General features: G+C 42.5%; 3 protein-coding genes and 1 long non-coding RNA gene across 6 annotated transcripts in view; all 4 read right to left on the bottom strand.

The window, feature by feature from the left end:
- LOC135514633 (matrix metalloproteinase-23-like) overlaps nucleotides 1–18,481 on the bottom strand; it is a 20,783-nt gene extending 2,302 nt beyond the window's left edge. The window contains exons 1-5 of the mRNA XM_064938075.1: nucleotides 18,272–18,481; nucleotides 17,155–17,288; nucleotides 11,481–11,620; nucleotides 9,448–9,615; nucleotides 1–130 (exon numbers count right to left, since the gene is read on the bottom strand). The exon at nucleotides 1–130 is cut by the window's left edge and continues 35 nt beyond it. Of these exons, the coding sequence (XP_064794147.1) occupies nucleotides 1–130; nucleotides 9,448–9,615; nucleotides 11,481–11,620; nucleotides 17,155–17,288; nucleotides 18,272–18,424 (725 nt within the window). The 5' untranslated portion in view covers nucleotides 18,425–18,481. The remainder of the gene's footprint in view (nucleotides 131–9,447; nucleotides 9,616–11,480; nucleotides 11,621–17,154; nucleotides 17,289–18,271) is intronic.
- Nucleotides 18,482–23,143: 4,662 nt separating this feature from the next.
- Nucleotides 23,144–59,753, bottom strand: LOC135514629 (AP-2 complex subunit mu). 2 transcript variants are annotated; one of them, XM_064938069.1, is made up of 13 exons: nucleotides 59,578–59,753; nucleotides 52,509–52,620; nucleotides 42,653–42,830; nucleotides 42,471–42,558; nucleotides 37,635–37,717; nucleotides 35,938–36,073; nucleotides 31,793–31,940; nucleotides 30,347–30,361; nucleotides 29,716–29,847; nucleotides 29,474–29,609; nucleotides 29,125–29,222; nucleotides 26,010–26,121; nucleotides 23,144–25,832 (listed from the first exon to the last, which is right to left on the bottom strand). In XM_064938069.1, the coding sequence occupies exons 2-13, from the start codon at nucleotides 52,580–52,582 to the stop codon at nucleotides 25,698–25,700; spliced, it is 1,335 nt and encodes a 444-aa protein (XP_064794141.1). In that variant the 5' UTR covers nucleotides 52,583–52,620; nucleotides 59,578–59,753; the 3' UTR covers nucleotides 23,144–25,697. The 2 variants fall into 2 exon arrangements, with proteins under 2 accessions (XP_064794141.1, XP_064794142.1); XM_064938070.1 differs by lacking the exon at nucleotides 30,347–30,361.
- Nucleotides 59,754–71,648: 11,895 nt separating this feature from the next.
- Nucleotides 71,649–127,870, bottom strand: LOC135514627 (segment polarity protein dishevelled homolog DVL-3-like). 2 transcript variants are annotated; one of them, XM_064938067.1, is made up of 15 exons: nucleotides 127,372–127,870; nucleotides 103,043–103,112; nucleotides 97,227–97,354; nucleotides 96,225–96,358; nucleotides 87,358–87,502; nucleotides 85,352–85,445; nucleotides 85,173–85,242; nucleotides 84,371–84,510; nucleotides 82,407–82,483; nucleotides 79,976–80,043; nucleotides 79,627–79,776; nucleotides 78,948–79,079; nucleotides 78,660–78,827; nucleotides 78,222–78,437; nucleotides 71,649–72,905 (listed from the first exon to the last, which is right to left on the bottom strand). In XM_064938067.1, the coding sequence occupies exons 1-15, from the start codon at nucleotides 127,530–127,532 to the stop codon at nucleotides 72,478–72,480; spliced, it is 2,181 nt and encodes a 726-aa protein (XP_064794139.1). In that variant the 5' UTR covers nucleotides 127,533–127,870; the 3' UTR covers nucleotides 71,649–72,477. The 2 variants fall into 2 exon arrangements, with proteins under 2 accessions (XP_064794139.1, XP_064794140.1); XM_064938068.1 differs by having other exon boundaries at nucleotides 79,699–79,776.
- LOC135514628 (uncharacterized) lies at nucleotides 108,557–121,793 on the bottom strand. Its single transcript, XR_010451708.1, has 4 exons — nucleotides 121,377–121,793; nucleotides 111,261–111,373; nucleotides 109,606–109,766; nucleotides 108,557–109,003 (listed from the first exon to the last, which is right to left on the bottom strand). It is a non-coding gene; the product is annotated as an uncharacterized LOC135514628 (long non-coding RNA).
- Nucleotides 127,871–144,179: the final 16,309 nt, after the last annotated feature.

Below are 144,179 nucleotides of genomic sequence, written 5' to 3'. Positions count from 1 at the left end.
GCAATGTTCCTCTGGCCCGTGTAGGTGGCATTGGGGTGCATCAGTGCCTGGGGGTCACGGGAGTGCCACAGCCCCAGGGCGTGCCCAATCTCATGAGCCGCCACCTGTACCAGGTCATTTAACCACACACCTGGGGAAGGGAACAGACCCAATTAGGCACGTACACACATTATATCAAAGGACAAGGGGGATTGGAATCCCTGGATAGAATACTTGTGATCAGCCTTGTGTGATTTGAGATAACATCTAGATTCTAGAATGGTGTGTTGGTATATACAGGTCACTGCCAAAATAAGGGAAACATTTGAGTAAATGAGGGATCAATGGAACAATGTTGCTGCATCCCTCCAATAGAGTTCCAGACACTTGTAGAATATATGCCAGAGGCGTCATGCCCCCTAATATTTGTCCTGTTAAAAAATATATATACACTACCGTTCAAAAGTTTGGGGTCACTTAAAAATTCTCTTGTTTTCCATGAAAACATACATGAAATGAGTTGCGAAATGAATAGGAAATCTAGTCAAGACGTTGACAAGGTTATAAATAACTATTTTTTTTATTGAAATAATAATTGTGTCCTTCAAAATTTGCTTTCGTCAAAGAATCCTCTATTTGCAGCAATTACAGCCTTGCAGACCTTTGGCATCCTAGCGGTCAGTTTGTTGAGGTAATCTGAAGAGATTTCACCCCATGCTTCCTAAAGCACCTCCCACAAGTTGTATTGGCTTGATGGGGACTTCTTACGTACCATACGGTCAAGCTGCTCCCACAACAGCTCAATAAGGTTGAGATCCGGTGACTGTACTGTCCACTCCATTATAGACAGAATACCAGCTGACTGCTTCTTCCCTAAATAGTTATTGCATAGATTGGAGCTGTACTTTGGGTCATTGTCCTGTTGTAGGAGGAAATTGGCTCCAATTAAGCGCCATCCACAGTGTATGGCATGGCATTGCAAAATGGAGTGATAGCCTTCCTTCAAGATCGCTTTTACCCTGTACAAATCTCCAACTCTTACCACCCCCAGACCATCACTTTGCCTCCACCATGCTTGACAGATGGCATCAAGCACTCCTCTAGCATCTTTTCATTTTTTATGCGACTCACAAATGTTCTATGTGATCCGAACACCTCAAGCTTAGATTAGTCTGTCCATAACACTTATTTCCAATCTTCCAGTGTTTTGCCCATCCAAATCTTTTCTTTTTATTGGCCAGTCTGAGATATGGCTTTTTCTTTGCAGATCTGCCTAGAAGGCCAGCATCCCGGAGTCACCTCTTCACTGTTGACATTGAGACTGGTGTTTTGCGGGTACTATTTAATGAAGCTGCCAGTTGAGGACTTGAGGCAACTGTTTCTCAAACTAGACACTCTAATGTACATGTCCTCTTGCTCAGTTGTGCACCGGAGCCTCCCACTCGTTCTATTCCTATTAGAGAGAGTTTATGCTGTTATGTGAAGGGAGTAGTACACAACATTGTACGAGATCTTCAGTTTCTTGGCAATTTCTCGCACGGAATAGCCTTCATTTCTCAGAACAAGACTAGCCTGATGAGTTTCAGAAAAAAGGCATTTGCTTCTGGCCAATTTGAGCCTGTAATCGAACCCCCAAATGCTGATGCTCCAGATAACTAGTATAACTAGTATAAAATAAGGCCAGTTTTATTGCTTCTTTAATCAGAACAAGTTGTTTTCAGCTGTGCTAACATAATTGCAAAAGGGTTTTCTAATGATCAATTAGCCTTTTAAAATTATAAACTTGGATTAGCTAACACAACGTGCCATTGGAATACAGGAGTGATGGTTGCTGATAATGGGCCTCTGTCATTTACAACATTAACAATGTCTACACTTTATATCTGATCAATTTCATGTTATTTTAATGGACGAAAAAATGATTTTCTTTCAACAAACATGGACATTTCTAAGTGACCCCAAACTTTTGAACTGTAGTGACACACACACACACACACTGTCACGCCTTGGTCTTAGTATTTTGTGTTTTAGTTTATTAGTTAGTCAGACCAGGGTGTGACATGGGGTTATTATGTATTGTATTTTCGTATTGGGGTTTGTAGTGTTTGGGATTGTAGCTGATTAGGGGTGTGTGTGTGTTAAATAGGTTGGCTGCCTGAGGCGGTTCTCAATCAGAGTCAGGTGATTCTCGTTGTCGCTGATTGGGAACCGTATTTAGGTAGCCTGGTTTTCGCCTTGTATTTCGTGGGTGATTGTTCCTGTCTCTGTGTAGTGTGCACCAGTCAGGCTGTAATTGGTTTCACGTACTGTTTGTTATTTTTGTATTTATTAGTTATTTGTGTATAGTTCGTTCATTTGTCTTCACTAAATAAACATGAGTAACTTACACGCTGCATTTCGGTCCGACTCTCTTTCAACTAAAGAAGAACACCGTTACAGAATCACCCACCAAACACGGACCGAGCAGCGTGTCAACAGGCAGGAGCAGCGCAAAGAGGAGCCGCGTTTAAAGGATTTCTGGACATGGGAGGAAATCCTTGACGGAAGAGGACCCTGGGCTAAACCAGAGGAGTGTAGCCGCCCTTAAGTGCAGCAGGCGAAGAGGAAACAGGAGCTACACGAAAGGCAACAGAAGCAGCTTCAGTGGGAGAGGCTACACCATTTGGAGAATTGGACATGGGAGGAGGAACTGGACGGAAAAGGACCCTGGGCTCAGCCTGGTGAATATCGCCGCCCCAAGGAGGAATTAGAAGCGGCTAAAGCGGAGAGGCGCAAGTATGAGGAGGCAGCACGGCGACGTGGATGGAAGCCCGAAAAGCAGCCCCCAAATTTTTTTTGGGGGGGGCTATCAGGGGGAGTGGCTGAGTCAGGAGACAGACCTGAGTCAACTCTCCCTGTTTATTGTGAAGAGCCAAGGAGGAGGTCAGAACCAGTGTTGGAGGTGAGCGAAGCAGAGACTGTGAAGGAGTTAATGGGGAAATTGGAGGAGAGTTTAATGAGGGAGTTGCTAGTTTGGTGCTTTAGATATAATATTCGGCCGACGGAGCGTGTCGGGGATTTAATGGCACCTGGGTCAGCACTCCATACTAGTCCTGAGGTGCGTGTTAGTTGGCTGGTGGAAAGTGTGCCAGCCTCACGCACTAAGCCTCCTGAGTACCTACCTAGCCTAGCACGTCCTGTGCCAGTCCTGCATTCAGGCTCTCCAGTACACCTTCACGGTCCAGTCCATCCTGTGCCACATTCACACACCAGTCCTCCGGTAGTAGCTCCCCGCACCAGGCTTCCTGTGCCTGGCCATTATCCAGTACCACCTCCACACCCCAGCCCTCCAGTAGCAGCTCCCCGCACTAGGCTTCCTGTGCGTGTCCTCGGCCAAATACCACCAGTGCCAGCACCACGCATCAGGCCTTCAGTGCGCCTCGCCTGTTCAGCGCAGCCAGCGCTTTCTCCCTCTCCTGCGCTGTCGGAGTCTCCCGTCTGTTCAGCGGTTCTAGAGCCTTCCTCCTCTACAGCGCTGCCGGAGCCTCCTGTCTGTATAGAGCAGCCTGAGCTGCCAGTCTACATTGAGCAGCCAGAGCTGTCAGTTTGCATAGAGCAGCCTGAGCTGCTAGTCTGCATGGAGCAGCTAGTCTGCATGGAGCAGCCAGAGCTGCCAGTCAGCATGGAGCAGCCAGATCTGCCAGTCAGCCAGACTCTTCCAGATCTGCCAGTCAGCCAGACTCTTCCAGATCTGCCAGTCAGCCAGACTCTTCCAGATCTGCCAGTCAGCCAGACTCTTCCAGATCTGCCAGTCAGCCAGACTCTTCCAGATCTGCCAGTCAGCCAGACTCTTCCAGATCTGCCAGTCAGCCAGACTCTTCCAGATCTGCCAGTCAGCCAGACTCTTCCAGATCTGCCAGTCAGCCAGACTCTTCCAGATCTGCCAGTCAGCCAGACTCTTCCAGATCTGCCAGTCAGCCAGACTCTTCCAGATCTGCCAGTCAGCCAGACTCTTCCAGATCTGCCAGTCAGCCAGACTCTTCCAGATCTGCCAGTCAGCCAGACTCTTCCAGATCTGCCAGTCAACCAGACTCTTCCAGATCTGCCAGTCAACCAGACTCTTCCAGATCTGCCAGTCAACCAGACTCTTCCAGATCTGCTAGTCAGCCAGGATCCGCCAGTCAGCCAGGATCTGCCAGATCTGCTAGTCAGCCAGGATCCGCCAGTCGACCAGGATCTACCAGTCAGCCAGGATCCGCCAGTCGGCCAGGATCCGCCAGTCAGCCAGGATCCGCCAGTCAGCCAGGATCCGCCAGTCAGCCAGGATCTGCCGGATTCAACTGCCTGGCTGGGCTTTTTCTCAGTACTGGGCTTTTTCTCAGTGCTGGGCTGCCTCTCAGTGCTGGGCTGCCTCTCAGTGCTGAGCTGCCCCTCAGTCCCGAGCTGCCCCTCAGTCCCGAGCTGCCCCTCAGTCCCGAGCTGTCCCTCAGTCCCGAGCTGCTCCTCTGTTATGTAGGGTTCTGGGTGAGGACTATTCGGCCATGGTCGGCGGTTAGGGTGGATTATCCATTATTAGTTAGTCAGACCAGGGTGTGACATGGGGTTATTATGTATTGTATTTTCGTATTGGGGTTTGTAGTGTTTGGGATTGTAGCTGATTAGGGGTGTGTGTGTTAAATAGGTTGGCTGCCTGAGGCGGTTCTCAATCAGAGTCAGGTGATTCTCGTTGTCGCTGATTGGGAACCGTATTTAGGTAGCCTGGTTTTCGCCTTGTATTTCGTGGGTGATTGTTCCTGTCTCTGTGTACTGTTTGTTATTTTTGTATTTATTAGTTATTCGTGTATAGTTCGTTCGTTTGTCTTCACTAAATAAACATGAGTAACTTACACGCTGCATTTCGGTCCGACTCTCTTTCAACTAAAGAAGAACGCCGTTACACACACACACACACACACACACACACAAAGTTGAAGTCAGAAGACATTTAAAGTCAGTTTTTCCACAATTCCTGGCATTTAATCCTAGTAAAAATTCCCTGTCTTAGGTCAGTTAGGATCACCACTTTATTTTAAGAATGCGAAATGTCAGAATAAAAGTAGAGAATGATTTATTTCAGCTTTTATTTATTTTATCACATTCCCAGTGGGTCAGAAGTTTACATACACTCAATTAGTATTTGGTAGCATTGCCTTTAAATTGTTTAACTTGGGTCAAACGTTTCGAGTAGCCTTCCACAAGCTTCCCACAATAAGTTGGGTGAATTTTGGCCCATTCCTCCTGACAGAGCTGGTGTAACTGAGTCAGGTTTGTAGACCTCCTTGCTCGCACACACTTTTTCATTTCTGCCCACAAATTTTCTGTAGGACCACCCAAATAGCTTGATTTTGTTGTCCTTAAGCCATTTTGCCACAACTTTGGAAGTATGCTTCATTGTCCATTTGGAAGACCCATTTGTGACCAAGCTTCAACTTCCTGACTGATGTCTTGAGATGTTGCTTCAATATATCCACACAATTTTACATCCTTGTGATGCCATCTATTTTATGAAGTGCACCAGTCCCTCCCTGCAGCAAAGCACCTCCACAACATGATGCTGCCATCCCCGTGCTTCACTGTTGGAATGGTATTCTTTGGCTTGCAAGCCTTCCCCCTTTTTCCTCCAAACATAATGATGGTCATTATGGCCAAACAGTTCTATTTTTGTTTCATGAAACCAGAAGACATTTCTCCAAAAAGTACGATATTTGTCCCCATGTGCAATTGCAAACCGTACTTTGGCTTTTTTATGGTGGTTTTGTAGCAGTCCTTCCTTGCTGAGCGGCCTTTCATTTTATGTTGACATGTGGATATAGATACTTTTGTACCTGTTTCCTCCAGCATCTTCACAAGGTCCTTTGCTGTTATTCTGGGATTGATTTGCCCTTTTTGCACCAAAGTACGTTCATCTCGAGGAGACAGAACGTGTCTCCTTCCGGGGCGGTATGACGGCTGCGTGGTCCCATGGTGTTTATACTTGCGTACTATTGTTTGTAAAGATAAACATGGTACCTTCAGGCATTTGGAAATTGCTCCCAAGGATGAACCAGACTTGTGGAGGTATACAATTTTTTCTGAGGTCTTGGCTGAATTCTTTTGATTTTCCCATAATGTCAAGCAAAGAGGCACTGAGATTGTAGGTAGGCCTTGAAATACATCCACAGATACACCTCCAATTCACTCAAATGATGAGTTTTAATGACTGGTGTAGTGTAAGTGTATGTAAACTTCTGACTTCAACTGTTTCTGTATATATACACACACAGTGGGGCAAAAAAGTATTTAGTCAGCCACCAATTGTGCATGTTCTCCCACTTAAAAAGATGAGAGAGGCCTGTAATTTTCATCATAGGTACACTTCAACTATGACAGACAAAATGAGAAGAAAAAAAAATCCAGAAAATCACATTGTAGGATTTTTATTAATTTATTTGCAAATTATGGTGGAAAATAACTATTTGGTCAATAACAAAAGTTTCTCTCAATACTTTGTTATATAGCCTTTGTTGGCAATGACAGAGGTCAAACGTTTTCTGTAAGTCTTCACGAGGTTTTCACACACTGTTGCTGGTATTTTGGCACATTCCTCCATGCAGATCTCCTCTAGAGCAGTGATGTTTTGGGGCTGTTGCTGGGCAACACAGACTTTCAACTCCCTCCAAAGATTTTCTATGGGGTTGAGATCTGGAGACTGGCTAGGCCACTCCAGGACCTTGAAAAGCTTCTTACAAAGCCACTCCTTCGTTGCCCGGGCGGTGTGTTTGGGATCATTGTCATGCTGAAAGACCCAGCCTCATTTCATCTTCAATGCCCTTGCTGATGGAAGGAGGTTTTCACTCAAAATCTCACGATACATGGCCCCATTCATTCTTTCCTTTACACGGATCAGTCGTCCTGGTCCCTTTGCAGAAAAACAGCCCCAAAGTATGATGTTTCCACCGCCATGCTTCACAGTAGGTATGGTGTTCTTTGGATGGTGTTCTTCAGCATTCTTTGTCCTCCAAACACGACGATTTGTTTTTACCAAAAAGTTCTATTTTGGTTTCATCTAACCATATGACATTCTCCCAATCTTCTTCTGGATCATCCAAATGCTCTCTAGCAAACTTCAGATGGGCCTGGACATGTACTGGCTTAAGCAGGGGGACACGTCTGGCACTGCAGGATTTGAGTCACTGGCGGCGTAGTGTGTTACTGATGGTAGGCTTTCTTACTTTGGTCCCAGCTATCTGCAGGTCATTCACTATGTCCCCCCGTGTGGTTCTGGGATTTTTGCTTACCGTTCTTGTGATTATTTTGACCCCACAGGGTGAGATCTTGCGTGGAGCCCCAGATCGAGGGAGATTATCAGTGGTCTTGTATGTCTTCCATTTCCTAATAATTGCTCCCACAGTGATTTCTTCAAACCAAGCTGCTTACCTATTGCAGATTCAGGCTTCCCAGCCTGGTGCAGGTCTACAACTTTGTTTCTGGTGTCCTTTGACAGCTCTTTGGTCTTGGCCATAGTGGAGTTTGGAGTGTGACTGTTTGAGGTTGTGGACAGGTGTCTTTTATACAGATAACAAGTTCAAACAGGTGCCATTAATACAGGTAACGAGTGGAGGACAGAGGAGCCTCTTAAAGAAGAAGTTACAGGTCTGTGAGAGCCAGAAATCTTGCTTGTTTGTAGGTGACCAAATACTTATTTTCCACCATAATTTGCAAATAAATTCATTAAAAATCCTAATTTCCCTCATTTTGTCTGTCATAGCTGAAGTGTACCTATGATGAAATTTACAGGCCTCTCTCATCTTTTTAAGTGGAAGATCTTGCACAATTGGTGGCTGACTAAATACTTTTTTGCCCCACTGTATATATATATATATATATATTTAGCACCAGTCAAAAGTTTAGACACCTCATTCATGGTTGTTCTTTATTGTTACTATTTTCTAAATTGTAGAAAAATTGTGAAGACATCAAAACTATGAAATAACACATATGGAATCATGTGGTAACCCAAAAAAATGTTAATCGAATCAAAATATATTTCATATGAGATTCTTCAAAGTAGCCACTCTTTGCCTTGATGACAGCTTTGCGCACGCTTGGCATTCTCTCAACCAGCTTCACCTGGAATGCTTTTCCAACAGTCTTGAAGGAGTTCCCACTTATACAGAGCACTTGTTGGCTGCTTTTCCTCCATTCTGCAGTCCAACTCCTCCCAAACCATCTCAATTGGGTTGAGGTCTGGTGATTGTTGAGGCCAGGTCATCTGATGCAGCACTCAATCGCTCTCCTTATTGGTCAAATAGCCCTTAATCAGCCAGGAGTTGTGTTGGATCATTGTCCTGTTGAATAACAAATGATAGTCCCACTAAGCGCAAACCAGATGGGATGGTGTATCATTGCAGAATGCTGTGGTAGCCATGCTGGTTAAGTGTGCCTTGAATTTGAAATAAATCACAGACAGTGTCACCAGCAAAGTACCATCACACCTCCTCTTCCATGCTTCACGTTGGGAACCACACATGCGGAGATCATCCGTTCATCTACTCCGCGTATCACAAAGGCACAGCAGTTGGAACCAAAACCCCCAAATTTGGACTCATCAGACCAAAGGACAGATTTCCACCAGTCTAATGTCCATTGCTCGTGTTTCTTGGTCCAAGCAAGTCTCTTCTTCTTGTTGGTGTCCTTTAGTAGTGGTTTCTTTGCATCAATTCGACCATGAAGGCCTGATTCACGCAGTCTCCTCTGAACAGTTGTTGTTGAGATGTATCTGTTACTTGAACTCTGAAGCATTTCTTTGGGCTGGTAATTTCTGAGGCTGGTAACTCTAATGAACTTATCCTCTGCAGTAGTGGTAACTCTGGGTCTTCCTTTCCTGTGGCGGTCCTCATGAGCCAATTTCATCTTAGCGCTTGATTATTTTTGCGACTGCACTTGAAGAAACTTTCAAAGTTCTTGAAATTTTCCGTATTGACCGACCTTCATATCTTAAAGTGTTGATGGACTGTCGTTTCTCTTTGCTTATTTGAGCTGTTCTTGCCATAATATGGACTTGGTCTTTTACTAAATAGGGCTATCTTCTGTATATCAAACCTACCTGGTCAAAACACAACTGATTGGCTCAAATGAATTAAGAAGGAAAGAAACTCCACAAATTAACTTTTAAAAAGGCACACCTGTTAATTGAATTGCATTCCAGGTGACTATCTCATGAATCTGGTTGAGAGAATGCATGAGTGTGCAAAGCTGTCATCAAGGCAAAGGGTGGCTACTTTTGAAGAATCTCAAATATAACAATTTTATTTTATTTTATTTTATTTACTTTTTTGGTTACTACATGATTCCATTGTAGGAATTTCCTTGAAGGAAATCCACGGGTGGGAGAAAGTGAATGAGTACACTTTTTGGGGTAAGGGAAGAGAATCGGAGCACAGACAGACAGAATGTAGATATTATTTGCACCTTGTTTCCAGCTGAAGCGGGACTTCCCCAGGATCCAGAACTCATGATTGTCAAAGTGGATCTCCCCACGTGGGGGCAGGAAGGCATGGGCCAACTCCCCGTTTAGTCCATCAAAACAGGGATGCAATGGAGACCACCAGCAGTCTGTGTGGTTCCATGTGTAGAAGCCTGTGCCCACACACACACACACACACACACACACACACACACACACACACACACACACACACACAAAAAGCAGGGGGTTGTCATGACGTTGCCCTGTTGGGTGAGGTTTATCCCCACATAAATACATACCCCCACATAAATACATTTCCCTCTTTTCTCTCCACTCTACAGAATGGACTCTTGAAAAGCCCTGTGTTTCCAGAGAGAAAGTATGGGAACATCAAAAGGTTGGGGAATGGAACAATATTTTTCCTTTCTTAACCAGCTGAAAGTGTCCGTCTGTCGCCAGATCAGTTGTTGTCTGGGACATTATATCTGATGATAGGACAACAAATTGTATCTTGGAAAGTCTGCACATTCTAGTTATATTCAAATGGTATTGATGTGCAATTTAAATGTTTAAATATGAAACTATTTGTGACAAGATTAAATGTGATTTTAGCTTCTTAATGAGAGAATTGTTTTCATAAGTAAACTTATGCTCACTCAGTGGCCACTCCCAAGTGAACAGACATTGGTTGAGAACTATGAAACACGCCCTTCTCTCCCACAGTACAAATGCCCATTGACGGAAGTCAACCTCAGTTCGAGATGACATGAGGACTGGTGTCCAGACGTTTAAATGGGCTAATTTCAACTACAAGCTAACAATATTAACATTTAGTTCCAGAAATTTTAGGACTGCTGTCCTAATGTTTATTAAAAGGGTGAATTTCAATGTGGAGGTGACAATCACCACGCTGGAATGGTGAATTTCGACTAGACCAGCCAAAATACAGCACGAGCTAATTATAGCAACTTAGTAAGAACTTTGAATGATTATTTACTAAAGAAGAAGTGATACCTCCTAGATGGACAGACAATCTCAGAAGAACATATCCGATAGCCCTACATTCTCAGAAGAACATATCCGCTCTACAACACTACGACCAGAAAGATTCTTGGAAGAACATTGGTGATCTCTGCTGGGTAAACCAGTCTTCAATCTTCAATCATCTATCAAAACGCAGCTCAGTGTAAATATATATCTTGCATTTTCCTTTTCCGAATGGGCGGTTATTAGAATGCATAAGATTCTGTATTTACGGCAGCATAGCTTCTCAAGGTCCAATATAGACCCAATCCTCTTTGTCCCTCAGTCTTCCCGCTCTTTCATTCAAACCCAACCCCCTTTATTTGTGTAACCAGGCATCAAATCGGTTTCATCTGCAAGGGACTTTTTCTTTTATGACATGATTAGTAATCGATTTATGATCTATCCTGTGTATATGTAATTCTGTGTGATTATTTAGGTATTTAGTAAATAATGAAGCCAATTTTTGTATTGCTAATTCAACTTGTTAGCCAGGGTTTGTGCAGATAACCAAGAATTTTATGACGTTCAGATGAGATTGAATAAGGTGATAATTAATAATTGACTGCTATTGATATAAAAGACCTTCAGATCTTTAAGAACCAGAACCTGGTTCCAAAGGTTATTAACAAGTTAATTGTTACCTTTATTTTACTAGGCAAGTCAGTTCAGAACAAATTCTTATTTTCAATGACGGCCTAGGAACAGTGGGTTAACTGCCTTGTTCAGGGGCAGAACAACAGATTTGTACCTTGTCAGCTCGGGGATTCCATCTTGCAACCTTTCGGTTACTAGTCCAACGCTCTAACCACTAGGCTATGCTGCCGCCCCAATTCAAATCACGTAATCAAATGTTAGGTAATCGATTTGATAAAATAGCATGTCATCTCATTTAATCATACTAGAGACACAACAGGGTATTAAAGACTTAACAAATATTGAGATACTCACACACACCCTTATCTTATCTTAAGGTGATACAATATGGTTCTAATCAATTACGTGGTCTCACCGATGATAATGTCAGCACTCTTGTTGGGGTTTTTGATTTCGGCAAAGTAGAGAGGGGACACGTCGCTCCACTTGGAGAACGCAATGCTGATGGCCTGGCGGGTGTCATCTTTGTTCAGCGTGTTGGGAAACTTCACGATCCTGACAGATGTGAACGGACACGCAGACAAACAGACAAACATAGACAGACAGACATACAGCTGTGAACAGAAAGACAGACCGGAAAGTGACAGACAATGCGACTAACTTGGATTCCCAAAAACGCAGTGCTGTTCCCTTTCAGTCAGTCACTCAGTATAACATTATGGGGAGTCAATGACCAACCATATTCACCTGAAAAAACTGAAAACGCCCAACGGGCCAATGGATGCCGAGCCAACCCCCAAAAGTCCTGCCTTCCTGACTATAATACCGGGGCTCACATCCATTTCCTCAATTCTTCTCTCTTCAGCCCGCCTGAAGGAAGACCGTGTAACGCAAATGACAAACTTTTCAAGCACATACAGACTATGAGATTCGCCTCCGTCGCTGATGAGCTAAAGGCGACCTGCGATTCCCCTCATTCAGCCAGGCTGGTGCTACCAGGTTTTGGTGAGTTCATAAATGTAGAGTATGGAGGAGGTGGGGCTCATTTGCACACCACCGATGGATGGAAAGCTGCCGAGTTACTTAGCTCCAGAGGCTAACAAGGAGGCTAATCTTCTGAATAAACAGTCCCGGTTCTAGGCGGAGCAGTTGGACAAAGTATACCAGGCTGAGGGTGTGGTTCTTGAAAGGGACAGGTGGCTGTACATGGATGTGCCAGTTTCACCAACAAGGTTGTTTGGCTCGGCTATGGAGTCCTTACAGGCCTGTTTCGAGGAGAAACAAGAACAGGACCCAGCTCTACAGGTCCTTTTCCCACGAAAGTTCCTTCGTGGGGGCAGCTTTGCAGTTCCAGAAGCGTAAAGGAACGAGTCCAGGCCAGAGGCTGGCGTCGAGGTTGGTTTTTGACCGTATTGGTGTTTCTGGGAAGCAGCGGAAGTCTTGGCACAGACGCTGTGCTGGGTCGAAGGGGAGTGGGGTTAACGCTGATTCTTCCGCGCCGTGGGGGAATGAGCAGACCTCGCGACCCTAGCTGGAGGCCGGTGGAGGGGCATGTTCATGGAGCCCTCCTCCACATTTACTAATGGCAACAGTGCTTCCAAGTGGCTCGGTCAAAGGGGCCCCAAACCCGGTGTTGGCTGGTTATCAGAATGGCGGTACCACGAAAGCACAGTGTTTCTACCCAAGGTTTCTCTACGTTACGTTCAGGGGTATCGGGAGTACGACATCATCCAAAATGCTCACAGTTTGCTGGCTATTGCAGTCGGCGCATCCCTGTGATTGGTTCATGTCCATAGATCTGAAGGATACGTACTTTCATGTGGCTATACATCTTCCCCACCGAAGGTTTCGGAGGTTTCGTTTCAAGGGTGTAGCCTATGAATTTCTGGTCCTGCCTTTTGGACTTTATCTCCCCGCACCTTTTCTATGATGCTGTGCCAGGGGATCAGAGTTTTGGCCTATCTGGACGATTAGCTGGTCATAGTGGAGTCGAGGGAACAGGTGGAGCTCCATACTGCCACACTGGTTTCCCATATTCAGTCTCTGGGGTTCAGAGTGAATCACAGGAAAAGTGGTTTGACTCAGCACATTCAATTCCTGGACTCAGTTCTGAATCATGCGTTTTGGTCCCAACAAAGTAGGTTTGAATTCCAGCTCTGTCTGGTACAGTTATTTTATGATAGCTATTGTGTCTCTAGGACTTCTGTTGATATGTCTGTTTCGGCGCTGTTGATGAGTCTGTTTTGCGGGTTCTCTGTTGCAGGTGGTTCTCATGGGCCGGGTAGTGTCCCGCAGGGTGATCACGACAGACGCATCCTGAGATGAGGAGTACTATGTGTGGGCTACTCGAAGAAGTCAACAGCGTAAAGGGAGTTGCATATCAATTACCTAGAGATACTGACAGTTTGGCTGGTGCTGAGGCGTTTCCATTGAAGGTTTATATGGCAGCCATCTCTGCGTGTCATGTAGGGATGGACAGCTCCACACCGGGGACTCATCCTCCGGCGGTGTGGCTCCTAAAAGGCTTGTCGACTCATGGCGTCGACCAGGGACCGGGCCTTGGTCCCCTCAGTGTGAGTCTCTGTTTGAACCATTAGAGTTTGTGGACCTAAAGCTCATTTCCTACAAGACTGCCCTGCTCGTGGCCTTGGCATCGGCCTAGCATGTTGGGGATCTCCACACACTCCTGTTTGGAGTCCGTACCTGCCGATTCCAAAGTGATGTAACGTCCTAATGCAGCTGTGTCTTACAGGTCCCTCACTTTTGACAAGGACAAGGGTTGCCTATAGGTGTGCATGCTCACTCCACTAGGGGTGTGGCGGCTGCTTGGGCATTGTTCAGGGGCATGATGATTGGTGATATCTGTGCTTCAGCGAGTTAGGGTTCCCGACATACCCTTGTGAGATTTTAACACTTGGATGTAACTTCTCCTAGTGTGGCTCATAGGGTTCTTAAGTTTGGGTCCAGGAGTGGGTGTTGGCAGCGTACAGGTTGCACATTTATCCGGTTTACCACAATTCCCTGTGGTTTGAGCCATGGGCTGCCTCGGGGTGCGGCAGCGTGTAAAGTGTGCATTATCAAGTTACCATAGTAACCTTGCCATGATTCATCGACTCTGGTTGATGCTATGCAGCGTGCGTGTGTGCTTTACCATGTCACAACAAGTGTTCTGTTGTTTTGGACAGTTCTTTTTACAAGTTCTGACATTTCAGGCTCCCAAGGTAAGTATTGTTCTTGGAACCATGGGTTCTATGGACTTGGGCTGCAGTGGCAGCATGTCAAGTTGCAGCAGATTCTGGTTCCCTATATGGGGTTCTGACAGTTCAGGCTTCATCAGGCTCTGACAGTTCAGGCTTCTCAGGTAAGTATTAGGGAAAAGGGTGGCTTCTGTAGACCCTTTTTTTGACCGGTAGAACATGTGTGTATGCTTGGGCTGCCATGCATCTCCTAGTTTGGTACCCAATGAGCCAGCTTGGGGCTTGATTGTATGTCCCCATAGTATGTTATACCAAGTGACCGACTGAATGGGAATGTATGAAAATAACTACTGTTCAGTTAAGGAGGTAATGAGGTATAACATATTTTGCGCAGGGGATTTGGGCCCGCTGAAAAGTGTTACTGAATTGAGGAAATGAATGCCCCGGTATTATAGCCAGGAAGACACGGCTTCCGAGGGCAGGCGTGGCATCCATTGGCCAGTTGGGCGTGATTTCAGTTTTCAGGGGAATATGAATGGTTGTTGATTTCCCTTCAGGGAACAATAGTTGTATTCATAACTGAAATAATATTTGTATGTCTGGCCAGTGGGCCATCCTCCAACATTCTCTGAAGCTCTAATTCTCAAAACAGTACTCAGAAGCCGACCTCCCAGTCTCTTCCATCCCCTCCCTGAACTCCCTGAATCCCAAGTCAACCCTAGTCCCTTCCCCCTTGACACTACATCTGAGAGGATTGGATAGGTGTCAGTAATATGGTGGAACCTTGCCCACTGATAGGTTAGGTGGAATTGCTGCTATATTCCTTACAACATGAATACAACTACAGTGCCTTAAGAAAGTATTCATACCCCTTGACTTATTCCATATTTTGTTGTGTTACAGCCTGAATTCAAAATGGATTGTATTCTTGTTCTCACTCATCTACACATAATAACAAAAGTAAAAACATGTTCTGTGCCCTTTTAGTGAAAATTAAATACAGAAATATCACATTTACATAAGCATTCACACCCTTGAGTCAACATATGTTAGAATCACCTCTGGCAGCCATTACAGCTGTGAATCTTTCTGGGTAAGTCTCTAAGAGCTTTGCACACCTGGGTTGTACAATATTTGCACATTATAATGTTTTTAATTCTTCAAGCTCTGTCAAGTTGGTTGTTGATCATTGTATATTTGGCCTTGTGTGTTTGGTTGTTGTCCTGCTGAAAGGTGATTTTGTCTCCCAGTGTCTGTTGGAAAGCAGAATGAACCAGGTTTCGCACTCTGATTTTGACTGTGCTTAGCTCTATTCCGTTTATTTTTAGCCTAAAGAACTCCCTAGTCCTTGCCAATGATAAGCATATCCGTAACATGATGCAGCCACCACCATGCTTGAAAAAATGAAGAGTAGTACTCAATGATGTGTTGTTATTTGCCCCGAACATAATGTTTTGTATTCATGACATGTAGTTAGTTTATTTGGCCAATTTTTTTACAGTTTTACTTTAGTGCCTTATTGCAAACAGGATGCATGTTTTGGAATATGTTTATTCTGTACAGGCTTCCTTCTGTCATTTATGTTAGCATTACGGTTTCCTTCCTCTCCGGCAACAGAGTTAGGAAGGACGCCTGTATCTTTGTAGTGACTAGGTGTATTTATACACCAACCTCATTATGTTGAAAGGGATATTCAATGTCTGCTTTCAATGTCTGCTTTTTTATTTTGATTAATTATTTTTTGATGAATCTACCAGTAGGTGCCCTTCTTCTTCTGTCAGAGTGACCATCAGATTCTTGATCACCTCTCTGACCAAGGCCCTTCTCCTCCGATTGGCTGGGCGGCCAGCTCAAGGAAGAGTCTTGGTGGTTACAAACCTCTTCCATTTAATAATGATGGAGGCCACTGTGTTCTTGGGGACCTCCAATGATGCAGAAATGTTTTGGTACCCTTCTCCAGATCTGTGCCTCTACACAATCATGTCTCGGAGCTCTACGGATATTTCCTTCAACCTCATGGCTTGGTTTTTGCTCTGACATGCACTGTAAACTAAATAGACAGGTCTATGCTTTTCCAAACCATGTCGAATCAATTGAATTTACCACAGGTGGACTCCAATCAAGTTGTAGTAACAGCTCAAGGATGACCAATGGAATCAGGATGCACCTGAGCTCAATTTTGAGTCTCATAGCAAAGGGTCTAAATACTAATGTAAATAAGGTATTTCTGTGTTTTATAAATTTGCTAAAAATTCTAAAAAGCCTGTTTTCGCTTTGTCATTATGGGTTATTGTGTGTAGATTGCGGAGGAATTTATATTTATTTAATCAATTTTACAATAAGTCTGTAACGTCAAGTGGTCTGAACAGTTTCCGAAGGAAACAACATTTTCAGTCACCTCCTTGTCTGAAGGACAGGGGGATAAACAGGTTAATGTCAAGCCCTGCATGTTTTTTTTCAAACGTGTCATGGACTGTAGGCCTACATTGAACACCGCACATTGGCTGCTACTGTAGGCTGAATGATAGAACAGCTATTTCCATGTTAAAATGTTATGGGATGCATTTTCTCCATTGTTTTTGATGGTAGGGAACTCTGGTAGGCCTACATATGATCAAATAGCTACAGTAGCCTATTTGACCACTGTCTGAAACTGTAACTTAAAGCTGGTACAACTTCAGTGCTCACAGTAAATGCACGCTGGAAGTTGCATTGAATTTTCACAACGTTCAAGTTTGCTCTCAGCAGACCTGAAAGTTGCTGTGATTAAAAAAAATTGAGGGACCATTGTGTTTGAATACCATCTGAGGCACCGTATATCCAATCCTCTCAGATCTCCAAAAGATCCTAGGGGATAGGGACAAGGGTCTGAATTGTGATTCAGGGTCTCACTTGTAGGTGAGGTTGAAATGCCTCCACTTGTGTCCCAGTGGGTTGATGGCGTAGCGTCTGGAGCGGCTCAGTGCTCCAGTCACAGGATGATGCTTCACAGAGCTCAGGGACTCCACAGACCGCCCACCAGCTTCCTGAGAGAGAGGGAGAGAAAGAGAGAGATTGTTTGTTTGTTTACTTCACTCTTTAAAAAATGTTTTTTTTTATCTATTTCACTTTCTTTGGCAATGTTACCATATGTTTCCCATGCCAATAATGCCCTTTGAATTGAAATGGGAGAGAGAGAGATTACTAGAGTTGACAAGAAGAGCATGACATGACCATGAACAGGTAAAAACAGTGTAGGAGAGAGAGAGAGAAAGCTTTGCACAGTCCGTATGTTGCAGTAGAGAATGGTACAGGGCCTGAAACAAACAACAAATTAGCAGTAGCTTGTGAAACAAGACAGGACTAAAATCCCTTCAATGATGACAAAATGTGCACTCTGCAACTGGGAGAGGATTTCACCTCAAAATAGTTAGTCGTTCATTCTTATTTCTCCAATTTTTCAGTACTATTTCTTCCACTAGGAGTTAAAAAAGGAATAAATGAAAGTCAAGCCACTGCATTTTTCAGGCTTCCTGGCAAAGGGAGCATGTCTGGCCTCCTCTAGGAAAACACATGTGGCACAAGTGCAAAAAGGAACCCAATCACAACTTAATCCTACACAGATGTGGAATCCACCTCTGCTATCATCCCTTGACAGCCCCTGTCCATCTATCCATCTCTCTGTGCTAAAATATCTGTCACCCACATGTGAGCAGAAGCATACTCCTCCAGCCCTCCCCTCACCAGCACCTTTCTTTTCTTCTTTCCCTCGTGTATCCTCGTTCTCAGCTATTGTAACACTGATTAATGCATTAGTATAGACGGCTATATATATCACTCATCAACAAATAAACATGCACAAATATACATTAGGATCCAAACAGAACTATTTTATAATATGTGTAGCCTACTTAAAACACGTATTTCTTCTGTTAAAAACTATACCAAAATACAATAAATTAATGCAAATGAAAATGCACGCGCGCAGACACACACACCCTGAATAAAAATGATAAATATATATAATTACCGTTTTCCTCCTACACGTCCGGAGTCCTCCGACCTCATCCAACCCTACCAACATCAGCACTAGTAGAACAAGTATTGGACGAGTTCTGCGTATCTCGAACACAGCCACGAAGCCCTTGGGCGAACTCATTAACTTCTGCTTCCTGTGCTCCATTGGAACCTGTAGTAGTTTTACAATTGACAGTCAATGGTAGCCTGCAATCAATGTTGAGAGCACATGGTTCAGCTAAATGCAAAGATTGAATACTTGGTATAAAAAGAGATTGATCAGCTCGGATAGGCTACTTTATTCAGGTGTTTTCATGCAGAAAGCATGAGTAGGCTATCCTTCCTCTGAACCAGAACACGGTGCGTATCACAACGTGGAAACCACATTCTGCAGAGTTGGGATTTGTGCACGGCGCTCCAAATGCTCCCTTACCATCAAATTCATATCATTCAGAATCCTGCGCGTTTCCCCTAGGATATAACTGTAAACTCCTACTTTTCCCCTAGGATATAACTGTAAACTCCTACTTTTCCGCCGAGTCCTTTGTTAATTGCATCGCATTTGTATGTTTATTGGATAACTTTGATACGTCCCTGCCTAGTCCATGGACTGACGGAACGGGTCAGCTGTCGGACATCAGTCGAGTGTTGGGGCAGAGAGAGAGCACCGCCCAGTCCTAAAACAACCATTTGGCTCTCAGCCTCTGCGCTCCCATTCACTAACGTGCTCTCAAACTTTACCCAGTGGTCACCCGGGCGAATAGAGCGTAAAATGGTCAACTGTTTTCAAAGACAGTAAAGTCTTCAAACTATTGTTGAGCTGTAAACTCTTACTAGGCCTAAACAACGACTCGTGCAATGTAATAGTTTATCTAATAGGTTGAGGCCTCAAACCGCTACGGCTAATACAAATTATGTAAGTAAGTCATTGACTAAAGCCTATTTTTTTAAGGAAAATGTTTTCACATTTATTATGAAGAGTTATTTTACCCCCAAAACGTGACATTGACACCGGCAACCCTCAAAAATACACCGCAGCAGAGCCGGGTGTTTCTTCACGGTCAGTGCCATCCGGAATCATTGGGATAACAGCGAGACCCTAACCTGAACCCCTACCTTCAATGGGGGGTAGGTAAGTCCCAAGGATCCCCGCATTGCACGGACCGTTTATTCACCTGTTGACGCATGTAGCGCGCAGTTCCAACTGTCAGCGCGGGGACCCATTTTCCAATCCATCTGTTAAAACAGGCTCCATTAGTCCACTTCCTGGCAAGTGGCAACTCAAACCGACTAACATGGATGTCAAAAAAATCAAATCATTATTGAAAGCTAGGCATACATCTAGCCTATCTCAACTCTCCCTGAGCCCCATCTAGGTGTGATAGCTCCTCAGCAAATGATGGATCATCCATTGAAGAGGAAGGCTATCATGACTAGCCCACAGTATGCCCCCATCCTAGGCTACAGCAATGTGTCACATCTGCAATGCTTTAGGCTTCACCAAGGATTTTTTTCTAGCCTACCTCCCTTCAGTCACCTTCAGAAAGTGCCCACGGTGTCAAATCGAAACTCAACTGCAGGTGAAGTGTGCTCTCATGAAAAAACATCCATTGTGCAGAATGAGGTAAAATATTTTTCAATGGAACTTTTTGGCATTGCCCATGGTCTGGCTGGCCAAGTGGTCCACAGTTTCCCCCATCCCCATCACTCGGGCTGACCTTAGGAAGACCCCGAGACAGCCTATGGTTTTCAATAGAAGAGGACCCCTGTGACTCTTAAGAACATATAGAAAGAATTTGGGGGTTATGTTGCATGATATTTATGGATCAGGCCCAACAAAAATGCTTTTGGTGTCCCGTCGTTCCTCCAATAAATTCCCTTACAAAAAATATTTCAGTTTTGAAACTGCAGTAACTGCAATCGACTGGTATTTTGGACACACTAATTGCAAAATAATTGCAGTGTACTGCAGCTGAACTGCAAAATTATTGCAGTAAAACAAGTTTTTTATATTTTATTTTTTGCAGCACTCTAAATGCAGTTATACTGCACTCTGACTGCAATCTTTTTTCAGAATGGTTATGATCAATTAATCACTTTTTAACTGAGAAAGTTAGCTAGTTGCAGGCCTACGATTAACTTAAAATTGCCCTGACATAATACCAGAAATGAGAGATGAGGAATACTGAAAGAACCATCAGAGAATATCACATTTTTTTAAATGCTGTAAAACTACTTCTCTTTAACACATATCTAAACTATTAACACATTAAATGTACATATTTGTATTTGTGTTTATATATTGTATGATATCACATTTTCTGTACATGTCTGTATGTATCAAGATGTTCAAATCAACCTAAAAGAGTGCAGTCTTAAACGTCCACTTTGATTCACATGAGGTAAAAAAAGGGAAAAAATGCTTTCTAGAGACAGACTTTTTAATAAAGGGCACCTGAATGGCAGTCTCATAACTTTCGCCCCTCACTGGACTTGGCCCTGTGCCCAGGGTCTGGCTGCACTCCAGGTGACTGTGGAACTCGGGGCGGTCTGACCCGACCATGTCACACACCCTGGGAAGGAGCAGAGAGAAAATAGGGAAGGAAGGAGGAAAAAGGGGTAGTTGAAAAGAAAAGCTGGACAGGAGATCTTTCATGGGGCCCTGAAAGATGAGAATTTAATTACACATCTCTTTATTCATCTGTCCATCCACACCAACACTGCACAAGCTAACTTTTCTAAACAGCCACCTTCCACACATTTTTCCAGTTAACCCCTTCCCTACAAACACTTTACAACCCATTCAAAGCTTATCCCCACATAGTTTTACTTAAAGCCTTTGCTTATAGCCACAGTTTTACTTTAAAGTCAGTAACACACTATTAGACTTAGCCTACACAAGACTCAACCACTCTTAAACATTTACATTTTTCCTTTTAAATTAGTCAGAAAAATCACTTTGCTAACACATTGACGTTGATGAACGCACATTAATGCACTGTTCATAAGTAGTGGGTAGGCTACTAATGAGTCCTTCTCCATTTATGAATGGTATAATAAGCATTACAATTCATACACATTTGATGTATTATTATATAGTTTATTATAAACTGGGTGGTTCGAGCCCTGAATGCTGATTAGCTGAAAGCTGTGGTATATCAGCCGGCTATGACCAAACATTTATTTTTACTGTTCTGATTATGTTGGTACCCAGTGTATATTAGCAATAAGGCACCTCGGGGTTTGTGATATATGGCCAATATACCACGGCTGAAAGCTGTATCCAGGCACTCCGCGTTGCGTCGTACATAAGAACAGACCTTAGATGCTAGACAACCATTTTCAGGCCTTGCCATTGATTTTCAAGCATATTTAAGTCAAAACTGTAACTCGGCCACTCAGGAACAGTCACGGTAACAGTCAGTCTTCTTGGTAAGCAACTCGTGTAGATTTGGCCTTGTGTTTTAGGCTAATGTCCTGCTGAAAGGTGAATTCCTCTCCCAGTGTCTGGTGGAAAACAGACAACCATGTTTTCCTCTAGGATTTTGCAGGTGCTTAGCTACATTCCATTCATTTTCTTTTTTATCCTGAAAAACTCCCCAGTCCTTAACAATTACAAAAATATCCATAACATGATGCAGCCAGCACTCTGCATGAAAAAATGGAGTGTGTTATTTTGGATTTTTTGGAATATTTGTATTCTGTACAGGCTTCCTCCTTTTCACAGAAACTACAATGTTTTTGATCTACCTCAGTTTTTTTCCCAATCACAGCCATTAAACTTACTGTTTTAAAGTCACCATTGGCCTCATGGTGAAATCCCTGAGCGGGAACAGAGTTAGGAATGATGCCTGTATCTTTGTAGTGAGCAGACCAAATATTTTTAGGTCAGGTAAAGCGAAAAGGTAGACTAAACAAGTCGGTAGCAGGTACTCTTACATTGAACAAAGTTCTCTATTGAAGTATTTCTTTCATCTCAAACAATCAAGGACAATCTCACAAGGATAACACAAATCTTCTTTTTTACAGGAATAAGGGACACAAGGTGAGTAACTTTTAACTATATCATAAATCACGGTTGTGTCAGCGCCTCAACTAACCATTTGTGGAGAGCTCCTTTCGGGTGTTGGTGCGGATCCGTGGTTGCCATTCCCAAAAGGTCATTTGTCCTCTTCACCCTTCCTTCAGGTAAATCCGCTCCTTTGGAGAATGAATCACTCTTTTTTTCCTCCAGTCTCCCTCACTGCCGGTTCCCTCTTCTCTCTTGTTGGGGCAAGAAAATAGGTCATTAGTACTGTCAGCTGTGCTTAACCCGCCTCTGTGGGGCTAGCCTGCCCCCTGGTGGTCCTTCCACAGTAGTGACTGGGTGTGTTGAGGCCCCATCCAAAGTTTAGTTAATAACTTCACCATGCTCAGAGACATTCAATGTATGCTTTTTTTGTACCCAACCACCAATAGGTGCTCTTCTTTGCGAGGCATTGGTCTTTGTGGTTGAATCTGTTTAAAATTCACCTGCTCGACTGAGGGACCTTACATATAAATTGTATGTGTGGGGTACAGAGATGAGGTAGTCATAAAAATAAAACGTGAAACACTATTACTGCGCACACAATTAGTCCATGTGACTTGATAAGCACATTTTTACTCCTAAACTTATTTAGGCTTTCCATAACACTGGTTATACTTAACACATTTGTTTTTGATGAATAATAAACATACAAAAACAATTCCAGTGACAAAAAATACTATTTGAACCCATTTTAAATTCAGGCTGTAACACAAAACAATGTGGAAAAGGTCAAGGGGTGGGAATACTTTCTGAAGGCACTGAAACTACAAGGCAGAAACTGAACTTCTGCAGCAAGAAATAAGTCAATAGACAAGATTCCATTGGTTACACCTTTCTTTTTATTGGGATTACCTTGACAGTCACAAAGTTACCAAATGGAGCCCATTGAAACATTGAAGCGGAGGGGGCAAGCCCCCAGGACTCTCCCTCCCCATCTCTCAGGGTGTGGCATGACATAGTGGGCATTGACCAGAGAAAGAGACAAGGTCTGAAATGGCACCCTATTGCCTATATAGTGCACTACTTTTGGCCAGGGCCCATGGGCTTTTGGGAATAGTGTGCCATTACAGACAGCCAGAGAGATGGGGTTTTTCAGAAGTTAGCAGAACAAATTTTAGTGTTAATTAGTAGAATGTAGTGACAGAGAAAAAGAGAATGGAAACTATGTAGTGTCACTCAGTGTTTGTTGCAACTGCTCAGACAATCTGATAGCCTTTGTTGAATACACACAAAACGCCATGATGGAAGCAGAAGGAATATGGGAAGAGCAATGCTATCTCAAGCCACACAGTGAAAATGTGGAATATTTTAAAATGTTAATTTGAAATGCAAGCAGTCCAAGTCTAGTAGGCTGAGAGGAGTTTTGCACTCAGGGCGCCATTTGGGATCGAGACTAAAAATAATGTACTATACAGGGAGCCATTTGGGATCGAGACTAAAAGTAATGTACTATACAGGGAGCCATTTGGGACACAACCCATCTCCCGATCTCTGGTAACACACACCATTGTGCCATAAATCCAAACCCTTTCATTAAACGGATTTCAAAATGAAGTTGTAAACAATATTTTTGTATGGGTGGGGGAATCAGTGCACATGGAGTATAGCAGTTTATTGAAGCTTAAAAAGGATAGTTCACCCAAATTACGATTTGCTTTTCTTACCCTGTAAGCAGTCTTTGGACACGGTATGAGAACAAGTCATGCTTTGGTTTAGTTTCCCTGGTACCGTTGCTACATGCTAACATTTTAGCATTTGGGCCACAAGTCCCATTGAAGTCTTGGAACTGATATTAGCAATTTGTATGCATATTTTCTTCATTTAACCTTTATTTAACTAGGCAAGTCAGTTAAGAACAAATTCTTATTTATCATGTCCAAATGTATGAACATGATGCATGACAAATGCCAATATTGGTCCCATGACTTGAATGAGATTTGTGCTAAAACGTTAGCACGTGATAACAGTGCCAGGGAAAGTAAACCAAAGCATGTTGTTGTCATACCTTGTCCATAGACTGGCTTACAGGATAAGGAAACCAATGCCAGTGTAATTTGAGTGAACTATCCCTTTAACTGGACAAGAAATACACCCATGCTAATGTAAAGCGTATGGGAGGGTCAGAATTCCAGACTCCTAATAGATGTTGAGCAGAACATGGTCCTGGGGAAGAATAGCAACACAGACACACGCAGAGATCCGCTCAACTGAGTCTCTTAAACAGACACCGTCACTAACAGCAGACTCTTGAGACCGTAACAGCTGGCTCTGCTCGATTCATACAATATAGAAATGTGTTTATATATATTTATATTCAGACAGATGTATGCCGTTCTGTTTGTCAATGAATATTGTTTGTTCCTAAAACTGACAATTTTGGTCACACAGAATGAATCTCTGCAGCACAGACAGAAAACGACAGGAACCACAGATAAAACATCTTCATTATTATATCTGCGTAAATAGAGGAATCATAAATGACAATGACACTAACTCACAGCTATTGGAAATAGTAGAGGACTTGAGTGTAGGAAAAGGCAGCGAGCGCGATGGAATGGGGGCCAGAGAGCTTTAGAGAAGCACGACAAAGCACTAAATACAAAAACACAAGACGATTCATCACTAATATACTAAAGGGAAGGCGGGGTGTTACAAAAACACAACGTATAAAATGTATTGGAAATGGCATGACACTTAATGGATGCATCTACACTGCATACTGCTGCACACTACACACTAGGCTAAAGAGGGACTCCACCGGTTGGTTATACAGATACAGGGGCAGGGCTGGGGAGAGAGGTAGGACAGGAGAACAGAAGAGCGACACACACTACTACACCAGCATCAAGAGAGGGAGGGTAGCAGTTACCCCTCTGACACATGGTCAGATCTGTGGTTATTGGCAAGGGGTAGTCATCCACTAATTCAGTGCCATGAGGAATAGATGGGTAGAACAGGAATTGTAGACAACTATGGTAATGTAACTTGTGGCTTTAATTTGACCAGAGCCCTATGTTGCTCTGCTCAGTAGTACTATATGAAGAAACTACATTTCATAGGGGTGGAATGGATTTTTTGTTGAGATTAAAAGAGGTCAAAGACCCTTTAGATGCAGATGGTATTTTTTGAACTCCACAGGACATTTGCATTATCTATACATTTATGTGTTTAATCATTTCATAATTTTCAACACTTTTGAAAGCATGGTCCTGTTTTTTAAAATTTGTTTTCATTTGTCAGCCAGCTTATGGGAAAAAACAGAATCGATGGGAAGGTAGCGATCCCATGTTGTCGTCTTGATCCCATGTTGTTGTCTTTCGCCCCCTCCTCCCTGTTGCACCGCTCTTTCTGCCCGATCGCGAGGGGGCGGTTAGCAGCGTGTCTCGTAGATGCCGCTGCGGCCGATGTAGCGCACCCATTTGATGACGTCGTGGTCACTGTAGTTCAGCTTGGGCTCGAACACCTTCAGGTAGCGCACCTTGAGCCCGGACGGAGCAAATGGCACCTGGGAGACCATAACAGAACCATAATGACACCTGGGAGAGAGTTCCATATTTGACAGAACAGAAATGTTTGCACATCTGGGTCATTCAACCATAGGAGTTGGCTATACAGCACAAACTGTCCTGGAGCTCAGCTACAGTAGAGATGACTGTGTAATGGAAATAAAAGACCTAATCACCTCAAAGTTCATGGAGATTGGAGGGCGCGCCCACTTCTTCTTGTCGTTGGTGGGCAGCAGCTCGATCTCGGCACTGATCTGAGACTCCTTCATCCCTGCCATACGCTTGATCCTGGAGACACACATACCCACATACAGTTAACACCATTCCACAGCACACACACACACTAGGGATGGGCACGGTTAATCCAAATGGTTGTTAGTATTCCAAGTATTAAGAGAGATACACACACACACACAGACCAGTCAAAAGGTTAGACACACCTACTCATTCAAAGGTTTTTCTTGATTTTTTTCTACATTATAGAATAGTGAAGAGATCAAAACTACAAAATAACACATATGGAATCATGTAGTAACCAAAAAAGTGCTAAACAAATCAAAATAGATTTTTCAAAGTTTTCTTGATGACAGCTTTGCACAGCTCTTGGCATTCTCTCAACCAGATTCACCTAGATACATTTTCCAACAGTCTTGAAGAAGTTCCCACATATGCTTAGCACTTGATGGCTGCTTTTCTTTCACTCTGCGGTCCAACTCAATCCAAACCATCTCAATTGGGTTGAGGTCGGATGATTGTTGAGGCCAGGTCATCTGATGCAGCACTCCATCACTCTCCTTCTTGGTTAAATAGTCCTTCCACAGCCTGGAGGTATGCCAGTTTCATCATATCCCTTGATGGTTGTTGCGACTGCACTTGAAGACAATTTCAAAGTTCTTGAAATTTTACAGATTGACTGACCTTCATGTCTTATTAAAGTAATGAGGGACTGTCGTTTCTCTTTTCTTATTTGAGCTGTTCTTGCCGGAATGGACTTAGCCCCATTTGGTAGAATTCCATCTTCTAAAATCTAAAATCTATTTTGTTTTGTGTCTTTTTTAGCTACTAAATGATTCCATATGTGTTATTTCATAGTTTTCATGTCTTCACTATTATTCTACAATGTAGAAAAGAGTCTAAATAAAGAAAAACCCTTGAATGAGTAGGTGTGTCCAAACTTTTGAATGGTACTGTATATATATTTTTTGGGGGCCCATTTTTACAACTGAGAAAGCTTAGTCTTCATGAAATATTACATATCAGCGCGACAAAACAAACCCCGGCAAGAAGTCACAATGCGCTTTAAGAGTTCTCCAGCGTTGCTTCGATCAGTCAGTATGAGACAGCTGGTGTTCTCATTTGCATGTAGGCTACTCGACTGTATTATAAAAAAAATACAATTTACAAGTGGAGTCAGCTATGAACGTTACAGCAGTAAAATATAGTTCTCATTTACATAGACAAGTTCAACAATATACACCACCTACTGCGGTGCAATGGTAGTGCTGTTATCGGCTTGATCTCTTGCAAACACTTGCATGGAAAAGTCGACCCTAAGCAACTATAATATTCGCCATCAAAAAAGGTTCCAATATTAAACTCAACATCCAAAAGAAAAACTAGCAACTAGCCAGATAGCAACTCCAGCATTCAAGTTCATTTGGCTGTAGACTAATCACCCACCGGTAGGCTATACACATTTGCAAGCAATGCGTGTGTGGATCTGTTTGCTAGCCAGCTAAATTTGCTAGCTAGCTTGCGCCACTTACTAGTTGCAGAGCTGGCGTAGTGATTATTATCCATAGTGTCCAGCATGTGGACACAGGTCTTGCAAAGGAGTCTAAAATATGGTCCAACTAACAAGTTTTGAGCTAGAAAAATATTTTCAATCCTTTGCTGAATGAAAATCTCCAACAATTCAACTATCATTTATAATGAGTCTCATTTGTAATGAGAGGGACATAGCTAGATATACAGTAAAAGTCATAAGTTTACATACACCTTAGTCAAAGACATTGAAACTCAGTTTTTCACAATTCCTGACATATAATCCTAGTAAAAATTCCCCGTTTTAGGTCAGTTAGAATCACCACTTTATTTTAAGAATGTGAAATGTCAGAAAAATAGGAGAGAGAATTATATATTTCAGCTTTTATTTCTTTCATCACATTCCCAGTGGGTCAGAAGTTTACATACACTCAATTAGTATTTGGTAGCATTGCCTTTAAATTGTTTAACTTGGGTCAAATGTTTGGGGAGCCTTCCACAAGCTTCCCACAATAAGTTGGGTGAATTTTGGCCCATTCCTCCTGACAGAGCTGGTGTAACCGAGTCAGTTTTATGGGCCTCCTTGCTCACACACCCTTTTTCAGTTCTTCCCACAAATGTTCTATAGGATTGAGGTCAGGGCTTTGTGATGGTCACTCCAACAACTTGACTTTGTTGTCCTTAAGCCATTTTGCCACAACTTTGGAAGTATGCTTGGGGTTATTGTCCATTTGGAAGACCCATTGATTTGCACTTTTCGCATCAAAGTGCGTTCATCACTAGGAGACAGAACGAGTCTCTTTCCTGAGCAGTATGACAGCCGCGTGGTCCTATGGTGTTTAAACTTGCGTACTATTGTTTGTACAGATGAACGTGATACCTTCAGGCATTTGGAAATTGCTCCCAAGGATGAACCAGACTTGTAGAGGTCTACAATTTTTTTTCCTGCAGTCTTGGTTGATTTATTTTGAATTTCCCATGATGTCAAGCAAAGAGGCACCGAGTTTGAAGGTAGGCCTTGAAATACATCCACAGTTACACCTCCAATTGACTCAAAAGATGTTAATTAGCCCATCAGGAGCTTCTAAAGTCATGACATTTTCTGGAATTTTCAAAGCTGTTTTAAAGGCACAGTCAAATTTGTGGATGTAAACTTCTGACCCTCAGCCACACACACAGTCCGGATTAGTTGATAAAAACAAGAGTTTGCAGCTCTGAGGGCCCTGGTTAGCACTCATCGATCCCTCGACCCCGCGTGTCGTGAAAGAAAGTCCCCAATTAAAAACTTTTTTCAGTCAGTAGTTTATAGATGACTGCGAAGCATACACATTCATCAGGCTGGCACATAACCTGGGTGCAGTTCATTAGGCACGAAACAGAAACAATTTACTGAAACAGGGAGGGACTACCTGGACATGTCCAATATGTTTCTTTCCCCCCCCCGGTTGCGTTATGTTTTCCAACGTGAGCCCTAATAAACAGGACCCTGGTACGGATAACCTGAGAACGACAGTGAGGAAAACTTACTTCCAGACGATGGCGTTCTCGCTGGCCTTGTACTTGGCCTTGCCCTTCATGCAGATCACCTGGACCCCGCTGGTGTTGAGAGGGGTGGGGATGCGCACCTAGGTAGTAAGAACATAGAACATAGAAAAACACATTCAGCTCGGTCTCACCCATAACCTAATGAATGAGTGTTTGTAGATGGGGAAGGGTGCATTCGAAATGGCTGTTGAGCACTACTACAAAAGTAGGTTATTTCAGGACTTTTACCTGACCACACGCACGACCTGAGCACGATGACCACGACCTGGTCAGGTACTGTGTCCAAAGCTATATGCTCATATGGTACCCCTATATCCCTCTGTAGCCATACCTCAATTTTCTGAGCCAGAAGCGAGGGCTTGAAGTTGGACTTAATGACCACCTTGACCTCAAGCTTGGTGCGGCCCACCTCCCTGACAAGGGGGATGACACGGAAGGGTAGGATGATGTCCTTGGTGGTGCGGTACCTGTGGAGAAGAAGAGGCAAACACACACACACAAAACGGACACAAGGTCAGAGCCTGTGTTTGAATGTGTGTGTGCGTGTGTGTCCGTATCACACAGGCTGGTTACCTCATGAGCTCACACTCTCCGTCCGGAGGAATGAAGCTGATGCTGCGCTCAGCGTCAAACTTGCTGAGACGCACACACTGGTGGAATGTACAGTCGTCAATGGCTATGGATTGCTTACCGCCACCACCGCCACTAACAGGAAGATAAAGAAGAGAGGGAGGGAGAGAGAGAAAGGTGTTTAAAGGGGACAAGACACACTGGAGGGTAAACCTAAACTAATCATAACACACAGACATTAAAATGTCTGTGTATTACAAAATGGATGACAGTGAGATTAACGACTAACACAAATTTACAAAGAGTATGAATTTCAAATTTGAGCTGATGCACACACTGAACTCCTTCATACTGAAATACACACACACACACACACACACAAAACAGATAAAAATTGCCTGGTCAGTCTGACTTGCATGCCATGTCGCGTTCAGAAGGATGCAACATTTGACTATGGACACTACCATCCAATTCTACATGTCAGAAAATCCGACAGACACACAACATTGCTCTGTAGTGAACGCAACCATGTGTAGATTAAACGATGGACAGACAAGACAGACACACACAGAGGCAGATTGAGGCAGACTGAGGATGGAGAGAGCAGTCTGACCGAGTGAGTGATGTACACTACCTGCCCCCCAAATCACTGAGGTCCAGCACAGAGAGAGGGAGAAAATAAAAACACAAATCAAGGGGGAAACACACAGAGCTTGACACTGACACTTAAAATATTAGCACTCTAAACATAATGCCAGGAAATAAAAAACTTCATAGAAAAGGTGATGGAAAATGATGAACAAAGTCAAAATTTTCACACACTGTTACGTTACAGCCTTATTCTAAAATGGATCAAATACAAATATTCCTCAATCTAGACACACTTCCCCAAAATGACAAAGTGAAAACAGGCTGAGAAATTGTTGCACATGAATTACAAATAAAAAACAGAAATGCCTTATTTACATAAGTATTCAGACCTTTTGCTATGAGATTCAATTGAGCACAGGTGAATCCTGTTTCCATTGATCATCCTTGATGTTTCTACAACTTGATTGGAGTCCACCTGTGGTAATTTCAATTGATTGGACATGATTTGGAAAGGCACACACCTGTCTATATTAAGGTCACACAGTTGACAGTGCATACCAGAGCAAAAACCAAGCCATGAGGTCGAAGGAATTGTCCGTAGAGCTCAGAGACAGGATTGTGTAGAGGCACAGATCTGGGGATGGATACCTAAAAAACGGTCCCCAAGATCACAGTGGCTTCCTAGAGCTGGCCGCCCGGGCGAACTGAGCAATCAGGGCAGAAGGGCCTTGGTCAGGGAGGTGACCAAGAACCCGATGGTCACTCTGACAGAGCTCCAGAGTTCCTCTGTGGAAATTGGAGAACCTTCCAGAAGAACCACCAAGCAGGCCTTTATGGTAGAGTTCTAAAATGCTGAAACGTCTAAAACCTGTTTTCTCTTTGTCATAATGGTGTAGTGTGTGTAGATTGATGAGGGAAAAAACTATTTAATCCGTTTTAGCCTGGTCCCAGATCTGTTGTGTTCTTGCCAAATTCATTGATGTCATTGGCAAGCCAAACATTGTGGAAACAGGATGCACCTGAGCTCAATGTCGTGTCTCATAGCAAAAGGTCTGAATACTTACGTAAATGAGGTATTTCCACTTTTTATTTTTAATAAATTAGCTTTTTTTTTAATTACGTTTTTTACTGTTTTTGCTGTCATTATGGGATATTGTGTGTATATTGATGAGGGAAACTTATTATTGAATCATTTTTAGAATAAGTCTGTAACGTAACAAAACAAGGAAAAAGTCAAGGGGTCTGAATACTTTCCGAATGCACTGTATATATGTTTTAGACCAGAGGAAAGAGTTCCTCCTACGGGCCCTTCAACACCAGTTCCAGCAGCATCTAGTCTCCCATCCAGGAACCAACCAGGACCAACCCTGCTTAGCTTCAGAGGCAAGCCAGCAGTGGGATGCAGGGTGGTATGCTGCTGGCAAATCAATCAAATAAAAGCAGTTCAAATCGAAATATTCAAAGCCGGCCACACCCGTTGCCCCCTCACCTTTTGCCTGCCGCCTCCTCGGAGGCTCCCCCCTTGCCCTGTTTGTCGATGACGATCTTGTCGTTCATGCCAAATTTGCACTCCGGCATGCCGCTCAGGTAGCTCTTCATCACCACGCGGCCTGAGACGTGGGCGCTCAGCACCTGGCCTGATTTGAGCAGAGGAAGAGGTTACCACGGAGCAACACGGAAGGCAGGTAACCGGTTCAGGAGAGCTGTCAATGAGTGGTTTACACATTAAAAACAGGCAGGTGACGGCCTCTAGTGTCCACACTGGCACTATACCACTCCGCTAAATTTGCATTCATCGTCATATTTATTTAACCTTGATTTAACTAGGCAAGTCAGTTAAGAACACATTCTTATTTACAATGACAGCCTACCGGAGAACAGTGGGTTAACTGCCTTGTTCAGGGGCAGAACAACAGATTTTTACTTTGTCAGCTCGGTGATTCGATCCAGCAACCTTTCGGTTACTGGCCAACGCTCTAACCACTAGAATACCTGTCGCCCAAAAATATAATAAATATATTGGCACCCTTGCACTTTTCTTAAATAATTCCCTATTTCTTCTAAAATGTTTGGTTTACACACCTTGTCATTGGATTTTTAACATTGCAGAACCAATTTCAGTGCTACACACAGGATTTTTTTGTTTAATTATTACATTGTAATTTCAGAAAATGTCCATAACATATCTGCAGTAATAGTGTAATGATAGTGTTTCACAGGTGTCACTTAACCGCCAGAGATATTGGCCTATTGGTTTCTCCCACCGGAGAGGCATCTGTTGTCAAAATGGGAAAGCTTTCTGACTTTGTGGCTGTATTATCTAGCGGAAATCGCTCTGTCATTTCGATTTATGGTACAATGTTTCCCTACAGTATTCAGTGCTTAGAAACATACTTATTTACAATAAAAGTAACTCCAAAATGAAAATACAGTTGAAGTCGGAAGTTTACATACACTTAGGTTGGAGTCATTAAAACTAGCTTTTCAACCACTCCACAAGTTCCTTGTTAACTTCTTTGGGACTGGGGGGCAGTATTAAGAAGCTGGAATAGAAAGGTGCCCAGAGTAAACTGCCTGCTACTCAGCCATAAAAGCTAGAATATGAATATAATTAGTAGATTTGGATAGAAAACACTCTGAAGTTTCTAAAACTGTTTGAATAATGTAAGTTTCTAAAACTGTTTGAATAATGTGTGTGAGTATAACAGAACTCATTTGGCAGGCAAAAACCTGAGAAAAAAATCCAACCAGGAAGTGGGAAATCTGAGGTTTGTAGTTTTTCAAGTCATTGCCTATCGAATATACAGTGTATATGGGGTCATATTGCACTTCCTAAGTCTTTAGAACCTTGTTTGATGCTTCTACTGAGAAGGAAGGGGGAATGAGAGCTGAATGAGTCAGAGGTCTGCCAGAGTGCCATGAGCTGACCACGCAGCGTTCAGGTGAGAGGTAGCTTGCGTTCCATTGCAATTCTACAGACAAATGAATTCTCCAGTTGGAACATTATTGAATATTTATGATAAAAACATCCTAAAGATTGATTCTATACATCGTTTGACATGTTTCTACGAACTGTAATATAACTTTTCGTCTGAACGTGAGTTTGGATTGTGTACTAAACGCGCAAACAAAAAGGAGGTATTTGGAAATAAATGGACTTTATCAAACATTTATTGTGGAACTGGGACTCCTGGTGGGAGTGCATTCTGATGAAGATCATCAAAGGTAAGTGAATATTTCTAATGCTATTTCTGACTTCTGTTGACTGCACAACATGGCGGATATCTGCATGGCTGTTTTGTCGTCTGAGCGCTGTACTCAGATTATTGCATGGTGTGCATTGTCGCTAAATCTTTTTTTAATTCTGACACAGCGGTTGCTTTAAGGAGATGTTTATCTAAAGTTCCATGCATAACACTTGTATTTTAATCAATATTTATGATGAGTATTTCTGTAAATTGATGTGGCTCTCTGCAAAATCACCGGATGTTTTGGAACTACTGAACATAACACGCCAAAGTAAACTCAAATTTTTGGATATAATTATGAACTTTATCGAACAAAACATACATGTATTGTGTAACATGAAGTCCTATGAGTGTCATCTGATGCAGATCATCAAAGGTTAGTGATTAATTTTATCTATATTTCTGCTGCTTGTGACCTCTCTTTGACTGGAAAAATGGCTGTGTTTTTCTGTGACTTGGTGCTTACGTAACATAATCCTTTGGTGTGCTTTCGCCGTAAAGCCTTTTTGAAATCAGATACTGTGGATGGATTAATGAGAAGTTTATCTTTAAAATGGTGTAAAATACTTGCATGCTTGAGGAATTTTAATTATGAGATTTGTTGTTTTGAATTTGGCGCCCTGCACTTTCACTGGCTGTTGGCGAGGTGGGATGCTACCGTTAACAAACTATAGTTTCGGCAAGTCGGTTAGGATATCTTCTTTGTGCATGACAAGTAATTTTTCCAACAACTGTTTACAGATCAATTCACTGTATCACAATTCCAGTGGGTCAGAAGTTTACATACACTAAGCTGACTGTGCCTTTAAAACAGCTTGAAAAATTCCAGAAAATTATGTCATGGCTTTAGAAGCTTCTGATAGGCTAATTGACATAATTTGAGTCAATTGGAGGTGTACCTGTGGATGTACTTCAAGGCCTCTTTGCTTGGGAAAATCAAAAGAAATCAGCCAAGACCCCAGAAAAAAAGGTGTATACCTCCACAAGTCTGGTTCATCCTTGAGAGCAATTTCCAAATGCCTGAAGGTACCACATTCATCTGTACAAACAATAGTACGCAAGTATAAATACCATGGGACCACGCAGCCGTCATACCGCTCAGGAAGGAGATGTGTTCTGTCTCCTAGAGATGAACGTACTTTAGTGCGAAAAGTGCAAATCAATCCCAGAACAACAGCAAAGGACCTTGTGAAGATGCTGGAGGAAACAGGTACAAAAGTATCTATATCCACAGTAAAACGAGTCCTATATTGACATAACCTGAAAGGCCGCTCAGCAAGAAAGAAGCCACTGCTACAAGACAGCCATAAAAAAGCCAGACTACGGTTTGCAACTGCACATGGGGACAAAGATCTTGTGGAAGGCTACCCAAAACGTTTAAACAATTTAAGTTAAACAATTTAAAGGCAATGCATCCAAATACTAATTGAGTGTATGTAAACTTCTGACCGACTGGGAATTGGATGTAAGAAATAAAAGCTGAAATAAATCACTCTATTATACTATTATTCTGACATTTCACATTCTTAAAATAAAGTGGTGATCCTAACTGACCGAAGACAGGGAATTTTTACTAGGATTAAATGTCAGGAATTGTGAAAAACTGTGTTTAAATGTATTTGGTTAAGGTGTATGTAAACTTCCGACTTCAACTGTACATTATTTATCGTTAATTTCTATTGGGCACAAAATAATCTGAAACAACCAAAACAAACAGAAAATGCAGACAACAGTTTGTAGAGTTACAAGCTTGATGTAATCATTGCATGCTAGGAATATGGGCCAAAACTATACTTGACTACTTTAATACACATAAGTGAATTTGTCCAAATACGTTTGGTCACCTAAAAACGGGACCTATGTAAAAAAACAAACATTTTATTGTAATTTAAACGGTTTACCTAATATGGATTAAAATACACTACAATTAATGCTGACAGTCTGCACTTCAACCAGTCTGTCATTATATCATTTCATATCCAAAGTGCTAACATACAGAGCCAGAACAACAACAAAAAAAGTATGTTTTGTAGATCACTGTGTTGTATGTATTTTCCAAAAGTATCGAATGTGAAGTGCCTTTGAAGTACCCAATGCACAGCCAGTCTTGCCCAAACGGTCCATTCTTGCTGCCCACGTGATAACGAGGACCAATATGGAAATAAGTTGGAAGACTTCATTGTTTTTTAAATTCTCTATCATTTTTATGTATTGTTGTCCTCACATGAATTAGTCACCTCTATATGCATTTTAAACATGTCCAATAGAATGTATTAATTCAAGCAAGGCCCACGACCCGAGTCCAGTGTATGTTTGTCTTTGTTAATTTGTTTCAGTACAGCAGTGTTACAAAGTCCTTGCTGCAAAACACACACATCGGTTTTACCTTGTGGGGACATCAGCAGGTTGACGCTCTCCAGCACATCCAGGAAGAGCTCGTTGCGACGGTACTTGATGCCCTCGCGACGCCAGCCGATCTGCCCGGTCACCTGACTGGTGATCTGAGACTGCTCCTCCTTGGACTGGAGACAGAGATCGAGGAAAAGGACAGGGAGGAGAGAAACAAGTGGTTGATAAAGAGAGGAAAAAGACAAGGAAAGAGGGCAAAAAGGAGGGATGGACAGAGAGGAAAAGGACAGGGAGGAGAAAGAAACAAGTGGTTGATAAAGAGAGGACAAGGAGGAGGAAAGTGGGTAAAAGGGAGGGATGGACAGAGAGGAAAAGGACAGGGAGGAGAAAGAAACAAGTGGTTGATAAAGAGAGGACAAGGAGAAGGAAAGAGGGTAAAAGGGAGGGATGGACAGAGAGGAAAAGGACAGGGAGGAGTAGAGAAAAGGGATGGACAGAGAGAGGACAAGGAGGAGGAAAGAGAGGAGAGGGATTGACAGAGGAAAAGGACAGGGAGGAGTAGAGAAAAAAGGGATGGACAGAGAGAGGACAAGGAGGAGGAAAGAGAGGAGAGGGATTGACAGAGGAAAAGGACAGGGAGGAGTAGAGAAAAAAGGGATGGACAGAGAGAGGACAAGGAGGAGGAAAGAGAGAAGATGGATTGACAGAGAGGAAAAGGACAGGGAGGAGTAGAGAAGAGGGATGGACAGAGAGGAAAGGGACAGGGAGGAGTAGAGAAAAGGGATGGACAGAGAGAGGACAAGAAGGAGTAGAGAAAAAAGGGATGACAGAGAGAGGACAAGGAGGAGGAAAGAGAGGAGGGATGGACAGAGGAGAAGGACAGGGAGGAGGAAAGAGGAGGGATGGACAGAGGAGAAGGACAGGGAGGAGCAGAGAAAAAAGGGATTGACAGAGAGAGGACAAGGAGGAGGAAAGAGAGGAGGGATGGAGAAAAAGAGAAGAGGGTAAAAGGACAGTGAGGAAGAAAAGTAGGGACAGAGATCGGGGAGAGAGAAAATGAGAATGTCATTTTTTATTTATTTAACCAGGCAAGTCAGTTAAGAACAAATGTTTATTTACAATGACAGCCTACCGGGGAACAGTGGGTTACCGGCCTTCTTCAGGGGCAGAATGACAAATGTTCACCTTGTCAGCTTGGGGATTCAATCCAGCAATCTTTCGGTTACTGGCCCAACGATCTAACCATTAGGCTACCTGTCGCCCCATGCCAGATTGTTATGCCTGTTAACACTTTTCACCTGGGTAATTCTAACGACAACTCAATCTGTAAAGTTGGACTCTGCAATATGTTGGTCATATATCCGTAAGGAGACAGTCACCCCTCTGTGCAAGTTGTTAAACAGCCGAGTCTGCCTTTAAACAACCAATCAAAAGGGAGAGTACTCACATGGTGCTGGAGAATGAAATGACCAAGGGATAAACGGCAGCCACGTAGCACAAAGACAGAGAGACAGACACCGAGAGACAAAGAGACAGAGACACACACAGAAAGCGAGCGAGCAAGAGAAAAATACATTACACAAGTCTACATGGAATTCATCACTGTCATCAGCTCTGACCGAAGCCATCCCTCATACCCAACATCAACAGCTGAAAAGGTATACTACAGTGTGACTACCACGCAGTCCAAACTGGATATGAGAGATAACTTAAAATAATGGTCATGGTGCCCACCTGGCTCTTGATGCCCGTTTGAGTGATGAAGGTCTTCAGTGCGCCAGTCTCCGAGTTCTGGGGGTAGCCAAAGTCCAGGATCTCTACAAGGGACAAGGGGACCGTGAGACCACACACACACTTCTGCTATGAGCTCACCAAATGGGCTCACAAAGAAACACCATCTTATTTTATGTAACCCTTATTTGACCAGGTAAATTCAGAGACCATGTTGAACATGAGTGACGGTTGCAGGGGAGGAGAGGGGTTGTTTCCAACCGTTACTCTCATGAAGTAAAAAAAACAATATTGTCTTTCCCAAACATCATAGATCAGAAGAAAGTTGTATTTGTATGTTTTTAAAACATTTCCACTGCTGCATTTTCTGTATATTGCTATTCACCTAAAGAAAATGAATATGTGGCCTGGCTGGTCTAGGGGTAATGCTGCAGCTTCTGGCACACATGCACAGGCAGGACATAGGTTTTAAATCTGGCCAACTGCCTTAGACACAACCTCTCCACCTTTCACCATTATAATTCTATGTCACTATCTGTATAAAACATTTATTTTAAAAACATGTAAAGTAATTTTTGAAAAGAAAAGGAATCATAATAATATCACCAATATCTTGAGTGGATATTAGCAAGTCTGCAATGTCTGTCACCGTCACACCTCGACATCTGCCGGCGCTATATTTTCTTTAGGTTGAGATTTTCTTGCTTAAAAGTCACAAAAATCTAAACCTAAAAAAACAACAGCACAGCAGAAAGGCTGACCGCAGCACGAGAGAACCACTTCAAGATGTGGCATGACGATTGTGTGGAATTCCTGTTAAGTTTATTAGGTTGTTGTAAAACGATTGGGGAAATAACATGCTGCAAATGAGAGCACACACACTAGGGATGGGCACAGTTATTAAACTATTATAATATCTGAACGGATTTTAGTATTCGATTACTTTTTGGGGGAAAAAAGACTATTTTTTCAATGAAAAGACTGTCCAAAATGAAATGATCTATGTGATATTGCTACAAGGGCTGACCCCATTTAGCCGACTAGTCGATTGTTTGCTCGATAGGCTGTTGGTCGAGCGAGATTTCTTTAGTCGAGCAGTAGCAAAAAAAAAAAAAAAAAAAAAAAAATGGTGGACAAGACACCAGTCTGATTTGCGCTGAGTGGACTGACCCGTTGTGGAGGTCATGGGGATGACACAGTCCACCAGTCTAAGACGTGCTACTGAAATTGTATATGGTTATATTACATAAGAACAATGGTGCGACACTAATAAAAAATTAGATTATAACAAATGCGCTGTCTCCCTCGTTGGATAGTGGTCGCTGCAGGTAATGTCATTATCATTAGTAGACCTTAGTATAGCAGCCTTGTAGAACAACCATGGGGCTGTAGGTAATGTCGTCATTATCATTAGTAGACCTTAGAATAGCAGCCTTGTATAACCACCATGTCATTATCATTAGTAGACCTTAGTATAGCAGCCTTGTAGAACCACCATGGATCTGTAGGTAATGTCATTATCATTAGTAGACCTTAGTATAGCAGCCTTGTATAACCACCATGGGGCTGTAGGTAATGTCATTATCATTAGTAGACCTTAGTATAGAAGCATTGTATAACAACCATGTCATTTTCATTAGTAGACCTTAGTATATCAGCCTTGTATAACCACCATGGATCTGTAGGTAATGTCATTATCATTAGTAGACCTTAGTATAGCAGCCTTGTATAACAACCATGTCATTTTCATTAGTATACCTTAGTATAGCAGCCTTGTATAACCACCATGGATCTGTAGGTAATGTCATTTTCATTAGTAGACCTTAGTATAGCAGCCTTGTATAACAACCAGGCTCAATTATGCCCTACTTAGACAGGTTTCTTTTTAAATGGGGGAGGTCGGGAAATGTAATTATGTGCACAAGCACAAAACTCCTCAACTGTAATTTTTGTTACATCCGAAACTGCCATGTCAGTCATTTCTACATGTCAGGAGAGAAACAATTCCAGCCAGAATAACCAACTGTTTGTTAGTGAACACCAATGTCTTCTGATAATATTAGTCTCATGCGACTCGACATCCCCGTGTTTTGAGAAATGTCTGCGTTTGACAGGTGTTGCTCACGGTTTGCGTAAGAAAACAATAACTGATTGGATAAACGGATGTTCAAGGAGGTCATTCTGTCTCGAGAAGTTACTTTTCTTTTAACATCATAAAGTCTGAGCCTGGCCCAGCTCAATCAAATCAATTGCTGGTCGACTCACCCCAGTCATTTATGTGTCTTAATAATTTAATCTAAGTGTGCTTAAAGCACAAGGCAAGCTCAGTGAATATAGTCGATTTGATTAAAACGCATAGGATGTATCAATATATGGAAAAATACACGATTAAAAATGTTGACCAATTGATTGTTCGAAAGAACATCACTTTTTTATGTCGGGGGCAGCCCTAATTGCTTCGTATATAAGGATAGACTATGACAATCGAAATGTTAGTAAAAATTGTTTTTATGACACTTTTTATGAGTGCACCCTATAAAAAAGACATACCGGGTAGCCTACACATTTTTTAACTTGCTATTGGTCGGGCAATCAAAGCAGCAGTACATTCAGAGGCTCCATGTGTCGCAAATAAAGTGGTAGATTTCTAAATCAATTCAAAATGAAATTACAATTATGGAATGAAGCTGGCTAAATGAGAAGGAGCAGGTTTCAATGATCAACCAACAGGTTTTTGTAGACAAGGACGAAGAGCGCAGCAAAAGAGCCTCAATTAGCATTGCTAGCTTGCTAGCTGGCAAGTGAAGCTAGCGTCTTTACATCGATTTGATGCTGTCAAGACAAGACACTACCAGATGCGATGATAGATAACCTATCACTGCAATCCATCTCACACACTGGCCCTTCCCCCACCCTTCTGCTAAAAACAACAAGCAGAGTGCACCGGCTCTTTCCTGAGTAGCGCCCCCATTGAAGTAAGAAAATACAGTGGGGCAAAAAAGTATTTAGTCAGCCACCAATTGTGCAAGTTTTCCCACTTAAAAAGATGAGGCCTGTAATTTTCATCATAGGTACACTTCAGCTATGACAGACTAAATGAGGGAAAAAAATCCAGAAAATCATATTGTAGGATTTTTAATGACTTTATTTGCAAATTATGGTGGAAAATAAGTATTTGGTCACCTACAAACAAGCAAGATTTCTGGCTCTCACAGACCTGTAATTTCTTCTTTAAGAGGCTCCTCTGTCCTCCACTCGTTACCTGTATTAATGGCACCTGTTTGAACTTGTTATCAGTATAAAAGACACCTGTCCACAACCTCAAACAGTCACACTCCAAACTCCACTATGGCCAAGACCAAAGACCTGTCGAAGGACACCAGAAACAAAATTGTAGACCTGCACCAGTCTGGGAAGACTGAATCTGCAATAGGTAAGCAGCTTGGTTTGAAGAAACTGGGAGCAATTATTAGGAATTGGAAGACGTACAAGACCACTAATAATCTCCCTCGATCTGGGGCTCCACGCAAGATCTCACTCCGTGGGATCAAAATGATCAAAAGAACAGTGAGCAAAAATCCCAGAACCACACGGGGGGACCAAGTGAATGACCTGCAGAGAGCTGGGACCAAAGTAACAAAGCCTACCATCAGTAACACACTACGCCGCCAGGGACTCAAATCCTGCAGTGCCAGACGTGTCCCCCTGCTTAAGCCAGTACATGTCCAGGCCCATCGGAAGTTTGCTAGAGAGCATTTGGATGATCCAGAAGAAGATTGGGAGAATGTCATATGGTCAGATGAAACCAAAATATAACTTTTTGGTAAAAACTCAACTCGTTGTGTTTGGAGGACAAAGAATGCTGAGTTGCATCCAAAGAACACCATACCTACTGTGAAGCATGGGGGTGGAAACATCATGCTTTGGGGCTGTTTTTCTGCAAGGGGACCAGGATGACTGATCCGTGTAAAGGAAAGAACGAATGGGGCCATGTATCGTGAGATTTTGAGTGAAAACCTCCTTCCATCAGCAAGGGCATTGAAGATGAAACGTGGCTGGGTCTTTCAGCATGACAATGATCCCAAACATACCGCCCGGGCAACGAAGAAGTGGCTTCGTAAGAAGCATTTCAAGGTCCTGGAGTGGCCTAGCCAGTCTCCAGATCTCCTGGAGTGGCCTAGCCAGTCTCCAGATCTCAACCCCATAGAAAATCTTTGGAGGGAGTTGAAAGTCCACGTTGCCCAGCAACAGCCCCAAAACATCACTGCTCTAGAGGAGATCTGCATGGAGGAATGAGCCAAAATACCAGCAACAGTGTGTGAAAACCTTGTGAAGACTTACAGAAAACGTTTGACCTCTGTCATTGCCAACAAAGGGTATATAACAAAGTATAGAGAAAAGCATTTGTTATTGACCAAATACTTATTTTCCACCATAATAAATAAATTCATTAAAAATCCTACAATGTGATTTTCTGGATTTTTTTTCAACATTTTGTCTGTCATATTGAAGTGTACCTATGATGAAAATTACAGGCCTCTCTCATATTTTTAAGTGGGAGAACTTGCACAATTGGTGGCTGACTAAATACTTTTTTGCCCCACTGTATATATATATATATATCATATTTAAAACATGCATTTCAATTATCGGGATATCCACATTTTTAAAAATATTATTTGAATATGGCAATCAATTCAAATGCCCATCCCTCACACACACATACACACACACAATCAGTAGCAAAATTAGATGATTGACACATCAGCTCTGCTCTTTCAACACGACTCTTTCCAGACGATATCCTAAAAGAGTGGCAAAAGAAAAGGCTTCCTTTACCGTCCAGCAGCTCGTAGATCAGCACAAAGTTGTTCTTGATGTTCTCCTCGCTGATCTTGCCGAAGTAGGCTGTCATGACGTCGCACATCTTAAGATGAGATAAAATAATACAGTTATTTATTAATCCCCAAGGAAGAACATTCTATTACGCCAGCCAATACATACAACACAAATAAATATACCTTGTAGAGGAACTCGAAAACCATGGCGGCGTTGACATTCTGCTTGGTGACCGCCGCCAGCCAGATGTTGGAGCGCTTGACGTGGAAGAAACTGGTGCGGGCGATGTTGGTGACCGGCGAGCGCACCTGCTGCCGTGCATGGATCACGTTCACGCGGAACGCATCCACCGCGTTACGCCTGGATACACAAATACAGAAAAGAAAGGGAGGGGGTTGTTAGACATTAAAAAGCTAGACCTTGAGCAGCAAGCACACACGCGGAAGAGGAACAAAGTGTTAGAGACATATACAGTGGGGAGAACAAGTATTTGATAACCTGCAAAATCGGCAGTTTTTCCTACTTACAAAGCATGTAAAGGTCTGTCATTTTTATCATAGTTACACTTCAACTGTGAGAGACGGAATCTAAAACAAAATCCAGAAATCACAGTGTATGATTTTTAAGTAATTCATTTGAATTTTATCGCATGACATAAGGACATCAGAAAAGCAGAACTTAACATTTGGTACAGAAACCTTTGTTTGCAATTACATAGATCATACGTTTCCTGTAGTTCTTGACCAGACACACTGCAGCAGGGATTTTGGCCCACTCCGCCATACAGACCTTCTCCAGATCCTTCAGGTTTCGGGGCTGTCGCTGGGCAATACGGACTTTCAGTTCCCTTCAAAGATTTTCTATTGGGTTCAGGTCTGGAGACTGGCTAGGCCAGCATTACAATTTTTTTAAATTAGTCTCATGCGGTTGGTGCACCTGATTCAACTGTCCTGACGCCAGGTAGGCAACGTGTGCCCATTTTACAATGAATGAGTAGGAAAGTGTATCTATAGGCTTCCCTTGTTGTTATTAGCAGCTTGGGCCTTTTTTATATTAAGGAATATTTAACTTTCTCTGGTCATAGGAGTAACATGAATTTGTGCATGACGCAGAAAATGCGGTGCAACTCGAGTTGCCATCAGCTAGAAGGCGGTGTCCCCTTTTAGTCAGTGTCAACAGAGGACTCAAAAAGTGATTGACTCAAAAAAGGTTGGTGACCACTGGTGTAGATGAAGGGAAGGAGACATGTTAAAGGATTTTTAAGCCTCGAGACATGGATTGTGTGTGTGCCATCCAGAGGGTGAATGGGCAAGTAAATATTTAAGTGCCTTTGACCAGAGCATGGTAGTCCTTAAAAGTTGTGTCATACTGCAGCACACCTTGCGTGCTGCTGCAGCATTCTGTAGCAGGTTATTTAATTCTCAGACATTTCTTCTGTTATTGCAAGTTATTGCTAGTTTGACCACCAGAGGGCATATTTGAGAAGCATTTGATAGTCTTCCATATTGGCATTACCAGAGATTTTAAAACCTTTCTTGTAATTACATAGTATATGGGATTGATTTTAAGAAATTTGGCTTTAAGAAATTGATTAATACCATGGTGCTTCTATTCTGAGAAAAATGAAAAACGAAACCCTCAGGGTTTCTGCGAGGATGGAATGGAACATATGGCGCTGTACAACGTGACAATCAGGAGTAGGCTACAGTATTGGAGGATTCTAAATTGTTTGCCTTCATTAGACAACTTTGTTCCAATATTTCTGTAAATCAGTGATATTTATTCCCATAGTAATTTGTTATGGATCCATAACTAAATCAACATCTGCATTTTTAAAGAGTATTTATAATTATTTTATGTTTTATTTTACAGTATATGCTTTTACATTTGGATAATAAAGAATTTAAAGCATTTTGAAGATATAAGCAACCTGCACTTGTTTATTAGGCTACTGTACAGTCTGACAAGTAAACATAGCTTACAATACATACTGCAGTAAACATGGGCAAGTGCCTGATTCCTTACATAAGGGAGAGCAGGCCATGTCTGTATTACAGAATTCGGGCACGTGGGAGACCGGGGTTCAATTCCCCGACGGGGAGGAAAGAGTAGGCTGTCCTGGAAAATAAGAATTTGTTCTTAACTGATTCCATTTGTTATTTCATAGCTGTGATGTCTTCACTATTATTCTACAATGTAGTAGTAAAAAATAAAAGACAAATTCTGGAATTAGTAGGTGTCCAAACTTTTGACTGGTACTTGCTTAATTAATTCAATTAACATTATAGTGTTTCTATTCCAAACAAAACGTTTCCGTGAGGATGGAATGTAAAATATGTACAACGTGACGTTGGGCAGTACAGTACTGGGATATTTAGCTTAGAATCTCTGTTTCGTGCGGTCAGGGCACGCGGAAGACCGGGGTTCATTTCCCCGACGGGGAGGAAGGAGGAGGCTGTCCTTGTAAATACATATTTGTTCTTAACTGACTTGCCTAGTTAAATTCAATCTGGAGTGCCTGCGCTCATAAATTCAGAACGCTGTCAGATCGTCCGTTTGTAAATTCAGACCGTTTCGCTCTCAGAACGCACACTGGACATTCGGGCCGAGGAGTAGGGTTGATTTGAGCGTTCTGGCCTTAACAACGGCAGTCAAGCACCCAAGATGACATTGGCTGGCTTGCTAGCTACTTCCAGACACAAATGAGACAACCCTGACCATTTTACTCGCCCTAGCAGAGCTGGTTAGGCAGTTTTGTGTTAACCAGAGCATTGGTGACTAACTGTGCTGCTGGAAACAATTTAATTTAGATTTTTTTGCCGACGTTTACTGACTCCGGCCATTTTCAACAGGTGTCAAGCGCTCGTAAATAATTTATTCTGCGCTCTGGTACACCCAGACGAGAGTGCTCTGAAATCGGAGTAGATAGCCAGAGCGGATTTACGAAAGCACCCGAATGTCCATTGCGAACACACAACGACTATACCATTTAGCTAAGCTAACAATGCCGGGAATAATCAAGTCAATAAACGTTGGTTAGTTAGATAGCCTGTAGTTAATGTACTGGCAAGTTTGATGTATAACTACTAACGTTAGGTAGCTAGCTAACATACCGGTACATACTGCTGTAATGATATGCTATGTGGTTCGCAAGGACAGTGAACCTAACAAATTGTCAGCCAACATAACGTGTAAGGTAACTTAATTGAAAAGTCTACTTTATTACATTAAGTAGCAAGCTACTGTGAGGATGCGCTCTATCGACTCTGCGGCTTGAGCATGCTTTTAGTGCACAGTCGATAGCGCGCAGGACATTGGGAAACCTGCTGCCTGCTTGTTTCATTTGAACTCGTGCACAATTATCAGTTTATTATTTGGTTTATAATGCCAATGCATTGTCAGTTAGAGACACAGTCGTGCATTGGGACCCAAAAGAATAATCAGCCCCCCCTTGGTCGTTAGGGCAAATCTGGTCTGTGAAAGGACAGGGGGTTTTCACACCTAGCTCGGCTCTTAGACTATTCTTTAGTAAAGGTTGAAGGGTTTATTGTTAAGCTATTATCCCCCATCCCCAACTTGCAACAAACTGATGTTACTCCCATCTCGTTCCTCGCCCTCTTTCGCGCGTCATTCTCCACCCGAGTGGCTTACTTGTGGGCATGCTGGCAGGATATGGCAGCACCTTCGGTTGTGCGTCAAGAATTCTGCATAGCAAGTTTGTATGAAGGCCTGGTTATTCACAGGCAAATTGTTATATTCTATGGAGGTAAACTTGTGTCTTTTTGTCGAGAGCAAAACATTTTACTTTTCAATCAAAAATAATTGTTCAGGCCTCCCGGGTGGCGCAGTGGTCTAAGGCACTGCATCGCAGTGCTAGCTGTGCCACCAGAGACTCTGGGTTTGAGCCCAGGCCCTGTCACAGCCGGCCGCGACCGGGATGGTCCATGGGGCGATGCGCTCGGGTTAGGCCGGTAGGTATATCCTTGTCTCATCGCGAACTAGCGACTCCTATGGCGGGACGGGCGCAGTACGCACTGACTAGGTCGTGAGGTGCACAGTGTTTCCTCCGACACATTGGTGCGGCTTGCTTCTGAGTTGGAACAGAGTTGGAACAGTGGGTTAACTGCCTGATCAGGGGCAGAACGACAGATTTGTACCTTGTCAGCTCGGGAGTTTGAACTCGCAACCTTCCGGTTACTCTAACCACTAGGCTACCCTGCCGCCCCATGAATGGGCCAAGGTGTCGACAGCATTGTGACGTATTTGTAGGCATATCATTGGAAGATTGACCATAAGAGACTACATCTACCAGGTGGTCGCTTGGTGTCCTCCGTCGCAATTATTGTGTAATCTCCAGCTGCAGTATTTTTACATTTGCTTCTGATAAGCCAATTGCCACCACTGATAGATTATCGAATAGATATGTGAAAAACACCTTGAGGATTCTAAACAACGTTTGCCATGTTTGTCGATATTATGGAGCTAATTTGGAAAAAAGTTTGCCGTTGTAAGTGACTGCATTTTCCGGTCTTTTTCTTAGCCAAACGTGATGAACAAAACGGAGCTATTTCATCTACACAAATAATGTTTTTGGAAAAATGAACATTTGCTATCTAACTAAGAGTCTCGTCATTGAAAACATCTGAAGTTCTTCAAAGGTAAATGATTTTGAATGCTTTTCTTGTTTTTGTGAAAATGTTGCCTGCTGAATGCTAGGCTAGGCTATCAATACTCTAACACAAATGCTTGTGTAGCTTTGGTTGAAAAGCATATTTTGAAAATCTGAGAAGACAGTGTTAACAAAAGGCTAAGCATGTGTTTGAATATATTTATTTCATTTCATTGCGATTTTCATGAATAGGAAACGTTGCGTTATGGTAATGAGCTTGAGGCTATGATTACACTCCCAGATACGGGATTGCTCGTCGCTAGAGGTTAAAGAAGAAGTTACAGGTCTGTGAGAGCCAGAAATCTTGCTTGTTTGTAGGTGACCAAATACTTATTTTCCACCATAATTTGCAAATAAATTTATTAAAAATCCTACAATGTGATTTTCTGGATTTTTTTTCCTCATTTTGTCTGTCATAGTTGAAGTGTACCTATGATGAAAATTACATCTTTCTAAGTGTGAGAACTTGCACAATTGGTGGCTGACTAAATACTTTTTTTGCCCCACTGTATATCCACAGTAAAATGAGTCCTATATCGACATAACCTGAAAGGCCGCTCAGCAAGGAAGAAACCACTGCTACAAAACCGCCATACAAAAGCCAGACTACGGTTTGCAACTGCACATGGGGACAAAGATCATACTTTTTGGAGAAATGTCCTCTGGTCTGATGAAAGAAAAATAGAACTGTTTGGCCATAGTGACCATCGTTGTGTTTGGATGAAAAGGGGGAGGCTTGCAAGCCGAAGAACATCATCCCAACCGTGAAGCATGGGGATGGCAGCATCATGTTGTGGGGGTGCTTTGCTGGCATCATGAGTTAGGAAAATGATGTTGATATATTGAAACAACATCTCAAGACATCAGTCAGGAAGTTAAATCTTGGTCGCAAATGGGTCTTCCAAATGGACAATGACCCCAAGCATACTTCCAAAGTTGTGGCAAAATGGCTTAACCTGTTGGAACTCTAGGGGCGCAATTTCATTTTTGGATGAAAAACGTTCCCGTTTTAAACAAGATATTTTGTCACAAAAAGATGCTCGACTATGCATATAATTGCTACTGTTCGAAAGAAAACACTCTGACTTGTCCAGAAATACAAAGATCTTCTCTGTGCGTGCCCTTTAACGTGAGCTTCAGGCAAAACCAAGATGAGATGGCATCCAGGAAATGACAAGGATTTTTGAGGCTCTGTTTGTCATGATCTCCTTATATGGCTGTGAACGCAAGAGGAATGAGTCTGCCCTTTCTGTCGTTTCCCCAAGGTGTCTGCAGCATTGTGACGTATTTGTAGGCAGATCATTGGAAGATTGACCATAAGAGACCACATTTACCACGTGTCCGCCCGGTGTCCTGCGCCGAAATTGGTGCGCAAAAGTCACCTGCCAAACAATACAGAGAGTAAAGCAAGCTTCCACGAACTGCATGTCAATGAAGAGATATGTGAAAAAACACCTTGAGGACTGATTCCAAACAACGTTTGCCATGTTTCGGTCGATATTATGTAGTTAATCCGGAAAAAGTTTTACGTTGTAGGTGACTGCATTTTCGGTTCGTTTCAGTAGCCAGGCGCAATGTAGAAAACGGAACGATTTCTCCTACACACAGACGCTTTCAGGAAACACTGCGCATTTGGTGTGTAACTGAGAGTCTCCTCATTGAAAACATCAGAAGCTCTTCAAAGGTAAATGATTTTATTTATTTGGTTATCTGGCTTTTGTGAAAATGTTGCGTGCTACATGTTATTCAAAATGCATTGCTAGCTTTGCATACTCTTACACAAATTAGTCAATTTCTATGGTTCAAAAGCATATTTTGAAAATCTGAGATGACAGTGTTGTTAAGAAAAGGCTAAGCTTGAGAGCAGATGCATTATTTTCATTTTATTTGCGATTTTCAGAAATCGTTAACGTTACATTATGCTAATGAGCTTCAGGCTATAACTGTATACAGGGTTTTTTCATAGCCAAACGTGAACAAAACAGAGCGATTTTTCCTACACAAATAATATTTTTTTGAAAAACTGCACATTTGCTATGTAACTGAGAGTCTCCTCATTGAAAACATCCGAAGCTCTTCAAAGTTAATGATTTTATTTATTTGGTTATCTGGCTTTTGTGAAAATGTTGCGTGCTACACAAAATGCTATGCTAGCTTTGCATACTCTTACACAAATTAGTCCATTTCTATGGTTCAAAAGCATATTTTGAAAATCTGAGATGACAGTGTTGTTAAGAAAAGGCTAAGCTTGAGAGCAAACGCATTATTTTAATTTTATTTGCGATTTTCAGAAATCGTTAACGTTGCGTTATGCTAATGAGCCTGAGGCTTTAGTCACGATCCCGGATCCGGGATGGGGAGTTTCAAGAGGTTAAGAACAACAAAGTCAAGATATTGGAGGGGCCATCACAAAGCCCTGACCTCAATCCTATAGACAATGTTTGGGCAGAACTGAAAAAGTGTGAGAGCAAGGAGGCCTACAAACCTGACTCAGTTACACCAGCTCTGTCAGAAGGAATGGGCCAAAATTTACCCCTTATTGTGGGAAGCTTGTGGAAGGCTACCTGAAACATTTGACCCAAGTTAAACAATTTAAAGGCAATGCTACCAAATACTAATTGAGTGTATGTAAACTTCTGACCCACTGGGAATGTGATGAAATAAATAAAAGGCTGAAATAAATCATTCTCTCTACTATTATTCTGACATTTCACGTTCTTAAAATAAAGTGGTGAGCCTAACTGACCTAAAACAGGGAGTTTTTATTAGGATTAACTGTCAGGAACTGTGGAAAACTGAGTTTAAATGTATTTGGCTAAGGTGTATGTAAACTTCCAACTTCAACTGTATGTTACTTCAGCTGCATCTCCTAACACTAGCTAGCTTGCTAATGTAGCGATTTTCGTAAATTAACTTTATGACAAAATAATATGCACAAATGTTTGTCTCTACATTAACTAACATATTCCTCTCAATTGTACATGTTTTGCTTGACTTGTTATGACGCTAAAATTACTCACATTTTCTTCCACTGTAATGTTTTGTCAGTCATCTTTGCTGAAGAAACGTCACCAGCGACGGGTGGCATAACGACAAATTCGTCATTGGAACCACTCGATATGATTGGTCATATAGAAACCTTGGGACCCAAATGCATAATGAGTGCTCTAACTCCCCCTTGTGGTGGTCTGGAGCAATGAAGCCATGACACTGGGTACCTCTAAGTCCCGCCAGTGTAAGCTCACAGCTTTTAAAGGAAGAACCACAGTAGGTGCCAGGTGCACCGTTTTGAGTGTGTCAAGACCTGCAGCGCTGCTAGGTTTTTCTACGCTCAACAGTTTCCCGTGTGTATCAAGAATGGTCCACCACTCAAAGGACATCCAGCCAACTTGACAACTGTGGAAAGCATTGTAGTCAACATGGGCCAGCATCCCTGTAGAACGCTTTCAACACCTTGTAGGGTCCATGCCCTGACGAATTGAAGCTGTTCTGAGGGCAAAAGCGGGTGGAATGCAATATTAGGAAGGTGTTCCTAATGTTTTGTACTCAGTGTATAACCTGTTTTAAACCATTCTGTTGAGACATTTTTTGCCAAATTGAGTTCCATATGTAATGTTGTGTTTGCTGCAATATAATAGTCTGCTTGTATTGTCCCTATAAACAATGGACTTGACTTACTTTTGATATTACCCTAATAAAGTTTGAAACTTTTGTGACGGATTTGTCTGGTGTGGCTATAATTAGGCTATAGCCCTACTGCAGGCCTATGATATGAAGACAGTTGGAGTGCTGGGGCCCACTGACTCTGACAGTTGAACTTGAGGTGAGGAAGACCCGTTCAGGCCTACCAGAGTTACTGCTATAATCTAACAATATAATGCTTATCTTTAAAAAAATATATTTGGAAAGAAAATGAACGAATTAGCCTCCATCTGTACGCATATATCCGTAAAGCAGACGTAGTAGCCTATCTGACAAGGGTAAAGAAATGCCTGTCGGTGTCGTAGCATGCTGTCAGCATATCTCTATCTTTCTGGGGCTAGGCCTAAGCTTCTCTTACTCTTTCTTTATATTACTATCATAAATTACCAATTTTACCAATCTAACTACTAAATAACACAATGGTCATTTATTTGATGTATCTACTGATAAACTGGGTAAATCAAGATGTTGCCTAGGTCTATTCATAATACAGGTAAATGCATATTATTTCAATAGGAGTGTATGCATGCATTGAGTTATTGAGCTTGTTTGAGCCGATTTCGTGGGGCGACAGACGACAAACAATCCCTTCCTTCCATTTAGGACTTATTTGATTGGCAACTGCTAGGAGAACATTATTTGATTGTACTGATCAACATTTGCATAGAAGCAGCAAGCTCTTCTTTTATAAAAGTTTGCATTGTCTCTAAGAAAGTAATGACATCCTTCACAAGGCAGAATGTGGCTATGGAATCTAGTGGAAACCAGGCGGGAGGTGAGGGAGACGAAGAAGTGAATGAGTTTTTGAAAAAGTTTATTAACAATGTTTTTGGTGACAATTAGCTTTGAAATCAGTATATTTTGCGTTATCACAAACAATGTACTAGGTTAGTGAATTCAGCTGTAAGCTAGCAAGGAAAGTAAGCCAACAATTAAAGCAGGAAGCTACCACTATAGTCTCGCATTGTAAAAGTGTTCAAGCCTGTATGGACATTGTTTTGCAAACAGTAATTAACAGTTTCAACTTTTCTACAACTCTTCCATTATTCAAGTGTTTGTGCAGCATGGGTGGGGAGCTAGCAATGCAGCCCACACAACATAGCATTGGATGACTAAGAGGAGCAGGCACTTTGCCCTCACGCTATAAAGGGGGATGGGAAACCAGACGCTGCTGGAAGTGGTGTTGGAGGGCCAGTAGGAGGCACCCATTCCTATGGTCTAAAAAAATATCCCAACGCCCCAGGGCAGTGATTGGGGACATTTCCCTGTGTAGGGTGCCGTCTTTTCGGATGGGACGTTAAACGGGTGTTCTGACTCTCTGTGGTCACTAAAGATCCCATGGCACTTATCGTAAGAGTAAGGGTGTTAGCCAGGACACCGGGGTTGAATTCCCAATCTGGCCTTCATACCATCATGGCCACTTAATCATCCCCAGTTTACAATTGGCCCATTCATTCCCCCAGGTTGTTGCTGTATATGAGAATGTGTTCTCAGTCAACTTACCTGGTAAAATAAGTGTTAATTGTTTTTTAAATAGACTTGATTCTCTCAATCATGTGAGACACATTTGACAGACGTAACAAAATGTTAGTACCGAATCGTTTTGTTTTTAAATAGAAAAGTACTGAAGTTTCAGTATACCGTGCTCCACTACTCTGTGGACTTACCCTATGTCATCGCGGTAGACGCGGGAGATCAGCACCTCCCCCTTGTGGTTGTAGATGAACAATCCTCCAATCATGATGGCAGCCTCTCAGTCATAACAGGCCATGAGGATGACTGCATGGGGGGAAAGAAAGAAAGAAAGAAAGAAAGAAAGAAAGAAAGAAAGAAAGAAAGAAAGAAAGAAAGAAAGAAAGAAAGAAAGAAAGAAAGAAAGAAAGAAAGAAAGAAAGAAAGAAAGAAAGAAAGAAAGAAAGAAAGAAAGAAAGAAAGAAAGAAAGAAAGAAAGAAAGAAAGAAAGAAAGAAAGAAAGAAAGAAAGAAAGAAAGAAAGAAAGAAAGAAAGAAAGAAAGAAAGAAAGAAAGAAAGAAAGAAAGAAAGAAAGAAAGAAAGAAAGAAAGAAAGAAAGAAAGAAAGAAAGAAAGAAAGAAAGAAAGAAAGAAAGAAAGAAAGAAAGAAAGAAAGAAAGAAAGAAAGAAAGAAAGAAAGAAAGAAAGAAAGAAAGAAAGAAAAGAAGAAAGAAAGAAAGAAAGAAAGAAAGAAAGAAAGAAAGAAAGAAAGAAAGAAAGAAAGAAAGAAAGAAAGAAAGAAAGAAAGAAAGAAAGAAAGAAAGAAAGAAAGAAAGAAAGAAAGAAAGAAAGAAAGAAAGAGAGAAAGAGAGAGAGAAAGAGAGAGAGAAAGAGAGAGAGAAAAAGAGAGAGAAAAAGAGAGAGAAAAAGAGAGAGAAAAAGAGAGTGTGGAAGTGATCAGCAATCAGCACAACAATACAAAAATCAGAGGGGGAAAGGTTTCTTTTGGAAACATCTTGAGTCAGGAGGAATTCAGAAATAAAATCACATATCTGACTAAAGAGGCACAGAGAGCTATTACATTCATCTAGATTCTACTAGGCAGGAAAGGTGGAATAGTTTAAGAAAGTGCATGATACACAACAGGAAAAGCCCTCAACAAGCTAATCCTCTTCCTTCCCACTCCTCAGGAAGACCAATAAAATAGGCCTATAACAGATTACTGCTCCTGGAAAGACATGACTATAGTTAACACACAGAAACAAGGAGGGGAATCAGGGTGTTGTTCATTAGGTCCCAAAATGAAGAAAGCATACAAACAGGGTGGGACCTACCTAAAAAGCCAATAATTGATACGTGTTTTGGTGCAAATAGTTTAAAACATTTTCCATTATGCACCCTAATGTACTTAGAGGAGCGATGTCATGTAGGCAAATTTGTTAACGAATTAAAAACATCTGCCATTTCATTTGACCTTCAGTTGCCATAGGAAGCACATTTCCAATTCATGTCATGATTGAGCTGAACTCTGCTCAGATTGAAGGACCCACTCCACCCCTGTTCGCCTCTCTGCCCCTCAGTATATTCAGAAGGACACATCCAAAAGCTTGCAAGGGTCCAGAGAACTAATTTGACACATATCTATTCAAACAAGCAAGTGAGCGTAATAGCTTAGTGTGTGTAACTGTGTGTTCCACAATATCTGGCCTTAGGTCTCTCTAACTTCAAGGTCAAAGCATAGGAAGCAGAAAATAATGCTTGATTGGATGACTCATCTAGGCCTCTGAAAGAGGCAAGATCAAAATGGCAAGATCAAGACACCTTTCAACAGATCCTTATATAAACAGACAAAACATTATGGGCTTTAGAGCAGAGAGCTGGCTAAAGGCCTTTGCAGACTGCACGATTTTAGCCGTCTAATGTCACGATTTTGATGTCCTAGACAACTTCCACGTAGTAGGCAAATTCTTAGGACGTAAACGATTGTCAGACATCTTGGCTCGTTCAGTGTGACCGGGTCTAGGTCTGCCGATTAAGTACCGATACGTACGGTCGTAGGCCTACCAGTATCAGATTTGTTTTACCTTTATTGTGTTAAGCCGATCCTGGTGAATGACAAATAGGAAAATGGCCTGCACAGAGTGTGTGTGAATAGTCAGATTAATATACAGTGGGGCAAAAAAGTATTTAGTCGGCCACCAATTGTGCAAGTTCTCCCACTTAAAAAGATCAGAGAGGCCTGTAATTTTCATCATAGGTACACTTCAGTTATGACAGACAAAATGAGAAAAGAAAATGCAGAAAATCACATTGTAGGATTTTTAATGAATTTATTTGCAAATTATGGTGGAAAATAAGTATTTGGTCAATAACAAAAGCTTTTCTCAATACTTTGTTATATACTCTTTGTTGGCAATTGCTGTTGCTGGGCAACACAGACTTTCAACTCCCTCCAAAGATTTTCTATGGGGTTGAGATCTGGAGACTGGCTAGGCCACTCCCAGACCTTGAAATGCTTCTTACGAAGCCACTCCGTTGCCCGGGCAGTGTGTTTGGGATCATTGTCATGCTGAAAGACCCAGCCACGTTTCATCTTCAATGCCCTTGCTGATGGAAGGATGTTTTCACTCAAAATCTCACGATACATGGCCCCATTCATTCTTTCTTTTACACGGATCAGTCGTCCTGGTCCCTTTGCAGAAAAACAGCCCCAAAGCATGATGTTTCCACCCCCATGCTTCACAGTAGGTATGGTGTTCTTTGGATGCAACTCAGCATTCTTTGTCCTCCAAACACGACGAGTTGCGTTTTTACCAAAAAGTTATATGACATTCTCCCAATCTTCTTCTGGATCATCCAAATGCTCTCTAGCAAACTTCCGATGGGCCTGGACATGTACTGGCTTAAGCAGGGGAACACGTCTGGCACCGCAGGACATGAGTCCCTGGCGGCGTAGTGTGTTACTGATGGTAGGCTTTGTTACTTTGGTCCCAGCTCTCTGCAGGTCATTCACTTGGTCCCCCCGTGTGGTTCTGGGATTTTTGCTCACCATTCTTGTGATCATTTTGACCCCACGGGGCGAGACCTTGCGTGGAGCCCCAGATCGAGGGAGATTATTAGTGGTCTTGTATGTCTTCCAATTCCTAATAATTGCTCCCAGTTTCTTCAAACCAAGCTGCTTACCTATTGCAGATTCAGTCTTCCCAGACTGGTGCAGGTCTACAATTTTGTTTCTGGTGTCCTTTGACAGCTCTTTGGTCTTGGCCGTAGTGGAGTTTGGAGTGTGACTGTTTGAGGTTGTGGACAGGTGTCTTTTATACTGATAACAAGTTCAAACAGGTGCCATTAATACAGGTAACGAGTGGAGGACAGAGGAGCCTCTTAAAGAAGAAGTTACAGGTCTGTGAGAGCCAGAAATCTTGCTTGTTTGTAGGTGACCAAATACTTATTTTCCACCTTAATTTGCAAATAAATTCATTAAAAATCCTACAATGTGATTTTCTTTCTCATTTTGTCTGTCATAGTTGAAGTGTAACTGTGATGAAAATTACAGACCTATCTCATATTTTTAAGTGGGAAAACATGCACAATTGGTGGCTGACTAAATACTTTTTTGCCCCACTGGAAGTTTGGTTTAAATGCTTAGCCTACATGCTGTGCAAGAACGATTTCCCGAATAAATCTTGTTTACATGACACATCTGAAATTTTGCTGCCTGGTGGGATTTTATTACTCTAAACAAAACTTTCTATCGTGTTATTTTGGGGAAGCATATTTGATTTTGAGTTCAGACAAAGTTTCTATGTAAAAACTATTTCCAAAGATGCATACTTGGTAACATCGCACAGTGTGATGTGATAATTGTAAAAGACTGAATCCTACGTACAGTCTGAAAAGACTTTAATAAGATGACAACCAGGGTGGGCTGTCCGCCTCTGCTCCCTATAAAAGGGCAACAGTAATAGTGAAACAGACACAGTCAAGCTTGTGTACAGAGCTGGTACATACGTATGTGTGTGTGACATTATGTAAAAAACACTGCTTGCTTAGAGTACATGTTCCGCTTGATTCAGCTCGTACAGAGGCTCAAACCCGGGACTTTTGCCTCAAAAACACACGTGACTGCTCTCTTGTATTTCTGGGCGCCGATTTTAAATTTATTTATATTATATATATATATATCTCTAGGCAAGTCAGTTAAGAACACATTCTTATTTTCAATGATGGCCTAGGAACGGTGGGTTAACTGCCTCGTTCAGGGGCAGAACGACAGATTGTCAGCTCGGGGGATCCAATCTTGCAACCTTACAGTTAACTAGTCAAACACAATAACGACCTGCCTCTCTCTCGTTGCACTCCACAAGGAGACTGCCTGTTACGGTGGTAGGCAGAAGCAGACGCGTAAACATTCATTCAAACAGCACTTTCGTGCGTTTTGCAAGCAGCTCTTCGTTGTGCGTCAAGCATTGCGCTGTTTATGACTTCAAGCCTATCAACTCCCGAGATGAGGCTGGTGTAACCGAAGTGAAATGGCTAGCTAGTTAGCGCGCTAATAGCGTTTCAAATGTCACTCGCTCTGAGCCTTCTAGTAGTTGTTCCCCTTGCTCTGCATGGGCAATGCTGCTTCGATGGTGGCTGTTGTCGTAGGGTTGCTGGTTCGAGCCCAGGGAGGAGGGAGGAGAGGGATGGAAGCTATACCATTACACTGGCAATACTAAAGTGCCTATAAGAACATCCAATAGTCAAAGGTTAATGAAATACAAATGGTATAGAGGGAAATAGTCCTATAATAACTACAACCTAAAACTTCTTACCTGGGAATATTGAAGACTCATGTTAAAAGGAACCACCAGCTTTCATACGTTCTCATGTTCTGAGCAAGGAACTGAAACGTTAGCTTTCTTACATGGCACATATTGCATTTTTACTTTCTTCTCCAACACTTTGTTTTTGCATTATTTAAACCAAATTGAACATGTTTCATTATTTATGAGGCTAAATTGATTTTATTAATGTATTATATTAAGTTGAAAAAAGTGTTCATTCAGTATTGTTGTAATTGTCATTATTACAAATACATTTTTAAAATCGTCCGATTAATCGGTATCTTTTTTTGTCCTCCAATAAATCGATATTGGCGTTGAAAAATCATAATCGGTCGACGTCTAGTAAATATATATATAATTGAGTTAATAAAGCCGCATGCACAGAGTCTCTTTGTTTTCTTGAGTAAAGGCAGCTACAAAATGCAGGTGTTTCAGCCTTGCTCTCTGTGGTGGTGTGGCGAGTCAGCAGAAAATAGGAGCATTGCGCCGTAATGGACTCAGTGTTCTGTCACTCATGGGGACAATGAGTCGTTTGGAAGGAATCAGCATTGCAAAGCAACCACTAGCCTGCTATTCAATGGAGTGGCTGTGTTTTTTTCTAAGTTCCCACCATATATCCAGAGAATGCCAGACTTTGATGACAAAGTTTGATGACAAAATGTGCCCACAAAGGACCCGCGGGCCACCTTCATGTTTAAGTGAGCACATCACAAGCCAAGGGGAGTCCAAAAATGTATTGTATGCTGCTGCATAAATCATGTAATATGCCAGGGAGATATGTATACTGTGGCTAAGAAAGTAAAACTAAGTGTATGTTGTGTAGTAAGCTGTTAGTAGCCTATGTGCCTCACCCTAACAATTTGGTATATTTTCACCTCTTAATTTCACCTAACGTTACTGTTCTGACTCGGTGGTGCTGCACATGTAGCCTATAACCTGTTTTTGAGAACTGTCATCATCTAATATTGTAAGAGGTTTCATTGTTCGCTTATATGCCCCATTTATTTATCCTGAGGTTCTGACTTGGTGTGCAGGGAAAATACTGTAAGTGCAGCCCATGTTCTGCATTCTGTCGCTGTACATTTCAAAAGTGCTGAACACATAGTTATATTGACTACGCCCGTCTTAGCTCGCTCATTAATGTCTTAATCGAAATTACGGAATGCCTATTATCCGCTCATCGTTCTCTCATACCATAGTTTGTACATCTCAATTGTCAGTAGAAACCACATTTAAGAAAGTCAGCCATATCAGCTGTTTTTTTTTAAGGCAGTAAACAAAGCTGAATGAATTGTTGCATTGCCAGACAAGGCTCCGCTGACAGCCAGGTGTAGCGGTGGTAAGGATGAACTCCATGGTGCTGAAAAGAAAGCTCTGCTGTTGGGACAGCTTTATGTAGGCCCTAACAGTTTGTGGGCACCGCTTGGCGCTGTTATAGTGCAATGAAAGTATAGTTTAGTGTTGCGTTGTGTCTTTGATGGCATGCATCTAAAACATTTTTTTGAGTTTGCCCCACCAAGATTTCACAAGCTAAAATCGCCACTGGTCACACCAGATACTGACTGGTTTTCTGATCCACGCCTCTCCTTTTTTTTAATCTGTATTTCCAGATATGAGAAATCAATTGATTAGGGCCTAATGAGTTTATTTCAATTGACTGCTTTCCTTATATGAACTGTAACTCAGTGAAATTGTTCCATTTATATTTTTGTTCAGTTATAATTTGCACACTTCCTTCATTTTTAAGTCTGCATTTTTGGCAAAGACCTCGTAAGTAAACTGTTGTATTCGGCGCATGTGACAAATCAAACTGAATGATTCATCCATTCAAACTGTATCAACACAAATCCTATTAAATTACTAATTTCATGCATCAAATGTCTTCAGCGTTCGAGAATAGCCTAGCAGTTAACGTCAACCATAGTAACTACTTTCAAGGCATTTGGTTTTGTGTCCATTTTGACAACTTGACATTGCAATGGCCTGTGAACATCATTAGTGCCAAAGGGCGCTGACACATGAAATACGAGTTATAATATCGTTGTTACGTCGATTCCGATGGGGATGGAGCAAACCAATGTACCTAGCTTGCTAATGTCAGCTGACGTAAGAGGTTTTGAAATTAGCTAGCCAACGTTACTACAGCTAGACGTCTGCCTGACCGGAAAATTTGCTAACGTTAGCTTATCACCGAAAACTAGCTATCAATTTTTGCACCTATCACCGTTAAGGTATTCTGTCCTATTGTGTATTTCTATAACCATGTCCCTTTTTCCAAATCACTGAACACAACACTGTTCTTCGTTTCAAATGGCCTTTTCTAATCAATTTGCTAGCAAGCGAAATGTGTCTGTTAGCTAGCTATCAAGGTACTGCAAGGTTGTCACGACTCGTTCGCTCTCGTCTCAGTCAAATTGTACTGCATTGCTACTGTTCCCAGCGGTCTCCCTCGAACTCACCTGAAGATGCACAGGCCCGTTTAGATCACAAGACTTTGCTACGTGTCCTGAAAGCAATACTTTTTTAAACAGTATGGTTAAGATCAAGGTTTTGTGTTATTTCATTTCTTATTCCAATTCAAGATGTCGACCGTTTCAAAGAGCCTCTCTGTCAGCTGACTCTGACGCGGATATAGAGAAGTGAGAACACCCACCACTGCTGGATTTATATATTAAAACGGTCGTATTTTGCTGTCAATAATTATCAAGACTAGTATATACATTTAGTTTGGTGGAATAAACCACACTATTTTTTTAAATTGTGTATTATATAAAACAAAATCAGGCCCAGTGGGAAAAACCTGGTTGAACTGGTTGAAAAATTATGTTTTTTTAACGCATTGTTTTTGACCAGAATATTACGTTTTTTTCTAACTACCATACTACCAATATGTCATAATTGTAACCTCTCTGAATCTGGTCATAATTCTGCCCACGATACTATGTGCTATATTATGAAGCCTACTGGTCATAGTTAAAGATGCAATATTCAGAAATCGTTCCGCCATTTCCTGGTGGTTTAAAATTGTAATAGTTAGCCTAATTTCAGTTTATGTGACAAAACAAGCAGTCATTGTGTAGAGAATCATTGTACCATCTTAACAGCTGTTAAATATGATTTCCATAACCAAAAATATTGTATTTTTAGCTGTTTGAAAGTGGTGTACAAAAAGTAAAAGACAAAAAACTGAAATGTAAGAACGAGAAGCATAGAAATAGAACACGTATTGAACAGAACAGATCTACCACTCACTCGTCTATATGAATTTGGTCGGGTCGCCCTACAAGTTACATATTGCTGATTTAAGACCTCATCATAACCTGGTAATAAAATAAAATAAAATGTTATTAGTCACATGCACCGAATACAACAGGACTAGACCTTACAGTGAAACGCTTACTTATGAGCCCCTAACCAACAATGCAGTTTATAAAATAGGAACAAGAATAAGAAATAAAAAGTAACAAGAGCAGCAGTAAAATAACAATAGTGAGTCAATGTGCGGGGGCACCAGTTAGTCAAGGTAATTGAGGTAATATGTACATGTAGGTAGAGTTATTGAAGTGACTATGCATAGATGATAACAACAGAAAGTAGCAGCGGTGTAAAGAGGGAAGGGGAAATGCAAATAGACTGGGAAGCCATTTGATTAGATGTTCAGGAGTCTTATGGCTTGGGGGTAGAAGCAGCTCCGGTACAGGGGACTGAGCACCCACCCCTGAGGGGCCCTCGTGTTGAGGATCAGCATCAGTTGGATAATGACAATTTTTAACTCTAAATGGTGAAGTTCTACTTAATCCTAATACATGTTGTAATATTCAAACAACTTTTTATATACACAGCGCTCCATAATCCTGAGGACATTGTCTCGGACAGAGGTTCCCCCAATTGAGGACATCTTGGCAGTCTTAAAATAAAGCTAAATGCAAAAATGTAAGTATGTGTAAAGAGGAAATAAAAAGAAACAAAATATTATCTTGTTCAAAAGCTATGTCTGTCATATAATTCCTGCAACAAACATTGTTAAAAACGGGTGTAATTGGCAAATCTGTTCCTCTTCTCTGCAACTGCACATGTGTGTGAGTTTGAGTGAGTGACAGGGAGAATGAGCAAGAGAGAAATGTGATAAACTTTACATGACTCACCAAGGGAGGTGTTTGTTGAATCAGAACACAAGGATTTTGCACCTGCTTTATGAGAAGCGATGCTATTTCAATTGGATCCACTTGCTGTAGTACACTACACTCTTAGAAAAAAGGTTTCAAAAAGGGTTATTCTACTGTCCCCATAGGTAAACACTTTTTGGTTCCAGGTAGAACCCTTTTGGGTTCCAGGTAGAGCCCTTTTGGGTTCCATGTAGAACCCTTTGTGGTAGTCTCCTTCCCTATGAGCTGTTCTGGCACGCACAAGCCTTGGCTACTTACTTACATCCGCATAACTAGTACAAAGCTGGTTAGTAGGAATCAATATACATTGAAGATCAGAGTTTCAAACAGAAAAAACAACATGTTGCACACAACTTGCTGTCAATTACTATGGATTTAGGGAGGGGTGATTCTGTGCTCTCCTTTCCCTGGGATGTGACAGAATAGGTCACTAGTAACTGAGTGGGTGGCCAAGCACTGCTGTAGAGGCCATGCATCAGGTCATTGACATGTTTCAGGAATGGAGAGAGAGAGACAGCAAAGCATAAGCTATTTACATGTATTAGTCAGCAAGCTGGAGAACATACAGTGCCTTGCGAAAGTATTCGGCCCCCTTGAACTTTGCGACCTTCTGCCAAATTTCAGGCTTCAAACATAAAGATATAAAACTGCATTTTTTGTGAAGAATCAACAACTAGTGGGACACAATCATGAAGTGGAACGACATTTATTGGATATTTCAAACTTTTTTAACAAATCAAAAACTGAAAAATTGGGCGTGCAAAATTATTGATCAATCAAGAAAATCTTCACCTTCATTTTGCAGGGTACATGTTTCAAGAATTAGGCTAGCTTACTGTCTCTCGAACTCGAACACATAATCAATGTTTCCTATATACAATACCATTCAAAAGTTTGGACATACCTACTCATTCAAGGGTTCTTCTTTATTTCTACATTGTAGAATAATAGTGAAGACATCAAAACTATGAAATAACACATATGGAATCATGAACCACCAAGACCCTTCCTAGAGCTGGAAGCCCGGGCAAACTGAGCAATCATGGGAGAAGGGCCTTGGTCAGGGAGGTGACCTAGGACCTGATGGTCACTGTGACAGAGCTCCAAATCAAATTTTATTGGTCACATACATGTTTTTAGCAGATGTTATTGCGGGTGTAGTGAAATGCTTGTGCTTCTAGCTCTGACAGTGCAGTAATATCTAACAAGTAATATCTAACAAATGACAACATATACATATACCCAACATAAACAAATCTAAGTAGGAATGAGTGAAGACTATATATAAATATACACTGCTCAAAAAAAAGGGAACACTTAAACAACACAATGTAACTCCAAGTCAATCACACTGTGAAATCAAACTGTCCACTTCGAAGCAACATTGATTGACAATAAATTTCACATGCTGTTGTGCAAATGGAATAGACAACAGGTGGAAATTATAGGCAATTAGCAAGACACCCCAAATAAAGGAGTGGTTCTGCAGGTGGTGACGACAGACCACTTCTCAGTTCCTATGCTTCCTGGCTGATGTTTTGGTCACTTTTGAATGCTGGCGATGCTTTCACTCTAGTGTTAGCATGAGACGGAGTCTACAACCCACACAAGTGGCTCAGGTAGTGCAGCTCATCCAGGATGGAACATCAATGCGAGCTGTGGCAAGGAGGTTTGCTGTGTCTGTCAAGGTAATGTCCAGAGCATGGAGGCGCTACCAGGAGACAGGCCAGTACATCAGGAGACGCGGAGGAGGGCAACAACCCAGCAGCAGGACCACTACCTCCGCCTTTGTGCAAGGAGGAGAAGGAGGAGCACTGCCAGAGCCCTGCAAAATGACCTCCAGCATGACCAGTTTGGCGGTGGGTCAGTCATGGTGTGGGGTGGCTTTTCTTTGGGGGGTCGCACAGCCCTCCATGTGCTCTCCAGAGGTAGCCTAACTGCCAATTGTTACCGAGATGAGATCCTCAGACCCCTTGTGAGACCATATGCTGGTGCAGTTGGCCCTGGGTTCCTCCTAATGCAAGACAATGCTAGACCTCATGTGGCTGGAGTGTGTCAGCAGTTCCTGCAAGAGGAAGGCATTGATGCTATGGACTGGCCCGCCCGTTCCCCAGACCTGAATCCAATTGAGCACATCTGGGACATCATGTCTCGCTCCATCCACCAACGCCACATTGCACCACAGACTGTCCAGGAGTTGGCGGATGCTTTGGCTAGGTCTGGGAGGAGATCCCTCAGGAGACCATCCGCCACCTCATCAGGAGCATGCCCAGGCGTTGTAGGGAGGTCATACAGGCACATGGAGACCACACACACTACTGAGCCTCATTTTCACTTGTTTTAAGGGCATTTACATCAAAGTTGGATCAGCCTGTGTTACGGATACCAGTATCCTGTGTGTGTATCCTGTGTGTGTGTGTATCCTGTGTTCTTTTCTCTCCTTCTCCCCTCACAGGTGAAAATCATCACTCCCCAATCAGTCACCAATCCAATCATCAATCAGAAGACACACCTCCTCCTGTTTCCTACCCTATCACAGTTCCTTTCCCTTGGTTTAAAAACCCTGTCGGTTGTTTGCTCTAGAGCTCAATCTCTCTGAAAATGCCATGTCTGTAGATCTCTGTTTTGCACTCTCTTGTGTATTAACCTCTCTTTTGTTTGAGCACCTCCACAGCACTTTGTCCTCACCTGTGAGTATTGTTATGGTGTTTGTTTGTTTGCTGGTGGGAAAAGGGGGAACCAAGACAAGTCGCCCATGGGCATACACTACCCGTAGGTAAACTTTGTTAAATACACTATTTAGAACTGGGCGGACCATCCACTGTATTTTGGTTAGTTAGCTTTTGTTAAAGTAGGCTAGTCTAGCTCAGGGGTGTTTTGGATGCTTATTGTTTCTTTCCTTGGGTCCAGCTCAGCCCCTTTTCCTGCCCCCCCCATTACTGTGTGTTTTCAAATAAACCTTGAGTTTGACGGTACATTTCAGTTGTCCTGGTTATTTCGTTCACACTTTTACTTTGTCACTTATAATTTGCATGAGTTATGTTACGGGTCTCATTACGATCCCCCCTAGACTGTTGGGCCAAAAGGGATTTGTAACATAAGTGGGGGCTCATCCGGGATATGTCTTTACTGACACCCATGCCGCTCATGCAGATTGTTTTAGTGGTATAATTCAGTGTTGAACGTTATAGCTGAGGTAGCATTAGTGTTTGCTATTTTCGTTGGCTCTTGTGAAGTAGGTTAAGATGGCTACTTTTGAGTTGAAGTCCTTTTTGGATAACCCTTCGTGAGAGGTTTTTGATAAATGTCGTAGAGTTGATTTAATGACCTTGACTGACCATTATTCAATATCGATTCCGCAGAGTTTAGTTAAGGCGGAGGTTAAACAGCTAGTATTAAATGTATTGTTGGAAGAGCAGGTGCTTGTGTTACTGCTGCCTGAGCCTACTACCCCTGTAGGGGATGTTGCTGCTCCTGTAAGCCCATTGGTGTCTGATAATAAGGGCGAGGCTAAAACACCAGCCACATTGTCCTGTTTTGATCCACTCTCCCCACTGTCAAACGGTGATGCCAGGAGGGATGTCCGTTTAGCACAGTTTCAACTGGAGGCGGAAGAGAGAGACCTAATTAGGCGAGAGACTCTCCAGTTGGAGATGTGTAAAATTGAGGCAGAAAAAGAACGAACAGCGGGAGTTAGATTTGGAGATGTGTAAAATTGAGGCAGATAAAGAACAGCGGCAGATGACGTTTAAAATGCGCCAGATGGAACTGGAGGCAGAGACAGCGAGGCTAGCCTCCGGTCCTGCTGTCACTGTTAGTGAGTCGTCCTCACCTGCTGTGTCCTCAAACACGTTTGACATTAGTAGGCAGATTGCTTTAGTACCTTTGTTCAGAGAGTCGGAGGTTGACTCCTATTTTTGTGTATTTGAGCGTATAGCCGTAGCATTGAAATGGCCTGAAGACATATGGTGCTTATTGCTTCAGTGTAAATTAACTGGTAAAGCCCAAGAAGTTTTGTCAGTTTCGAGGAAATGTCTGTAGAGCTCCGGAGACAGGATTGGGTCGAGGCACCGATCTGGGGAAAGGTACCAAAACATTTCTGCAGCATTGAACCTCCCCTAGAACCTTGTGACCTGTATCATTTTAAAATGGAAGACGTTTGGAACCACCAATACTCTTCCTAGAGCTGTCCACCCAGCCAAACTGAGCAATTGGGGGAGAAGGGCCTTGTTCAAGGAGGTGACCAAGAACTCGATGGTCACTCTGACTGAGTTCCAGAGTTCATTGGTGGAGATAGGAGAACCTTCCAGAAGGACAACCATCTCTGCAGCACTCCACGAATCAGGCCTTTATGGTAGAGCGGCAAGACAGAACCTGACAGAGCTTGAGAGGATCAGCAGAGAAGAATGGGAGAAACTCCCCAAATATAGTTGTGCCAAGCATGTAGCATCATACCCAAGAAGACTCAATGCTGTAATTGCTGCCAAAGGTGCTTCAACAAAGTACTGAGTAAAGGGTCTGAATAATTATGTAAATGTTATTTTTCAGATTTTTATTTATTTATTTATAGCCAAAATTCTAAAAAACTGTTTTCGCTTTTTCGTTATGGGTTATTGTGTGTAAATTTGAGGGATTTGTTTTTTTAAGTGCATTTTTTTTAATAAGGCTGTAACGTAACAAAATGTGGAAAAAGTCAAGGGGTCTGAATAATTTCCGAAGGCACTGTACATCCACGTCTCATAGCCACATCATGTGATTTGTAAATGAAAGAGGAACATCTCCCCATTTAGAGTTTCTGGCACAGTACAGAAATGACCTTATCCAGATGGTGTGACACAGGCATTTACTAACAGACCTGCTAACTTTCTTTGCTACTTTTAAGGTTGTAACCAACATGCAGTACATCGAGCTGGCAGCGAGGTAAGAACCATTCTTCCGCCAGCTCTCTATTCGCTTTTAAAACTTCAAGTTTTTTATTCATTAAAGGAAATATATGATTTAAACTTGTCTTTAAAATTTATTTGTTCACCTGTTAAGTGTTAGTACATTCGTGTTAACATCAGAAAGCCTTTATGTATGTGTTATCAATGACAAAAGGTGTCTGACTTTATAGTAAGTACATTGTCCTATGATACGAGGCATTTATGTATATGTAATTACCAAAGGTGTCTGACTTTATAGTAAGTACAGCGTCCTATGATACGAGGCATTTATGTATATGTAATTACCAAAGGTGTCTGACTTTATAGTAAGTACAGCGCCCTATGATACGAGGCATTTATGTATATGTAATTACCAAAGGTGTCTGACTTTATAGTAAGTACAGCGTCCTATGATACGAGGTAGCCAACTAACATTAGGTAGCTAACTAACAACATACCGGTGCATACTGCTGTAATGATATGCTATATGGTTCGTAAGGACAGCGTAGCTAACAAATTGTCAGCCAATATAATGTGTAAGGTAACTTATTTGAAAAGTTATTACTTTATTACATTGCTCAACATTTTCTTAACGTCTGTCATAGTAAGTTAAAGCAATGAATCTGTAGCCGCTCATTGTACTTCGACTGCATATTTTCCACCATTTTCTTCAAATATGGAAACGATGTGAAGCCACGCCCATTTTCTGAAGAATTGCATTTACAGGCCCTAAAGTATGGGAATAGTGTCCATGTCACGCCCTGACCTTATTATTCTTTGTTTTCTTTATTATTTTGGTTAGGTCAGGGTGTGACATGGGTGATGTATGTGTCTTCATCCTGTCTAGGGGTTTTGTATGTCTATGGGTGTTACTAGTCTAGGTGTTATGTATGTCTATGGTTGCCTAGATTGGTTCTCAATTATTGTCTATGGTTAGTTGCCTGTGTCTGCACTTGTTTATATATAGCTTCACGTTCGTTTGGTAAGTTTGTTTAAGTGTTCTTTGTTTCATTAAATAAGAAGATGTATTCATCTCACGCTGTGCCTTGGTCTCATCCATACAAAGAAAGTGACAGTCCACTACGTGTATACTTCATATTTTTGCAAATTTAGTACGACATCCGGGAACTTTTGGCATACTAACTATATCCATACTATGACCAATAAGCATACTATATACTCAATTCACATCACAAATAGTATGGTTAGTGCAGTTAGTTAGAGTATTCAAACACAGCTATAGTGAAGTCAGCACATACCTAACTCAGAGGACAAGCTCCTTGCAGAAAAAGACCCCAGACAGACCATGTTTTGGGAGAAGTTAGAGGAGACGGGTGGGACGAAAGTAACATAACGTTAATTGATGACCTGGAATAAAATGTTTTAAAAAAACATTTAAGGACAGGCCATCCTATAGTTCATATTGCTTTTATAATGTTAGCAAAATATCAAAGTGACAGAATGTTTCAAAATGATATATGACATCATTAGAATGATGACTTAATCAATTGACATGATGGACCAGCTTATAACAAGCTTTTATGGGCAGGTTAGTGGTTAAAACATATATCTTTATGATTCTGGGGGTCAATTACCTTGTGTCAAGCCATGGAAATGTGATGAGCATGATGAGAATAAAAACGTTTATTCTATCAAGACATGAGGAGCACGCATGACATGGACAGCTGGAGCACCTGATTGGTAGGGCTAAGCATGACATGGACAGCTGGAGCACCTGATTGGTAGGGCTAAGCATGACATGGACAGCTGGAGCACCTGATTGGTAGGGCTAAGCATGACATGGACAGCTGGAGCACTTGATTGGTAGGGCTAAGCATGACATGGACAGCTGGAGCACCTGATTGGTAGGGCTAAGCATGACATGGACAGCTGGAGCACCTGATTGGTAGGGCTAAGCATGACATGGACAGCTGGAGCACCTGATTGGTAGGGCTAAGCATGACATGGACAGCTGGAGCACTTGATTGGTAGGGCTAAGCATGACATGGACAGCTGGAGCACCTGATTGGTAGGGCTAAGCATGACATGGACAGCTGGAGCACCTTATTGATAGGGCTAAGCATGACATGGACAGCTGGAGCACCTGATTGGTAGAGCTAAGCATGACATGGACAGCTGGAGCACCTGATTGGTAGGGCTAAGCATGACATGGACAGCTGGAGCACCTTATTGATAGGGCTAAGCATGACATGGACAGCTGGAGCACCTGATTGGTAGGGCTAAGCATGACATGGACAGCTGGAGCACCTGATTGGTAGGGCTAAGCATGACATGGACAGCTGGAGCACCTGATTGGTAGGGCTAAGCATGACATGGACAGCTGGAGCACTTGATTGGTAGGGCTAAGCATGACATGGACAGCTGGAGCACCTGATTGGTAGGGCTAAGCATGGCATGGACAGCTGGAGCACCTGATTGGTAGGGCTAAGCATTACATGGACAGCTTGAGAACCTGTTTGGTAGGGCTAAGCATGACATGGACAGCTGGAGCACCTGCTTGGTAGGGCTAAGCATGAATAGTTATTGGAAATTGTGAAATACATCTATTACATTCCCATTGAAGTGAGATGAGAAAACTGTGGTTAATATAGCTATTATGTAATGTATTTTAGTCTGATTAATATTGTAAGGCAAAATATTGTGGTTGCGCAATGTTGTGTTGTTGACGCATGATTCATTTTCATAAATTTAGAACCTATAGCATACAGTAGGGCAAAAAAGTATTTAGTCAGCCACCAATTGTGCAAGTTCTCCCACTTTAAAAGATGAGAGGCCTGTAATTTTCATAATAGGTACACTTCAACTATGACAGACAAAATGAGAAAAAAAATCCAGAAAATCACATTGTAGGATTTTTAATGAATTTATTTGCAAATTATGGTGGAAAATAAGTATTTGGTCACCTACAAACAAGCAAGATTTCTGGCTCTCACAGACCTGTAACAACTTCTTTAAGAGACTCCTCTGTCCTCCACTCATTACCTGTATTAATGGCACCTGTTTGAACTTGTTATCAGTATAAAAGACACCTGTCCACAACCTCAAACAGTCACACTCCAAACTCCACTATGGCCAAGACCAAAGAGCTGTCAAAGGACACCAGAAACAAAATTGTAGACCTGCACCATGCTGGGAAGAATCTGCAATAGGTAAGCAGGTTGGTTTGAAGAAATCAACTGTGGGAGCAATTATTAGGACATTTTGGTTAGGTCAGGGTGTGACTAGGGTGGGCAATCTAGTTTTCCTATTTCTTTGTTTGGCCTGGTATGGTTCCCAATCAGAGGCAGCTGTCTATCGTTGTCTCTGATTGGGGATCATACTTAGGCAGCCTTTTTCCCACCTTAGTTTGTGGGATCTTGATTTTGTACAGTTACTGTGTAGCCTGCAGAACGTTACGTTCATTTATTTTTTGGTGTTCATCTAATAAAGAAAGATGTACGCTTACCACGCTGCACCTTGGTCTCCTCATTCAAACGACGAGCGTAACATGACACTGTATAAGTGTAAGGGTTTTCCTCCTCTTCGTCTGAAGAGCAGGTGTAGCAAGGATCGGATCAAGATGCAACGTGGTAAATGTATTTAATGAAGAGAAAATGAACACTAGAACAAAAACAATAAATGATGACGTGAATTACAAAAACCGAAACAGTACCGTGTGGTGAAAACCACACACACGGAAACAATCACCCACAAACCCCAACACAAAACAAGCTACCTAAATATGGTTCCCAATCAGAGACAGTGACTAACACCTGCCTCTGATTGAAACGAACAAACTAGACACATAACATAGAATGCCCACCCAGCTCACGTCCTGACCAACACTAAAACAAGGAAAACACAACAGAACTATGGTCAGAACGTGACAATAAGTGATACAGAATAAAGTTATCACAGGATATGATCAGATGATAAATTGGCTTTATTCAGTGCCAAATGCATGGATCAAGAATTACATCCAAATTCAGGATAGGAATCTTGTTTTTTAAAAGGTTGGTGCCATTGAATTTCTCCCAAAATGTAAGTTTTAGCTAAATAAAATTCCCCTTAAATTATCCAATTTCCATAAGCAAGTGTTACTATCCTGGTTATGTATGCAACAAAAGTTAAACATTCATCTTCTGCTACCATTTCTGTCAAGCCGTCTATGCATAGTTTGATGCATATGTTATATAAATCCAACATATGCACCACACAGAATGCACTGCGACTGCCTTGGCAATGCAATGCTGCAAGGCAAACGCATAATGTACTTCTGGTGTACCAAAATGCAAAGACAGTGTAGGTGTGACCTAGGTGTTAGATTTTGACACGAGGCATTAGTTCTATTTTTGAAGCGTGACGTGCTGCTCATTGGTTTTTAGTTGCATATACCCACGTGGGTGATTGAAAGATGAACTGAGATCCACACTCCAGTCCAGTTGGTGGTGGTATGCACCTTCAAGTTTCGCCATATAAAGTCCACAAAAGAAGAAGACTGAAGGAGGAGTGATCAAGATATAAAAAAAATAATAATAATAATTACTAGAAACTAACTAGGATTCCCCTTTCATCTGTGGATTACTTGAGAACACGATTTTGTGACTCAAAATGGGTCAAAATTCTACAAAGATCCAGGAAAAAGGACATTGTATATTTCAGTTAAAATAACCCAATGTTTATATCTCAGGACAAATTAGCTAGCAACAGAAGGCTCGCTAGCTAAATGGCCATCAACGTTTCATGTATTTCGACCTGTCCCCAAATTAATATAGTTGGTTTGTAGTTTGTTTTGATATTTCAACCTGCGTGTCCTGATCGCATCTGGTGTGGGGGGACAAAATAAACATGCGTACGATGGCGCACGCATGCACGTGCCTGGTCTAGTCAGCATGTAAGAATAGGGCTCGAAATGGATGTTGATGATGAAAAAGACAATAACATATCGCAATGTACCAAGAGAGATATGGAGAAAGAGATGGAAAGAGATTGGGGCAACATGCTTCTCAAATTTCCTTTACTAAAATGCTGGATGTCACAAAATGCCCCTGTGTCATGCAGGTTTGGGGTGATGGGGCAAGTCAGGAAGTAAATTGAAATTCCCATTCCCATTTTTTCCTCAGAGGAGCTTTGATTTCAGTTTACTTTCAGAATTGAAAAGGAATTGACTCCAACCCTGGTGTCGTGTAATATATTGGTGCAAGGTTCAGCTCGTATACTCTTCATCATCCAGTATTAATTGCACTGATTGGTTAGAGCGTTATCTGAGATTATGATCACAATTAACATGACTGCTACTGAGTGTAAAGCAATGAGAAGTAATTTACTCCCTCTTAATACCTTTTCATCTATGCTCTCTAACCTTCTCCATCTCTCTCCCTGTCTACATATAACTTTTGTGGAGAAACTCAACATAGAAAGATACAAAAATACCTGAGACAGTTTCATTTTCTACGTTTTATTTCGGACGTTAATTTGAGTCAGCTCAGAGAACACTCAGAAAGAGTAACACCAACATCCTTAACACATTCATGGGACCTGGGACATGTTCATTAGGCACCAAATGGAAGAAAATAGACAAACAGGGAGGGACTACCTGAACCTATTTCTCCAATAAGAAAGGCAAATTTTTGTTTTCTGTTGCTAAATGTTTTTTAACCGTTGCATGCCCTAATGAACACAACCCTGTCCACAGTATAAAATTCGGAATTATAATACCATTTTTTTTAGAATAGTAATTTATAGGATCTCTATGGTCCACAGTCTCTCTCTATCGCTCTCTCTCTCTCTCTTTCTGAGCCTTCTCCCATCTAGTATGGACTGTGTTGATCTTTAAAGAGGGTTTGCAATGGATGGTCCACAGAGATTTGTACACAGTTGAATGGGACACATGTAGAGGAAAAGGGAGAAAATGACAAAAAGAAAACATTAAATTACAACAACATATTCACTCACTCATATACACACACAGGCAAACACACTCAAACTGATGTGGAAAAGAACATATGAACAAAATTGTCTATTTAATGGGGATCAAGAGGAGAGAGAGGGGCATCCACACCGATTTTCTTCACTGAAGAAAGTACAGGCGCCACAACACTGGCGACAGACAGACAGAAGGAGAGCTATGCAGTTACAACCATATCCCTCTCAGCACCACCGGTCTTTCTCTTAGCCTCTACCTCCATTCCTCCTACTCCACCACCTCCTTCCTCTCCTTACCGGAACGTCCAGAACACCTGCAGTGAGGATCCGCCCTCTGGATAACACATCACATGACATCAACAAAGAACTCACTGGGGTTGCCCATGGCCATGCGGAATGATTGTCGTGAGGCGGTGAGTTCAGGGGGCACGGAGGCTAGGTCTCGGCCCGGGGGCGACCCAGGGGGGGCCGTGATGGGGAGGGAGGGCGGCGGCTGGGCTGGCAGGCCGGGGGGTCCGTACACCAGGCTACCGCTGTGGGAATGGGTGCTGTGGACACTGTGGGCCAAGCTGATCAGGCTGTGCATGCTGTGCTCGTTAGGGGGCACCGCCACTGAGCGATCACTGGGGGCATTTTCCTTCCTCAGCTCTGATTCGCTGCCACTCCCTGTGTGGCCTGTGGACTTGGACTCGCCACCACCAGCACCACCGCCTGCCCCCCCAGCAGCCTCTTCCTTCTTACTGCCACTGCAGTTGGACCCGCTGCTACGACTCTCTGCAAAGGAGAGAGAGAAAGGTTGAGAGTTAAAGGTGTGTACCCTGCATTCGGAAAGTATTCAGACCTGGTAACTTTTTCTTCATCAACACAGTACCCCATAATGACAAAGCGAAAAAAGTTTTTTTAGAAATGTTTGCAAATTTAAAAAAAAACAGATACCTTATTTACATAAGTATTCAGACCCTTTGCTATGAGACTCGATATTGAGCTCAGATGCATCCGCTTTCCATTGATCATCCTTGAGATGTTTCTACAACTTGGAGTCCACCTGTGGTAAATTCAATTGATTGGACATGATTTGGAAAGGCATAAACCTGTCTATATAAGGTCCCACAGTTGGAAAAAAAAAGCCATGAGGTCGAAGGAATTGTCCGTAGAGCTCCAAGACAGGATTGTGTCGAGGTACAGATCTGGGGAAGGGTACCAACAAATCTCTGCAGCATTGAAGGTCCCTAAGAACTCAGTGGCCTCCATCATTCTTAAATGGAAGAAGTTTGGAGCCACCAAGACTATTCCTACAGCTGGCCACCTGGCCAAACTGAGCAGTCGGGGGCGAAGGGCCTTGGTCAGGGAGGTGACCAAGAAACCAATGGTCACTCTAACAGAGCTCCAGAGTTCTTCTGTGGAGATGGGAGAACCTTCCAGAAGGACAACCATCTCTGCAGTACTTCACCATTCAGGCCTTTATGGCAGAGCGGCCAGCCGGAAGCAACTCCTCAGCCAAAGTGATTAATTGGATGACTGTTATTGATTTTATCAACTAACTATGTTTAATTGTTATCTGATTAAATTAATCATGTAACAATTTATTCCTTATGAGTTTGGGGCACCACGGGAAAAGTAGTTTAATGAGTTACTATCTCCCAACTTAAAGTCACTTATTAATCATTATTACCTCATATCAGTCTCATTTTGAATGTAGCATAGTCCTTGATATCTGCAAGAACCCTAACCTTATTGATGAATCAGCAATACACAAATGATTTATTTACTAACTAACTCAATAATAACACAGAATACATAAACACACACACAGTATCGGTTATTGATTACTAACGTAATACAATGAAAACAGGTCCCTAGTGGACGAACAAAAGCATGGCCGTTTGGTTATAAAAGATGGAGGGATGGAAAGAGAGGGAAAGAGAGAGACAAAGAGAGTCAACAATCTTTGTTACATTTGGAAGCTACGCTCACGGAAATACGAATATTTAGCACCCTAACCACTGCTCATTCGGATTAGAAATGCAATATATATTTATGCGTAGCTGTCTATCTCTGTTTAACTAGATGGGTTCTATGGTGAAGTTGTCGAGGGATGTAAGACTGATTTATCCACTAGAGGTCACATTGTCCTTTGTAGAGCTTCTCTGGTAGTGGAGTGTTTTTTTAGACAGATACATCAGATGTACCAATGGTTGTCATAGAGCCGAGGTTCCCAAACTTTTTATAGTCCCGTACCCCAAACATTCAACCTCCAGCTGCGTACCCCCTCTAGCACCAGGGTCAGCCACACACACAGTTTATTGCTATCAGTGTAAGCCTGCCACACACACTATACGATACAGTTATTAAACATAAGAATGAGTGTGATTTTTTGTCACAACCCGGCTCATGGGAAGTGACAAAGAGCTCTTATAGGACCAGGGCACAAATAATAATAATAATATAATAATAATAATTAATAATTTTGCTCTTTATCTAACCATCTTATATATAAAATCTTATTTGTTCATCAAATTATGAATAACTCACCACAGGTTATGAGAAGGGTGTGCTTAATAGGATGCACATAACTCTGTAATGTTGGGTTGTATTGGAGAGAGTCTGTCTTAAATAATTTCCCACACACAGTCTGTGCCTGTATTTAGTTTTCATGCTAGTGATGGCCGAGAATCCACTCTCACATAGGTACGTGGATGCAAAGTGCATCAGTGTCTTAACAGCGTGATTTGCCAAGGCAAGGATACTCTGAGCACAGCCCTATCCAAATATCTAGCAGTGGCTTCTGTACTTCTTAAGGCCTGGTAGCAGTATTTTGACGTCCGGATGAAAAGCGTGCCCAAAGTAAACTGCCTGTTACTCAGGCCCAGAAGCTAGGATATGGGATGTAATTGGTAGATTTGGATTGGAAACACTCTAAAGTTTCTAAAACTGTTAAGATAATGTCTGTGAGTATAACAGAACTGATTTTGCAGGCGAAACCCGAGGACAAACCAGCCAGGGAAAATGAAATTTGAGGTCATAGGATTTCCCAATGGTTTTCTATGTCATACCCTATTTATGAGGAACCTGGTTGCAGTTCCTATGGCTTCCACTAGATGTCAACAGTCTTTAGAAATTGGTCAATGTTTTTCTTTTGAGAAATGAAGAAGTGGTGCTATTCATTCCATGTGTCACTCTGAAGGTCCCTACTATTTTGGTTCGCGTGAACAGGAATTGGAAACAGATTATCCCGTCTTAAATTGTATTGATTATTTACATTTCAGGATACCTGAGGTTGGATTAGGAACGTTGTTTGAAATGTTTGGACCAAGTTTACAGGTAACTTATTAGATACTTTGTTGTCATATTGGGCGAGTTGGAACCAGTGTATTTCTGAATCAAACACTCCAAATAAATTGACATTTTGGGGATATAAAGAAGGAATTTATCGAACAAAATGACCATTCATTGTGTCAATGAGACATTTGGGATTGCAAAAAGAAGATCTTCAAAGGTAAGGCATTTATTATATAGTTATTTCTGACTTTTGTGTCGCACCTGCCTGGTTGAAAAATTATTTTCATGTGTTTCAATGCGGGGCGCTGTCCTCAGATAATCGCATGGTCTGCTTTTGCCGTAAAGCCTTTTTGAAATCTAACACAGCGGCTGGATTAACAAGAAGGTAAGCTTTATTTTGATGTATTATTACATAAAATTACATATTTTTGTGAATGTTGAATATTAATATTCTTGTTGTTTGAATTTGGTGCTCTGCAATTTCACTGGATGTTGTCAAATCGATCCCGCTAAAGGGATTAGCGTGTGAAGGATCACTAAGAGGTTATTAACAAAGTTAACCATTTTCACTGTAGTGTCCAAAACATCTTTCAAGCTGTCAGGCATTCCCTTGGCAGCAAGAGCCTCTCGGTGGATGCTGCAGTGTACCCAAGTGGCGTCGGGAGCAACTGCTTGCAAGCGTGTTACCACTCTACCATGTCTCCCTGTCATGGCGTTTGCGCCATCAGTACAGATAACAACACAGCTTGACCACTAAAGTCCATTTGAAGTCACAAAGCTGTCCAAGTACTTAAAAAAGATCCTCTCATGTTGTCCTGGTTTCCAGAAGAGGATGTCTTTCTTAATTGACCCCCCATAAACCTAACGGACATTTTCCAGGAGCTGTGCCAGGCCCGCCCTGTCTTTTGACTCATCCAGCTGTAACACATATAATTCACTGGCTTGTATGTGAAGCAGTAATTGACATTTACATATATTATATTTACATATATGTAATTCATTAACAGGGGTCTGACTTTATAGTAAGTACAGCATCCTATGATACAAGGCATTTATGTAATAAATTACAAATGGGTCTGACTCCAAGGAATGAGTGTCACACTGAGGCCTGTACTCTGGAGCGGGATCGATTTGGAGGTGGAGGGTCCGTCATGGTCTGGGGCGGTGTGTCACAGCATCATCGGACTGAGCTTGTCGTCATTGCAGGCAATCTCAACACTGTGCGTTACAGGGAAGGCATCCTCTTCCCTCATGTGGTACCCTTCCTGCACGCTCATCCTGACATGAACTCCCAGCATGATAATGCCACCAGCCATACTGCTCGTTCTGTACATGATTTCCTGTAAGACAGGAATGTCAGTGTTCTGCCATGGCCAGTGAAGAGCACGGATCTCAATCCAATTGAGCACGTCTGTGACCTTTTGGATCGGGAAATCCGGGAAATGGCAGGTGTCTTGGTGGAAGAGTGGGGTAACATCTCACAGCAAGAACTGGCAAATCTGGTGCACTGCAGTACTTAATGCAGCTGGTGGCCACACCAGATACTGACTGTTACTTTTGATTTTCAGCCCCCTCGCCCTTTGTTCAGAGAAACATTCCATTCCTGTTAGTCACATGTCAGTGGAACTTATTCAGTTTATGTCTCAGTTGCTGAATCTTGTTATGTTCATACAAATAATGTATGGACTAACATCCCACGTTTTCTGGTCTGTAGAGTTTAAACCATTTGTCATGTTCAGCCCGTGCTGTACATTGGCTGGTCCCGTAGTGGTCTCAATGTTTATTATTCAGGTTCAGGTTCCCGACCACTATACACACCATCATAAAAAAAGTAGATCTGTAACAAAGAGGTTTCAGTCTTCCCATACTGGAGAGTTTCTGCAAACTATTTATGACTGGCTGTTAAGTCATAAAACCGGCCCAACAACTGCCTCTCTCCTAACCTGTGGGACTATCTGTCAGCCACTGCCAGGTGATCTGGCACCTTTTGATCATCACCAAGGAGAGAGAGTCATGAAACCGCTTGGAGTTTGCCAAAAGGCACCTAAAGACTCTCAGACCAGGAAACCTTGCACCATCCTTACGGTGAAGCATGGTGGTAGCAGCATCATGCTGTGGGAATGTTTTTCAGGGGAAGGGACTGGGAGACTACTCAGGATTGAGGGAAAGATAAACTGAGCAAAGTACAGAGAGATCCTTGATGAAAACCTGCTTAGGACCTCAGACTGGGGTGAAAGTGAACCTTCTAGTTGGACAACGACCCTAAGTACAGAGCCAAGAAAACGCACCAGTGGCTTCTGGACAAGTCTCTGAATATCCTTGAGTGGCCCAGCCAGAGCATAGACTTGAACCCGATCGAACATCTCTGGAGAGACCTGAAAATAGCTGTGCAGCAAGCTCACCATCCAACCTGACAGAGCTTGAGAGGATCTGCAGAGAAAAATGGGGGAAACTCCCAAATACAGGTGTGCCAAGCTTGTAGCGTCAAATCCAAAAAGACTTGAGGCTGTAATCACTGCCAAAGGTGCTTCTACAATGTACAGAGTAAAGGGTCTGAAAACGTATGTAAATGTGATGTTGACGTTTTTCTATTTTTTTTATTATACATTTGCAAAAAATTTGAAAAACCTCTTTTTCTTTGTACTTATGGGGTCCTTACTGTATGTAGATTGATGAGGAAAAACAATGAATCCATTTTAGAATAAGGCTGTAATGTAACAAAATGTGGAAAAAGTCAGTCCAGTCATTTGGTTTGCCTTTCTGTGTGTGTCTCTCTGTTAGTTTGCGTGTATGTGCAGCGGAGCATCTCACCTTCGCTGTGCTGGCTGCCTGCACTCCCCCCCCTTCCAGGTTGGCTTTGGGGAGGCTCATGCAGAGGGTGTGGGTTGTAGGGCTGTGGGATGGGGTACTGGTAAGGGAAGGCAAGGGGCCAGGGGGCAGCCCCAGGGTGGGGCAGTGGAGCTAGGGTGTCTTGGTCGGACGCCCCACTCGACCAATCGTGGTCTCCCAGAGAGAGGTTAGCCATATCTGAGAGAGAGGGGAGGAGAGTAGAGAAAATGGGATGAGGGGAAGGGAGAGAGTGGAGGAGAAGGGGAAGAGGTGAAGAGATGGAGAGGTGAAGAGTCATAAAGAAAGCTATCTTGTGGAAGACAAAGAGATAATAAGACTCATTGCCACAGAGGTCTCCAAAGATGGAGAGGTGAAGAGTCATAAAGAAAGCTATCTTGAGGAAGAGATAATAAGACTCACTGCCACAGAGGTCTCCGAAGATGTAGTAGCACTGCTCAGAGAAGGTGATCTTGTTGACGGTGTGCCGGATGTAGCCGGCCTTCAGCAGGTTGCTGGCGTACTTCCTGGCCTCACGGCGGTCAGTGAAGCCCTCCATGTGATGGTAGAGCCAGTCCACCACGTCCGAGCCTGGGACAGACACAGACAGATGGAGAGAGTGAGAGAGACCTTAACAATAGTCCCTATGAAAGCGAGACAATACAGACAGAAGAGAGAGTGAAGAGAGCAGAGTAAAGAGAGAAAGAATACCTATGAAGGCGGAGGGGATTGTGATCTTGAGCCACATCCTGTCTCGCACCTCCAGGCCAGACTCTGGATTGGCCATCGCTTTGGCGATTGCTGCCATGTCGCTGTGAATGGATAAATGAAAGTCATCGAGTCCTGGGAGGGAAAGAAGGAAAAAGCAACAGTCAGATAGCTGCAGCAGTGAAACAACCCAGCAGGCAAAACTGTAAAAAACTGGTTGAAATGACATCCTAACAACATTATTTCAACTAGTTTCTGGTTGTAATAATAATTTCACCCAGTCTTGCCCACTGGGAAACACCAAGGGAGCCATTCATTCATTCATTCAGCAGCAAGCGGGAAATGAAGTAAGCAGAAGTGGCAGTCGTGCAGCAACCCACTAGGGAAAATGTATTGACAAGATGGCAGGATTGACTTTTCTGTCATCAGGGTCAGGTTATACGGACTAAAATAGGACACATTTTTCTACGCGTCTTTTTAGAGACCAGAAAAATATGTGTTTGCCTGGTTGTAATCTGGGACGTTGCTTCGACCAGAAAACAACCCAAATTATGTTATTTTCTACCAGATGTCTTGATGTCGTCACAACCAGATTTCGACCACAAACTTTTGTCATTGGGTTGTCCCATGCCAACTCTTGCCCGCTGGGGATGGTGGAGAGGGAAAGGGAGGGGTGACTTACGCTCAGTCTCAGGGATGGAGCTTGTGATGGAGGAGCTGGTGGAGGTGATGGTGGTCAAAGAAGGGCTCATACCATACACTGGGTACGCCCCCGTCATTGCTGCGGTGTGGGACACCCAGGCAGCAGGGTCTATGGGACGGATCGGCTCACCTACACAGAGAAAGAGTTGTTTTGTCTCTGTGGAACATGGTAAAACATATTTACATCGATTTTACCCCGTATAAAAGCAAATGAAATGTCAAATCTTAGAGGTGACATTTGGTCCTCCCAAGAGGAAAATATATCCATCTGAGGAAGTTTTTACAAAGTCATTACGTCTAATTACATGATGCTGTGTGTGAGTACTCACTTCTCGGCAGTGTGAAGCATCCTCGAGGGTTAGGATCCCAGCACTTAGCCACAGTCAGAGTAATAGGGCTGTCAACAATTACACACAGCAAACACAGTGTACACACAGTTTATACACAGTTTATACACACACAAACCAGCAGCAATGTGTGATACTCAGTACGTATCAGTGTGTAGGTTTCAGTGTGTGTGAGACTGCTCCTTACCCTGGTTTATGCACAATCTCCCTCAGTACTCTGACTGCATCATCACTGTGTGATCCTCAGCACGTATCAGTGTGTAGGTTTCAGTGTGTGAGAGACTGCTCCTTACCCTAGTTTATGCACAATCTCCCTCAGTACTCTTACTGCATCATCACTGTGTGATCCTCAGCACATATCAGTGTGTAGGTATCAGTGTGTAGGTTTCAGTGTGTGTGAGACTGCTCCTTATCCTGGTTTATGCACAATCTCCCTCAGTACTCTTACTGCATCATCACTGTGTGATCCTCAGCACATATCAGTGTGTAGGTATCAGTGTGTAGGTTTCAGTGTGTGTGAGACTGCTCCTTATCCTGGTTTATGCACAATCTCCCTCAGTACTCTGACTGCATCATCACTGTGTGATCCTCAGTAGGTTTCAGTGTGTGAGAGACTGCTCCTTACCCTGGTTTATGCACAATCTCCCTCAGTACTCTGACTGCATCATCACTGTGTGATCCTCAGCACGTATCAGTGTGTAGGTTTCAGTGTGTGAGAGACTGCTCCTTACCCTAGTTTATGCACAATCTCCCTCAGTACTCTTACTGCATCATCACTGTGTGATCCTCAGCACATATCAGTGTGTAGGTATCAGTGTGTAGGTTTCAGTGTGTGTGAGACTGCTCCTTATCCTGGTTTATGCACAATCTCCCTCAGTACTCTGACTGCATCATCACTGTGTGATCCTCAGTAGGTTTCAGTGTGTGAGAGACTGCTCCTTACCCTGGTTTATGCACAATCTCCCTCAGTACTCTGACTGCATCATCACTGTGTGATCCTCAGTACGTATCAGTGTGTAGGTTTCAGTGTGTGTGAGACTGCTCCTTACCCTGGTTTATGCACAATCTCCCTCAGTACTCTGACTGCATCATCACTGTGTGATCCTCAGCACGTATCAGTGTGTAGGTATCAGTGTGTGAGAGACTGCTCCTTACCCTGGTTTATTCACAATCTCCCTCAATACTCTTACTGCATCATCACTGTGTGATCCTCAACACATATCAGTGTGTAGGTTTCAGTGTATGAGAGACTGCTCCTTACCTTGGTTTATGCACAATCTCCCTCAGTACTCTGACTGCATCATCACTGTGTGATCCTCAGCACGTATCAGTGTGTAGGTTTCAGTGTGTGAGAGACTGCTCCTTACCCTAGTTTATGCACAATCTCCCTCAGTACTCTTACTGCATCATCACTGTGTGATCCTCAGCACATATCAGTGTGTAGGTATCAGTGTGTAGGTTTCAGTGTGTGTGAGACTGCTCCTTATCCTGGTTTATGCACAATCTCCCTCAGTACTCTGACTGCATCATCACTGTGTGATCCTCAGTAGGTTTCAGTGTGTGAGAGACTGCTCCTTACCCTGGTTTATGCACAATCTCCCTCAGTACTCTGACTGCATCATCACTGTGTGATCCTCAGTACGTATCAGTGTGTAGGTTTCAGTGTGTGTGAGACTGCTCCTTACCCTGGTTTATGCACAATCTCCCTCAGTACTCTGACTGCATCATCACTGTGTGATCCTCAGCACGTATCAGTGTGTAGGTATCAGTGTGTGAGAGACTGCTCCTTACCCTGGTTTATTCACAATCTCCCTCAATACTCTTACTGCATCATCACTGTGTGATCCTCAACACATATCAGTGTGTAGGTTTCAGTGTGTGAGAGACTGCTCCTTACCTTGGTTTATGCACAATCTCCCTCAGTACTCTGACTGCATCATCACTGTGTGATCCTCAGTAGGTTTCAGTGTGTGAGAGACTGCTCCTTACCCTTGTTTATGCACAATCTCCCTCAGTACTCTGACTGCATCATCACTGTGTGATCCTCAGCACGTATCAGTGTGTTGGTTTCAGTGTGTGCGAGACTGCTCCTTACCCTGGTTTATGCACAATCTCCCTCAGTACTCTGACTGCATCATCACTGTGTGATCCTCAGTACGTATCAGTGTGTAGGTTTCAGTGTGTGTGAGATTGCTCCTTACCCTGGTTTATGCACAATCTCCCTCAGTACTCTGACTGCATCATCACTGTGTGATCCTCAGCACGTATCAGTGTGTAGGTTTCAGTGTGTGTGAGACTGCTCCTTACCCTGGTTTATGCACAATCTCCCTCAGTACTCTGACTGCATCATCACTGTGTGATCCTCAGCACATATCAGTGTGTAGGTTTCAGTGTGTGTGAGACTGCTCCTTACCCTGGTTTATGCACAATCTCCCTCAGTACTCTTACTGCATCATCATTGCTCATGTTTTCAAAGTTAATGTCGTTCACCTGGAGAAGAGGGGATGAGAGACGGGGTGATGTAGAAAAGGGAGAGAAAGAAACCAGGAAATCCTACCAACCAAGTCCAATTAAAGACCCCAAAATCATTCCTCCTATTGTCACTTTCTTGAAACTTATAAATACTTTTAAGCACGACTTAAGTCATTTTTGGGGGTTTCTGTACTTCACTATTTATATTTTTAGAACATTTTACTTTTTACTCCATACATTTTCCCTGACACCCAAAAGTACCCAAAATATTTTGAATTCTTAGCAGGACAGGAAAATGGTACAATTCACACACTTATCAAGAGAACATCCCTCAAAATCCCTACTGCCACTGATCTGGCGGACTCACTTAATTTTTAAATTATGTCTGAGTTCTGGAGTGTGCCTCAGAAATTACAGCCCAAATAAATGCTTCACAGAGTTCAAGTAACAGACACATCTCAACATCAACTGTTCAGAGGAGACTGTGTGAATCAGGCCTTCATGATCAAATTGCTGCAAAGAAACCACTACTAAAGGACACCAATAAGAAGAAGAGACTTGGGGGCTACTGAGTGGCGCAGTGGTCTAAGGCACTGCATCGCAGTGCTAGCTGTGGCACTAGAGATGCTGGGTTTGAGTGCAGGCTCTATCGCAGCCAGCCGCAACCGGGAGACCCATGGAGCGGTGCACAATTGGCCCAGCGTCATCTGGGTTAGGAGAGGGTTTGGCTGACAGTGATGTCCTTGTCCCATCGTGCACTTGCGACTCCTGTGGCTGGCTGGGTGCAGATGCACGCTGAAACGGTCACCAGGTGCACAGTGTTTCCTCCGACACATTTGTGATGCTGGCTTCCGGATTAAGTGGCCATCATGTCAAGATGCAGTGCAGCTTGGTTGGGTTGTGTTTCGGAGGATGCACGGCTCTCGACCTTCGCCTCTCCTGAGTCCATACGGGAGTTGCAGCAATGAGACAAGACTATAACTACCAATTGGATGCCACGAAATTGGGGAGAAAAGGGGGTAAAGGTAAAAAATGTTTAAAAAAAGACAACAAAAAAAGAATAAGAGACTTGCTTGGGCCAAGAAACACGAGCAATAGACATTTGACCGGTGGAAATGTTTCCTTTGGTCTGCAGCCCAAATTGGAGAATTTTTTTCCAACCGCCGTGTCTTTCTGAGATGCGGTGTGGGTGAATGGATGATCTCTGCATGTGTATTTCCCACCATAAAGCATGGAGGAGGAGGTGTGATGGTGCTTTGCTAGTGACACTGTCTGATTTATTTAGAATTCAAGGCACACTTAACCAGCATGGCTACCACAGCATTCTGCAGAAATACGCCATCCCATCTGGTTTGGGCTTATTGGGACTATCATTTGTTTTTCAACAAGACAATGAGTGATGGCGTGCTGCATCAGATGACCTGGCTCCACAATCCCCCGAGCTCAAGAAAATTGAGATGGTTTGGGATGAGTCGGAACGCAGAGTGAAGGAAAAGCAGCCAACAAATGTTCAGCATATGTAGGAACCCCTTCAAGACTGTTGGAAAATCATTCCAGGTGAAGCTGGTTGAGAGAATGCCAAGAGTGTGCAAAGCTGTCAACAAGACAAAGGGTGGCAATTTGAAGAATATCAAATATAAAATATATTTGGATTTGTTTAACACTTTTTTGGTAACTACATGATTCCATATGTTATTTAAATATAATTTCAGCAATTACATTAACTTTTGATACTTTGATGTATATTTAAATCAAATACTTTTAGACTTTTACTCAAGTAGTATTTTACTGGATCACTTTCAATTTTAAGTAAGTCATTTTCTATTAAGGTATCTTTACTTTTACTCAAGTATGACAATTGGGTACTTTTTCCACCACTGTTAAACACAAACGCTCAACAAACACCTGCAACAGCATGTCTCCAGGCTCGATGCGTCCGTCGGCGGCCACCGCCCCTCCCTTCATGATAGAGCCGATGTAGATTCCTCCATCTCCTTTCTCGTTACTCTGACCCACAATACTGATGCCCAGGAAGTTATACTTTTCTGCATGAAGGGAGGGAGGAGGAGGAGAGGAGGAAGGAAGAGTAATGACAAGAGAAAGAAAGAGTGTTGAACAAAACAAAGGATACCTTCCCTACAGATGTAAACCAATAGCCAGAGTGAAGGATACATATGAATCCCTCTGAAAGGGGAGTCTTTGGCCTCTGATGTAAACCAATAGCCAGAGTGAAGGATACATATGAATCCCTCTGAAAGGGGAGTCTTTGGCCTCTGATGTAAACCAATAGCCAGAGTGAAGGATACATATGAATCCCTCTGAAAGGGGAGTCTTTGGCCTCTGATGTAAACCAATAGCCAGAGTGAAGGATACATATGAATCCCTCTGAAAGGGGAGTCTTTGGCCTCTGATGTAAACCAATAGCCAGAGTGAAGGATACATATGAATCCCTCTGAAAGGGGAGTCTTTGGCCTCTGGGCTCGTATACACAAAGTGTCTCAGAGAAGTTCCGATCTACTGGTTGAATCAACGTTAGTTGACAACTCAACCAAATGTAAATCCAAATTAGAAGTTGAACTGACTTCTGTGCCCAGTGGGTGGTCTCTGAATCTGGAAGTCAATCCATAAATCACCAATGATATATAAAATATCATATAGACGTAAAGTTATATACATTACACAGATATAGATGAACAATACTACTCACCCATATTTAAAGTGACAGTGATGATGTTCAGTGACATGGTGGAATCTGTGACGCTGCTGAAAGAGGACGACTGGACAGAAAGAGGGGGAGGAGTAGAGGAATGACTGAAAGAGATAGAGGTGAGGACATGCACAAGGACCACTGAACACAAAGCAAACTGGCATCTGTGTGTGTCTTACCCTCTCCATCCGTGGCGCTTTGGGTTTCCGCCGCCGCCGCCGATGTCGTCTCATGAGCCTCGACGAAGTGCTCTGCTCCGTGGAGCCACTGAACCTGCGGGTGATACAACTCACTGTGGTGTCATGACACACAATGCACACTCATCTGCCAGTGGTTGATTGGCCACATGTGACTCCATCCATTTGAGCCAATCTTAGACGTGGCCATTGAGCTCAAAGGGAAAAGCAAAAGTCTTTTGTATGGCTTATCTAGAGCATATGATTTGTGGGCACTTGAATAAGAGTAGATAGCGATCACGTAGAGTGTATACATCAAATGGATTATGTAATGTTTTCATGTGATAGGACACCTTTTTAGTGTCTTGGGTAAATGTACACTACATGACCAAAGTATTCGGCCACATGCTCATCAAATATCTCATTCCAAAAATCATGGCCATTAATATGGAGTTGGTCCCCCCTTTACTGCTATAAACAGCCTCCACTCTTCTAAGAAGGCTTTCCACTAGAAGTTGGAACATTGTTGCAGGGACTTTCTTCCATTCAGACACAAGAGCTTTAGTGAGGTCAGGCACTGATGTTGGGCGATTAGGCCTGGCTCGCAGTCGGTGTTCGCATTTCATCCCAAAGTTGTTAGGTGGGGTTGAGGTCAGGGTTCTGTGCAGGCGAGTCAAGTTCTTCCACACCGATCTCGACAAACCATTTCTGTACGGACCTCGCTTTATGCACGGGCCATTGTGATGCTGTAACAGGAAAGGGCTTTCCACAAATTGTGACCACAAAGTTGAAAGCACAGAATCGTCTAGAATGTCAGTGTACGCTGTAGTGTTAATATTTCCCTTCACTGGAACTAAGGGGCCTAGCCCAAACCATTATTTCTCCTCTACCAAACTTTACAGTTGGCAATATGCATTGAGGCAGGTAGTGTTCTCCTGGTATCCGCCAAACCCAGATTCATCCGTCGGACTGCCAGATGGTGAAGCGTGACTCATCACTCCAGGAAACGTAAAGCTTGCTCCAAAGGCGGCAAGCTTTACACAGCTTTATCCCAATGGACCCATTTCATGAAGCTCCCAATGAAAACCATTTCATGAAGCTCCCGATAAACAGTTATTGTGCTGACGTTGCTTTCAGAGGCAGTTTGGAATTCGGTAGTGAGTGTTGCAACCGAGGACAGACTATTTATTTACACGCCAAGGGCTTCAGCACTCGCTATTGTGTGGCCTACCAATTCACGGCTGAACCATTGTTGCTCCTTGACGTTTTCATTTCACAATAACAGCACCTACATTTGACCGGGGCAGCTCTAGCAAGGCAGAAATTTGACGAGCTGACTTGTTGGAAAGGTGGCATCCTATGACGGTGCCACGTTGAAAGTCACTGAGCTCTTCAGTAAGGCCATTCTACTGACAATGTTTGTCAATGGAGAACACATGGCTGTGTGCTCGATTTTATACCGGTCAGCAATGGGTGTAGCTGAAATAGACAAATCCACTAATTTGAAGGGGTGTCCACATACTTGTATATACAGTGTATGTGAGTGTGTGTGTGTGTGTGTGTGTGTGTGTGTGTGTGTGTGTGTGTGTGTGTGTGTGTGTGTGTGTGTGTGTGTGTGTGTGAGTGTAATTGGTCCTAACCCGTCAAGGCCTATTAACCAACACTGGCAGCAATGAATGAGGTGATCTCTTCGTATTTAAGGGATGTTCCACTCAAATCACAACTTAACCCGATTTTTCTATTTATCATACTGGCTGTAGTTGTTTTGGGATATTTAGTCCCCTCACTGAGATAATTAAAAGCCATTTTTCTGTTGATCCGTGTGTGTGTGTGTGTGTGTGTGTGTGTGTGTGTGTGTGTGTGTGTGTGTGTGCGTTTGTGTGTGTGTGTGCGTTTGTGTGTGCGTTTGTGTGTGTGCGTTTGTGTGTGTGTGTGCGTTTGTGTGTGTGTGTTTGTGTGTGTGTGTGCGTTTGTGTGTGTGTGTGTGTGTGCGTGTGCGTGGCGCTCACCGACTAGATGCATCATCGTCTTCAGAGTTGAAAAAGCTTGTTGTCTCCAGCTCAGAACTCATCAGCGTGGATGAGCTCTCGTACCCCGCCAGCTCCGGTCGCCGCGTCTCCCGCTCTGGACGCGTGTGACCATTCAACCTGCCACCTGAGGAGGACGCCAGGCAAGCGGAAGAGAGGAAAAGTCAACCGAATAGTGTTCAGTAGAAACAAATCGGAAGAACAGAGACATGGGAAGGGAATACCTGAATGCAAATTTTCATTTTCAAAACACCATTTTTTTGTAAGCAAAATGTTTTGCTATGGTATGCTCTAATAAGAGTATGAATACTAATCATTATGAATACTACATAATTACCTTTTCATACTATGTGCCAACCCAACCCAACTGTGCTGGTTCCGATATTTTATTTTCCCATTGTGCTTTTCAGCACGGTTCAACTACGGTGTAACCAGGCAACCTCAGTATAGCTTGGCTTCGCTTGGCCCAGCTAGGTTCAGAATATACAGTGCATTCAGAAAGTACTTTTTCCACATTCTGTTACGTTACAGCCTTATTCTAAAATGGATTTTTTTTAAAACATGTTTTCTCATCAATCGACACACAATACCCCATAATGACAAAGCGAAAACAGGTTTTTAGAAATACCTCATTTACATAGTTATTCAGACCCTTTCCTATGAGACTCAAAATTGAGCTGCGGTGCATCTTGTTTCCATTGATTATCCTTGAGATGTTTCAACAAGTTGATTGGAGTCCCCCTGGAGAAAATTAAATTGTTCTGACATGATTTGGAAAGGTACACACCTGTCTATATAAGGTCCCACAGTTAACAATGCATGTCAGAGCAAAAACCAAGCCATGAGGTCGAAGGAATTGTCCGTAGAGTTCAGAGACAGGATTGTGTTGATGCACAGATCTGGGGAAGGGTACCAAAACATTTCTGGAGCATTGAAGGTCCCCAAGAACACAGCAGCCTCCATCATTCTTAAATGGAAGGGGTTTGGAACCACCAAGACTCTTCTTAGAGCTGGCCGCCCGGCCAAACTGAGCAATCAGGGGAGAAGGGCCTTGGTCAGGGAGGTGACCAAGAACCCGATGGTCACTCTGACAGAGCTCCAGGGTTCCTCTGTGGAGATGGGAGAACCTTCCAAAAGGACAACCATCTCTGCAGCACTCCACCAATCAGGCCTTTATGGTAGTGGCCAGATGGAAGCCACTCCTCAGTAAAATGCACATGAGAGCCCAAATTGAGTTTGCCAAAAGGCCCCTAAAGGACACACAGACCATGAGAAACAAGGTTCTCTGGTGTGATGAAACCAAGATTGAACTCTTTGGTCTGAATGCCAAGCATCACGTCTGGAAGAAACCTGGCACCATCCCTACGGTGAAGCATGGTGGTGGCAGCATCATGCTGTGGGGATGTTCTTCAGCGGCAGGGACTGGCAGACTTGTCAGAATCGAGGGAAAGATGAACGGAGCAAAGTACAGAGAGATTATTGATGAAAACTTGCTCTAGAACGCTCAAGACCTGGCGTGAAGGTTCACCATCCAACAGGACAACGACAGGTGTGCCAAGCTTGTAGCATCATACCCAAGAAGACTCAAGGCTGTAATCACTGCCAAAGGTGTTTCAACAAAGTACTGAGTAAAGGGTCTGAATACTTATGTAAATGTAATATTTCAGTGTTTTATTTGAATGCATTTGCAAACATTTCTAAAAACCTGTTTTTGCTTTGTCATTATGGGGTATTGTGTGTTAATTGATAAGGGAAAAAAACAATTTAATTCATTTTAGCTGTAACGTAACAGAAGGTGGAAAAGGTCAAGGGGTCAGAATACTTTCCCATTGTAGTGTACATATTTTTTATTCCTAACATCCTCTCTCTTCGACTCCTTCTCAGTGTCAGAGAGAATCATATAGGGCATTGGAGGATATAAGTAGGCGAGGAGAGAGGATGCAAGGGAATCAAGGTGATTTTGAGGTCCACCCATTGACTCTTTGGGTTTGGGTGCACTAAAAATAGTGGACTGGACCTTCGGCATCAAATGAACACACATGGGCACCCATGATTCAAACCCTGCCATTAGGAACAGATCTAGGATCAGGTTACTCCCCCTACGTCCTTTAAGGGAGAATGCAAAAAATGACTAGATCAGCATCCATGGGCAACTTCCTCCTATTCCTCCAATAATGGCTGCATTATATGTTATGACTCCTATGCAGTTAGTCAATTTATATATCATTAATTTCATAATACAACACAAAGTAAGGTATGAATCAATTGAATTCTTAATGACATCTCTATGGACTCACCTTGGTGGTTCAAAGGTAATACATGTATGCATTTTGGGGTACATCGAGACAGAATAGGCAGTATTGGCATGCACTCTTGTCACATGGTACCCTACATGTTAACGACACCAAATTTCACACAAAACAAGGCACTCACTGGGCAAGTTTCTTTTGCCATATAGTCATCCCAGCAGCCTATTTTCAAGATGGCCGCCATTAACTTCAATGGGGAGGAACTGTATTGATTTTGCATGACCATAACTGAATAAGTAATTGGTGTAATAAGACAGAAAATGGCTTCAAATATTTTTTACAATGAGGTTAACACAAAATCGGCCCAAGTATGTAACTTTCTAGCAAAATATTACCAGAATAGTAGTAAAAATATGCCAAAAAAGCAGTCTGAATAGCAGAATTTTGCAGCCATTTCAAATATTTGACATTAAAACACTTAGAAAATGTTTTAGAAGCATTCACTGATGTCTATTTATAAAAATGATATATGATTCTATAAATTGTGTTAACATCAAGAAATGTGATGTAAAACCTGCCCAGTACATTGCACCCTATATAAAATCCCAGCAAAGAGGTACAGGTAACCCATTTTTGCAAAATGCCTTCATAATGAGTGCACCAAACTTTACATGAAGCTGGGAAATGTCTAAACAACGATGCCTAGCTATTGGTTATTTAGGTGGAATACTCCCTAATGATAATACCTAAATATTATAGTTATGGAGATAATGCAACCAATTCAGCCAGGTTTGCAAAATACTGTATATAATCTTTGTAAAATTCCGATCATAATTTTCCCCCAAAATATGCCAAAAACGCTATTCATATAACTGTTTATGATCAGTATTTGGATCTCTTATTTCTATATTTTATTTTCAAACAATTAAAAATGTATCCTAAAGGGATCTTTCACTCCTTTGAAGTGATTTTAATGATATACAATATTGAATCCTGTCTTATACACTAGATTCCAACATAACATTCTGACAAACTGCCTTACGATGAGGGCATCAACTCACATAGCTGGTAAAGTATTAAAGCCTTCGGTTTACAACCTTTATAGATTGTGTCTAGTTACACTATGTATGGAAGAAATGGTATATTTAAGCAATAAGGCCCGAAGTGGTGTGGTATATAGCCAATATACCATAGCTCAGGGCTGTTCTTACGCACAACGCAATGCCTGGAAACAGCCCTTAGCTTTGGTATATTGGCAATATACCACAAACCCCCAAGGTGCATTATTGCTATTAGACATTGATTACATTGATTAACTTAAATAGAGCAGTAAAAATAAATGTCTTGTCATACACGTGGTATACAGTCTGATATACCACGGCTGTCAGACAATCAGCATTCAGGGCTCGAACCAACCGGTTGATAATGTAGTATAGGGCAGGGGTAGGGAAGCCTGGCCCTGGAGTGCCGCTGGCCGACCTGGAAGACCAGTTGTGTTGAATTTAGGCAATCACTGAACTGATCAATTACAAACATTATGGATATACTGACAAGATTCATGTCTCTCCGCTGTAACAATGGGAGTCGTTGTCCACAAAGTGGCATGGCGGTCTGTCTAGCTCCCGCTTATCCTTTCTTTGGATTGGTGGATACATCTCATCAGGGGCGCAACTTTCACTGGGGACGGGGAGGACATGTCCCCACAACATTCTGAATTTGCATTTTTTTTGTACCTGCAGTTTTATCATCGGAATATGATGCAAAACGAGGCAACGGTTTGCTTTAGGACCATGCGGGGATGCCTCCGAGCGGTCGAGTAGGCTGTTTGAAGTGTTTATCTGACTGGATTAAAACTAAAATGCCCCTACCCCCACCACACACTTCTTAAACAGAAGTTGCGCCCCTGCATCTCATTATTGTAATCCTTTTTAAAATATTCGATGAGGGTTGTTGACGTCAACCACCTGTATTCAATGGAGAGAGATGCTTTGCTACTCACCTCATGCCATGAATATGCCTAGCCATCTCGAGACCAATTGCATGATTTCAATAAAATGGGGTTGAGTCACTGGCTTTACTGGTGTTCTTCCATGCCGTCCCTAGGAGGGATGCGTCACTTGAGTGGGTTGAGTCACTGACGTGATCTTCCTGTCCGGGTTGGGGCCCCCCCCTTGGGTTGTGCCGTGGCGGAGATCTTTGTGGGCTATACTCAGCCTTGTCTCAGGATGGTAAGTTGGTGGTTGAAGATATCCCTCTAGTGGTGTGGGGGCTGTGCTTTGGCAAAGTGGGTGGGGTTATTTCCTGCCTGTTTGGCCCTGTCCGGGGGTATCATCGGACTGGGCCAGACTGTATCCCGACCCCTCCTGTCTCAACCTCTAGTATTTATGCTGCAGTAGTTTATGTGTCGGGGGACTGAGGTCAGTTTGTTATATCTGGAGTACCTCACCTGTCCTATCCGGTGTCCTGTGTGAATTTAAGAATGCTCTCTCTAATTCTCTCTTTCTTTCTCTCTCTCGGAGGACCTGCGCCCTAGGACCATGCCTCAGGACTACCTGACATGATGACTCCTTGCTGTCCCCAGTCCACCTGGCCATGCTGCTGCTCCAGTTTCAACTGTTCTGCCTGTGGCTATGGAACCCTGACCTGTTCACCGGACGTGCTACCTGTTCCAGACCTGTTGTTTTCAACTCTCTAGAGACAGCATGAGCGGTAGAGATACTGACATTTCCTCCTGAGGTGCTGACCTGTTGCACCCTCGACAACCACTGTGATTATTCATATTTGACCCTGCTGGTCATCTATAAACATTTGAACATCTTGGCCATTTTCTGTTATATCCACCCGGCACAGCAAGAAGAGGACTGGCCACCTGTCACGGGTGAGCGCTACTGGAGGTAGGAGCAAACAGCAGACGGATGCTACTGCGTCAAAACCTCCAGCAAAAATGGCAAAAGTGCAAACCGCGAAAACAGTCACAAAAGCTGTAGTTTACCAAATAAACATACTTCGTGAAATAAACACGGAACATGGAAACCCAGCCTGGCGCAACACATAAAGCACGTAACACAAAACAATTCCACACAAAGACATGGGGGGGGACAGAGGAATATACAGCAATGTAATTAAGGAATGTAAACCAGGTGTGTAGGGAACAAGACAAAACAAATGGAACAATGAAAAATGGAGCGGCGAAGGCTAGAAGGCTGGTGACGTCGAACGCCGAACGTGGAAGTCGTGACACCACCCCTCAAACAACGCTGGTCATCTTTGAACATTTGAACATCTTGGCCATGTTCTGTTATAATCTCTACCCGGCACAGCCAGAAAAGGACTGGCCACCTCACATAGCCTGGTTCCTCTCTTGGTTTCTTCCTAGGTTCTGGCCTTTCTAGGGAGTTTTTCCTAGCCACCGTGCTTCTACACCTGCATTGCTTGCTGTTTGGGGATTTAGGCTGGGTTTCTGTACAGCACTTTGTGACTTCTGCTGATGTAAGGGCTTTATAAATACATTTGATTGATTTGTAGGTCATTCTCCCTGACCTCCATAAGAGGTAGATTTATTACATTATTTAAATAAAGAGTGGGAGCATGCTTTTGGTGTCTTATGGTACCCTGTAGGTTTTTTACGGTCTGAGAGTAAAAAAAAAAACAAGAAACAGGAAGAACCAGGGAGAAAATACGACTCTTTCAGATCTTGAAAGGAACGAAGCCCTTGCAGGTTGAAAATATCCTTAAAAATAGACCAATGAGTGAATGTAAAGGACATAGAGCCAGATAAAATAAAATTGTTATTCCAAATAGGAGATAACTGTTGAATTTATTATGGATTTATTATGGATAAATGAATAAACAATATCCCCATTTTAAATAGAATTGTATCTAGGTAAGCTTATTCTCTGTTGTATAAGTAATAGACTATATGAGTTCATAAGAAGAAATTGTGTGACAGGACAAGGAGTAATAAAATGTTAATGAACACCATTCCAACTAGGCAGGAACTAATGGGTTGTGGACTGTGTAAACACATAAGGTCGTTAGCCTATGGTTGACCCAACTGAAACTTATCTCTGGGGTTTTTAGATAAGGCAGTGAGTGCATTCCTAGGGTTTCTGTTAATTAAAACTGTCAGTTCAGTGGTGATCGATAAGGTTGAGGGGTCAAACGTTATCTGGGAGTGTGTTAGTAAGTTAGAATGAACTTTCACCTTACTTTGTCCCGGTCGAGAGGAGGGGGTTCGGTTATGGCAGTGAAATGACGTCATGATCTGTATATAAACTGATGCATGTGTTTGAGTGGTAGCGCGCTCCGAGAATAAATTCTTATTATTTAAAGACTGGTCTGCGTCTATTTTATGCAAACAAGAAATCTTACAAATTCTCATAAAATAGATTAAGGGCTTTCAATTGATGAAAGCACATTATCATAATTAAATTATATTAACAATAACTCGTGAAAATTACAGGTTTTGCCCAGATAATTATTGACTTGGAAACAAACCGTCAATAAATATTTTCCCCCAATAGATCCCATAAAAAGATTAGGCAGTTTTTGCTTGATCCCAGAAGGAAGGTCCTGAATTCTAATTGAGTGGGACTTGCCCTCCTCTATTATTTCCCAGTACGACCAATATCCCGAAAACAAATACAGTTGAAGTCGGAAGTTTACATACACTTAGGTTGGAGTCATTAAAACTTGTATATCAACCACTCCACAAATTTCTTGTTAACAAACTATAGTTTTAGCAAGTTGGTTAGGACATCTACTTTGTGCATGACAAGTAATTTTTTGAACAATTGTTTACAGACAGATAATTTCACTTATAATTCACAGTATCACAATTCAAGTGGGTCAGAAGTTTACATACACTAAGTTGACTGTGCCTTTAAACAGCTTGGAAAATTCCAGAAAATGATGTCATGGATTTAGAAGCTTCTGATTGACATAATTTGAGTCAATTGAAGGTGCACCTGTGGATGTATTTGAAGGCCTACCTTCAAACTCAGTGCCTCTTTGCTTGACATCATGGGAAAATCAAAAGCAATCAGCCAAGACCTCAGAAAAAACATTGTAGTCTGGTCCACCTTTGGGAGTTATTTCCAAATGCCTGAAGATACCACGTTCATCTGTACAAACAATAGTGCGCAGGTATAAACACCGTGGGACCACGCTGCTGCCATACCGCTCAGGAAGGAGACGCGTTCTGTCTCCTAGAGATTAATGTACTTTGGTGCAAAAAGTGAAAATCAATCCCAGAACAACAGCAAAGAACCATGCAAAGATGCTGGAGGAAACAGGTACGAAAGTATCTATATCCACAGTAAAACAAGTCCTATATCGACATAACCTGAAAGGCCACTCAGCAAGGAAGAAGCCACTGCTCCAAAACCACCATAAAAAAGCCAGACTACGGTTTGCAACTGCACATGGGGACAAAGATCGTACTTTTTGGAGAAATGCCTCCTGGTCTGATGAAACAAAAATAGAATGGCCATAATGACCGTTGTTATGTTTGGAGGAAAAAGGGGGATGCCTGCAAGCCGAAGAACACCATCCCAACTGTGAAGCACGGGGTGCAGCATCATGTTGTGGGGGTGCATTGCTGCAGGAGGGACTGGTGCACTTCACAAAATAGATGGCATCATGAGGGAGGAAAATGATGTGGATACATTGAAGAAAGATCTCAAGATATCAGTCTGGAAGTTAAAGCTTGGTCGCAAATGAGTCTTCCAAATGGACAATGACGCCAAGCATACTTCCAAAGTTGTGGACAAGCCCTGACCTCAATTCGACAAAAAATTTGTGGGGAGATCTGAAGAAGCCTGTGCGAGCAAGGAGGCCTACAACCCTGACTCAGTTACATCAGCTCTGTCAGGAGGAATAGGCCAAAATTCACCCAACTTATTGTGGGAAGCTTTTGGAAGGCTACCCATAACGTTTGACCCAAGTTAAACCATTTAAAGACAATGCTACCAAATACTAATTGAGTGTATGTAAACTTCTGGCCCACTGGGAATGTGATGAAAGAAATAAAAGCTGAAATAAATCACTCTACTATTATTCTGACATTTCACATTCTCTAAATAAAGTGGTGATCCTAACTGACCTAAGACAGGGAATTTTTACTAGGATTAAATGTCAGGAATTGTGAAAAACTGATTATAAATGTAAAGGTGTATGTAAACTTCTGACTTCAGCTGTATGTAGTTCTGCTACTTGTACCATTGTTGTTTCACTGATGAGTCAGCCTAGTTAAATCATTAGATGTGATACCAATGTGCATGGTTTTTAAGATGAGATTCACCCAATAGAATGTTCTTTTGTTGTTTGATTCAGTCATTTTCAATGAGCATGTGAACTTCCCAACTTGTCTCAACATTCTTTTTTCAGCCAGCGAACGTTCTATTGCATCGACTCCCATACAACAAGATATATCAAAGGTGTTAAAAACATAGAAAGCGGTTATCACATATCAATTTGATCAGGGGCTTGTGGGGAACAATTTAATACCATCAAACCTTTGCCACACCAAATTGGACACATGTTTCTGCTGGACTATAAGTGAGATGTCCATCTGCCTTCATGTCACAGCCTAAGACTTACCACGGTCATGAGTGTCTTTCTCTTTCCTTCGCGGCCTCTCCCTGCCCCGGTCTCTCTCCCGCTCCCTCTCTCTCTCGAGCAACACGACTGACTCCGTCTCTGTCTCGTTGTCCTGAATGCCGGCAGCGTTCGCACTGATGGGCAGGTTAAATAAAAAGTCAAAGGAGGAGTAAAAGAGATGAAAGAGAAAGAAAATAAATGAATTCAAAGAGAAGGGATTATATTATATATCACAACGGTCTGACAGACACACAAAGGCAAGTCTTTGTTTGCAGACCCATGCCGTTTAAGTGTCAAGTACTGCTATCAGAATGTCAGTATGTTTTAGTGTCAGCCTCACCAGAGAGGAGCTAGCTACAAAGAGAACGTGAGTGCCTGTCTGTCTGTAACTGCTGCATGCATGTGCACACCATGTATGTGTGGTTATGTACATGAATTGATACGTGTGTGTTTGTACATGCATACATAGACACACACGCGCATATGTGTGTATTATGCATGAGGATGAGCATATGGGTGTGTACATTTGAGCGCTGCAGTGGGCAAAATGGCATTAACCAGTTCTGACCAGCAGAGGGAAAGGGTGTTCTCTGTGTGTGTGTGTGTGTGTGTGTGTGTGTGTGTGTGTGTGTGTGTGTGTGTGTGTGTGTGTGTGTGTGTGTGTGTGTGTGTGTGTGTGTGTGTGTGTGTGTGTGTGTGTGTGTGTGTGTGTGTCTGATTAAGACCTTCCTGGCTGATTTAATATTGACCCCGAGTTCCCAGGGGGTAGACAGAGAGAGACAGACAGACAGATAATAGATATGATTTCAATAAAATACAAAAATCACACACAGAGACACAGAAACACACACACACACACACACGGTATTTAGCTCTACACCTTACCATAGCTAAGTCGAGGCCACTTCCACACCACACGAGAGGGAGGGGGGTGTTAGGTTAGATGGTCAACTAGAGTCACACACACACGCATACACAGACACACACTTTGCAGATACTGACTGAAAAGAGGGGGGTCTTGAGTCTCCGATGCCACCGGTCCTCTCCAAAGGCGGTGGCAGCTCTGCCTGGCTTTCTGCACACACAGAACCCCCATCGGAACCCCCATGAGAACCATCTGCTGACACCAACTGGGGGAGAGAGAGAGAGAGAATGACAGAGAAAGCATTATTATTGCTTGTGTTTACTTTGGCACTGTAAGTGCTTTAACTTTCCATGTTCAAAAAGTATATTGAATTGAGAGAGAGAATGTGAATGAGTGAGTGAGATAATGATGGCGAGAGAGAGAGGTGAAGGGGGCTTAGACGAACCTCAAGTAAAACCCTATTCCCTCTTATATTGCACTACTTAATACCAGAGTCCTATGTTTGTCATTATACTACTAACTTTATTCTCTGTCTAGGGCTTTATTGAAAAGTAGTGCTCTATAAGAGGAACCGGGGAATCCTTCGAGACACAGACACAGTGAGACACATACAGATAGTGAGTAACAAAGTCAGTCATGATTTTCAGTATAAGTGTGTATGCGTGACAGTCTGTCGGAATTGTAAATGTGCTTATTGACTAGGTGGACACAAGACAGACACACATACAGTCCTCCATTGACAAACACACACACACACACACGCCCTTGTTTATTTGGAATGCCCCCCCCCCCTTTTCTCAGATTCAATCAGTAAGGCCCAGGATATTTCAGGAGCGTTGTGGAGCATCCTGTGATTCCAGTTAGCTAATCTAATCAGCTGGGGAAGTAGGGAGAAGTGTTCTGGTCTGCCTCCTAAGCATCCACCAACATAGTGCAGGACGAAAGCACCGGAGAGCAGCTTTATACTATGTGCGGGGCTAATTATTATTTTATTTTTTATATATACACTACCAGTCAAACGTTTGGACACATCTACTCATTCATTTTTACTATTTTCTACATTGCAGAATAATAGTGAAGACATCAAAACTATGAAATAACACATATGGAATCATGTATTGTAGTAACCAAAAAAGTGTTAAAACAAAAATATATTTTAGATTTTGGATTCTTCAAAGTAGCCACCCTTTGCCTTGATGACAGATTTGCACACTCTTGACATTCTCTCAACCAGCTTCATGAGGTAGTCACCTGGAATGTATTTCAATTAACAGGTTTTAAAAAATGTACTTGGCCGCAAGTGGATCCAAGCACATATCAAAATCCACAAAGAAATGGTTCATCAATATTTTTCAATGGCCATCTCAGTCTTAGGACTTCAACACCATTGAAAACCTCAGGTTGGAATTGAAGGTGGGCAGACCATTATCGCAGTTGAAGTATATCAAGGATCTGGAAATATTATGTAAGGAGGAATAGTCTAAGATCCCTCCCACGGTGTTCTCCAATCTCATAAAACTTTTTAGAGTTGTTGGCGCATGCAGTGATGTGGGCTGGTGTGGATATAATGCCAGGGCCAATTTCTTGTCCCACTCTCCTGACTTTGACATTAGGGTATTTTGTGTAGATCGCTGACAAAAAAATTACAATTTCATCCATTTTAATCCCACTTTGTAAAGCAAGAAAATGTGGAAAAAGTCAAGTGGTGTGAATATTTTCTGAAGGTACTGTAGTTTCTGTTCAGATACACACCTCACATTTCTCAGGAAGTAGAGCGAGGGGAGTGGCATCTGCAACACGGGAAGCTAATGAGGTCCATCCAACCACACACTCAAAATACTGTGTTCAGTCCTGAACAGGGAGTCTGGCCAGCTCAGTGATGGTCATGACCAGAGCTCGGTCAAAAATTTAGCCCGATTCAGCCTCACCTCAGTGTCCAGCCCCTCTTAGACGCTGATCCTGCATTTTTCAGGCAGGGGAAAGGCAGAGTGCAGAAAAGAGGGAAGGAGTCAGTAGACCAGGCCAAATACACTACATGGCCAAAAGTATGTGGACACCTGCTCGTCGACCATCTCAATTTCCCCCCCCCCCCACACACACACACACACACACACTGCTATAACAGCCTCCACTCCTCTGGGAAGGCTTTCCACTAGATGTTGGAACATTGCTGCGGGGACTTGCTTCCATTCAGCCTCAAGAGATTTAGTGAGGTTGGGCACTGATGTTGGGCGATTAGGCCTGGCTCTCAATAGGTGTTCCAACTCATCCCAAAGGTGTTCAACGGGGTTGAGGGCTCTGTGCAGGCCAGCCAAGTTCTTCCACATTGAACTCAACAAACCATTTTTGAATGGACCTTGCTTTGTGCAAGGAGGCATTGTCATGCTGAAACAGGAAAGGGCCTTCCCCACTGTTGCCACAAAGTTGAAAGCACAGAATTGTCTAGAATATCATTGTATGAAACTTTACAGTTGGCATTATGCATTGGGGCAGGTTGCGTTCTCCTGGCATCCACCAAATCCAGATTTTTTTTAACAAGCTATGTGCTTCAGCACTTGGCGGTCCCATCCTGTGCGCTTCTGTGGTCTACCACTTTGTGGCTGAGCTGTTGTTGCTCCTAGACGTCTCCACTTCACAATTACAGCACTTACATTGACTGGGGCAGCTCTAGTAGGGCAGAAATTTTACGAACTGATTTGTTGGAAAGGTGGCATCCTATGACTATGCCACGTTGAAAGTCAAAGAGCTCTTCAGTAAGGCCATTCTACTGCCAATGTTTGTCTATGGAGATTGCATGGCTGTGTACTCAATTTTATACACCTGTCAGCAATGGGTTTGGCTGAAATAGCCGAATCCGCTAATTTGAAGGCAATAATACTTTTGTATATACATTCGGAAAGTATTCAGACCCATTCACTTTTTTCACATTTTGTTACGTTACAGTCTTATTCTAAAATTGATAAAAAAGTTTTTACCTCATCAATCTCCCCCATAATGACAAAATCTATTTTTTATAGATTTTTGATGATTTGTAAAAACGAAAAAACCTGAAATATAACAAGTATTCAGACCATCTAATCAGTACTTTGTTTAAGCACTTTCGACAGTGATTACAGCCTTGAGTCTTCTTCTTGAGTATGATGCTACAAGCGTGGCACACCTGTATTTGGGGATTTTCTCCCATTCTTCTCTGCAGATCCTCTCAAGCTCTGTCAGGTTGGACAGGGAACGTTGCTGCACAGCTATTTTCAGGTTCTCTCCAGAAATGTTCGATCAGGTTCAAGTCCGGGCTATGGCAGGGCCAGTCAAGGACATTCAAAGACTTGTGTGCTTAGGGTTGTTGTCCTGTTGCAAGGTGAACCTTTGCCCCAGTCTGAGGTCCTGAGCACTCTGGAGCAGGTTTTCATCAAGGATCTCTCTCTGTATTATACTCCGTTCATCTTTCCCTCGATCCTGACTAGTCTCCCAATCCCTGCAACTGAAAAACATCTACACAGCATGATGCTGCCACCACCATGCTTCACCGTAGTGATGGTGCCAGGTTTCCTCCAGACATGACGCTTGGCATTCAGGTCAAAGAGTTCAATCTTGGTTTCATCAGACCAGAGAATCTTGTTTCTCAAAGACTTTAGTCTTTAGGTGCCTTTTGGCAACCTCCAAGCGGGCTGTCATGTGCCTTTTACTGAGGAGTGTCTTCCGTCTGGCCATGCTACCATAAAGGCCTGATTGGTGGAGTGTTGGTGAACTTTCCCTCTGGAAAGTTCTCCCATCTCCACAGAGGAACTCTGGAGCTCTGTCAGAGTTGCCATCGGGCCCGTCTCCACCGATTGCTCAGGTTTGGCCGGGCGGCCAGCTCTAGGAAGAGTCTTGGTGGTTCCACTCTTCTTCCATTTTAGAATGATGGAGGCCACTGTGTTGTTGGGGACCTTCAATGCTGCAGAATTGTTTTGTGCTTTGACACAAGCCTGTCTTGGAGCTCTATGGAAAATTCCTTCGACCTCATGGCTTGGTTTATGCTCTGACATGCATTGTTAACTGTGTTACCTTATATAGACAGGTGTGTGCCTTTCCAAATCACGTCCAATCAATTGAATTTACCACAGGTGGTAAATCAAGTTGTGGAAACATCAAGGATGATCAATGGAAACAGGATGCATCTGAGCTCGAGTCTCATAGCAAAGGGTCTGAATACTTATGTAAATAAGGTACTTCTGTTTTTAATACATTTGCAAAAAACTTTTCGCTTTGTCATAATGGGGTATTGTGTGTAGATTTGAGAGACAAATATGTAATCCATTTTAGAATAAGGCTGTATTGTAAAAAAAAATGGCGGTCAATCGGTCTGAATACTTCCCCAATGCACTGCATGTGTATGTGCTTATGAATGTGAGAGGAGTAGATACATTCTAGCAGTTCATAAAGACTTTAGCTTGTCTCGTTCTTTCTACGTAAGTGTTCCCTTGAAATCATGTTCCTTGAGTTTCATCCCAGCCTGCCTAGGCTACAGTGCATTCAGAAAGTATTCAGACCACTTGACTTTTTCCACATGTTGGTACTTTACAGCCTTATTCTAAAAGTGATTAAATTGTTTTTTCTCTCCCATCAATCTACACACTACCCCATAATGACAAAGCAAAAACAGCTTTTTAGAATTTGCTGAAATCTTCAAAGTAGCCACCCTTTGTCTTGATGACTGCTTTGCACAGTCTTTGCATTCTCTCAACCAGCTTCATGAGGTAGTCATCTGGAATGCATTTCAATTAACAGGTGTGCCTTGTTAAAAGTTAATTTGTTGAATTTCTTTCCTTAATGCGTTTGAGCCAAACAGTTGTTGTGACAAGGTAGGGGTGGTATACAGGAGATGGCCTATTTGGTAAAAGACCAAGTCCATATTATGGCAAGAACAGCTCAAATAAGTAAAGAGAAATGACAGTACATTAATAAGACATTAAGGTCAGTCAATACGGAAAATGTCAAGAACTTTGAAAGTTTCTTCAAGTGCAGTCGCAAAAACCATTAAGCACTATGATGAAACTGGCTCTCATGAGGACCGCCACAGGAAAGGAAGACTCAAATGTACTTCTGCTGCAGAGCATAAGTTAGTTTCCAGCCTGTAAAGAAGGTATCTGTTTTTTAATTTTTAATACATTTGCAAACATTTCAAAAAACCTGTTTTTGATTTGTCATTATGGGGTATTGTGTATAGATTGATTGCTGAGGAGGGAAAAATGTATTTAATCCATGTTAGAAGAAGGCTGTAACGTAACAAAATGTGGAAAAAGTCTAGAGCACAACCGAGAGTACACAAATGAATGACAAAAACCAACCAACTACACACACAGCTCTCAAATGCACACAAAAAAGCATCATCACACACAGTTGCAAACACACAGCAGGACAGACACACAGACACACAGCTCCCAAATGAGCGATCCATCTGAAGCCAAAACAGATCCCACCAAAACCCAATTAAACAAGTGTGTTAGCTGTTGCCAAGCTAGTAAACAGTCACACACACACACACACACACACACACACACACACACACACACACACACACACACACACACAGCTCATCTCATTCCATAATTCCACACATGCATCCTATCAAGTAGTGTTTTACAGCTGAATTTCTTATAATAATTGTGAGTTATACCGTCATGTAACCTTTACATAGAGTAACACCACGGTGTGATGCATTTCAAAAGTGTTAGGAGTGTTAACATACACAGGCCTCTCTCTTCCAGACCTCCTGATGAGGGACGCCTGCATACAGAGGGTTCATGCAGACATACGGAGAGAGAGAGGGAGCAAGAGAGACCGAGAGACCGATGGAGAGAGAACGAAGAACCGGGCTGTGGTTGAAATGAGTGAGAGAGAAACACAGAACTGCGGTGGAATTGAGAGAGGGCATGGGTGATGACGGTGATAAACACGAAGAACAGTTGCTCACCCATGACACGACCCGGCCGTTGAAACAGGGAAGTTTGGCATTGTCGTCTGAGATCTCCTCCTTCACCACTCTGAGGGGAGAAAGGAGGGAGTCAAAAATCCACCGGGTTACACACATCACAACATTAAAGGCAACCTATACATATATAAACTATACAGTGGGTTCTGAAATGATTGACACATTTGATAAAGATGAGCAACAAGTAAAGTATACCTAATAAACTGGACACTGAGTGTGTGTGTGTGTGTATATATATACACATATATATATATATATATACATATACAGTGCCTTGCAAAAGTAGAACTTTGCGACCTTGCCACATTTCAGGCTTCAAACATAAAGATATAAAACTGTATTTTTTGTGAAGAATCAACAACAAGTGGGACACAATCATGAAGTGGAACGACATTTATTGGATATTTCAAACTTTTTTAACATATCAAAAACTGAAAAATTGGGCGTGCAAAATTATTCAGCCCCCTTAAGTTAATACTTTGTAGCGCCACCTTTTGCTGCGATTACAGCTGTAAGTCGCTTGGGGTATGTCTCTATCAGTTTTGCACATCGAGAGACTGACATTTTTTCCCCATTCCTCCTTGCAAAACAGCTCGAGCTCAGTGAGGTTGGATGGAGAGCATTTGTGATCAGCAGTTTTCAGTTCTTTCCACAGATTCTCGATTGGATTTTGACTTGGCCATTCGAACACCTGGATATGTTTATTTTTGAACCATTCCAATGTAGATTTTGCTTTATGTTTTGGATCATTGTCTTGCTGGAAGACAAATCTCTGTCCCAGTCTCAGGTCTTTTGCAGACTCCATCAGGTTTTCTTCCAGAATGGTCCTGTATTTGGCTCCATCCATCTTCCCATCAATTTTAACCATCTTCCCTGTCCCTGCTGAAGAAAAGCAGGCCCAAACCATGATGCTGCCACCACCATGTTTGACAGTGGGGATGGTGTGGTCAAGGTGATGAGCTGTGTTGCTTTTACGCCGAACATAACGTTTTGCATTGTTGCCAAAAAGTTCAATTTTGGTTTCAACTGACCAAAGCACCTTCTTCCACATGTTTGGTGTGTCTCCCAGGTGGCTTGTGGCAAACTTTAAATAACACTTTTTATGGATATCTTTAAGAAATGGCTTTCTTCTTGCCACTCTTCCATAAAGGCCAGATTTGTGCAATATACGACTGATTGTTGTCCTATGGACAGAGTCTCCCACCTCGGCTGTAGATCTCTGCAGTTCATCCAGAGTGATCATGGGCCTCTTGGCTGCATCTCTGATCAGTCTTCTCCTTGTATGAGCTGAAAGTTTAGAGGGACGGCCAGGTCTTGGTAGATTTGCAGTGGTCTGATACTCCTTCCATTTCAATACTAACGCTTGCACAGCGCTCCTTGGGATGTTTAAAGCTTGGGAAATCTTTTTGTATCCAAATCCGGCTTTAAACTTCTTCACAACGGTATCTCGGACCTGCCTGGTGTGTTCCTTGTTCTTCATGATGCTCTCTGCGCTTTTAACGGACCTCTGAGACTATCACAGTGCAGGTGCATTTATACGGAGACTTGATTACACACAGGTGGATTATATTTATCGTCATTAGTCATTCAGGTCAACATTGGATCATTCAGAGAACCTCACTGAACTTCTGGAGAGAGTTTGCTGCACTGAAAGTAAAGGGGCTGAATAATTTTGCACGCCCAATTTTTCAGTTTTTGATTTGTTAAAAAAGTTTGAAATATCCAATAAATGTCGTTCCACTTCATGATTGTGTCCCACTTGTTGTTGATTCTTCACAAAAAAATACAGTTTTATATCTTTATGTTTGAAGCCTGAAATGTGGCAAAAGGTCGCAAAGTTCAAGGGGGCCGAATACTTTCGCAAGGCACTGTGTATATATATATATATATATATATATATATATACACACATATACACTGCTCCAAAAAATAAAGGGAACAACACAATGTAACTCCAAGTCAATCCAATCCTAAGTCAGTCCACTTAGGAAGCAACACTGATTGACAATAAATGTCACATGCTGTTGTGCAAATGGGATAGACAACAGGTGGAAATTATAGGCATTTTGCAAGACACCCCCAATAAAGGAGTGGTTCTGCAGGTGGGGACCACAGACCACTTCTCAGTTCCTATGCTTCCTGGCTGATGTTTTGGTCACTTTTGAATGCTGGCGGTGCTTTCACACTAGTGGTAGCATGAGACTGAGTCTACAACCCACACAAGTGGCTCAGGTAGTGCAGCTCATCCAGGATGGCACATCAATGCGAGATGTGGCAAGAAGATTTGCTGTGTCTGTCAGCGTAGTGTCCAGAGCATGGAGGCGCTACCAGGAGACAGGCCAGTACATCAGGAGACGTGGAGGAGGCCGTAGGAGGGCAACAACCCAGCAGCAGGACTGCTACGTCCGTGCAAGGAGGAGCAGGAGGAGCACTGCCAGAGCCCTGCAAAATTACCTCCAGCAGGCCACAAATGTGCATGTGTCTGCTCAAACGGTCAGAAGCAGACTCCATGAGGAGAGTCCGACGTCCACAGGTGGGGAATGTGCTTACAGCCCAACACCGTGCAAGACGTTTGGCATTTGCCAGAGAACACCAAGATTGGCAAATTCGCCACTGGCGCCCTGTGCTCTTCACAGACGAAAGCAGGTTCACACTGAGCACATGTGGCAGACGTGACAGTCTTGAGACGCCGTGGAGAACGTTCTGCTGCCTGCAACATCCTCCAGCATGACCGGTTTGGCGGTGGGTCAGTCATGGTGTGGGGTGGCATTTCTTTGGGGGGGCCGCACAGCCCTCCATGTGCTCGCCAGAGGCAGCTTGACTGCCATTAGGTACCGAGATGAGATCCTCAGACCCCTTGTGAGACCATATGCTGGTTTGGTTGGCCCTGGGATCCTCCTAATGCACAATGCTAGACCTCATGTGGCTGGAGTGTGTCAGCAGTTCCTGCAAGAGGAAGGCATTGATGCTATGGACTGGCCTGCCCGTTTCCCAGACCTGAATCCAATTGAGCACATCTGGGACATCATGTCTCGCTCCATCCACCAACGCCAACGTTGCACCACAGACTGTCCAGGAGTTGGCGGATGCTTTAGTCCAGGTCTGGGAGGAGATCCCTCAGGAGACCATCCGCCACCTCATCAGGAGCATGCCCAGGCGTTGTAGGGAGGTCATACAGGCACGTGGAGGCCACACACTACTGAGCCTCATTTTGACTTGTTTTAAAGACATTACATCAAAGTTGGATCAGCCTGTAGTGTGGTTTTCCACTTTAATTTTGAGTGTGACTCCAAATCCAGACCTCCATGGGTTGATAAAAATTATCAATGGAAATCAAATTTATGTGATTTTGATGTCAGCACATTCAACTATGTAAAGAAAAAGGTATTTAATAAGAATATGTCATTCATTCAGATCTAGGATGTGTTATTTTAGTATTTTTTTTGAGCAACATACACACACACACACACACACACACACACACACACACACACACACACACACACACACACACACACTCAGTTGCCAGTTTATTAGATACACAACCTTGTTCACAAAAATGGTTCACTCCTACAGAGAGTGAGTCACGTGGCCGTGGCTTGATATATAAAGCAGGCAGACAGGCGTTGAGGAATTTAGTTATTGTTCAATTGAACGTTACAAATGGGCAAAACGAGTGACCTAAGCAACTTTGAGCGTGGCATGATCGCCGGTGCCAGGCGCGCCGGATCCAATATCTCAGAAATGGCCGGCCTGCTGGGATTTTTATGCACGACTATGTCTATGGTTTACCGAGAAAGCTTCGGCAAACAAAAAGCATTCAGTCAGCAACAGTGTATGGGCAACAACAGCTCATTGAGGTCGAAGGAGAATGGCAAGAATCGTACAAGCTGACAGGAAGGCCACAGACAGACAAATAACAGTGCAGTACAACAGTGGTGTGCAGAGCAGCATTTCGGAACACACAACTCGTCAGTCCTTGTTACAGACGGGCTGTTGCAGCAGATGACCACACCGGGTTCCTATCATTTTCTTGAGTGGCCTACGCAGTCCCCAGACCTCAACCCAATAGAGCATCTTTGGGATGAAATGGAACGGGCTGTGGAATGTTTCTGACACCTTGAAGAATACCCAGAGAATTCAGACTGTTCTGGAGTCAAAGGGGGGTTCGACCCAATACTAGATGGGTTTACTTAATAAACTATACAGTGGGTTACGAAATTATTGACACATTTGATAAAATTAACTATTCAAATCCTGAGCTATATTGGTAAATTCTATAATTGCTCAGAGAAAGAGACTTTGTTTAACAAGTAATACAAATATTTTTCCTATCAAAGAGGAAGGAGTCAAAATTATTGACACCTGTCGTCAATACCTAACCTTGCGAGGATAATGGCACTGAGATTTTTTCAGTGACATTATCCTCGCAAGGTGTCATATTGAAAGGTATTGAAAACAGAACTTCCGGTTCCGGTGGCATGCAACATAACTATGAGTTAACTGACATATTTTCAAATAATTGTCAACATATAACATATTAAGGTGTGGGACGTTAACTGTATTACAAGGAGCAACAGTAGCTCTATTTCACTCCAGCAGGTAGCATAATCTGTCCATTCACAGTTCACCTGTGGGAAACATGTCAGCTGTCAACACCCGACAACAGAAAGAGTTGGCCGCTGCTATCAGGAAATTACCTCTGCCCTCGACTCGCAATTATATCCGGTAAATGAATATCTTGCACTGCTTACTTCTAAAGTGGATAACGACTCAACTAAAGCAAAAAGTTTGGAGACAGCGGCCAATGTGACAGAGGGGGACTCCATGACCTGCAAACAACACAAACTAACCCTTTACAGCCTGAGCGAAATGATCCATTTCTTGCTGGATCATGAGCCCTGCGTGCATTAATGAGCCCTGCGTGCATTAATGAGCCCTGCGTGCATTAATGAGCCCTGCGTGCATTAATGAGCCCTGCGTGCATTAATGAGCCCTGCGTGCATTAATGAGCCCTGCGTGCATTAATGAGCCCTGCGTGCATTAATGAGCTCTACGTGCATAATTTGTTGGTGTAAAACCATATATGAAAACATGATACATAATTTGAAAGCTGAGAAACAGCCCTTTCAAATGATGACATCCCCATCAATAAAATTGTAATCAGTCAAGAAATAACACCTGTGAAAATATGTATCTTATATGAAAATCAATACTTTTTCCCCCCAACCAACTGCCATTTACACAACTTTCTAATGAAGATAGAGAAAACCTTATTGAGTCTTCCTTGTTTTGTAATGATTGAACATCTGCAATCAGAATAGAAATACCTTTTACTGTGAACAAGTTACAGCTGTTTTAGTGACCGATCGCATTTTCTATGTAATGTTCCTTGATCAGACACTTTATCTGGATAGTATATTAAACAAAAATCTGCACCAAAAAGAATTACAAATAGCATTTAGTCTTACATTTGACAAAGACAAACAAGTACTATAATATTAATAAAATATGAACTTTATTGAAAGAACAAGGTTAGGGGAAGACATTGTCTCATTCACACCTGTACAAAAAAAAGGTACAAGTTATCTCCATCATAGCCATAACGTTATAGTATATACAACATTCATCTCAGGGATATTGCAATCAACATTGATCTGACCGAGGAGCGACGCTGGGCAGCATCTTAGACCTGGAGGGTGGGGGAGGGGGACAGGCATCAGTTGGCATGGAATCAAGCATTTCTATAACTTCCCTAAACCAGTGTGAGCACAGTGGTCAATCTATTTTAGTCAACATCAATATGGAGCATAATCTTTAATATTTGCATCATGTGTCTGGACATACTGAGCCATCTGCTCGTGGGATGCCTTCCTCAAGTTCTCAGTCTGTTTGACAGCCAGACCTCTGCCACGACCCAGCTCCTGTAGTAGAGATTTATTCCTAAGGCAACAAAGAGGGAATTCTTGCATGAAATTGATGAGTACCTTCGGGGGCTGCCCTACAGTCCTCTGTCAGCTCAGTGTAGGCCAATGCCAGGTTCAGCCTGAACAGAGGAACAATAGTTTATAATCTTTCAATGCTAGGGATGCGTTCCAAATGGTACCCTATTTCTTAGATGGGGCATCAGTGTAGACATCTAATAGTAACCGGATTCAAACTACCTGGAGTGCCTCAACCTAAAACAAATTTGGTCCTCTGCTATGCATAACCGCTTGCCCTCACATTCAGGTGCTACTCAAACAAACCACATCCTATTCTCCTTTCGATCTATCATGTAACAACACCAACATATTCTAAAGTAGTCCTTCAGTACATTGAAGTTTCATTCTTTCTGTTCAGCCAAATGTTAATGTGGTGCCATTTAGCCAACTCCTATGTATAGCCAACTTCGATGGTAACATGGCATGACAACATTCATACAATAGGATAAACAGATCTTAGTCAAGGCTAACCAAATGTTGATTCTCTGCCAGTCAATGTTCAACTTTCTGTCCTGTCCTGTGTGTGTGTTCTGTTAACCTGGCTTATTGTATTGTGCTCACTTGGGCAGTGATGGTGTGTCCTGTGAGGGTGTGATTGTCCCTCAGCCCTTTCTTCAGGATCAGCATGTTGTCCAGTCTCTGCCTGTCCTTGTCACCGTGGGGACAGCTTCTACAGTGTCCTCCTCACAAAGGTCTGAGAGCTGACAGTCCACCACACTGTCCTATAGAAAGAGAGAATTTAAAAATCATAGACCTGCGACAGAGAGATAGGAGATATATCTCCTATATATATATATAGAGAGAGAGAGAAGTACCAGTCAAAAGTTTGGAGACACCTACTCATTCAAGGGTTTTTCTATATTTTTACTATATAGAATAATAGTGAATACATCAAACTATGAAATAACACATATTTCAATCATGTAGTAAGCAAAAAAGTATTAAACAAATCAAAATATATTTTAGACTCTTCAAAGTAGCCACCCTTCGCTTTGATGACAGCTTTGCACACACTTGGCATTCTCTCAACCAGCTTCAACTGGAATGCTTTTCCAACAGTCTTGAAGGAGTTCCCACATATACTGAGCACTTGTTGCCCGTTTTTCCTTCACTCTGCGGTCCAACTCATCCCAAACCATCTCAATTGGGTTGAGGTCAGGTGATTGTGGAGGCCAGGTCATCTGATGCAGCACTCCATCACTCTCATTCTTGGTCAAATAGCCCTTACACAGCCTGTTGAAAAACAAATGATAGTCCCACTAAGCGCAAACCAGATGGGATGGCGTATCGCTGCAGAATGCTGTGGTAGCCATGCTGGTTAAGTGTGCCTTGAATTCTAAATAAAATCACAGACAGTGTCACCAGCAAAGTACCCCAACACCATCACATCTCCTCCTCCATGCTTCATGGTGGGAACCACACATGCGGAGACACGGCGGTTGTAACCAAAAATCTCAATATCCATTGCTCGTGTTTCTTGGCCCAAGCAAGTCTCTTCTTCTTATTGGTGTCCTTTAGTAGTGATTTCTTAGCAGCAATTCGACCATGAAGGCCTGATTCACGCAGTCTCCTCTGAACAGTTGATGTTGAGATGTATATTTTACTTGAACTCTGTGAAGCATGTATTTGGGCTGCAATTTCTGAGGCTGGTAACTCCAATGAACTTATCCTCTGCAGCAGAGGTAACTCTGGGTCTTCCTTTCCTGTGGCGGTCCTCATGACAGACAGTTTCATCATAACGCTTGATGGTATTTGCGACTGCACTTGAAGAAACTTTCAAAGTTCTTTAAATGTTCCGTATTGACTGACCTTCATGTCGTAAGGTAATGATGGACTGCTGCCCCCCCCCACCTTGTCACAACACAACTGATATGCTCAAATGCATTAAGGAAAGAAATTCTAAAAATGTACTGTTAACAAGGCACACCTGTTAATTGAAATGCAATCCAGGTGAATACCTCATGAAGCTGGTTGAGAAAATGCCAAGAGTGTGCAAAGCTGTCATCAAGGCAAGGGGTATATATTATATTATATTATATTATATACACACACACACACACATGCGCACGGGAAGTATTCAGACCCCTTCCCCTTTTCCACATTTTGTTACGTAACAGACTTTTCTAAAATGGATTAAATTTAAAATCTCATCAATCTACACACGGTGCTCCATAATGACAAAGCAGAAACATGTTTTTAGATTTTATGGCAAATACCTTATTTACATCAGTATTCAGACCCTTTGCTATGAGCCTCTCAATTGAGCTCATGTGCATCCTGTTTCCATTGATCATCCTTGAGATGTTTCTACAACTTGATTGGAGTCCACCTGTGGAAAAAATCCATTGATTGGACATGATTTGGAAAGGCACACACTTATCTACAGTTGAAGTCAGAAGTTTACATACACTTGGAGTCATTAAAACTCATTAATAAATCCTGTTGGGGCTAGGGGGTACAAGGAGTTCCCTAAAGGGAACACCCCCCCCCATTCAGCTGAAACAAATATTATTTAGAAATATTTAACTTTCACACATTAACAAGTCCAATACAGCAAATGAAAGATAAACATCTTGTTAATCTACCCATCGTGTCCGATTTCGAAAATGTTTTACAGCGAAAACACCACATATATTTACGTTAGATGACCACCAAATTCAAAAACACACACAGCGATTTCATAGTCACAAAAGCATAAATATAGATAAAATGAATCACTAACCTTTGATTATCGCCATCAGATGACACTCATAGGATATCATGTTATACATGTATTGTGTGTTGTGTTCGATAATGTGCATATATCTATATATATTTAAAAAATCTCAGTTTACATTGGCGTGTTAAGTGCAGTAATGTATTGATTCCAAAACATCCGGTGATTTTGCAGAAATACTCACAATAAACATTGATAAAAGATGCAAGTGTCATTCACAGAATTAAAGAGAAACGTATCCTCTATGCAACCGCTGTGTCAGATTTCAAAAAAACTTTATGGAAAAAGAATAATCTGAGAATGGCGCTCAGAACCCAAAGAAATAGCCGTCATTTTGGCGTCAACAGAAGCTACAAAAAACACTATAAATATTCACTTACCTTTGAATATCTTCATCAGACGGCAGTTCCAGGAACCTTAGTTCGACAATAAATGACTGATTTGTTCCAAAAACCCCATAATTTAGCCACTTGTTGTTAGCTTGTTCAGCCCAGCATTCAATCCTCAAAAAGCACGAGCAATTCCTCCAGACAAAAATCAGCAATAAGGTTCCAATCCGGAGAATTTCATTGTCTGAATAAAGGCATTGGAATGCAAAAACACTCTCTCGTGACCGCGCGCAATGATACCGAGGCTTTCTGCCAGACCACCCACTCAAAGAGCTATTATGAGCCCCACCTTTATAGTAGAAACATACAACCATAATCTAAAGACGGTCACATCTTGTGGAAGCCCTAGGAAGTGCATAAACATCCATATCGAGGATGGACATCAAATGGCACTGTTTTCAAAATTGAGTTCACACTTCCTGTTTGGATTTCTTCTCAGGTTTGTGTCTGTGTCTGCCATATGAGTTCTGCTATACTCACAGACATAATTCAAACAGTTTTAGAAACTTCCGTGTGTATTCCCATCTGGGAAAGAGTAGGGGGCAGTTTATTCTGGGCACGCCTTTCATCCAAAAGTGAAAATGCTGCCCCCTAGCCCCAACAGGTTTTAAAGTCATTAAAACTTTTCAACCACTCCACAAATACCTTGTTATCAAACTATAGTTCTGGTTCTCTAGTAAACTGGTTCTCTAGTAAATTGGTAGGAATGTCTCATCTTATGTTCAAGAAGGGCCTTTTTCCCTTTATTCAGATTACACCGACCCAATTTCGATTGTTTGAAAAGGACCAAATGTTTTAAACAAGCCTTAGAAAGTTGGTTGCAATTTCAGTTTAATCCACCTGAAAAGACAGAACAAATAATACAACAAATATTGTGGTTAAATTCAAATATACTTATTGATTTTTTTTAAACTGTATTTTTTGAAGAAATTTAAAAAAAAAGGTATACTTTTTGTGAATGATATCATGGTGGAGTTATGTCACACATGCAGCTAACAAAGACATATGGAAATGTCTGCTCTCCCCAAAATTACAACCAATTAATTGCAGCATTGCACAAAAATGGAAGAGGCAAGTAGAAGGGGAAAAAAGTAAGGAACTTGTATGTCGGCCCTGTATTAAAGAACATAAATGGTTAAAGAAAAATAAACGATCTAATGACTCTGCCTCCTCACAGCAGAAGCTGCAGAGCTGGGAAGATTGTATCTCCCATATACAGTGGGGCAAAAAAGTATTTAGTCAGCCACCAGTTGTGCAAGTTCTCCCACTTAAAAAGATGAGAGAGGCCTGTAATTTTCATTGTTATGTTTAGAGAAAAAAGGGGGAAGCCTGCAAGCAGAAGAACACCATCCCCAAGGGGTGCCAGCATCATGTTGTGGGGGTGCTTTGCTGCAGAAGGGACTGGTGCACTACACAAAATAGATGGCATCAGGTGGTAGGAAAATTATGTGGATATATTGAAGCAACATCTCAAGACATCAGTCAGGAAGTTAAAGCTTGGTCGCATATGGGTCTTCCAAATGGACAATGACCCCAAGCATACTTCCAAAAATGGCTTAATGGCTTAAGGACAACAAAGTCAAGGTAATGGAATGGCCATCACAAAGCCCTGACCTCAATCCTATAGAAAATTTGCGGGCAGAACTGAAAAAGCGTGTGTGAACAAGGAGGCCTACAAACCTGACTCAGTTACACCAGCTCTGTCAGGAGGAATGGAACAAAATTCACCCAACTTATTGTGGGAAACTTGTGGAAGGATACCCGAAACAATTAAAAGGCAATGCTACCAAATACTAATTGAGTGTATGTAAACTTCTGACCCACTGGGAATATGATGAAAGAAATAAAAGCTGAAAAATAATCATTCTCTCTAGTATTATTCTGACATTTTACATTGTTAAAATAAAAGTGGTGATCCTAACTGACCTAAGACAGCAAATTTTTACTAGGATTAAATGTCAGGAATTGTAAAAAATAAAATTAAAAAAATAAAAATAAAAACTAAGTTTAAATGTATTTGGCTAATGTTTATGTAAACTTCCGACTTCAACTGTATATGATGTCCTACAGCTGAAAGTGCATGTCAGAGCAAAAACCAAGCCATGAGATCGAAGGAATTGTCCATATAGCTCCAAGACAGGAATGTGTCAAGGCACAGCTCTGGGGAAAGGTACAAAACATTTCTGCAGCATTGAAGGTCCCCAAGAACACAGTGGCCTCCATCATTCTTAAATGGAAGAAGTTTGGAACCATCAAGACCGTTCCTAGAGCTGGCCGGCCAAACTGAGCAATCAGGGGAGAAGGGCCTTGGTCAGGGAGGTGACCAAGAACCCGATGGTCACTCTGACAGAGCTCTAGAGTTCCTTTGTGGAGATGGAAGAATCTTAAAGAAGGACAACCATCTCTGCAATACTCCACGAATCAGGCCTTTATGGTAGAGTGGCCAGATGGGAGCCACTCCTCAGTAAAAGGCACATGACAGCCCGCATGGAGTTTGCTAAAAAGGCACCTAAAGGACTCTCAGACCATGAGAAACAAGTTTCTCTGGACTGATGAAACCAAGATTGAACTCTTTGGCCTGAATGCCAAGCTTCACGTCTGGAGGAAACCTGGCATCATCCCTATAGTGAAGCATGGTGGTGGCAGCATCATGCCGGGGCAAAGGTTCACCATCCAACAGGACAACAACCCTAAGCACACAGCCAAGACAACGCAGGAGTAGTTTCAGGACATGTCTCTGAATGTCCTTGAGTAGCCAGCCAGAGCTCGAACTTGAATCCGAATGAACATCTCTGGAGAGACCTGAAAATAGCTGTACAGCGACACTCCTCACCCACCCTGACAGAGCTTGAGTGGATCGGCAGAGCAGAATGGGAGAAACTCCCCAAATACAGGTTTGCCAAGCTTGTAGTGTCATACCCAAGAAGATTTGCGGCTGTAATCGCTACCAAATGTGCTTCAACAAAGTACTGAGTAAAGGGTCTGAATACTTATGTAAATGTGATATTTAATTATTTATTTGAAAAAGAAATGTTATTGCTGTGTCATTACGGGGTATTGGGTAGATTGATGAAAAAACACACTACCGGTCAAAAGTTTTAGAACACCTTCTTATTCAAGGGTTTTTCTTTATTTTTACTATTTTCTACATTGTCAAATCAAATCAAATTTTATTTGTCACATACACATGGTTAGCAGATGTTAATGCGAGTGTAGCGAAATGCTTGTGCTTCTAGTTCCGACAATGCAGTAATAACCAACAAGTAATCGAACTAACAATTCCAAAACTACTGTCTTATACACAGTGTAAGGGGATAAAGAATATGTACATAAAGATATATGAATGAGTGATGGTACAGAGCAGCATAGGCAAGATACAGTAGATGGTATCGAGTACAGTATATACATATGAGATGAGTATGTAAACAAAGTGGCATAGTTAAAGTGGCTAGTGATACATGTATTGTATAATAATAATATAATAATAGTGAAGACATCAAAACTATTAACACATATGGAATCATGTAGTAAGCAAAAAAGTGTTAAACAAATCAAAATATATTTCTTCAAATAGCCACCCTTTGCCTTGATGACAGCTTTGCACACACTTGGCATTCTCTCAACCAGCTTCACCTGGAATTATTTAATCAATTTTAGAATGGCTGTAACATAAACATTTTTGGAAAAAGTCAAGGGGTCTGAATATTTTCCGAATGCACTCAATGTTAAAAAAAAGTGTGTGTGAGTATCCCTAACCTTTCCAACAGACAAAGAGCTATGAATGGATCAGAAATTCACCAATCAGGGCCTTGATTGGCTCGGCAACAGTAACAAGAGGTGATGTGTAATGAATTTTTCTTTGTACACATGTTCTGTGTATGTTTGGTGGGACGTTGATGGAAAATTCTGCTAACTCACAGAAAACTTAATGTTTTTTCAACGTTCCGATGAAACAGGCACAATGTGTGAAATAATGAATTTAAATTATATGAGAGGAATATTAATTGATATGAATTAAAATATTGTATCTGAAACTAAAAACTAAAAAAAAAACTAAAAACTAACTAGTGCAGTTGCCCTCTTTTTTTCTTTTTTTTTTCTTTCACCTTTATTTAACCAGGTAGGCTAGTTGAGAACAAGTTCTCATTTGCAACTGCGACTTGGCCAAGATAAAGCATAGCAGCGTGAACAGACAACACAGAGTTACACATGGAGTAAACAATAAACAAGTCAATAACACAGTAGAAAAAAAAGAGTCTATATACATTGTGTGCAAAAGGCATGAGGAGGTAGGCGAATAATTACAATTTTGCAGATTAACACTGGAGTGATAAATTATCAGATGGTCATGTACAGGTAGAGATATTGGTGTGCCAAAGAGCAGAAAAGTAAATAAATAAAAACAGTATGGGGATGAGGTAGGTAAAATTGGGTGGGCTATTTACCGATAAGACTATGTACAGCTGCAGCGATCGGTTAGCTGCTCAGATAGCAGTTGTTTGAAGTTGGTGAGGGAGATAAAAGTCTCCAACTTCAGCAATTTTTGCAATTCATTCCAGTCACAGGCAGCAGAGAACTGGAACGAAAGGCGGCCAAATGAGGTGTTGGCTTTAGGGATGATCAGTGAGATACACCTGCTGGAGCGCGTGCTACGGGTGGGTGTTGCCATCGTGACCAGTGAACTGAGATAAGGCGGAGCTTTACCTAGCATGGACTTGTAGATGACCTGGAACCAGTGGGTCTGGCGTCGAATATGTAGCGAGGGCCAGCCGACTAGAGCATACAAGTTGCAGTGGTGGGTGGTATAAGATGCTTTAGTGACAAAACGGATGGCACTGTGTTAAACTGCATCCAGTTTGCTAAGAAGAGTGTTGGAAGCTATTTTGTAGATGACGTCGCCAAAGTCGAGGATCGGTAGGATAGTCAGTTTTACTAGGGTAAGTTTGGCGGCGTGAGTGAAGGAGGCTTTGTTGCGGAATAGAAAGCCGACTCTAGATTTGATTTTCGATTGGAGATGTTTGATATGAGTCTGGAAGGAGAGTTTACAGTCTAGCCAGACACCTAGGTACTTATAGATGTCCACATATTCAAGGTCGGAACCATCCAGGGTGGTGATACTAGTCGGGCGTGCGGGTGCAGGCAGCGAACGGTTGAAAAGCATGCATTTGGTTTTACTAGCGTTTAAGAGCAGTTGGAGGCCACGGAAGGAGTGTTGTATGGCATTGAAGCTTGTTTGGAGGTTAGATAGCACAGTGTCCAAGGACGGGCCGGAAGTATACAGAATGGTGTCGTCTGTGCAGAGGTGGATCAGGGAATCGCCTGCAGCAAGAGCAACATCATTGATATATACAGAGAAAAGAGTCGGCCCGAGAATTAAACCCTGTGGCACCCCCATAGAGACTGCCAGAGGTCCGGACAACAGGCCCTCCGATTTGACACACTGAACTCTGTCTGAGAAGTAGTTGGTGAACCAGGCGAGACAGTCTTGAGAAACCAAGGTTGTTGAGTTTGCCGATAAGAATGTGGTGATTGACAGTCAAAAGCCTTGGCCAGGTCGATGAATAGAGCTGCACAGTAATGTCTCTTGTCGATGGTGGTTATGATATCGTTTAGGACCTCAACTAGCCTACCTGGCTAAATAAAGGTGAAATAAAAAAATGTATGTATATAAATGTATGTACAAAACCACATAAAACCACAAAAAATCATCTCATTTAAAAAAAAAAACATCTCATCTCACCTTCCAGGTCCATACCCAAACAGTTCGAACTACTAATCTTAAAAATTGCTCTCTCCGGAAATAAGTCTCTCACTGTTGCCGCCTGCTACCAACCCCCCTCAGCTCCCAGCTGTGCCCTGGACACCATTTGTGAATTGATCGCCCCCCATCTAGCTTCAGAGTTTGTTCTGTTAGGTGACCTAAACTGGGATATGCTTATCACCCCGGCAGTCCTACAATCTAAGCTAGATGCCCTCAATCTCACACAATCATCAAGGAACCCACCAGATACAACCCTAAATCTGTAAACAAGGGCACCCTCATAGACGTCATCCTGACCAACTGGCCCTCCAAATACACCTCCGCTGTCTTCAACCAGGATCTCAGCGATCACTGCCTCATTGCCTGTATCCGCTACGGAGCCGCAGTCAAACGACCACCCCTCATCACTGTCAAACGCTCCCTAAAACACTTCTGTGAGCAGGCCTTTCTTATCGACCTGGCCCGGGATTTCTGGAAGGACATTGACCTCATTCCGTCAGTTAAGGATGCCTGGTCATTCTTTAAAAGTAACTTCCTCACCATTTTAGATAAGCATGCTCCGTTCAAAAAATGCAAAAAAGTCTCCTAGGCGGGTGCCACAGGGTTCAAGCCTCGGGCCGACTCTCTTCTCTGTATCAATGATGGTGCTCTTGCTGCTGGTGATTCTCTGATACACCTCTACACAGACGACACCATTCTGTATACTTCTGTCCCTTCTTTGGACACTGTGCTAACAAACCTCCAGACAAGCTTCAATGCCATACAACTCTCCTTCCGTGGCCTCCAACTGCTCTGAAATGCTAGTAAAACTAAGTGTATGCTCTTCAACCGATCGCTGCAGCCCATCCAGCATCACTACTCTGGACGGTTCTGACATGTGGATAACTACAAATATCTAGGTGTCTAGCTAGACTGTAAACTCTCCTTCCAGACTCACAATAAGCATCTCCAATCCAAAATTAAATCTAGAATTGTCTTCCTCTTTCTCAACAAAGCATCCTTCACTCATGCTGCCAAACATACCCTCGTAAAACTGACTGACTATCTTACCGATCCTCGATTTCCGCGATGGCATTTACAAAATAGCCTCCAAAACTCTACTCAACAAATTGGATGCCATCCGTTTTGTCAACAAAGCCCCATATACTATCCACCACTCCGACCTGTACGCTCTCGTTGGCTGGCCATCGCTTCATACTCGTCGTCAAACCCACTGGCTCCAGGTCATCTACAAGTCTCTGCTAGGTAAAGCCCCACCTTATCTCAGCTCACTGGTCACCATAGCAGCACCCACCCGTAGCACGCGCTCCAGCAGGTATATTTCACTGGTCACCCCCAAAGCCAATTCCTCTTTTGGCTGCCTTTCCTTCCAGTTCTCTGCTGCCAATGACTGGAATGAACTGAAGAAAAAAATCACTGAAGCTGGAGACTCATATCTCCCTACTAACTTTAAGTTCCAACTGTCAGAGCAGCTCACAGATCACTGCACATGTACATAGATGGGCTGTTTACAGATGGGCTATCTATCTCATCCCCATACTGTATCTATTTATTTATCTTGCTCCTTTGCACCCCAGTATCTCTACTTGCACATTCATCTTCTGCACATCTATCAGCAGTTTTTAATTGCTATATTGTAATTCCTTCGCCACCATGGCCTATTTATTGCCTTACCTCCCTTATCTTACCTCATTTTCACACACTGTATATAGACTTTTCCTACTGTATTATTGACTGTATGTGTGTTTATTCCATGTGTAACTCTGTTGTTATATGTGTCGAACTGCTTTGCTTTATCTCTGAATGGCACACATACACAATCCATGTCTGAATTATTTCAAGTCTTAAAAATTATTCTTTAACCTGCCTCCTCCCCTTCATCTACACTGACAGAAGTGGATTTAATAAGTGACATTAATATGGGATCATAACTTTCACCTGGTCAGTCTGTCATGTTTTATCATCAGTGAATATTTCCACACTATGAGGTTGGAATAGTTGTGCGAAAATTATAATGCCCTTTTAGTGTAAGAGCTTTTCGAAAAGACTGAAATTTCAGCCTCTTTGATGGGATGGAGTTTTGGCCTGCCTGTTGACACACCAGACATTAAAGGAGTTAATAGACAAATAAGAAAGAGAGTTCCAAATCTCTCTGCCGATAACAGATAGTTTTCCCCTCCTAGCAAAATTCTTTTTATTTTTATTTATTTTTGAGCATTTTAATTGAAAAACAAATAGTTCACAGTAAGGTACTTAACTGTTACAGAGAAATGATTTGATATTGAGATAAAAACATCTGCATTGGACCTTTAATACCAACACATGTGCCTGTATAATAATAAAATAACAAAGGCATAAAGTAAAAAGTGGTTGTGTGGAGCAAATAAATACATGAAATGACAACAGCCAGATGAAAACAATACACTACAGGCTCTACAATATCACACATTTTTCTCAGTGCGTCTCTCTCAAACATTAACACAAAAAGTTGCTCACGCCACTAGCCCCTCCCCAGCTGCTCCCTGAAAAAGTGCTGACCTCAAGTGAACCCTGTTGCCATAGAAACCACCAAGAGGAAGGGGACAGAGACACAGACAGACAGAGACACAGACAGACAGAGACACAGACAGACAGAGACACAGACAGACAGAGACACAGACAGACAGACAGACAGACAGACAGACAGACAGACAGACAGACAGACAGACAGACAGACAGACAGACAGACAGACAGACAGACAGACAGACAGACAGACAGACAGACAGACAGACAGACAGACAGACAGACAGACAGACAGACAGACAGACGTTTAATGCGTTGTTAGAGGTGAAGAGCATAACATATATGGAAAATAAAAAATAAGCATAGAAAGAAATATGGCTGGTTTAATACATCACTTAAAATGTCTTCCTTTACACAAACATTTACCCATGAGTACAAACACGAGCAGACAATCATGAGCAGTGAGTAGACATTTACCTTATGTATTTACCTGACCTAGTTTTGTCCTGCTCCTGAGCCACGTTTGGATGTGTGTAAAGATACTGGACAGATTTTTAATTTGATGACTGTTGTGCCGCAGCGAATTTTCCTGCGCAGCATGAAATGCTAACTTCTACTCTATTCAAGGTTTAAAAAGGATTCTGTAGTTTGTAATTTCCACTTAAAAATGATTAAACTTGATTTTCCCTAATGAAAAATGTATTAGCCCCTAGACAAATGTCCATTAATTATTATCCGCGTAATAACTGTAATCAAATTCACATTGGTTGTTGCTGCAGGATTACTTTCCTGCTGTGAGAACCTGTCCAAATGAAGATAGCACATCTGTATTTTCTTTTCATGAGTAAGACAAGTCACGCACACACAAAGACACACTAGTAATCTGTCAGGAACTCTCCTCTATCATACACACACACCTGGCGATGCATTCAGACACAAAGATGCTTTGAATAATGACTTTACCATTTGTCCTGGCGGACGAAGAGCCAGAGAGAAGAGGACGAGTCTCCTGTTCCCTGTCGCTGTGTGTGTGTGTGTGTGTGTGTGTGTGTGTGTGTGTGTGTGTGTGTGTGTGTGTGTGTGTGTGTGTGTGTAATGCGGAAACTCAGGGGCTGAGTCCTAAATGACACCCTATTCCCTACATAGTTCACTACTTTTAAGGGCTCTGGTCAAATGTAGTGCACTATGAAAGGAATACGGTGCCATTTAGGATGCATAGTGTGGCAGTCCCAAGCCCTGCGGCTGATTTTATTAAGCACATTAAAAACAATAATAATCTCTCTCACTCTCTCTTTCTGCATCTCAATCCATCCCTCCCTCTACTTCTCTTACTCTTCTAAGCATCAAATCAAATGTTTTTATACAGCCCTTCTTACATCAGCTGATATCTCAAAGTGCTGTACAGACACCCAGTCTAAAACCCCAGTAAGTTTCGATTGCGGGGCAAGTCCAAAAGATATGAGAGTGGTCCTTCCTCAATAGACCGCATTCTCTCCAACAAGGGTGTAGGGAGCCAGTCTGTTTTGATTTCAGTTTAGGTGTTATGAAGAAACGTATAACATTCTTCCAACAGAATTCTCTCCATGACCTTGAGTTGGTGGAGCTTTGTTGAGTCTCTAATATGTTCAACCATGTTTCATCAGTTATTTCAATGTTAAGTTCCTCCTCCCATTTCTTTTTAATATAGTTTGTAGAATGTTTCTTTGAGGATTAAATACCCAAGGAGAGATTTTAAATAGTTTTTTTGTTACTCCCCAAGATGTATGCGTTAGTGAACACTTGGATTAATATTGGAGGTGCTCAAGGGCTAGTCACTTATCTCCCTTGTGAAATAGTGTCAAACTTGTAGATATCTGTTAAAATCTTGTTTATCCCAGCCATGTTTACTTAGGTCCTGGAAGTTATCTAGGTTCCCATTCCTTATAATTGTACTGAATGATGTGATGCCTTTCTGCGTCCATTGTTTAAGCTCATGCATCCTTGTTCCGAAGACACCTACAGTAGCTAATTTCTCCTTGTTCCGAAGACACCTACAGTAATACATGCATCCTTGTTCCAAAGACACCTACAGTAGCTCATACATCCTTGTTCCAAAGACACCTACAGTAGCTAATTTCTCCTTGTTCCAAAGACACCTACAGTAGCTCATTCATCCTTGTTCCAAAGACACCTACAGTAGCTCATGCATCCTTGTTCAAAAGACACCTACAGTAATACATGCATCCTTGTTCCAAAGACACCTACAGTAGCTCATGCATCCTTGTTCCAAAGACACCTACAGTAGCTCATTCATCCTTGTTACAAAGACACCTACAGTAGCTCATTCATCCTTGTTCCAAAGACACCTACAGTAGCTCATTCATCCTTGTTTCAAAGACACCTACAGTAGAACATTCATCCTTGTTCCAAAGACACCTACAGTAGCTCATTCATCCTTGTTCCAAAGACACCTACAGTATCTCATGCATCCCTGTTCCAAAGACAAATACAGTAGCTCATTCATCCTTGTTCCAAAGACACCTACAGTAGCTCATTCATCCTTGTTCCAAAGACAAATACAGTAGCTCATGCATCCTCTTTTGTATTGGGTGGCCCCAGCAGGAATCGAAAATACGATCCTGGCTTTGCAAGCGCCATGTTTTACCAACTGAGCCTCACAGGACAGCATACTATGGGTTGTTGGACTGGTTAACCTATCCAGGCCAGCAGGTGCAGACGACTCAACTGATGTGGAAAAGCAATGAAGCACTCCCTGATCAGATTTACTACGGACAAATAAGACTGATGCTGCTCTGGACACACACGGATGAAGGGAGGGAGGAGGGAAGAGCTATGAAAAAGAGGGAGGATGAAAAAGAGGGACAGGAGGGATGGAAAAGAGAGCAGGAGGGAAGGGACAGAGGTGAAAGGGGGGAGGGTAATAATCTCTGAGGTTCAGAGTCGGCATCCTTTTTTCTTCCCAGCCGTAAACAACACAAATAGGACAGAGAGCCCTATTAAAAAACCACAGGAGGCCAGACACAAACACAGAGACAAAGACAGCGAATCTATTCCCCAGTACATGAGCACACATCTAATATGCAAATAGTCTCAAGTCGACAGAGAAGAGGGGAAGACAGGAAAATAAAACAGGAAGAAGGGAAAGTAGGTCAGCTTCCTAAGAGACAGAGCGAGCACTCTGCTCCACTACACACAGACACACACACACAGTATCCACGACTATAGAAACAGATGTACCCGGTTGGATGAGTTTCTAGTGGTCCACACCAGGCTCTTGTTTACATACATTTTTGTATTTATTTAACATACCATCCTCCAATGCATCCTTCAGTCCTTCCTTAAAGTAATCACTATTCTAACACGATTGGATAGGTGAGCGCAAGGATATCACTCCATAGCCTCCACCAATCCGCCCATGCCCGTAAGGTCAGTGATTACTGCAAGGAAGGGAGGAATAGCACATCAAATAATTCTGACTGATCAGCTACAGGTCTGCAGCAGAAGCAGCACCAAACTTGAAATGTGTTGTTTCAAATGTGAAATGGCTGTTTTCACATGTTGAGCTTTAATTTCACGTGAAACCAAATTTTCACATGTATTAAATAGAATTGACACCACCTTTTCTCATGTGAGGAGAATAACATGTTGTTTTCACCTCACATGTGAATTGTAGTTTGACATGTGAAATCACAAGTTCACATGTGAAAATATAACTTTCAAATGTGGAATTGTATGTTCACATGTGGGGGTGAAATAGTGTTATTCCCCTCACATGTTAACATGTTGCAGTAGCAATGTTTCCACATGTGGAACTGCAATTCTTTAAATCCGTTCTGTAAAAAGGTTATCTGAGTAATAATTCAAGTGCATTATTTTGATTTCTGAGCCACTTCATTATTATTGTATTCCTCCATGGGTGTTACATTGATATGCACGTACAGTGCATTTGGAAAGTATTCAGACCCCTTTGACTTTTTACACATTTTATTATGTTACAGCCTTATTCTAAAATGGATTAAATTGTTTTTTTCCCCTCATCAATCTACACACAATACCCCATAATGACAAAACAAATGTATTAAAATAAAAAAAACTGAAATATAACACTTTCATAAGTATTCAGACCCTTTACTCAGTTCTTTGTTGAAGTACCTTTGCCAGTGATTACAGCCTCGAATCTACTTGGGTATGATGTTACAAGCTTGGCACACATGTATTTGGGGAGTTTCTCCCATTCTTCTCTGCAGATCCTCTCAAGCTCTGTCAGGTTGGACGGGGAGTGTCGCTGCACAGCTATTTTCAGGTCTCTCCAGAAATGTTCGATCAGGTTCAAGTCCGGGCTCTGGCTGGGCCCCTGAAGGACATTCAAAGACTTGTCCCGAAGCCACTCCTGCGTTGTCTTGGCTGTGTGCTTTGGGTCATTGTCCTGTTGAATGTGAACCTTCACCCCAGTCTGAGGTCCTGAGCGCTCGGGAGCAGGTTTTCATCAAGGATCTCTCTGTACTTTGCTCCATTCATCTTTCCCTCGATCCTGACTAGTCTCCCAGTCCCTGCCGCTGAAAAACATCCCCACAGCATGATGCTGCTACCACCATGCTTCATCGTAGGGATGGTGCCAGGTTTCCTTTAGACATGACGCTTGGCATTCAGGTCAAAGAGTTCAATCTTGTTTCTCATGGTCTGAGTACTTTAGGTGCCTTTTGGCAAACTCCAAGCAGGCTGTCATGTGCCTTTTACTGAGGAATGGCTTCCGTCTGGCCACTCTACCATAAAGGCCTGATTGGTGGAGAGCTGCAGAGATAGTTGTCCTTCTGGAAGGTTCTCCCATCACCACAGAGGAACTGGAGCTCTGTCAGTGACCACTGGGTTCTTGGTCACCTCCCTGACCAAGGCCCTTCTACCCCTGTTGCTCAGTTTGGCTAGATGGCCAGCTCTAGGAAGAGTCTTGGTGGTTCCAAACTTCTTCCATTTAAGAATGATGGAGGCCACTGTGTTCTTGGGGACCTTCAATGCTGCAGAAACATTTACCCTTCCCCAGATCTGTGCCTCGACACAATCCGTTCTCGGAGCTCTAAGGACAATTCCTTCGACCTCATGGCTTGGTTTTTGCTCTGACATGCACTGTCAACTGTGGGACATTATATAGACAGGTGTGTGCCTTTCCAAATCATGTCCAATCAAATGAATTTACCAAAAGAGGACTACAATCAAGCTGTAGAAACATCTGAATGATGATCAATGGAAACAGGATGCACTTGAGCTCAATTTTGAGCCTCATAGCAAAGGGTCGGAAAACGTATGTAAGAAAGGTATGTTTACATTTTTAATACATTTCCAAAAAGTCTAAAAACCTGCTTGATGAGGATTTTTATTTTATTTCATCCATTTTATTTCATCCATTAAGGCTGTAACGTAACAAAATGTGGAAAAAGTCAAGGGGTCTGAACACTTTCCGAATGCAGTGTACACTGCTGGGCAGAAGGAGGATGAAACCATACCACTTGCTGACCACACTTTGTCTAGCCTGTGTGTATGTTTGGTATCAACCATGAATAGGGTAATCCCAATCCCTGTCCACAATATTTCCAAGTCCAGCTTTCTAGATAGCCATAAGCACAGATGACAGAATGTATTTTATCTTTCTCCAACACATTCAAGCTAAGCTCTCTCTCTCTCACACACACACACACACACACACACACACACACACACACACACACACACACACACACACACACACACACACACACACACACACACACACACAGTAATGACGGTTGAATTTGTGAGGGCAAGGAGATTAACCTAATTTTCTATTGATCACAAAAGAGAAACCTTCTCCATGGTCCCTTTCCAGTCTCCATTTTCAAGAATGGAGCCTCCATTTTCAAGAAAAACTAAGGCTTTGGGAATGGACATTATCAAGTTCATCCTCTTCCAAGCATTTTGTTTTGACAACTGTTAAATCAGTCTCTGCAGAGCACGGAACAGTAAAATCCATCAGCTCAGACACAGACAATACCCTCAGTAAATCAGAGTATGGAGAGAACTAGGATTTCCACTAGATAGCACAGTCAAGGTCAAAATTCTTAAAACTTAATGAAAACAAAAATCTGCTTTTTAGTATTAAGGTTAGGCTTAGGCATAAGGTTAGCACTGTGATTAAGGTTAGGTTTACAATCACATTTGAAGAAAATTGTAGAATAGGCGGAGTTTATGACTTTGTGGCTGTGGTAACTAGTGACCACCGAGGACTACTGTCTTGTGCGCATGATGGAAACTATCGAATTTAGGACATTTCCAAGCACAAAGTTTCGTTATTTCGTCAAATCCTTTTTACGCTCAAAAATGATCACAACGGACGGCCGCTCTTCTGAGAAGACGCAAAGCCGTGCGCTTTAGTAACTCACCATTAAAAGCTGTCGATTGACCCGTTTTTCCCTCTAGCCTCCCCAAAGCATAGTGTGTTTTTTAGGGGGTGGGATGGGAGACTTGGAAACCATCAACACTTCTTAAGTGGCATTAACAGAAAAGCAAGCGTTTGGAGCAACTCCGTCCCTCATAAAAACATCTGACTTCCAACCGCACCCCCACCCAGTATCCTCAGTGATGCCAATAACCGGAGTCCTCCATTTCCAAAATGGACGCTCCTGATATATGAAATAAACTACAATCTATCCCATTTGATCAGATCGGATTACATATTTGTAGTCTATTCAAAACACTGATGGGGGAAAGCTATTTACTGTATTTTAGCAATGCGTAAAGGCGCTCTAAAAGTCCTAGGCTATCAAGTGACATTGACAGGAGAGACGGGGCGCAGAGAATGCGTACGGGAATGTAAAATCTCAGTGTCTATCCAACAGTATCAATATCAGGAAAAATTAATACACCACTTCTACACCCCATATTTACATGGAAGAGCAGCAAAGTAAGTTACTTTGCACAATGGTCTTACCCGAAATCATCGTCCATAGATTTAAAGAAAAATGTATAGTTGGGTTTATTGAGGGCATTTTTGAAGTCGGCAAGAGTAACCCTGTCGGCAGCGATTGGCAACTTGACCAGGTAGGGAGTTTCCTGGTCGTCCAGATGATAGATGATTTTGGTCTCCCCCATGGCGAACCGCTGGGGAGGGTAAATCCGGGTACATCCAGCCCGGTTTCCGCTTTCTCCCTCCCTGGCGCTGGATATTCCAGTGTCTCCTCTAGCCTGTTTTCCCGGCTGTTGTCAACTCTTCGCTCCACTTCGTGAGACGGACCCTGCACGACGCCAAATGCGGACAGATGTGTCCAAATAAAACACGTAAAAACGTGGTATTATTTTTGTCCCTTGCAGTCTCTCATCACAAAATAACGTAATTGGGTTCATTTGCCCCTGTCATGAGCCTCGGAATGCGCTCCACATCGGCGGACACCGACACCCTGCTCATTGTAACATCTGTCCGCCGATGTGGGACAATAGCCCCTCCTATCGACATTCCAATGAAACTCCCCCTAGAGGACTGGGAATGAAATGAACAAGATATTTCATTTGAACTCTTGAAGATGTAGGAAAATACGGACAGATTTGTATCACGTAGACGATAATGAAACACGTCTTAGCCTACAAGTAACGGCCATTCGCCTGTCTGTTGTTAGCTCACATGCAATGTGTTTGGTGTCAACGCTCAGTTTAGGTTGGCATCCCTCTCATCATTATAGACCAGGGCCCTTGCCCGATAGCACGGAACATTCTACGAGTGTTTTAAACACACCGTTCCAACGACAGCCGAGGATGTAACGTTCGTTTCCCCAAACACCACGGAGAGAGAGCCTTTGCTAAGTGCGTCTTTGGAGCATGTGTCGATACTGACAATTATCGAAAGAAATCCAGCGCTGCTCTCAGATAAATGTTCTATGTTAAAATCTTTCTATATAAAAAAATATATATTTCACAATACTGACGACGGATCAGTTACTATAGAACAGTAGGGATGCGTGGGTAAAATCACTGGGGAAGCCAAGCCACCCCAAAAAGCCATATTACATCAACCTATGTGTTGTGATAATTGCCTCGTTTGCTCTATAACCCTATGCCTTGTGACCGTGATATATACACTACATGCTCTTCGAACATCCCGTTCCAAAATCATAGGCATTAATATGGAGTTGCCTGGCTCGCAGTCGGCGTTCCAATTCATTCCAAAGTTGTCATATGTGGTTGAGGTCAGGGCGCTGTGCTGGCCAATCAATTTCTTCCACACCGACCTCGACAAACCATGTCTGTTTGGACCTCGCTTTGTGCACAGAGGCAATGTCATGCTGAAACCATGAAAAACAGCCCCAGACCATTATTCCTCCTCCACCAAACTTTACAGTTGGCACTTTGCATTGGGGCAGGTAGCGTTCTCCTGGCATCCACCAAACCCAGATTCATCTATCGGACTGCCAGATGGTGAAGCGTGATTCATCACTCCAGAGAACGCGTTTCCACGGGACACACCTGTTAGCAACGGGTGTGGCTGAAATAGCGAAATCTACTCATTTGAATGGGTGTCCACATACTTTTGTATATATAGGATGGGCCTAAGGCCGAGACAATAAGAAGACACAGTGAAGAATAAAATCAACCACACCTTTGTTTCATCACAAAACTGGAGAGCAACCTCTGTCTGGTGAAGTCCTCAAAGCATAATCCATGTAACAAACAGTTACATGACCGACAGCATGGTCAAGCAAGTTAATGCTTCTGACATTTTCGGACCACTAAACAACTATTGATTTAGAACCAGAGAGTTACCGCAAGACGCAAAGAAAACAGGAGCTACCTCCACTATTCCAGCACCATTTCAACTTCAACATCATCAACTCACCAATGCTTAGTCTAATACATTGACACCAAAAAGATAACAAAAACTATTTAGTCCAATCAGCATAAGCTAAATATGATGTGGCTGTCCATGGTTCTGATTTCTGTGTGTGTGTGTCTCCCTATCCCAGTCTGCTGTCCCCACATGCTTCAAGATGTCCACCAGTCTTCCTGTACCCAAGAAGTCAAAGGTAACTGAACTTAATGACTATCGCCCTGTAGCACTCACCTCTGTCATCATTAAGTGCTTTGAGAGACTAGTCAAGGATCATATCACCTCTACCTTACCTGATACCCTAGACCCACACCAATTTTCTTACCGCCCCAATAGATCCACAGACGATGCAATCGCCATCACGCTGCACACTGCCCTGTCCCATCTGGAGAAGAGGAATACCTATGTAAGAATGCTGTTTATTAACTATAGCTCAGCATTCAACATCATAGTAATCTAGAAGCTCCTCATTAAGCTCGAGACCCTGGGTCTGAACCCCGCCCTGTACAACTGGGTCCTGGACTCCCTTATGGGTCGCCCCCAGGTGGTGAAAATAGGAAACATCACCTTCACTCCACTGATCCTCAACACTGGGGCCCCACAAGGGTGCACGCCCAGCCCCCCCCCTGTACTCCCTGCCATGCACGCCTCCAACTCAATCATCAAGATTGCAGACGACACAACCGTAGTAGGCTTGATAATAGTAGTAGGCTTGATTACCAACGTTGACGAGACAGCGTACAGGGAGGAGGTGAGGCCACTCGGAGTATGGTGTCTAGAAAACAACCTCTCACTCAACGTCAACAAAACAAAGGAGATGATCGTGGACTTCAGGAAACAGCAGAGGGTGCACCCACCTATCTACATCGACCGGACCACAGTGGAGAAGGTGGAAAGTTTCAAGTTCCAAGTTGGCGTACACATCACTGACAAACTGAAATGGACCACACATACAGTGTGGTGAAGAAGGTGCAACAGAGCCTCTTCAACCTCAGCAGGCTAAATAAATGTGTCTTGTCACCTAAAACCCTCAAACTTTTACAGATGCACAATTGAAAGCATCCATTCGGAATGTATCACCACCTGGTACGGCAACTACACAGCCCGCAACTGCAGGGTTCTCCAGAGGGTGGTGCGGTCTGCATAACGCATTACCGGTGGCAAATTACATGCCCAACAGGACACCTACAGCACCCAATGTCACAGGAAGGCCAAAAAGATCATCAAGGATATCAACCATCCGAGCCACTGCCTGTTCACCCCGCTATCATCCAGAAGGCGAGGTCAGTACAGGTGCATCAAAGCTGGGACCGAGAGACTGAAAAACAGCTTCTATCTCAAGGCCATCAGACTGCTAAACAGCTACCACTAACATAATAGAGGCTGCTGCCTATAGTCAGACTAGAAATCACTGGCCACTTTAAGGAATGGAACACTAGTCACTTTAATAATATTTACATATCTGGCATTACTCATCTCATATGTGTATACTGTATTATATCCAATTCTACTGTATCTTAGTCTATGCATTACTCATCTCATATGTATATACTGTATTATATCCAATTCTACTGTATCTTAGTCTATGCATTACTCATCTCATATGTATATACTGTATTCTATACTATTCTACTGTATCTTAGTCTATGCATTACTCATCTCATATGTATATACTGTATTCTATACTATTCTACTGTATCTTAGTCTATGTATTACTCATCTCATATGTATATACTGTATTCTATACTATTCTACTGTATCTTAGTCTATGTATTACTCATCTCATATGTATATACTGTATTCTATACTATTCTACTGTATCTTAGTCTATGTATTACTCATCTCATATGTATATACTGTATTCTATACTATTCTACTGTATCTTAGTCTATGCATTACTCATCTCATATGTATATACTGTATTCTATACTATTCTACTGTATCTTAGTCTATGTATTACTCATCTCATATGTATATACTGTATTCTATACTATTCTACTGTATCTTAGTCTATGTATTACTCATCTCATATGTATATACTGTATTCTATACTATTCTACTGTATCTTAGTCACTTAATAATGTTTACATATCTGGCATTACTCATCTCATGTGTATATATTGTTTTCTATACTATTCTACTGTGTCTTAGTCTATGTATTACTCATCTCATGTGTATATATATAGTATTCTATACTATTCTACTGTATCTTAGTCTATGTATTACTCATCTCATATGTATATACTGTATTCTATACAATTCTACTGTATCTTAGTCTATGTATTACTCATCTCATTCTATACTATTCTACTGTATCTTAGTCTATGTATTACTCATCTCATATGTATATACTGTATTCTATTATATTCTACTGTATCTTAGTCTATGTATTACTCATCTCATATGTATATACTGTATTCTATACTATTATACTGTATCTTAGTCTATGCATTACTCTTCTCATATGTATATACTGTATTCTATACTATTCTACTGTATCTTAGTCTATGCATTACTCATCTCATATGTATATACTGTATTCTATACAATTCTACTGTATCTTAGTCTATGTATTACTCATCTCATTCTATACTATTCTACTGTATCTTAGTCTATGGATTACTCATCTCATATGTATATACTGTATTCTATACTATTCTACTGTATCTTAGTCTATGTATTACTCATCTCATGTGTATATATAGTATTCTATACTATTCTACTGTATCTTAGTCTATGTATTACTCATCTCATATGTATATACTGTATTCTATACTATTTTACTGTATCTTAGTCTATGTATTACTCATCTCATGTGTATATACTGTATTCTATACTATTCTACTGTATCTTAGTCTATGTAATACTCATCTCATGTGTATATATAATATTCTATACTATTCTACTGTATCTTAGTCCGTTCCGCTCTGACATCGCTCTTCCATATGTATATAGTCTTAATTCATTCCTACGTGTATGTCACCAATAACATCTGCTAATCACGTGTATGTAACCAATAACATCTTACTATGTGTGTATGTAACCAATAACATCTTACTTTATGTGTGTGTATGTAACCAATAACATTTTACTATGTGTGTATGTAACCAATAACATCTTACTTTATGTGTGTGTATGTAACCAATAACATCTTACTTTATGTGTGTGTATGTAACCAATAACATTTTACTTTGTGTGTGTATGTAACCAATAACATTTTACTTTGTGTGTGTATGTAACCAATAACATTTTACTTTATGTGTGTGTATGTAACCAATAACATCTTACTTTATGTGTGTGTATGTAACCAATAACATTTTACTTTATGTGTGTGTATGTAACCAATAACATTTTACTTTATGTGTGTATGTAACCAATAACATCTTACTTTATGTGTGTGTATGTATGAACAGTGTGTCTGGTCCTGAACTCTCCATGTCTCTCTGTTTTAGAGTCTCCACTTAAAGGGGGCGGCTCTCCTGTTCTTACCGCTGCCATTCAACCAGCTGTATTTGATCCCCAGGCCACCTGAAGTCTGGCCAACCAATGACTTTCCTGCAATTTACCTGTGCAGTCCAGAGAAATCTACTAGTCTGGCCGGGAATATAGTTGTTGTTCTAGTGCCCAAGCACCTGATGGGCAGGCATGTTAAGAACCCAGGCATGTTAAGAACCCAGGCATGTTAAGAACCCAGGCATGTTAAGAACCCAGATGGGGCAGGCATGTTAAGAACCCAGGCATGTTAAGAACCCAGATGGGGCAGGCATGTTAAGAACCCAGGCATGTTAAGAAACCAGGCATTTTAAGAACCCAGGCATGTCAACAACCCAGATGGGGCAGGCATGTTAAGAACCCAGGCATGTTAAGAACCCAGGCATGTTAAGAACCTAGGCATGTCAACAACCCAGATGGGGCAGGCATGTTAAGAACCCAGGCATGTTAAGAACCCAGGCATGTTAAGAACCCAGGCATGTCAACAACCCAGATGGGACAGGCATGTTAAGAACCCAGGCATGTTAAGAACACAGGCATGTCAACAACCAAGATGGGGCAGGCATGTTAAGAACCCAGGCATGTTAAGAACCCAGGCATGTTATGAACCCAGGCATGTTATGAACCCAGGCATGTCAACAACCCAGATGTGGCAGGCATGTTAAGAACCCAGGCATGTTAAGAACCTAGGCATGTTATGAACCCAGATGGGGCATGTTAAGAACCCAGGCATGTCATCAACCCAGATGGGGCAGGCATGTTAAGAACCCAGGCATGTCAACAACCGAGATGGGGCAGGCATGTTAAGAACACAGGCATGTCATCAACCCAGATGGGACAGGCATGTTAAGAACCCAGGCATGTTAAGAACCCAGGCCTGTGAACAACCCAGATTTGGCAGGCATGTTAAGAACCCAGGCATGTCAACAACCCAGATGGGGCAGGCATGTTAAGAACCCAGGCATGTTAAGAACCCAGGCATGTTAAAAGAACCCAGGCATGTTAAGAACCCAGGCATGTTAAGAACCCAGGCATGTCAACAACCCAGATGGGACAGGCATGTTAAGAACCCAGGCATGTTAAGAACCCAGGCATGTCAACAACCAAGATGGGGCAGGCATGTTAAGAACCCAGGCATGTTAACAACCCAGGCATGTTAAGAACCCAGGCATGTTAAGAACCCAGGCATGTTAAGAACCCAGGCATGTCAACAACCCAGATGGGACAGGCATGTTAAGAACCCAGGCATGTCAACAACCCAGATGGGGCAGGCATGTTAAGAACCCAGGCATGTTAAGAACCCAGGCATGTTAAGAACCCAGGCATGTCAACAACCCAGATGGGACAGGCATGTTAAGAACCCAGGCATGTTAAGAACCCAGGCATGTTAAGAACCCAGGCATGTTAAGAACCCAGATGGGGCAGGCATGTTAAGAACCCAGGCATGTTAAGAACCCAGATGGGGCAGGCATGTTAAGAACCCAGGCATGTTAACAAACCAGGCATTTTAAGAACCCAGGCATGTCAACAACCCAGATGGGGCAGGCATGTTAAGAACCCAGGCATGTTAAGAACCCAGGCATGTTAAGAACCTAGGCATGTCAACAACCCAGATGGGGCAGGCATGTTAAGAACCCAGGCATATTTGATTCCCTGCTGATTTTGTACGTTTGCCTACTGACAAAGACATTATCAGTCTACAATTTTAATGGTAGGTTTATTTGAACAGTGAGAGACAGAATAACAACAACAAAAATCCAGAAAAACACATGACAAAAATGTTATAAATTGATTTGCATTTTCATGAGGGAAATAAGTATTTGACCCCCTCTCAATCAGAAAGATTTCTGGCCCCCGGGTGTCTTTTATACAGGTAACGAGCTGAGATTAGGAGCACACTCTTAAAGGGAGTGCTCCTAATCTCAGTTTGTTACCTATATAAAAGACACCTGTCCACAGAAGCAATCAATCAGTCAGATTCCAAACTCTCCACCATGGCCAAGACCAAAGAGCTCTCCAAGGATGTCAGGGACAAGATTGTAGACCTACACAAGGCTGGAATGGGCTACAAGACCATCGCCAAGCAGCTTGGTGAGAAGGTGACAACAGTTGGTGTGATAATTCACAAATGGAAGAGAAACAAAAGAACTGTCAATCTCCCTCGGCCTGGGACTCCATGCAAGATCTCACCTCGTGGAGTTGCAATGATCATGAGAACGGTGAGGAATCAGCCCAGAACTACACGGGAGGATCTTGTCAATGATCTCAAGGCAGCTGGGACCATAGTCACCAAGAAAACAATTGGTAACACACTACGCTGTGAAGGACTGAAATCCTGCAGCGCCCGCAAGGTCCCCCTGCTCAAGAAAGCCCATATACATGCCCGTCTGAAGTTTGCCAATGGACATCTGAATGATTCAGAGGACAACTGGGCGAAAGTGTTGTGGTCAGATGAGACCAAAATGGAGCTCTTTGGCATCAACTCAACTCGCCGTGTTTGTAGGAGGAAGAATGCTGCCTATGACCCCAAGAACACCATCCCCACCGTCAAACATGGAGGTGGAAACATTATGCTTTGGGGGTGTTTTTCTGCTAAGGAGACGGGACAACTTCACCGCATCAAAGGTACGCGCTCTCACCACTGGTGTCCCCCAGGGCTCTGTTCTAGGCCCTCTCCTATTCTCGCTATACACCAAGTCACTTGGCTCTGTCATAACCTCACATGGTCTCTCCTATCATTGCTATGCAGACGACACACAATTAATCTTCTCCTTTCCCCCTTCTGATGACCAGGTGGCGAATCGCATCTCTGCATGTCTGGCAGACATATCAGTGTGGATGACGGATCACCACCTCAAGCTGAACCTCGGCAAGACGGAGCTGCTCTTCCTCCCGGGGAAGGACTGCCCGTTCCATGATCTCGCCATCACGGTTGACAACTCCATTGTGTCCTCCTCCCAGAGCGCTAAGAACCTTGGCGTGATCCTGGACAACACCCTGTCGTTCTCAACTAACATCAAGGCGGTGGCCCGTTCCTGTAGGTTCATGCTCTACAACATCCGCAGAGTACGACCCTGCCTCACACAGGAAGCGGCGCAAGTCCTAATCCAGGCACTTGTCATCTCCCGTCTGGATTACTGCAACTCGCTGTTGGCTGGGCTCCCTGCCTGTGCCATTAAACCCTACAACTCATCCAGAACGCCGCAGCCCGTCTGGTGTTCAACCTTCCCAAGTTCTCTCACGTCACCCCGCTCCTCCGCTCTCTCCACTGGCTTCCAGTTGAAGCTCGCATCCGCTACAAGACCATGGTGCTTGCCTACGGAGCTGTGAGGGGAAAGGCACCGCAGTACCTCCAGGCTCTGATCAGGCCCTACACCCAAACAAGGGCACTGCGTTCATCCACCTCTGGCCTGCTCGCCTCCCTACCACTGAGGAAGTACAGTTCCCGCTCAGCCCAGTCAAAACTGTTCGCTGCTCTGGCCCCCCAATGGTGGAACAAACTCCCTCACGACGCCAGGACAGCGGAGTCAATCACCACCTTCCGGAGACACCTGAAACCCCACCTCTTCAAGGAATACCTAGGATAGGATAAAGTAATCCTTCTCACCCCCCACCTTAAATGATTTAGATGCACTATTGTAAAGTGGCTGTTCCACTGGATGTCAGAAGGTGAATTCACCAATTTGTAAGTCGCTCTGGATAAGAGCGTCTGCTAAATGACTTAAATGTAATGTAAATGTAATAGGCCTGGAAGCAGATTTATACAATTGAGAAAGACTGAGCACTCTTTCCTCTGGTCTGAAAAATATCCCAATACCCAAGGGCAGTGATTGGGGACACTGCCCTGTGTAGGGGGACGTTAAACGGGTGTCCTAAAGATCCCATGGCACTTGTCGTAGGAGTGTTAACCCTGGTGTCCTGGCTAAATTCCCAATATGGCCCTCAAACCATCACAATCACCTAATAATCCCCAGTTTTCAATTGGCTCATTCATCCCCCTCTCCCCTGTAACTATTCCCCAGGTTGTTGCTGCAAATGAGAATGTGTTGTCAGTCAACTTACCTGGTAAAATAATGGATAAAATAGTTTGTTAACAAGGAATTTGTGGAGTGGTTGAAACACTTAGGTTGGAGTCATTAAAACTAGTTCATGTAAACTTCTGACTTCAACTGTATATCTAGGACCTAATCTTTCCTGACCACTTGGCCTCACAAGGAAGTACTCTAGGTCCTACCGATATGTAACAGTGTCCGGTGGTGCTGCTTGCTTACTTGCTGGTGAGCGGATAGGTTTGAGTACGCCGACGCTGTGTTGGTATTTGCTCCGCACTGCTTCTTCTTCCAGCTTTTTCATGTAGGGAGCACCACCGTCCAGGGACAAACCACCCTCTGCCCTTGCTGCCGTTTCCAGTGCATCCTGGGATTGATGGAGATGAATGTATCGCCAATAAGAGCAGATACATTTTAAACAAAGACTTATTGGAAGCATTTAGCTTGTGGCGGACGTTAGAGGTAGCCGTACCACCTACTCCAGCTCACACCAAGACGAGACCCTGGGACCTTGTCCTAGCAAACACACATGACCACCCTCCTAAAATGTACTAAGCCAGTCACGCCACCAAAAAGGATTCAAACTGGCAACAAGTGGCTACATCTCAGGTTCAGGAGTGTTTACAAATCCCCATCTGTTACACTTACACATTTTTGTAGTATCAGTCCCTACTAGTTTGATGACAGTACATTTGAGAAGTTCACTCAGACATAACTCGAGAGGAAAATACTTGTTGCCTGTCATCAAGTATGAGGTAATCATCTGGCCGCCTCATTGGTCCGAGTGCTAGAGGGCAAAGAAAGCAGACCCTTGTAGTATATGTCCCAAATGGCACCCTATTCCCTACATAGTGCACTACTCTTGACCATTGCCCTATGAGCCCTCGTCAAAAGTAGTACACTAGGTTCTAGTCTTGGTGTCAGCCGTTCTTTTAAGAGCAACAGTGGCAGATTAAACACGAGAGCCACGATGCAAACAAACACAAACACCCCCCTCCCATGACATCATTGACCTCTCTCCTTAACCAGGATCTTAAAAAGGCCACTACATGAAGATGCGTTCACACTAAGCTGAATGCTACATCCTCCTCCGCTGCTTACATAATGAACAAGGTTGGTTAATGCAGAATTCTTTCCCACTTCTTAAGCTACAAAACCTTTAGCTTTGAAAAGAGCATTCTATATATAATAAATTATACCATGGCATTGTTGAATACCAGTTTCTGATTGGCTTGAAGGGCATTCTAGAGCGTGTGTTTCTCTTTTATGCACAGTATATTTGCACAGTAGAATTCAATGACTGTAGTTCCTCATGTTTTATGTTTGCGCTGAATTGGAGAGCAAAAGTCAAATTAAACAGGGTATTGTTGAATTTGATTTTCATAATGGCAACCTCGAACTGGTTTGGTTAGCTAAACTAGCAAGTCTGTTTGGTTACCAATGCAACTACTGTCGCCATCTAATAAACTTGCTAGCTACTAAAGTGGATTAACATATTTCTAGTGGCAAATGTGTTAAATTATCATGCACAGAACGAGCAGTATGGCAGGTAGCATTGTCATGCTGGAGGGTCATGTCAGGATGAGCCTGCAGGAGGGGTACCACATGAGGGAGGAGGATGTCTTCCCTGTAACGCACAGCGTTGAGATTGCCTGCAATGACAACAAGCTCAGTTCGATGATGCGACGGTGGGTTTGTGCCCATAGGTGACGTTGTTGCCGGTGATGTCTGGTGAGGACCTGCCTTACAACAGGCCTACAAGCCCTCAGTCCAGTGTCTCTCAGCCTATTGGGGACAGTCTGAACACAACAACAACACTGAACGCACAATCCCTCCGTCAGTGTATCTCGGGAAGTTGTTGCCATCCTGTTCCTGTCCCGCAGGTGTGATGCCTTATTTAAACTTGGAGCTGATACCAAGACCAGCCTGGTCTCAGACTCGACATAACATAGTAAATGTAAATTCGGGACACTCAAATTAGCATGATGTGTTACATTTGGTATGGTTACATAAGACCAATGGTTACTTAAGGTCGAAAACTAAAGTAGGGTGGTTGGTCAGACTAGAGCAATGTAGTTGCTGCATACTGGACCCTATTCCAACTAAACTACTGAAAGAGCTGCTTCCTGTGCTTGGCCCTCCTTTGTTGAACATAATAAACGGTTCTCAATCCACCGGATGTGTACCAAACTCACTAAAAGTGGCAGTAATAAAGCCTCTCTTGAAAAAGCCAAACCTTGACCCAGAAAATATAAAAAACTATCGGCCTATATCGAATCTTCCATTCCTCTCAAAAATCTTAGAAAAGGCTGTTGCGCAGCAACTCACTGCCTTCCTGAAGACAAACAATGTATACGAAATGCTTCAGTCTGGTTTTTGACCCCATCATAGCACTGAGACGGCACTTGTGAAGGTGGTAAATGACATTTTAATGGCATCGGACCGAGGCTCTGCATCTGTCCTTGTGCTCCTCGACCTTAGTGCTGCTTTTGATACCATCGATCACCACATTCTTTTGGAGAGATTGGAAACCCAAATTGGTCTACACGGACAAGTTCTAGCCTGGTTTAGATCTTATCTGTCGGAAAGATATCAGTTTGTCTCTGTGAATGGTTTGTCCTCTGACAAATCAACTGTAAATTTTGGTGTTCCTCAAGGTTCCGTTTTAGGACCACTATTGTTTTCACTATATATTTTACCTCTTGGGGATGTTATTCGAAAACATTATGTTAACTTTCACTGCTATGCGGATGACACACAGCTGTACATTTCAATGAAACATGGCGAAACCCCAAAATTGCCCTTGCTAGAAGCATGTGTTTCAGACATAAGGAAGTGGATGGCTGCAAACTTTCTACTTTTAAACTCGGACAAAACAGAGATGCTTGTTCTAGGTCCCAAGAAACAAAGATCTTCTGTTGAATCTGACAATTAATTTTAATGGTTGTACAGTCGTCTCAAATAAAACTGTGAAGGACCTCGGCGTTACTCTGGACCCTGATCTCTCTTTTGAAGAACATATCAAGACCGTTTCAAGGACAGCTTTTTTCCATCTACGTAACATTGCAAAAATCAGAAACTTTCTGTCCAAAAATGATGCAGAAAAATTAATCCATGCTTTTGTCACTTCTAGGTTAGACTACTGCAATGCTCTACTTTCCAGCTACCCGGATAAAGCACTAAATAAACTTCAGTTAGTGCTAAATACGGCTGCTAGAATCCTGACTAGAACCAAAAAAATTTGATCATATTACTCCAGTGCTAGCCTCCCTACACTGGCTTCCTGTCAAAGCAAGGGCTGATTTCAAGGTTTTACTGCTAACCTACAAAGCATTACATGGGCTTGCTCCTACCTATCTCTCTGATTTGGTCCTGCCGTACATACCTACACGTACGCTACGGTCACAAGACGCAGGCCTCCTAATTGTCCCTAGAATTTCTAAGCAAACAGCTGGAGGCAGGGCTTTCTCCTATAGAGCTCCATTTTTATGGAACGGTCTGCCTACCCATGTCAGACGCAGACTCGGTCTCAACCTTTAAGTCTTTACTGAAGACTCATCTCTTCAGTGGGTCATATGATTGAGTGTAGTCTGGCCCAGGAGTGGGAAGGTGAACGGAAAGGCTCTGGAGCAACGAACCACCCTTGCTGTCTCTGCCTGGCCGGTTCCCCTCTTTCCACTGGGATCCTCTGCCTCTAACCCTATTACAGGGGCTGAGTCACTGGCTTACTGGGGCTCTCTCATGCCGTCCCTGGAAGGGGTGCGTCACCTGAGTGGGTTGATTAACTGATGTGGTCATCCTGTCTGGGTTGGCGCCCCCCCCCCCCCTTGGGTTGTGCCATGGCGGAGATCTTTGCGGGCTATACTCAGCTTTGTCTCAGGATGGTAAGTTGGTGGTTGAAGATATCCCTCTAGTGGTGTGGGGGCTGTGCTTTGGCAAAGTGGGTGGGGTTATATACTTCCTGTTTGGCCCAGTCCGGGGGTGTCCTCGGATGGGGCCACAATGTCTCCTGACCCCTCCTGTCTCAGCCTCCAGTATTTATGCTGCAGTAGTTTATGTGTCGGGGGCTGGGGTCAGTTTGTTATATCTGGAGTACTTCTCCTATCCAATTCGGTGTCCTGTGTGAATCTAAGTGTGCGTTCTCTAATTCTCTCCTTCTCTCTCTTGGAGGACCTGAGCCCTAGGACCATGCCCCAGGACTACCTGACATGATGACTCCTTGCTGTCCCCAGTCCACCTGTCCGTGCTGCTGCTCCAGTTTCAACTGTTCTGCCTTATTATTATTCAACCATGCTGGTAATTTATGAACATTTGAACATCTTGGCCATGTTCTGTTATAATCTCTACCCGGCACAGCCAGAAGAGGACTGGCCACCCCACATAGTCTGGTTCCTCTCTAGGTTTCTTCCTAGGTTTTGGCCTTTTCTAGGGAGTTTTTCCTAACCACCGTGCTTCTACACCTGCATTGCTTGCTGTTTGGGGTTTTAGGCTGGGTTTCTGTAACAGCACTTTGAGATATCAGCTGATGTACGAAGGGCTATAGAAATAAATTTGATTTGATTTAGTTTGCAGGCCATTGTTTATGCTGACTGATTTAAGTGAAGTGTGTGTGTGTGGAGAGTTTTCTTTGCACTATTAACCTTTCCCTTTTACTCTGCTCAAAGACTCAATACCCATTCTATCACACCACAGAGCTGATGGTTTAATTAGCATAGTTTCAACATTGTATTATCATTTTTACATAGTAATTGGTGATTGCTTTGCATTGCATACAGGTAGTAATGTGATTAGACATGGGAATAGGAACAATCCTAATCTACTTGGGTAATAACAAATATCTCTACTAGGTTACGATTGTACTACTTTACAATGTTTTTCCTTGTAATTGGTATCATTACACAAGTATAGGAGCACCCTTGCTGTAAGTAAACTACCTACAACAATTGGTGGCAGCAGTGAGGTGTGATGCCTTGTTGGAGAGATGACTGGACGAGGGCATTGCCAGTTTCACTAGTGACCTTGTCTGATGCTTATTTTCAGTCAGTAACCCAGTTACTGGGAGGAATTGGTGTTAGGATCTATGTGTTTGACACTTGATGATCATCAAATATTATATACTGTATATATGTAATTTCAATGTAGCAATTTTGTTTGCCTCGATTTGTGGAAATTCTTTGGAATATTTTAAATATCTTTCACAAACCTAAGTGATCTGCGAATGTTATTTGTATGTTTTCCACCGAGTTGACTGTGGTCATGTACCTATTTTATTTACAAAAAATGTTATACCATGGAATTTTATTAATCTACTACTACGGATATCATTTAGTTGTCATTTAGGGCTATTTGCAGGTGGAATTATTACATGGAGCACCTCATCGTGTAGGTTGAGAGACTAACTGGCAGAACAAGTCTTGTTTCTCTAATGGCCCTTAACCGATCTGCTATTATGGACCCCTACAAATCAGCCGGGCTAGACAATCTGGACCCTTTCTTTCTAAAATGATCTGCTGAAATTGTTGCCACCCCAATTACTAGCCTGTTCAACCTCTCTTTCGTGTCGTCTGAGATCCCCAAAGATTGGACAGCAGCTGCGGTCATCCCCCCTCTTCAAAGGGGGGGACACTCTTGACGCAAACTGCTACAGACCTATATCTATCCTACCCTGCCTTTCTAAGGTCTTCGAAAGCCAAGTCAACAAACAGATTACCGACCATTTCAAATCTCACCATACCCTCTCTGCTATGCAATCTGGTTTCAGAGCTGGTCATGGGTGCACTTCAGCGACGCTCAAGGTCCTAAACGACATCATAACCGCCATCGATAAGAAACATTACTGTGCAGCCGTATTCATCTGGCCAAGGCTTTCGACTCTGTCAACCACCACATCCTCATCGGCAGACTCGACAGCCTTGGTTTCTCAAATGATTGCCTCGCCTGGTTGACCAACTACTTCTCTGAGTCAAATCGGAGGGTCTGCTGTCCGGACCTCTGGCAGTCTCTATGGGGGTGCGGCAGGGTTCAATTCTTGGACCGACTCTTCTCTGTATACATCAATGATGTCGCTCTTGCTGCTGGTGAGTCTCTGATCCACCTCTATTCAGACTACACCATTCCGTATACTTCTGGCCCTTCTTTGGACACTTAACCCTCCAGTTAAGCTTCAATGCCATACAACTCTCCTTCCGTGGCCTCCAATTGCTCTTAAATACAAGTAATACTAAATGCATGCTCTTCAACCGATCGCTGCCTGCACCTGCACGCCTGTCCAACATCACTACTCTGGACGGCTCTGACTTGGAATACGTGGACAACTACAAACACCTAGGTGTCTGGTTAGACTGTAAACCACAGAACCACATCAAACATCTCCAATCCAAAGTTAAATCTGGAATTGGCTTCCTATTTCGCAACAAAGCATCCTTCACTCATGCTGCCAAACACCCTTGTAAAACTGATCATCCTACCAATCCTCGACTTCGGCGACGTAATTTACAAAATAGCCTCCAATACCCTACTCAACAAATTGGATGCAGTCTATCACAGTGCCATCTGTTTTGTCACCAAAGCCCCATATACTACCCACCATTGCGACTTATACGCTCTCGTTGGCTGGCCCTCGCTTCATATTCGTCGCCAAACCCACTGAGTCCATGTCATCTACAAGACCCTGCTAGGTAAAGTCCCCCCTTATCTCAGCTCGCTGGTCACCATAGCATCACCCACCTGTAGCACATGCTCCAGCATGTATATCTCTCTGGTCACCCCCAAAACCAATTCTTTCTTTGGCCGCCTCTCCTTCCAGTTCTCTGCTGCCAATGACTGGAAAGAACTACAAAAATCTCTGAAACTGGAAACACATCTCCCTCACTAGCTTTAAGCACCAGCTCACAGATTACTGCACCTGTACATAGCCCACCTATAATTTAGCCCAAACAACTACCTCTTTCCCTACTGTATTTATTTTGCTCCTTTGCACCCCAATATTTTATTTCTACTTTGCACATTCTTCCATCTCACCTCTTTTGCGCACATCGCATATAGACTTGTTTCTACTGTATTATTGACTGTATGTTTGTTTTACTCCATGTGTAACTCTGTATGTGTCGAACTGCTTTGCTTTATCTTGGCCAGGTCGCAATTGTAAATTAGAAATTGTTCTCAACTTGCCTACCTGGTTAAATAAAGGTGAAAAATATATATATATATATAAATGACAATTTTATTTCTCTATCTATCGGAAAGTATTCAGACCCCTTGACTTTTGAAACATTTTCTTAAGTTACACCCTTATTCTAAAAAAAATTTTTTTCCCTCATCTACACAATACCCCCAAAATGACAAAGCAAAAACAGTTTTTAAAAAATGTTAGCAGATTGT

The sequence above is a fragment of the Oncorhynchus masou genome, chromosome 26 (assembly GCF_036934945.1).
Source record: "Oncorhynchus masou masou isolate Uvic2021 chromosome 26, UVic_Omas_1.1, whole genome shotgun sequence".
Taxonomy (NCBI): Eukaryota; Metazoa; Chordata; class Actinopteri; order Salmoniformes; family Salmonidae; genus Oncorhynchus; species Oncorhynchus masou.
The sequence above is the reverse complement of the archived record's forward strand: the minus strand, read 5'-3'. Positions and strand labels throughout refer to the sequence as shown.

Coding starts and splice junctions, on each gene's coding strand:
- LOC135514629 (XM_064938069.1), bottom strand. CDS start 52,582: ATGATTGGAGGATTGTTCATCTACAACCACAAGGGGGAGGTGCTGATC. Junction 36,074..37,634: donor AAACGGGCATCAAGAGCCAG/GTGGGCACCATG, acceptor CTCTGTCTCCAG/TCCAAGGAGGAGCAGTCTCA. Junction 31,941..35,937: donor CCTGCTGATGTCCCCACAAG/GTAAAACCGATG, acceptor TGCTCAAATCAG/GCCAGGTGCTGAGCGCCCAC.
- LOC135514627 (XM_064938067.1), bottom strand. CDS start 127,532: ATGGGGGAGACCAAAATCATCTATCATCTGGACGACCAGGAAACTCCC. Junction 85,446..87,357: donor GACGATGATGCATCTAGTCG/GTGAGCGCCACG, acceptor TATCACCCGCAG/GTTCAGTGGCTCCACGGAGC. Junction 79,777..79,975: donor ATGCTTCACACTGCCGAGAA/GTGAGTACTCAC, acceptor TTCTCTGTGTAG/GTGAGCCGATCCGTCCCATA.